Source organism: Ambystoma mexicanum, chromosome 3p (assembly GCF_040938575.1).
Source record: "Ambystoma mexicanum isolate Mex_15411 chromosome 3p, UKY_AmexF1_1, whole genome shotgun sequence".
NCBI lineage: Eukaryota > Metazoa > Chordata > Amphibia > Caudata > Ambystomatidae > Ambystoma > Ambystoma mexicanum.
In genome coordinates this window covers 1239708129-1239852307 of record NC_090925.1, presented here as the reverse complement: position 1 = coordinate 1239852307, position 144179 = coordinate 1239708129, and positions in this window count along the sequence as shown.

The following is a 144179-nucleotide window of genomic DNA, read 5'->3' as shown; positions in this document are numbered from 1 at the left end:
GCATAATGAAATCAATCCTTGCAGTGCTGACTGTGCATAATGGAATCAATCCTTGCAGTGCTGAATGTGCAAAATGAAATCAAGCCTTGCAATTTTAAGTGAGCAGCATCAGTAGAATATGAGACATTACAATGCTAACAGAGTATAGCATCACAATGCTTTGCAGTGCTAACTAGATATAATGGAATCGGCCTTGAAGTGCGAAATGAATATAATCAGGCCTTCCTGTGCTAGCATAAATTATTGTACATCAACAATGCAGCGCTATCTAGACCATAAGCATCCTGGTTGCACTGTATTATACTATGTTGAGTGATCTTAAAACGCAGAGCCTTGTCCGTATAGGGGCAAATTGGTACTCCATACTGGTTGGCAGCAAGACCATGGTCTTTGGGGTGAAAGGGAACATGGTCAAGGAGATCGGAAAAGGGGGAAAGTAGGAAAAGAGTGGGGAGAGAACCAGATAGACAACTCCGAACATGTGGGGAAACGTACAGTTTAGGATATTGATCATTGGAATAAATGTATGGTTTTTAGTGTTTTGACCAGAAGAGAATGTAACCAGAAGAAGGCACTAGAGCTTCCCTTCTTGGGCAGCAGAACATTCATGGACGCAGTTATGAGTGTGGTGATGATATTAATTTAAGTCAAGAGTTCCTGGTAGTTGTGTGGGCTGATAACCAGATAATCCTAATGGAATCCTTCCTATTGTTAGTCAGAGAGGGTTCTGGTAAAGCTAAGCCTGCAGATTGACGTGTAAGAGCCACGAATTGGCTGTGAGCGGAATGAGTGCTGGGGGAAACAAAAGGAGAGTCTGGTAGAGGATCTCCCCCACAGGAGACATACTAGATTGGCCTCGGGTGCAGAAAAGAGAACAAGTGTCACCCTTGTGTTAGTGAGTGGGTAAATAAGCCACTGAAATGCAGTAAGAGAGAATTCAATGAGACATGGGGCCTCATTACACGGATGGGGGTAAGGGTTTACTGGTACCGGTAAGGGTACCAGTGCTGGGAAACCCTTACCGCCTTACTACGAGGTCCCTTTGCGGGTCCCTACCTTAACGGCTGGTTTTACCAGCCGTTAAGGACGGGACCCGCAAAGGGACCTTGGAGGTAATTACGGTACCGCAATTTGCGGTACCATAATTACTGCCTTCCCTATTCCCATTGGGCCCTATGGGGGCAAAAATGGGAATGGGGAAGTACCATGGTGAATGGGGAATTACCGCCCCCACACACCTTGGGATAGGGCGGTAATTCCGCCATTCACCATGGCGGACTCGGTAAAATACCGGCGGCAACCATGGTGCTAATAGCGCCATGCTTACCGCCTTCCATGTAATGAGGCCCATGGTGTTGTAAAATTATGCATGGCAGGCTTACTCAGCCAAAGGAGAAATTCACATCCAGGACAACACTCTAAGAGGGCAACTGTCCATTATAAGGATTGATGCAGAGGTTGTCTGGCACATTATGCACAGGATGTGAGGACTTCCTGCACTGCCGAGGTGTGTAAGGGAACAGGAGAGCAGGAACTCTTCTACTTATTCCCTAGGCACACCAATGATCAGGTTCTTGAGACAGAAAAGTTGGGAGGAACTGCGATCCCTCCTAAATGAGGATGGATTTTGATCTGAGGCTCCTGGCGGAGACGGGGCCTGGGCTAGGATGCCTGGAAGTTCCTGAGGCCTTCTATGAGCATTAGGGGGGATGGCAATGCTGGCGTGGGAGTTTGGATTCCTCTTGGCCAGAGGATGGGTGCCTATGAAAGCTGATATGCAAAGTTCAGCCGCTTCTGACCTTGTCAGTCCGGGCTGCAGTTATCTTGCCCTGTGAATAGAGGACAGGCAGTTAATCCTAACTTTAGAAGGTTTGTACAATGGAACATAAGGGGTAAACAATTAAGAATCTCGTTTTTTAAAATGTATGCCTGCAAGACAGTAGTATGAAAAGTTGGCAAAACAAACATTAGTCTCCTCCTGTGCATAATATAATCATTCTTGCTGTCTCAAGGTGGCATAATGAAACCTGGGATCATGTTCTAACTGTACCTAATGACATCTGGTTGTGTTGTTTTAAACAAGCAAACTGCATTCTGTCAGTGATGTTCAAAGTGGGCATAATGGCGTCTTCTCGTGCTTTGCTAACGTAGAAAGTGCACAATGTTCATAACGTGCAAGCGATGGAGAAATTGATGTGAGCAGCTGGGCATATCATGACAAAACATAGCATGTGGTGTGAGTACCTTGTATATGATGCCAGTTCCTGGGCTATGGTAACAGTGTGAGTGTACATAGGAGTTAAATGACAGTGGGCCTCATTACACGGAAGGCGGTGAGCCATGGCGCTGTTAGCGCCATGGCTCATGCCGGTAAAATACCGGCACCGCCTTGGCGGAAAGGGGATTTACCGCCCCATTCCAAGGTTGGAGGGGCGGTAAATCCCCCTTCCGCCATTGCCCTTCCCCATTCCCATTTCTGCCCCATAGGGCTCTATGGGAATGGGGAAGGCGCTAATTACGGCACCGCAATTTTGCGGTGCCGTAATTAGCTCCGAGGTCCCTTAGCGGGTTGGTTTTTCGGTAATGGTTAACGGTCACCGTTACCATTAATGGTGGCCGTTAACCATTACCGCCTTCCGTGTAATGAGGCCCAGTGTCTGGCTGAGGCATGTGTGCCTTAGGTTTAGATGGCAATACCTGGCTATAATGTGATGAAATTGGCCTTGAATGGCAACATCCACCAATAGTGTAAGTGCATGGACCTTTTGAAGGAAATAGATGGTAACTATATTAAAACCTACGACCGTGCGCATATCTAGTTTGCGATTTTCGTTGGATACAAGAATGACCAGGATTCCCAATGTCGATGGTACCTGTTCGAGCACATGATATCATTTAAATTCAGTAAAGGGTCCTTTGCAAACTACTCACGAGCGTACTTATGAGTCTAACATATCAGAACATTTTGAGTTGCCATTGGGCAAGTTATCCAGTTCTCATCTAGCCATCTGAGGCCCGTTGTATCACCAGCTCTGCATATACACGTTTTGCTGGTATCAGGTAATAAAATTGCAGCTAAAATGTCGCCGGTAAAAAGAATTGCATCAAAAATGCTGTGGTTTGACCCAGTAAAGGTGTGCCCCATTATACCATTTAAGGGGACTCGGGGTTGCAGGGGTGACCCCCGCTCCCCTTAAATGATATAATGGGTCCAAAGTATGCGGGGGTGTGCCCGGATCCTTTAGATGATTGTGGCGGCAAACCCACAGCATTTTTGCTGCAATATTTTGTATTCACAGCCATTTTTGCACAATTTTAAGACATGGAACCGTTTTGCCTTGAGAAAGACCAGGGAAGGGTCGAAACACGTGTCGGCAGATCTGACAACAGAATTTATTAAAACCTTTATGTACAATTTCATTTGTTCATCATTGTTTATATGCATGTTTCACAACATGGTTTAATCTTAGCAGCTATTCAAATTTACCAAGCTAGCAGCGCATCTTTTGCGCGGCCCTACTGTCCCTTTTCTGGTTTCATTATAGTAGGGTGCAGGTACCTACTAGACCCACAAGGCTGCAGCAGCTAGCACCATTATTGATCTTTGTAACCCAAGCGCTCGTATTACCTGGCTTTCCTCCAACGTCCTGTGTGCCTATATTAAAACCTACTCTGCCACATAGTTGCCAGGGAATATTATGGCAATACCTGAAACGCAATGGTGATAGCACCTGGTCATTTGATGCAAAAAGCTGGCAGTTGTGAATACTGCTTGATCAGCCCATATGCCATGCCTATAAATAATCTGAAACGGTTGGCTTTGCCAATGGTTGCTATGGGCGTAATGACACCCAGGCTTTCTAAGGAAAATACAGATAGGTGCTGTATAACTTAAGTGTCTCCTGTTCACACATAGATGTGCCAAGGTGTCAATCACGTTCATTTTCTGATGATGTCTATCTATATATTTAGATTCTGTGTTGTTGTTGTCGTAGGTTGCCGTCGGCACAGTGATGGGTGCCTATTGTGTGTGCCGTGGGGCGCTGTATGGTCCCTGTAGGATTGCAAACTCTTTTGGGGAAAGAAAACATGAGTATTTAATTGTAGGTCTTCCACACACTGAGTCTAGCAAACACGACGAGCAGCGATGCATGTTATATTTGGGTGACTGCATTGAGATGGTTTGCTTTTAGCAGGAACATTGAAGAGAGATGGGTAGACAGCTGCAAGCGTTGTGTTTACATACATCTAAAGGACACGCATGTGCTGTCCTATCCTATATGAGCACCACTGCAGCACCGAATTAACTGTAACTGGTGCAATAATATACAATCAAGGATGCCCTTCTTGCCAGAAATCCATAGAAGAGTCAGTTTGGGAATTGTAGGGTTCACAACACCCATCTTCTTGAAGAATACGTAATCAGTGGAGTCACTCTGGGGGCGGGGGGAGGCTGCCTTAAATGTACACCATGTATCCAGCCCATGTCATCCTTCACTTCTCCAACAAAAAACCAAAAAACATAAATCTGCAGTATGTTGCATTTTCCTAACTTGCACGCAATGACAGTTCCTTCCCCTTCCCCACTGCTATTGGTGTAATGTGCTCAAGACACACCACAATTAAAGAAGACAGCACTCCATGGGAAATGCTTTAATGGAATGCGTCCGCCCTGTATTTGGAGAGCACTGACCTCCTCCTCTATAAGAATATGAAGGAGAGGAGCCCCTCAGGTTGCTTGACAAAGGCCTTCTGAAACCCTGTCTCTACACATCACCCAGAGGCCAAAGTCTTGATGTTCCTACCGGCATCCTACTAGCGACTAACTCTCATTGCAACATGAAGTCCTCGTGGCAGTACCCGACCAATACACTTCCAGACCATGGCAACCATGGCATCGGTTTCTTCAAACCGTGGAGACAGATCAGTGAATCTTGCATGTATGCAGTGAACGGCTTGGAAACCCAGGTTACCTGCCCTCCTTCTCATGCATGCAATGAATCCAAGGTGACCTAAGCTGTGCACATGCTCGGGCAGTAGAGATCAACAATGCCAGCCACCAGTGTGAACAAGCATTCACAGAGCCAATCATTTATAGGCATTCATTAAAGTTATCACCCTAAAAGGGGCTCTGGCCAATCAGGATGCTCAGAAGGCGGCCTGCATTTTTCAGTACAAGTCCGCAATCGGAACCGCCTGAGTACTACCTGGCGAGCTCACCCTTCCCTTCTCCGCTTCCCTCTCTCTTCCCCCTTCCACCCTCAACTCTTACCACCGTTGTAGTTTCCTACGGGAGTGTTAAGAGTGTTACATAAAACGGAAACGTACATTTTCGCTGCTGCGCAGCGCCGTAGTCTCCCAACTCAGTTTTCTTTGTTGATTACACAATGTTCATTGGCTCAGAAAACGAACTTGGAAACTATGACGCTGCGTTGCGTGGCACCGAAAAGTACGTTTCTTTTTTAAGATGAAACACCATTAGCACCCGCCTCGGAAACTACACAGGTGCTAGTTGCCATAATGACGTGGAACCCTGGCCATAGCAGGTTCCTCATCAGTTTGGCCATATCAGTCCTTTTAGATGATGGACTGTTATGATTGTATTAATGGCAGATAGGTGACTACTATTCAATTCTCCTCTCTTGTTTATTAAATAGCAGCAAGAAAGAACTAAAGTTTACAGAAATAAATGCAGCTGTCACGATCCATGGTTCATGCTCCTTCCCTTCTCCTCTGTCCTCCACTCTCCAATCACTCTGCTCTACGAGGGCTTCCTGCAGGCATCTAGTCCTCCACTTTTCTTGCTACTCCGACAAGCATCAAGATAAGTATGGAATCACATTTGTTTTGCTGGTAGATGAGTGATAGCCTGAGGCTCTGCAGGGAAGCATGCAGCATGGGAATGTTTGATGATTAGGGATCCGGAGAGACCCAGGAACCGCGTGCCGTGTGAAAGCGGAACACACTCCGGGCGGGAAACTAAGGGCCGCCCGTCGGTGTAGTCACTGCCACCGCATGTGTGAATTAAGGAGGAGCTTCGTTGTTCCCTTCATTCCCCCTGCATCTCATCCGCCCAACCCCCTTCACACTAATCATGTCAATATTTGCGCCTGAGGCACACGTGCCATATTACTGCACGACCAATGCTGGTTTAGAGGAAAGCGTCAATCATTCGAGCCAATCAGTAATAAAGCTTGAAAAGGGACTGTGAGATGGTCCCCTTTTGGTTTTGGTTGCTCGCTGGTCCTCTTAGTTCCTTGTCTGGTGGTGAGATGTCTGGAAGTAAAGAGAAAAAGTCTGCAAGGCCTCCTCCTTTGCATCTTGAACCTGCACTGGGTTCTGCTGACTTGCGGGACAATATGGCCACTATTTTCAATAATTACATTTCCCAGGCATGTAAACGCACTGTTTGTGCACATTTTGGTTCCGCCACTGTGGACTCTAGGGCTGTCTTGGGCTTGAGTTTGTGAGAATCTGTAGCTGCTGCAGTGAAGTAAGGCCTGGCTGATAACTGATGAGGGAATAGAGAGAGAGGAGCCTCTCTGCCAGGCCTTAGGAGTTTGGGATGGCACCACAGAGAATGGTGTATAGGGTGTGGTTGCCAGCTTGACGGAATGTACCACGTGTTTCCTGCTGCCTGTTTCCAGGCTTTCAAAGTGAAAAGTTTGCCGATTCCCATGTGTTGAGGAAGGAGGATGGCAGAAACCCTGTGTGTATTGGCGCTGGATCCGTGAACGAGAATCAAGTGTGGTTGATTCAATTCAATCAAAAGTCAAGACACTTCAATATATATTCAGTCTTGATTTAATCAGAGACCACATGAGGAAAGCCAACACGTGTTTCGACGGAAGGTCTTTATCAAGGCTGTACAAGTTGGTGGTGATGTGTGAGTGAGTTGTGGTGACATAGTTTCCGTGACATATTGCGACGCAGCATGTTACAAAACATTCAATGAAGTGATTTACCAGGAAATATTCCATGTTTTATTGTGTGAATGGTGGGTGAGTCGTGTAGTGATCTTTCAAGAAGATCACTGTGACCACGCATCTTGTCGCTGCAGCCCTCCAGGCTCCGTAGTTGCCATTCAGCATCCCCAAACCATAACCATTCTGATATGAATGTCATACATCCATATAACAAAAATTGGTGTTAAACATGTCACAACACGGGGGCGCTGTTGCGCACAGAAGAAGATGGCCGCTTCTGTGTGAGCTCCGGAGTGAACCAGGGCCGAGCTCCAAATATATCCGCACAACGGGTCCGGTTACACCCGGGCGACGCACGGAGGGTGCGGTGGTGATTGGGCGACCCGGAGGTGAAATTCTGGGCCGAACGCCTGCTGCTATCCTGACTTATCGCGGCTCTGGAGAGCGCCCGCGCCTGGGGCCTCTACGCGGCCGCCTTGAAGAGGGGAGGAGCCCGGGAGAAAGCGAGCGCAATCCGCGGCCTGCTCGCGGAGGAACCTACATTACTGGCCTCCCCCCACCGCGCTGCTTAACCCGGCTGGATACTGTGGCCCTCCTCTCGGCCCCTCGGCTTCGCCCCACCACCCATCGACTGCTACGGCGGAACACGGGAACTTTGCCTACCTGGCGAGAGCCGACGGCTACACTTCCTAACTGCTAATCGGGCCCCCGACGGCCCTCGCTCCAGAGGCTCGAGGTCTCCTCTGCGGCGCGGTCTCTTGACCCCCCTCCCCTCCTGTGGCTTGACAACGCACGACCTGAACATTGGGGGGCCCAGAGTTGGTCCGCTGGGGGTTGCCGAGGAGGGACGACACTTGATCACGCGAAGACGTGAGCCCGGGGGACGTCGACCCTGCGCACCGGAGGCATCGGGGACGCTTGTCGGCGGGTGTGCTGAGGGTTGTGGTGGCCTGGGGCGATCAGTCCATACAAATAACAGCGGAGAATGCCCAAGAGCCTAGGATCCAAGAAGACCAGGGGGGCCATCGACAAGTACACCACAAATATCCAGAAGGAAACCACCTCGCAGATGGAGCCCCTGGCGCCCACCCCAGATCAACAAACGACACCGCAAGCTCAGATGGACCCCCAAGCGGTGTTCCTCGCTATGCAGCAGGGGTTCGGCGCCCTGAACGACAAACTCGACGGGATCACCGCAAATGTGGCATCCATTAAGGCTAAACTGGATAAAACTACGACGCGCATAGCCGAAGCGGAAACCAGAATATCAGGCGCGGAAGAGGCGCTCGAAAACCTGAAAAGCACGGTGTCCACAATGGCGATTGAACTGGGAACTGTTAAATCTAAATGCGAGGACTTGGAGGCGAGATCAAGACGCAACAACATCCGTATTGTAGGGGTGCCTGAAGATGCGACGAAGGGCTCTATGGAGAAAGGAGTTGAGGCCCTCCTCCGCGACCTGCTGGGCGACCCAGGGTGGTCCCCCATGTTCCTAATAGAGCGTGCACACAGATCTATGGCTCCAAAGCCGAAACCCGGTGCGTACCCGAGACCAATAATCGCACGTGTGCTTAACTACAGGGACAGGGACTTGATATTACGTACGGCAAGAGAGAAGCAGGAGCTGAGATGGAAGGCTAGCGTGATACGGATCTTCCCTGACTTTACACTGGCGGTGCAACAAGAAAGGAAACAATTCACGGGTGTCAAGAAACTGCTAAGGGAACGACAGGTCCAATATGCAATGCTCTACCCGGCGAGACTGAAGATCCTGTACAAGAACAAAGTCCATTTCTTCACCTTCCCTGAGGAGGCCGCCAATTTTGTGGAGACGTACATCCCTACGGACGTGGGGAGCGCCGAGGACGCTAATCAAGAATGACTTCCCCGGGGAGGGCCCGGAGAGGTACGGCAATGCATGCCCGCTCCACTTATTTCAACAGTTCTCCCCGGAGGGGGACATTCATTAGGGTGGGAAATCAGTGTCTACGGTTTGTGCTACGTGGGGACTGTCCTTGCCGCCATTAATATGTGTGAGAGTAATGCCGGATCCGATTAAGTGTTTTTTTTTTTTTTTTTTTTCTAAGTCTGAAAGAGCATTGGCCCTGGGGATCTCTGCAGGCCCCCCAATTGCAGGTGCATATGCTAAAAGTTAGTGGGGGGGAGGGGGTTTCTTTAAGCACAGTAGAAGTTCGGGGTGCTGTGAGGGTGGGGGGAGGTGGGATCGGGACAGAAGTGGGGATGTGTTATTGTTATGGGGAGAAAGTTAAAAGCACGAGGTTACAACATACTTGCACGAATGGGAATTATATGAGACACTCTTCTACAGATTCACAATGCATTCACACTGAACGGGATGGCGGGTATGAGCTCTGAGAATATCAGAATTATGAGTTGGAATGTTCGGGGCCTGGGTTCTAAGGTTAAGAAAAGGAAAATCATGGCCTACATTAACAGACATGCCCCACAAATCCTATTCTTACAGGAGACACACATTGGCCCGCAACACGGGGAACAACTGGCGCCGAAGTGGGGAACCCACCAATACTTCACAACCTACTCGAATAGGGCCAGGGGAGTAGCAATACTGTTACACAGAACCCTCCGATTTACGTGCAAGGAGGTGAGGTGTGATCCGGGGGGCAGGTATGTCTTGGTACATGTCAATTTGCAAGATAGAGAGGTGGTCCTCCTCAATATCTACGGTCCCAACCTGGATGACCCGATGTTTTACACCGAACTTTTCGGGTTGCTGGCCCACTATCCAACTGCCCACCTGATTTGCGGGGGGGACTTCAATACCATTTTGAATGTAGACATGGATCGCACCTCAACACAGGTGAGAACTTTGACTAAGGCCGCCCAAGCGATAATGGCTCATATGGCAGACCTGGGACTAAAAGATGCATGGAGGACATTACACCCATCCGAGAGGGGATACACCTATTACTCCACGGTGCACGACATGCATTCCAGGATAGACATGTGGCTACTGGACAACGTAGTGTTGGCCTGGGTACTCGCAGCACAGATACTGCCCAGGACGTACTCTGACCACTCACCGATAGTGCTGGACCTCCGAATACCGGGCGAAGCAGTGAATAGACCCCCTTGGAGGTTTAAACCTGCAGCGCTGCGTGACCTGGTCTATAGGAACACGCTGGAACAGCACATACAGGAGTATTTTGCATTTAATGATAATTCTGTGTCTCGCCAGGCGACTTTGTGGCAAGCATTCAAGGTGTGTATTAGAGGCGCCTCTATATCGAGTGAGAGTGGTATCCTCAAAGATATAAGGAATAGGATGCAACGCCTTGAAACACAAATAGCTGCTACACAATCACAATATGAGCTTCAACCGACGCCTCAGTTAGCCTTAGACCTAAAAAACGCACTGGACCAATTCAATGAGGCTGCTGATCAAGAGATCCGCTACTTTGACAGACCGGCGGCCGCTCGCCGCTATGGTGAGAGCGAACGACCGGGGAGGTTGTTGGCCAGAGCAGTGAGGGGGGAGAGGGGTCCGACCGACATTCCATGTATAACAACGGCGGAGAGCACGGTTACTACAGATCAGGGCAGTATACGCTCCACGTTTCATAAATTCTACGAGGAGCTATACTCACCCCAGTCAGACGCCACTGAAGGTGAGATCGAGCAGTATCTATCCCGTATCCCGACGACCCTGCTGGCTGCAAACACGAGAGAGGTGTTGGAAAGCCCGATAACTGAGGCGGAGGTGATAAGGGCCATCGAAGATCTCCCGAACGGGAAGGCCCCGGGTACAGATGGCCTAAGCGCAGAATTTTATAAAGCATTTAAGCTCCTTCTGGCACCCAGGTTACTGGCTATGTGGACCGAGGCTCTGGAGGGAGGGGAGCTCCCAGCGTCCACGAGGGAAGCGGTGATAACACTGTTGCTTAAGACTGGTAAACCCCCAGAGGACTGCGGGTCTTATAGACCTCTATCGCTAATCAACACAGATGCCAAATTGTTAGCAAAGATACTGGCCACAAGACTGACACCGTGGATGCCATTCATGGTCCACGAAGATCAGGTCGGATTCATCCCCGGCAGGTCAGCAGCTACTAATATTAGGAGATGCCATGAGGTCCTAACTACGACCCCCCCGGATCAGCAGGCGATAGCAGTGTCGCTGGATATGCGCAAAGCATTCGACACGGTGTCCTGGCCATTCCTGTTCGGGTTATCGCGAAATTACGGATTTGGCCCGAACTTCCTGAGATGGGTAAAGTTACTGTACACGTCCCCACAGGCCAGGATTAGAATTAACGGCACCCTAACAGAGCAGGTTGAGCTCCGGGGGGGCACGAGACAAGGGTGCCCGCTCTCGCCATTGCTGTTTGCCCTGATAATTGAACCATTAGCAGACGAACTGAGGGCTCTTGCCGGCATCTATGGGCTAAAAATAGGGGCAACAATGCACATCATAAACCTGTACGCAGACGACATTCTGCTATATTTGAGAGATCCAGACAGAACACTGGGGAGGGTCCTGGCGGTGGTGGAGAGGTTTGGTGGACTCTCGGGACTCAGACTTAACACTAATAAATCAGAAGTGTTCCCTATCACAGGGGCCATGGAGAAGCCACGGGACCTGCATGGGCTGCAGTGGTGCCCGACGCATGTTCTATATCTGGGAGCATGGATTGCTCGGACTGCTCAGCTATCCCGAGCATTGAACTACAACCTGCTTGTGGACTCGTTGTGCCTGAAACTAAAGCGCTGGGGGGCCCTCCCGGTATCCATGATGGGTAAGATCGCACTGGTGAAAATGATAATCCTTCCTAAGCTATTTTACCTATTTAGCACGGTGCCGGTGTGGCCGGGGCGTGTTTTATTCACTAAAATGGCGGGCGCGTGCTCCTCATTTGTATGGGATGGCCATCCGAGAGTGGGCTGGGGGACACTTACAAACGACTACATGTACGGTGGCTTGATGGCCCCAGACTTTGAACTCTACTACCTGAGCGCGCAGGCACAACATGCGAACCAATGGGCGACGACGTTTATCAACCCAGCGGGCCCAGTACCTAACCAAGTGGAAAAAGAGGCCACACTAGCACTCCACCAAATTACACGGACTGGTGTTAAGCATTATAACTCCATGAGACCTTCTAAAGTGGTGATCACTGCGTGGTCCAGGATTGTTGAAATGTACAATACTGAAAGGATATATCACCCTAGTATGCCGCTCTGGGGTATGCCGCAGACTCCTTTTACGTCAGAGGGAGAGACGGCCCGCCACTGGTCTGCTAAGGGCATAACACAATGGGGGCAGATATTTGTGGACGGGCAGTTCATTCGATGGGAGGATATCAGGGAGGAGGTGGGTAACACACCTACGGCTAGGCGACAATACTCTGGTCTGCGGGCAGCTACACAAAATATATGGCCAACCTTCCCTGATGAACCCCCAGTCAACATGGGACTGGGATACATGTTTATGGGGGGACGCCAAAAAATAACAGCTTCCACACTGTACAAGACCATACTCCACACACGCCCACAAGAGCAGCGTCCGGCAAGGGCAAAATGGGAACAGGACCTTGGAGAAGAGGTGGGGGAAGAGGAGTGGTCTCAATACTGTGCACTCGTGAGACAGATATCCTGCAATTCCAAATACAGGCTAATCCACTATAAAATTCTTCAGAGAACACATTACACCCCAGAGAAACTCAAATGCATATACCCAACCATGACAGGGGAATGCCCGAGATGCCATGCGGACAATGCTGGCATTTATCACATGCTTTGGGGGTGCAGTGCACTGAGGGGATACTGGGAAGCTGTAGATGAGACGAGATGGCAGACCACCCACTAGAGTGGACTCCACGGTTATGCCTGTTGGGGTCAATTGAAAAAATAAGCCCGAGTTGGCGAAAGCTTCTGAATGTAAGTCTGCTCCTCGCCAAAAGGGCGATCCTCCTCAGATGGAAGAGTGCGCACTCCCCTACTAAGGCGGACTGGGAAAGGGACATGGCATGGGCGAACGACATGGAGGAACTGTATATCGATACTGTGCTCCCAGCCTCGCGCCCGAAAAACATTTGGGGCAGGTACAAACAGTATCTCGCCGAGAAAAGCGGACTTGAACAACTTGATGCTGTAATGTGATTCATATTGTAAAATGTAATGTCTACAATTATGATGTCTCTGTAACCAAGTGAAAGTAGTGACCAAGTGTAACAAAAATAAAGGTTTAAAAAAAAAAAAAAACATGTCACAACACATTCACTTTATTTCATTTTTTGCAACATGCTGCGTCGCGATATGTCACAAAAACGAACTATGTCACCACAACTCACTCACACATCACCACCAACTTGTACAGCCTTGATAAAGACCTTCGTTTGAAACACGTGTTGGCTTTCCTCATGTGATCTCTGATTAAATCAAGAGGGAATATATATTGAAGTGTCTTGACTTTTGATTGAATTGAATGGACCACATGTGATTCTCATTCACGGATCCAGCGCCAATACATACAGGGTTTCTGCCATCCTCCTCCTCTTAGAGAATGTACCGAACTCAAACAGTAAGCAAACTGAAGGGGTGGTCTTCACATGAATATTATTACAGCAATCAGAGGTGACTGCTGAAGCCATTCAGGCAGCATTGATAAACGCACCTTTACAGGATACTAGGAGTGCTCTGCAAGTGAGACTGCGAAACAGAGCACAGGTTCTGCCATCAGGTTTTCAAGATAGGTCTCTGACAGCAATGACACCTGAAGTAGACGTGGCAGTGAAAACCACCCTAAATATGCCCCAAAATCCTGCACAAGTTCAACACCCATTAAGTCGCAACTTTTTTCTTAACTTGCAGAATTAAAGGAGGGAGGCCATTTGAGTTTTCAGTTTCAGTCCTCTTCCTTATTTTGTATCATTTTAATTTAACCGTTTATCCTTGTAGAAAAGAATTGGCAAAGACCACCTTGATTAGGCCAATTTCTCACAGTAGTTTGTATTTCAGTCTTTCTGTTGGATGAAGCTGCAAAGGGTCTATGTTAAAATGATTTCCCTCACTGCATTGCTGCATTTACTGGCCTGCTGCCAAGTACCTGACGGCTAAGGAACCAGTACCTGTGGAGACAAAGCATATCCATTGCCTGGCAATGCTGGTGACAGCTGGGCAGCATGATGCTTGATGACGTGCTTGGCTGCTGTGAGCTCAAGTCACTCATTGTGAAGTTGCAGGGGGTTTCAATGAAGCATGTGCTGTGGGCATTGCCATCCCTCCACCCCACCCACTGAGGCAGTTTTCTGAGCAAGCTGCAGGACTTTGGATCTTCTGAATATGCATTTCACTTTCCATCACCTCGACTTGGTATGTCAGACTTCTTGCTGTTCAGGGATCAGAAAATGTAGGTAAGCATGGGTTTGACAAAAACATAACCTTACTGCATGCTGTGACGAATCCCAGGATATCATCACTGCTTCCGTAGGGGGAACCCCTTCCCATCCGGCTAGGGTGGTGAAGCCTCTACCCGATAGTCCCCCTGGGGATGGTAGTCAGCGTGTGGATCTCATGGGAGGGGAAAACCCCTATGGGACCATTGGCAACTACAGTGGGAGAAAGTGGTGTCCGCCTTATAGCCCCACCTCTCATCTACCCCCACTCTCCTCACCCCTACCCTCCTATCTTATCCACTTCTGTAGTATGAATGAAGTAGGAAAGACTGAGATGAGGAAGAATAGGGAAGAAAACAATGAAGATCTGAAGCAAGAAACTGTGATGAGGAAGAGGCGTGGAGCCGCGCGGATCACTCAGAGGAATCTATCTGGACTGTCGAGTTTTCAGTCACAGAGCTTACTGGTTGGGAGCATAAAGACTGGCAACAGACTTACCCAATTTTCAGACACTCCGGATAGGAACTGCGAGAGGGACTGAGGCCCGCAGAGAAGGCTGGCAAAAACAGATCCAAGGCACGTAGATGCCAAAGAGGCGGTCTCCACCAGAGGCTGTTTGTGAGAAGTGGAAGCAGCCCAGCATAACAGGAAGATGCCTTCCGGTGAAGAGGGAGACGCTAGAGTGGGTCTGGAGCCACTGCAGCAATTTGATAGGAATGCCAGAATACCAGCTAAGCAGCAGAGAATGTTGGGAATCCTGTGTCTAACCAGAGGGCTGCAGTCAGGACCCTGGAGGTTACTGGGTGGCTTAGGCCGTGGTTTGGGATCGCCAGAGGGTGAAGGAAACCCTAAAGAGCATAACAAATGAGAAATGGAAGAAAGAGGACAGCGCATACTCATTCTCAAGGGACAGTTTGCCAAGATATGGTAACAAGGGAAACAAGGTCTGGGATCCTTCTGAGAAAAAACATATCACATGATAAGAAGGATAATCTTCTTTATGGTAGTACTTGAAGGGAAGGTGACCAACGACTGTCAGTTAAGAGAAACCACAAAGAGAACTATAAGACCGGTATATCTGAAGACAGTACTTGGCAGGGGAGTAAACCAAGTCTGTGTTTGAAACTAGGAGACCAGAGGAAGGCAGAAACCAGGTCTGGCAATCAGGGTCAGGGACCCACCAGAGCTTGGAGGAGCATGCACCCCAATCTTCTTTGTTGCAGTACCTGCTAGGAGGAAATAAGGTCTGCCAACCTGGGTCAGGGACCCAACACAGCTTGGAGGAGCATCCAAGCCACTCTTCTTCATCACAGCACTTGGTAGGAGGAAACCGAGTCTGCCAACCAGGGTCAGGGACCCAGCTCAGCTTGGAGGAGCCTCCAAGACACTCTTCATCGCAGTACCTGGTAGGAGGAAACCAAGTCTGCCAACCAGGGTCAGGGTCTCATCACAGCTTCGAAGAGCTCCAAGCCACTCTTCTTTGTTGCAGTACTTGGTCTTGAGAATCCAGGGCTTCCAACCAGGGTCTGGTACCCACCACAATTTCAAGACATATCCAGACTCATCTTATTTGTCATAGCGCCTTGTGAGAAAAGAACTAGGTTTGCTAATCCAAGGGTCGGGGACCCCAGAGGCAGAGAATAAGTTGAACTGTGTTGGAAGCCTGTGAAGAACTGCTCGCATCCCTCAATTCCTAATCCCCTGCTGTCCTCATCCTCTTTGATATCTCATCTGCATTTGACATAGTGAACCATTCCATCCTCATTAAAATGCTCTCTGATACACTTATTTTCTCGGAGCGGCCAGTGGACTGGCTTAGCTCATTCCTAACCAACCATTCCTCCAAAAACATTCTGGGTCCTTTCTCCTCCCGTACATCCTCCTACACCTGTGGCATACACCAGGGCTCCATTTTTTCCGTCTGCATCTTTAACATATACATTTCCCTGCTGCCATACTTCATTGCCTCATTCTCCCACAAATGTCAGTGCTATGCTGATGACACACAACTCTTCAGCAAAGTTCCTACTGACACACTTGCACCTTCCTTCATCCCTGACTGCCTCTCCGCCATCCTGGCCTGGTGCACTGCAAATGACCTCAGATTGTACGCCAGCAAAACCGAGAGTCTCCCTATTGGATTCCATGCAGCCTACTTCTTCCCTTCACTCTGGCCTTCCTCCATGGGCTCACCTCTTTCCCCCTCCTCTGAAGCCAGGAATCTTGCAGTCATCTTCAACTCCACCTTTTCCTTCATCCCTCATATTCTGTACATTGTCAAGAAGTCCCACTTTCAGCTCTTCCTTGTCAAAGTAACTGTACCCTTCCACAACTTCCATCAGAGACTTAATGTTACCCGTGCTCTGGTTCTCTCCAGGCAACACTACTGCAACAGCCTCCTCCTTAATCTTCCTTGGATCATCCCTGCGACCCCTCCAGCTTACCCAGAATAGGGCAGTGAGACTTATCCTTGGCTTCAGGCCCAGGGACCGCATCTCTCCTGCCCTACAAAGCCTTCACTGGCTAACAGTTTCAGCACAGATTAAATTGTAATCCCCATGTATCATCCACAGGGTTATCTGGGTCTGTGAACCACTCTATCTTCAATGCTTCCTGATCAAATACTCCCCTTCTAGACTCCTGCGTTCCTCTGGTAACAGCTCCCTGGGTGTGAAGCGGTTTGCTATACAAAGAGCTGGTGGTCGATCAGTTTCCTCTGTGGGCTGCCTTCTGTGTAATAGCATCACTCGCTCTCCCTCTGCATCCTGAGCAGGACCTCCTTAAGTTCCTAATAAGCCTCAAGTGCATTCTCTTCTCCTCTTACTTCTCCCCCTCCCTTCCCTGCTAATCATACAGTAGCCTGACTGATGTGCAGCGCCCTTATGTATCCTCGGGGCACTGACCCCCCCACATCTCTCATCCAAGCCACTATGTGTATATACTGTACTTGCTCACGCTCAGCCTCGCCAAGGGAGGTTGCATTTACGTTTATCTTTTCTTTTCTTAGCCCTTCACCCCAAGAACTTCTCCATGAACACCTGAGTACCTTTTCCCTTACCCCCACCCCTGTACACTTGCACGTTCAGAACACTCACAAGGCATAGTAGGTGTGTCTCCCCTCCCAGTTATTGTCATGATTTGTTTATAATATTGATTCTATTATTTATCTCTATTGTAATTCATTGTCTACCTTAGCCAGTCCCCACCCTGTTGCCCTGTGTGCACTTTGAAGCAGTTTGGGTAATGTATAAGTGCTTAACAAGTATCCAATACATAAGTTTATTGAAATATGTGCTCCCATGACTGTGTTCAGTACACTGTCCCCATACTACGCAGGTGATGGCATGCCTTGTCATATCATTAGTAGTCTTCCAGGGGTGTCCCTGCTTTTTTCAATTATCTGCATATGTGATGTGACTGATGCGTGCATTGTGTATGTGCCATCGTCTAGTGAATGGGGATATGTGACATGCACATTTTCTGCATGTCATTGAGGGGGACAGGCAGTGTGGGGGATGTTGTTGTTTGTCAGTGTGTGTGTTTTGTGTGTTTGATTTGCATGCAGTGTGCAGGTTTTTCTGTATGTGTGCTGGGACACATGTAGATGGTTGTCTTGTGAGTTGTTGTTTGCATGTGTTGTATGTCACTGAGGGGTGCCTGTGGGTCTTGAATTTGTTGGTGCATGGATGTGTTATCTGCACCATGTTTCATTTTGTTCATTGTCTAAAGATCCTCCATCAGGGAATGATGGCTATTTCATGGGATGAAATTTGACTGTCAACTGCATGCCAAGGGAACAGGTAAGATGTTCATTTGTGTTGATCATTATGGAATGGCAACTTTGGTTGCTGCATGTCTGGATGTGGTCATTCCTGTGGGTTGCACTGTTGGTCACAATTGTGTGTGAATAATGTTATCATGGATGGGGTTTATTGTGGTCATGTTGCCATGTTGAGTTACTTGTGGGTCAATACTGCACTGCTTTTCTACACCCCACAATAGGCACATGTTTGTGCGCATCATGCACAATCTAGGACATGTGTGCATATATTTGCAATTTTGCTTGTTGAACTTTGTTTCCATGTAAATTGTTGAGGACATGTATGGCTTGCAGCTCAGACATGATGTTTCAGGATTTATCGATGCTTACATATTTGACCAAATTGTTAGTTACTTAGATCCACCAGAGCAGAAGGGGACCACTGCAGTGGGGATAGTGCACACTATAGATATCCTTTTACATTACATATGGGATGGTTTTGGTGACACAGAGGTGATTAAATGGTTGGCATGGTGGTAGTGGTGTACTCCTTCTTCAATGTGTTTCTTTTGGAAACACAAGATGAAATGTCTTTTAGTTCAAATGGATGCACTTTCTCAGGGTGGTTTTGAGGGCACAGTGGATTGGCCCATTGTCATCATTGAATGGCACCTGGGATTTAGCGGGATTTTGTGCAATTCACAGGGGAGGGATTGCACAAGCTGGGTATGTGCAGCCTCTCCGCATACCCTTTGCCCAGCCATACGCAAGCAGTGGGCCTGTGGGTGTGGATGGGGTTCCACCATCATGTCCACCGGGACACCACGCTGTGTTGCAACATTGTGCGGGACACATGCTGCCACAATGATCCTGTAGACTACTGGTGGTGCATATAGCAACACACCACCATAGTGGTTAAGGGAGCGGAAACGTGACTTGAGCACTCCGAATGTGCGCTCCAATATGGCTCGAGTTGCAATATAGACAGTGTTGTATCTTACCTCGGCAGGTGTGTTGGGGTTGCGTATGGGTGTCATCATCTATGAGCTTAAGCTCTGTCCCCTGTAGAGGTGAGAATGGTTGTCATTGTAATTTGTTGACAGTGTCTATTGGTCTGTGTGCAACATTCATGCATGTGCATGGCCATTCATACTCACCAATGTGGCATGCGCACCCATGCTTTCCAGATTCCAGGGCCCAGGGTAGAGGGGATATTCTGAAGATGTAACTATCATGAATTTTGAAGTTTGAATTTTGAAGCACTTGTAAACGCGCACACAACAAACTAAATCGTGTCCTGGCGCAGATGGAACAAAACAGTGAAAAACAGAGAGCCAAGGGGACCAACTGAATCTATTGAATACAACACAGACTACAAAGTAAGCCAAGATCGTAGATTTATTTAAAAAGATAGGTGCTGCCAGGAGAGTTGGCATACACTTCAGTAATGATGCCCTTGGCATCACACACAACCTGAACATTGATGGAGTGCCAGTGTTTCCGGTTGCGGTAGATGTGCTCTGTTGCTCAAGGTGGAGCAACATGTGTGCAATCAATGGCACCTAGCACTTTTGGGAAGTGTGCCATCCCATAAAAATCCTGGACCACTGCTTGCCTTTCTGTAATGGGCATATAGCTATGCCGGCAGACAGAAGGACGTGCAGTTATTATTGCCAACACCTGGTGTAAGCAGCATGACTGCATGGCCTGGGAGATGCCACTGACTATGGTGGTGGTCCACTGGAATGAGCCAGTGGCCAAAAAATGCAGTACAGTGAGCACCTTTTACAAGGGGCTCAGTGCTTGGGAGCACATGGTGGGTGGTGTGAGGTCATCTTCCCACTCTGTGACCACGTGTAGGATTATATGGGGGGAACCTATACCTGCCATAGACCTGGTCATCAGGCATCCCAAAAAGGCTGGTCCTTGAGTGGAAGATCCGGGGCCTGGCCATCCTCCTGCTCCTGCCGTGTCCCTGGATGACTCCTGCAACAAATGGTGCATTCATCGTGGCTGTATAGGTACGTTTGTTGATCACGCATTCTTTTTATGCATTTGTTTGTGCGCGCATTAACGTTTACATCTGCTATCGCGTGGCGTAGGTGTTTCAGGATTTGTGCTTGGTTTATCGCGTGCCGGCGTTCTCTGTTGAATTCCATGAATACAGTTGTTTTACGCGCGTATGGTCAGTGCGATTGTTTGATAGTGGAATGTCCCTCATAACGCCCACATTGTCACTTGTTCTTCCTCATTCCACGTGTTCCATCCCCTTTTTAAGTCGCTGCGCAAGTCAACCCAGCCGACCCTTCCCTTGGAGTCTCGCACAAGGCGTTTGTCGGCTCGCAGTGACTTGTTGGACCGGTGCGGATTCCTTGCAAGTCTTGGGTAAAGCCTGTGCATTGTGTTCCATGATTCAACGAACAGGGACTTGCATGCAATTTTGCGTGCAAGTCCCATTTTTGCAGTGCAGATTATTCCATGAATTGGGCCCTTAGTATTTACAGCGCATATGTGCAGGAGCACCAAACCGGGCCTCAAATCTGTTTGGGGTGGTAAAACTGCAGTGCTGTACAGGCATGATTGGGCCTTGGCCTTGCCCCTCTCCCTGTCACTCGTAGGCTGGCCCCACCCCAGCCTGTGTTGGGACATGGTGTGTGGACGGGGTGGTAGGCTGGGAAAATAGATTATCTGCTTGGGGTGTGATAGGGTCAGATCACTCTTTCCTGCCCCAATGTGCCCTCCTAAGGCACGCTTAGAAGCTGTGTCACCAGGTTGCAGGTCGAGAACTAAAGAACTTCGTGAACAGGGAAGTTAAAATATCTTTTTTTTAATGAAATGCTTCAGTTTGGAAGAGTGAATGGATAATTGATTTTGATTATTCTTCTGCTGTGAACTAAAGTACTGCTTTTGGGCGCAGTTTTCGTCTAATCACTTGTCCAATTGGTTTACGTACCCAAACATTTGCTGTAATAAAATGATTGTGTTCACTTTAAACAAACAGGAGCGGCGTACCACTACCTTCTCAGTGTTTATTTTAATTGCATTCTCAAATTAAATTGTATATCCTTGGCGGCGAGAATGATAATTTACGGCCACTTCTTAGCCCCCAAATTTACCCCCTGTCTGCTGCGCCTCCCTGCCTGCTGCCCTTCGTATTCTTACAATCAGTAATGATAGATTCCAGGAGACGCTCCATTGGAGGTTAACACCCATTATTTTTCTTGATGGCACCTCTACAATATTCTGCCAGTGATCAGTTGCATTTCGTGTCAGGGGAAAATTCAAGTTGCAAAGCATTTCAATATGGACCCATGATTACCTTTTGTAGTTAAGAGCAATGGCAGAATTTCCCCCTGTACTGACCCTCAGTCAACGATGCTTTTCAAATCAGGGAAAAAAATACCAGGTTGCTTTGTAACCGAGGCAAGCATTCATCCATTCTTATACATTTTGAAATGGCATTATGATTGTCGTGATGCTACCCCTTCTCTACACCTTTCCCAACCTCAACACAGTTTTAACCCAGCTATTAAATGTTGCACTGGTAGTTATTTGCACTGCCCAGACCAGCATGCTGTAACTGGAGGCTCTCCATGTACCCTTATCCTCTGCACAGACCACTAGACTATATGAGTGTGCAATTCTATGAACACAAGAACGTTGCAGCCACCGCTACATCGTGTCCGGGATCCCCCACTCACTGATGACCTCGTCGAACGTGGCCGCAACATGTACAAACGCGGTAGACTTCACTCGATTCACAATGGGGAATCTGGAGTGTTCATCAATAAGCAGTAGTAGGTAGTCTCCTGATTCTAATGGTCCATAAAAGTCTGTCGCTACCCGTTCCCACGGGCGATCTGGGATGGTGGTTACTTTGAGTGGCACCGGGGGCTCTGGTTTCACTGTGCATTGGCAGGCTGTGCAGTTTCTTACCCATCGGTCGACCATATTGTCCATGAAGGGGAACCACACGTGGCATCGTAACTGTCTTTTGGTATTTTTCGCGCCTCTGTGGCCTTCATGAGCAGTTTTGATGACATCTGCTCTTAGTGTATTGGGAATGACTAGTTTGCACCCCCTCAGCAGAATGGAGTTGTCCTGAACTGCTAACTCAGGGTGTACTCTGGCGAGTCTCTCAAGTTCATCTCAACTTGCTCCTGGATGACTTTCGACCGCCCTCTTAAAGTCTTTCTATTTATTGTTTTCCGTCAAACTGATGGCCAAGGCCATTGATGGATCTGCTGCTGAGGCAGCTGCAATGGTTTTGATGGAGATGGCAGGGGGTAGAGTGTTGGCAGTGACGTCACTGATGTATTCAGAGTCTCCAGACCTTGGAGTAGGGACGCCGACGGGGTGCCGCAATAGGTAGTCCGCTGGGTTGTTCTCACCCCCCGGTCTGTGGATGATCTCAAAGTTGTATTCCTGCAAATGGATTCCCCACCGTTCAATTCTAGGGGGCATCTTCGTTTGTGGGTTTCCAAAGAGGGATAAGAGAGCTTGATGATCGGTTATGAGAGTGAATTTCTTCCCAAAGATGAAATGATGAAAGTGTTTGCAAGCCCAGACGACCGCTAGGCTTTCTTTCTCTGCATGAGAGTAAGCAGATTCTGGGGGAGCCAAGTCTCTACTGGCGTAGGCAACTACGTGTCTTGGATGCGTGTCTTGTCCACTGGTTTGGGCGAGGATGGCTCCTAGGCCCACAGGGCTGGCATCGACGACGATTTCAGTGTGCCATTCAGGGTCAAAATATGCAAGTTTCCTGGCTTCCGCGAGGGAGTGTTTGATGTTATCAAAAGCAGCTTGGCACTCGTCAGTCCACTGGAATGGACATCTTTTTGTAGTAGGCGTCTTAAGGGTTCGGTAATGGTTGCAAATTGCAGTATGTATCGGTCTCAGAATCGTGCCATGCCCAGGAACAATCTGATATCTGCCGCTTAACTGGGTTTCTCAAGATGGTTGATGGTGGAGACTTTGTCGGGGTCAGAGGTCATCCCTTCAGCTGAAATAATGTGTCCAAAGAACTTGAGTTTAGCTTTGCTGAACCGACATTTCCCAATGTTGAGGTTTAGTCCAGCCTCTCGTGCCGCAGTGCAGGCGGCTCGAAGGGCGTCATCATGTTCGCAACGGGTCTTCCCAAACACAAGAATGTCATCGATATAGTTTAGCATGCCTTTTATTGGCCGTATAATTTGCCGTATTGTTTTGTGAAATATTTCCGCGGCTGAGGAGATCCCAAAGTTTAGTCTTTTGTAGCGGAACAGCCCTTCATGGGAGGCAAACGTGGTGATTGGGCGGGACTCTGGGTGAAGCACTAGCTGGTGGTAACCTTGATTGAGGTCTAGTTTCAAGAAAAGTATTGCTTTGTTTAGCTGGACAATCATGTCTTCAATTTTTGGAACTGGGTGCCGTACTTGTTGTATGACGGTGTTGGCTACTCTCATGTCTACACACAGTCTGAGACACCCACCTGCCTTCGGGACAATTACGAGTGGCGATACCCATGGTGTTGGGCTGGTGGCTGGTTCAATAATGTCATCACGCAGAAGTTGGTTGAGTTCCTTTGAGACCGCTTCTTGCAAGTGAAACCCGACTCTGCGCGGGTGTTGTGGGACCGGGCGGTCTTCTGGGTCTATGTGTAGCTTGTCCGGTGGGCCTTTCAGTCTTCCCAGGCCGTGACAAATGTCCGGGAACTCTTTCAGTATTTCACCTTTTGTGATGATGGGGGTGTTAGAGGATCTTTGGTCCCTGTAGTATATTTGAGCATGCTTCAGGGTTTGAAGTTCGGCTGAGCTGATGAGGTCCCCGTCTTGCACACATATGTTAATCAGACCTAGGTGTGAAGCCGTTTTGTAGCTCAGTAGGCAGCGCCCTTTCGTGGGGCTTCTGATAACATGAATGATGGTGGTGGTGGTGGCTTTGTCGCCGAATGTGAGACGTCTTTTGAACGATCGTACGCTGCACAGAGGTGTGTCAGCACCCCATTGATATATTGTGGAAGTTGTTGGAGTTAGTGTAGGTTTGCTGTGGAGTAGTTGGAATTCCTTCTCACCCATGATGTTTACTGTTGCTCCAGAGTCAATTAGGAAGCAGAATTGTTGGTTGCAGATGTCTACTTGTATCCTGGGTGCTTCACGCGCCACTTCTTCATCCAAGATGAGATTTACGAATTTGTCTTGAGTGTGTGGGTAATATTTGTCTCCTTCGTAGTCTGGGTAGCCTTGCGATGCTGCTTATGAGACTTGTCTTGGTGGTGGTGGTCCATCGTACTCATCTCGCAGCTGCGCGTTGGGTTCTGAATTCTCGTATTGTTGATAGTCGTCTTCTGGATATACTTCTTCCACCACTCTCACATATCTCTGCAGTCCCTGTTGGTATGGGCGAGTTTGGTATGTCAGATTAGGTGCAGGTCACTAGTATGACCTGTATGATGGAGTTGTGGTCATGCGAGGTGTGCGAAAAGGTCTCCCTTCTCTGCATACAATTTGGAAGTGTCCTTCCTTGCCGCAATTCCGGCACTTTTGAGTGAGGGCAGGACATGAGCCTGCGTGAGGGAATGTCATCCCGCACCTGTAGCATTGTCTGTGCATTCGTGGGGTGGATATGCCGCTCGAGCAACTGGTCCTTTCACCACTCCTGATGTTGCCTGCCTGGACTGCTGCTATGACATCACTTCTGTCTTGCTTGGTGGCCGCAGTGTTAGACATTTGCTGGGTTGCTTGTCAACTCTCTCGAGTATCCGGGCCATCTCACTCACTTCCTCAATGGTGATAGATTCTTGAGTAGCTGTTTTTTCAATGCCGGAGATAGACACATCCTTCAATTACTCTCAAAGGGATGGCTTCGTCTAGTGAAAACACATCAAATTGGCAGTGTGTGCCTTTTATCCGGAGTCTTGTGATGAACTCATCAACTGATTCATCAGTGCGTTGCGTGCACTGATTAAATATGTACCTTTCATAATCCCTGTTGGGAGTGATAACAAGCCGTGTGTTTAAAGCTGTTATTAAACTTGCGAAGTCAGTGAGTTCTGATGGGGGAATGGTTTTGATTAGCGTTTTTATTTCTGTGCCCGCCGTGTTAATGAACATGCTGCGCAGGCGTGGGGATGTTTCTTCACCCACCGCATCTATAAAATTATTAAAATCCTCATGCCATTCCACCCATCTTGCCCCTTTGTCAGCCTGGGGGGTCATGGAGAAAGGGGGGGGCATGCGCCATGCTGTCGCAGTTGACCTCGTGGTTGGTGCAACTGGTGGTGTGCTTTGGCTTGCTTGGTCGGCTGATGTGCTCATGATGAACCTGGGCAGGGGCCTGGCGTACTTGGGCAAAAGTGCTGCTTCCTTGTGTAGGTGGGCTCTGTACAGTCACAAGTCTCTAGGTGATGTTGTATAGAAGGTGTGACCCGCTTGTGGGACTGTAGGACATTGGACGTTGGCTATGGAGCCTTTGATGTGGTGAGCGCCCTGTTGCAGCCGGTGCCTGCCTTGGTTGCTGTTTGGGCAGGTGTGTTCGGTATGGTGGTGATTTTATTTTTACAAGGCCTGGGTTGGGTGCTGCATGGGACCGTGTGTCTCGTGTGTCCTTCTTGCGCACTTTCTGTTTCTTTTTTTTTTTGGCGGCCCCCTGCAGGTGGTGGGGGGCTGTGGCAGGATCACGCGGCAGTCAGCGGGTGGTTGCGGGTAGGCCCGCGAGCTGTTACTGGGAACTGGATGAGGAGGCTGTGGAGGGAGGAGCTCTGGGCAGCGGGATCGCTGCGTTCTGGAATTATTGCGTGGTGGGATCACCGACGTGCAAGGAGGACTGGGACAGTGGGATCACTGTCTCCCTGCAGCGGCCACGTGGTGGGATCACCAACGCGCCGGAAGGAGGGCCGCTGGCTTGGATTGCCCTTGTCGCCAGTTGTTAGCAGCGGATGCTGCCATAAATAACTACGCAGGAGCCAGCAGATTCAAACACGTCTTCTTTATTCAAAACTCCGTTCCAAACTAAACTCCTCCCTTTCCCCTTCAACTCGGAACGTCACTTCTTGTGTGATGTTCCGTCTCCCTGGAAGCTGCCTTAAAGGGGCAGCCTGCAGCAACACCTTCTTTTAATATATGTAGAGAGGTTTGCAGGCAGGGGGAACTGAGGTTCATGGCCACACCACCTGCATACTACACAGCACTGCACAGAACCAACATGCCTGTGCACATTACCTTCACCCACTAACCAAATACAGTGCCCTCCATAATCCTCACACTGATCACGCTGGGAGGATCTCACAAGTGCCATTGGCTCCCTGAGGTTAAGATTATACACACTGTATCAGTCTGATACCTCAGAACCAAGCACTTCTTGTGACGCTGTCACTTGATGGCTTTTAAATTTGGCCTTGGTTCTTCACTGGGGCTTGCCTCTTGTTGCATACTAGTGCATTCGTTTTGTAGATGTTCCTGCCTCTCAGTGCCTCTCACATGGTCTCCCATGTACTCATCCTCCTGCCAGTGTGTCTCTGCTCCCCTGGCCTCACAGCCCAAAAGATTCTACATAAGGGAGTATGATTTATCAGTCTTTTGCGCACCAGCTGCAGAGTTATGCATGTAATCTGCACGTCAGAGGTTACAATGTTAACTGTCAATTAGTGATAGCATTAATATAATATAGTATATAAACATTTTTTTATTTGTTTGATGTGTTACATAGTTATGCAAAATTCACAACTTTCAACACGAAAAGAAACACACATTCCTATAAAAGGAAAACCAGTCTACTTGCTAGTCCCTTAACACCATACTACCGCCAATCTCTATGTGCTCACCGGCCCCCTCGATCTTATATGTTGTACAAAAACAATTTTTTGACACAAAAGAAACAGACAGTCCATAAGAAAATAAGGAAAACAGAGTCCCTACGAGGCCCTCAGCACCTAACATCCGTAAGGCCCCATATGCTCGCTACGCCCCTCAATGCACGCAAAGATAATTCAGGATCAATGTCATATATTTCTCCATATGATCGTGAAGAAGATGATGCAAGAATCCTTATCACTAATCCTAAACAGCGGCCACATCCCCTCATTTAGTGTAACGCTCACCTGATTCCCGTAGAGGCGCCGGTCTTGACTGGGCGTATACTGTATCTTCAAAGGTGATGTGTAACACACGGCTGGCTCTTTGGGCTGGACCTCTGTGCACTGTATGTCTGACTCGAAGGGTAAGATGTCTGCAGATAGAAAATATGGGATTAAGGAACTGGGTTATTGAATGTCTCTCTCTTCTTCCCTTTCTCTTCTCCTGTAGAACCCCAAAGGTTAACGCTCTCACCTTAGGTAAGTGAACGCTGTGCTCTCCATCTGCCTCGGGGCAGGGTGCTGTAACCAGTTTCTTCACTGGATAAGGGGAGCAGGCCTCTTGACTTCAGAGGACTGCTGTCCGTCGTTTACTGCACGAACGGTAAGTTTTGAGTAATTCTAATGTCTTTAAAGTCTTTAGTAATGATGTCTCTTGTTTTGCAGGGTTCCGGCGATGGCGGATGACGGGCTGAAGTGAGTTGAAGATGGAGCCCGTGTGATGAATAGAAGCGCCTGGAAGCACGTAAGTAAGCGCTTGTTGCCTGCTTCACGATGCGCTCTAACTGTCTTTTTATTTTGCAGGTACAAGTTCGGAGCGGCTGCAGGGTGCCGGAATACCCACTGGGTTAGATGTGGAAAGGAGTAATGGCACGTGAGTATTAAAGTTCCCCAATGTCTTTAAACGCACCTTGTTTTGTCTTTCAGATGCGGGATGCAGCGCCGAAGGCCTCCGGAGCGTGCGAAGAGTTGGTAAGCTTTTGCCTTTCAGATGCCGGAATGCAGTGTGAAGACCTCCGGAGCGCACGAAGAGTAGGTAAGCCTTTGTCTTTCAGATGCCGGAATGCAGCGCAAGGCGTTGGTGACAGCCGATGGACCAGGTAAGTGAAGAGCTGTCACTGAAGACCGTAAAGCTAACCTGTTCTTTCTTGTCTTTATAGGTGTTGCTGAAGACTGGATTCAGGATGGTAAGCCTTTTTCCTTAGGCCCAGGATCAGATGCAGAAGACACGATGAGCGTTCTGCTGCAGAGGATGCAGAATAACGCAAAGCAAGATTCATCCATCGGGTGTGGTTTAAATAGCCTCCTGTAGTGCTTAGGTGTCTCCTTCCACAGCCACGCCTAGGTAAGAAAAGAGTTCCTGCTTTCCAGAAGAGTTCCAGTGTTCTGAATCTAGGGAGTGACTCCTGCCCCACCCAACAGGAAAAGTAGTTCCAAACAGAAGAGGATCAGAGGCTCAACTGGCAGGCAAGTAAGCAGCATGGTCTGCTGCATGTAAGTCCACCCAAGCATTATGAGCCCGGCGCTTCCAGCGCTGGGACTGGGCATATTTATGAGCCTGGTGCCACTGGCGCCAGGACTGGGTCCAAAAGGTCCCAATTGGGACTGGTTGGCACTCGGAACCTGGGTTATGGATCTGCTTCCAAGGGAGTTGGGAAAACCCTGACCTTTTGGAAGCAGAGATCATTACAGTAACCCCCTCAAGGCCCCTCCCAAACCGGGCTTCTCCGGGGGTTTTGGCTTGTCAGGAAATGTTCGGTGAAATCTTTTGATTAGGCGAGGAGCGTGGACATATTCAGCAGGTTCCCAGGATCTCTCTTGGGGGCCGTAGCCTTTCCAGTCAATTAGGTAAAATAGTTTAGATTTGGAGATCTTGGAGTCCAGAATGCTTTTGACTTCAAACTCGAGTTCTCCATCAACTAGGATAGGTTTTGGAGATTTAGTTAGTCGGGTTTGAGGTTGCACAGGTTTTAATAGAGAGACGTGGAAGACCGGATGTAGCTTCATGTGCGGGGGCAAGTCCAACTTGACCGCTACTGGGTTTACTATGGTAGTGATGGAATAGGGACCAAGGTATCTTGGGTTGAATGTGCGTGGCCCTTTTAGAGGTAGATATTTGGTGGATAACCAGACTTGATCCCCTACTTGATATTGAGGGGCTTCCTTCCGATGTTGATCTGCTCCTTTCTTGTATTGTTCTTTAGCCTTTTGAAGGTGAGAAACAGCTTCCTTAAAGGCTTGGGTGATTGTAGAATGCAGGTAGTCTACTGCTGGTGTTTCAAGATCTTGGAGGGGATCCAACTCCGAGGTTCGAGGGTGACTGCCGTACAAAAGAAAAAACGGGGTTTTCCCAGTTCCCGAATGGACAGAGTTATTGTAGGCATATTCGGCTATCCAAAGGATGTCTTTCCAAGTTTTTTCAGTTTGTTGCAGCATGGAGCGTAAATACTGTTCCAGAGTTTGATTGGTCCTCTCGGTTTGTCCGTCGGTCTGAGGGTGGTGACTGGTCGATAGTCTCACATCAATTTGAGCCGACCGACAGCAACTTTGCCAAAAATGAGAAATAAATTGACTACCTCGATCCGAAATTAGAACCGAAGGAAAACCGTGCAGTCGGACGATGTTTTCGAGAAATTCTCTGGCCAGAGTTGCTGCTGTTGGCAAGCCTTTGAGCGGAATGAAATGCGCCATCTTGGAGAATAAGTCCACGATTACTAGAATCGTATTGTATCCGGAGCATGGAGGTAGATCGGTGATGAAGTCCATAGAAAGCGTATGCCAAGGGCGAGGTGGGATGTCAATAGGGCGTAAGAGGCCTGCTGGTCTTTCCTTTTGACTCTTGTTTTGGGCGCATACTCCACAGGACATTATAAAGTCTCTGATATCTTTTTTCCAAGACGGCCACCAGAAGTAGCGCTTGATCTTTTCTGAGGTCTTGGCCATACCGGGATGTCCTTCCATTAAAGAATTGTGATAACAAGAGATTACTTTTTTCTGTAAATCTGTGCTGGGTAGGTACAATCGTTCTTGGAAATACAATAAGTTGTCCTTTACTGCAAAGTCCTTTCCCTGCAGATGCCAATTCTGTATGTCTGCTGGAGTTACAAGTTGCCTGGCTTTATCCTTAACTTCCTCTATGGATTCTGTGGCGATTACACCCAGAATTCTTTGTTCGGGAATGATTGGTACAGGTTTAGGGTTGATCAAGTGTTCTTCCACTCCCATCCGAGAAAGGGCATCAGCTTTACCGTTCTTTGTACCAGGTCGATAGGTAATTATGAAGTCAAACTCGGCAAAGAATAATGCCCAACGGAGTTGTCTAGAGGATTGGGCTTTTGCGGTTTTCAAATATTGCAGGTTTCGGTGATCCGTAATCACAGTAACGGTGTGTCGGGCCCCCAGCAGATAATGCCGCCAAGCCTTAAAGGCAGACTTGATAGCCAGAAGTTCCTTGTCAGTAATCGTGTAATTGATTTCAGGAGGCGAGAATTTGCGGGACCAAAATGCCACGGGATGCAACTGATTGGTTACCGGGTCCTTTTGTGATAGAACTGCCCCCATGGCAAGGCTTGAAGCATCAGTTTCCACGATGTAGGGGAGTTCGGGGCGAGGGTGTTTTAAGATTGGTGCAGAGATAAATTTAGTCTTCAAATCCTGGAAAGCTTGTTCCGCCTCGGTAGACCATTCAAAACGTTTGTTTTTCTTTAACAAGGCAGTGATGGGCTGGACTATTCGAGAGAATTCGGGGATAAACCTGCGGTAAAAGTTAGCGAAGCCTAACATGCTTTGCACACCTTTTACGGAGGATGGTGATGGCCATTTGAGAACTGCATCGACCTTCTTTGAATCCATACGCACTCTGCCAGGTGATAATATGAATCCCAAGAATTCAACTTCAGTCACGTTGAAAACACATTTTTCCAACTTAGCGAAAAGTTTGTGTTGATGCAATCTTTCAAGGACCATTTTCACGTGTTTCCGATGTTCAGATTCCGATGAAGAATAAACGAGGATGTCGTCAATGTAAACAACAACACACACATCTATGAGCTCTCTGAGGACATCGTTCATAAAATATTGAAAGGCGGCCGGGGCATTGCAAAGTCCGAAGGGCATGACCTGATATTCAAATAGCCCATACTTGGTGCGGAAGGCCGTCTTCCATTCATCGCCCTCTTTTACTCGTACCAAGTGGTAAGCTCCTCTAAGATCCAGCTTTGTATATATGCATGCTTTTCTGACTTGGTCCAGGAGTTCAGGGATCAAAGGTAAAGGATATCTATTCTTAACGGTGATCTGGTTCAGGGAGCGATAATCTATACAAGTTCTAAGGTCTCCTTCCTTTTTTGGAACGAAGAACAAAGCTGAAGAAGCAGGGGACTTGGAAGGACGAATAAACCCATTTGCCAGGTATTGATCCAGGTATTGTCGAAGGTGAAGGTTCTCAGGCTCGGTGAGGGCATAAATTCTACTACAAGGAGGAGTAGATCCAGGTATCAGGTCTATCTGGCAGTCATAAGACCTATGAGGAGGTAGAGAGTTAGCCTGATCCTTCCGGAAAACATCTTGGTATTCTAGGTATTCGGGAGGTAACTGGGGAGTCTCTGAAGAAATTGCTGCCAGTGCAACACCAGGTGGAGGGTGACAAGTAGAGACACATTCTGGAAACTGGACCGTTCTTGCTCGCCAATCGATCAGAGGATTGTGTTTCTCTAACCAAGGTATTCCTAGAATAATCTGAAACTGAGGGGCCTTGATCACATCGAACACGATCTTCTCATGGTGTCCATCTTGACTTACTAGCGTCACCTCTTGAGTGGTATGCGTTACTGGCCCGGAGGCTATCTCCGTACCATCCACCGTAGTAATGACGTCCTTTACAGCCTTGGGACAAAGAGTTAGATTCATCCTCAAAACCATTTCATGATCCACATAATTGCCGATGGCACCGCTGTCGACGTAAGCTTCAATTGCATGTAATCGATCCGGATTATCAGGGCTAATGAGGACCATAGGTATCACAAAATGCGAGGTCACGGAACTGGTTTTCACGCTCGGCAAGAGGACCTCTATTCTTGTCGGGCAAGGTCGTTTCCCTGCTCAGAGTTTGTAACTTTGGTAACTGCAGCTCCTACTGCCTTCTTGGCAGGTTTCACCGGACAGTCTCGAAGAAAGTGCCCTGAGTTTCCGCAATAGAGGCATAATTGCAACTGTTTTCTCCTTTCCCGCTCCTTTTGTGTTAGAGGACCTTTCAGACCCCCTATTTGCATGGGTTCCCCGGAGTCTACTCCTTTGGAAGGAGTTGGCGGTTTGGAAAATACTCGAGCATCAAACTTGGAACGATCGGCCTTCCTGTTCTGCAGTCTGTGATCTATTTGAACGACTAAGTCTATATAGACCGAACAATCTTGTGGGGGATTCACTACTTGGGCTAACACATCTTTGAGCTCTCCACGTAGACCTCTATAAAACAGCGTAATCCTTTTGTCCTCAGGCCATTGAGTTTCCACTATCAGTCTGTTGAAAGACGCAATATAAGCCAAAAGGTCTTGATTACCTTGTCGCAACGAAAGAAGCTCATTGTCCAAGGCCTGCCCCTGTGAATGTCTTGCGAACAGTTTTTCCATACTGAGCTGAAAAGCTTGAAAATCATGGAGGACCGGATCATCTTGATTTACTAGAGGGATCGACCAGTCTGCCGCATTGCCACTAAGGTACGAAAGCACGAAAGCTACTTTAGCTTGATCAGTTGGAAAGGCTGCTGGCCGGCATAAGAAATGCAACCGGCACTGATTGATAAATACTGCAAACCTCTTTGGGTCACCAGAAAATCGTTCGGGCGGAGCCAGAGGTACATTCCCAGGTAGGTTGATCTGCACTGGATTCATAGAGGATGTAGAAGGAAGATTTCCCCCAGATGCGGGTAACGGGGTCTGTCCGGCTTGTGACTGTAGCAATTGTCTAACGAGATCATCTGTTCGCTCCTTGGAAATAATCAGTTCCCTTCTTAGAGCGTTCGTTTCCTGACGGGCTGCATGCACTTCTGCCCTTAGTTCCCCAAGTAACTGGGCTAGCTGGTCGGTATCCGAGGTTTCCATAGCGCCTGGACGGGAGTTTTGTGGTAGGCTTTGCGTTCTGTAACGCTCACCTGATTCCCGTAGAGGCGCCGGTCTTGACTGGGCGTATACCGTATCTTCAAAGGTGATGTGTAACACACGGCTGGCTCTTTGGGCTGGACCTCTGTGCACTGTATGTCTGACTCGAAGGGTAAGATGTCTGCAGATAGAAAATATGGGATTAAGGAACTGGGTTATTGAATGTCTCTCTCTTCTTCCCTTTCTCTTCTCCTGTAGAACCCCAAAGGTTAATGCTCTCACCTTAGGTAAGTGAACGCTGTGCTCTCCATCTGCCTCGGGGCAGGGTGCTGTAACCAGTTTCTTCACTGGATAAGGGGAGCAGGCCTCTTGACTTCAGAGGACTGCTGTCCATCGTTTACTGCACGAACGGTAAGTTTCGAGTAATTCTAATGTCTTTAAAGTCTTTAGTAATGATGTCTCTTGTTTTGCAGGGTTCTGGCGATGGCGGATGACGGGCTGAAGTGAGTTGAAGATGGAGCCCGTGTGATGAATAGAAGCGCCTGGAAGCATGTAAGTAAGCGCTTGTTGCCTGCTTCACGATGCGCTCTAGCTGTCTTTTTATTTTGCAGGTACAAGTTCGGAGCGGCTGCAGGGTGCCGGAATACCCACTGGGTTAGATGTGGAAAGGAGTAATGGCACGTGAGTATTAAAGTTCCCCAATGTCTTTAAACGCACCTTGTTTTGTCTTTCAGATGCGGGATGCAGCGCCGAAGGCCTCCGGAGCGTGCGAAGAGTTGGTAAGCTTTTGCCTTTCAGATGCCGGAATGCAGTGTGAAGACCTCCGGAGCGCACGAAGAGTAGGTAAGCCTTTGTCTTTCAGATGCCGGAATGCAGCGCGAGGCGTTGGTGACAGCCGATGGACCAGGTAAGTGAAGAGCTGTCACTGAAGACCGTAATGCTAACCTGTTCTTTCTTGTCTTTATAGGTGTTGCTGAAGACTGGATTCAGGATGGTAAGCCTTTTTCCTTAGGCCCAGGATCAGATGCAGAAGACACGATGAGCGTTCTGCTGCAGAGGATGCAGAATAACGCAAAGCAAGATTCATCCATCGGGTGTGGTTTAAATAGCCTCCTGTAGTGCTTAGGTGTCTCCTTCCACAGCCACGCCTAGGTAAGAAAAGAGTTCCTGCTTTCCAGAAGTGTTCCAGTGTTCTGAATCTAGGGAGTGGCTCCTGCCCCACCCAACAGGAAAAGTAGTTCCAAACAGAAGAGGATCAGAGGCTCAACTGGCAGGCAAGTAAGCAGCATGGTCTGCTGCATGTAAGTCCACCCAAGCATTATGAGCCCGGCGCTTCCAGCGCTGGGACTGGGCATATTTATGAGCCTGGTGCCACTGGCGCCAGGACTGGGTCCAAAAGGTCCCAATTGGGACTGGTTGGCACTCGGAACCTGGGTTATGGATCTGCTTCCAAGGGAGTTGGGAAAACCCTGACCTTTTGGAAGCAGAGATCATGACATTTAGAATATCACGGTCATTTCCGGCAGCCTTATTGGTAACCATCCTTAGTGTCACTACTGCTTCACAGCTCACTAACAAATGTTTAGCAGTTTCAAGTTGGAGGTCCCCACACAATCTTCAATAGCGGACGGGCTGTGAGATAATGGACCAAGCTCCAGTAATTTCAAGAGTCTTAACATTCATTTTTAGCCTTAGGTAATCCCAAACCATGGTATTACCTACAAACTGTTGCATATACTCTGGGTAGTGCTCACGTGTCAGGATATATTCATAAAATAGGGCACTGTTACTCTTACCAGTGAGCATCAAAATCTGCTGGTCATGATAGAATTTGAAAATAGTTCTCATGATGGTTTTATGGCGCTGAGATCGAGGGCTCTACGGGCTATCCAGTGCCACAGCATACCATCGATCCGCTGCCAAAATAAAATTGGCCAAGTTGCTATTTTGCATGAAGCATGCCTCAAAGATATGCTGGTTTAGGTTGCCACTAGAGGTGTTGGCCAATTTCCAATAAGTATTGGGGCAAGACAACTGTAATCTTGCCTTGCATGGGCTATGTGTCATGATGCCCGCTCCCGGGGAGCCGGTTCAAGCCCTGCGTCCCCGAAAGCGGACATCCAGTCCCCAAGGAAGGACCCAGCAACCCCATATAGGGGCCCTTTGGACAGTGTCCTGGCGCCTATGGCGCCAGGCTCATAAAAGACATCAGTCCTGGCGCCATAGGCGCCAGGCTCATTATGGAAGTGCTTGGGTGCACTTACCTGATGCAGACCATGCTGCAGGATCCCGGCCTCCTTGAGGCCTGAAAGGAACTACTTTACCTGTGGGACTAATTTACCATCCGGGCGTGGTCGGGGAAGGATACATACCTGATTGGAGGAAGGATACATACCTGGAACTTCTTCCAAGGCTATTTAAACCCCACACGAACAGCCACACGTGCTTCGCGTTGTTCTGCATCTAGCAGCTGGACGCTCACCGTGTCTGCTCCTGCATCCTGACTTCTGCCACGCCTGCCAGCATCCTGGATCACCTGCAAAGGAAGAGAAGAAGAGAACAGAAGAAGGAAAAATCCTTACCTGCTAAATCCGCATCCCGGAGACATCTCGCCGACAATCCTGAAAGGGAAGACTTTTATTTAAAAGCTCATTGCGTCGATCGCTGCAGCGCCGCATTCCACTCACCTTTACAGGGCGCCTCCATGTTCAGCAGCGATCATCCGGATTCGCAGTCACGCCCCAGCGCCTAGGGAGAAAAAGACCAGAACAAAAGGTGAGAGAGAGAAGGGAATAAGGAAAGCTAAATCTCCATGTTAAGACTTACCTGTTGATTCATTCCCTCTTCATTTCGGGTCCGTGCCGCATCCTGGCATTTCCGGACCCCGGCCCCTAAGGGGAAAAAGAGACATCAGCGTTAATGAGCGAATGAAAAGACATTACCAAAAAACACTCATTAAAGACTTACCTGATTTCTACAAGGATTTCACCTCTCATCTCGGGTCGGTGCCTGTTCCCCGGCATTCCGTACCCTGGCCCCTATGGGGAAAAAGACACTAGCATTAGTACATTAATGCATGGACACAAGGGGAACCTCTTATCAAAAAACTTACCTGGAAGCCAAGCAAGTTTGGTTCTCACCAATCCGAAAATCCAGTGAAGTAACTGGATACCAACGCACCCCTGCATCAGAAGCAGGATGGAGAGCTCGTCCTTCCAGACCCTAAGGTGAGACGCTACGAGGAATCATAGAAGGATTTCGAGGAGGGTGAGAGGGGAAAGTGGGAGGCCGATTGCATTACCCCGCAGACAGTTAATCCCCTATTTTTGCCTACAGAAGGATACTTCTGCGAGCCAGACAAGCCAGATTTGGGGGCACGGTCCAGTCCGTCTTCCGAACCCTGCGCATCACCTTAGAAGAGGTCACAGCAGCGTGAACCAGGCCAGCGCCTCCGTGGGAGTCAGGTGAGCGTTACAGAACGCGAAGCCTTCCAAATAAAATTCCCACCAAGGCGCTATGGAAAGTTCTGAGACTGATCAGTTGGCCCAATTACTGGGGAAATTATGGGCCGAAGTACATGCCGCTCATCAAGAGACTAATGCCCTCAGGAGGGAATTAATAATATCAAAGGAAAGAACTGATGACCTGGCCAGACAGCTTTTGCAAGGTCAAGCTGGGCAAACTCCTCTACCCGGTTCCGGAGGGAACCCCGCTCCTGTGGTTTCCAGTAACCCTGTGCAGATTAATCTACCTGGAAACATGCCGCTGGCCCCACCCGAACGCTTTGCTGGGGACCCCAAACGATTTGCCGTATTCATGAATCAGTGTCGTTTGCACTTCCTATGCAGACCTGGGGCCTTCCCTAATGATCAGACCAAGGTAGCCTTTGTATTGTCATATCTCAGCGGCTGCGCTGCCGATTGGTCAGTTCCACTGGTTAATCAAGATGACCCGATTCTCCGTGATTTTCAAAGGTTTCAAGCAAGCATGGAAAGGTTATTTGCTCGACACTCTCAGGGGCAGGCTCTGGATGACGAACTTCTATCCCTGCGACAGGGCAATCAGGACCTCCTATCCTATATTGCAACCTTTAATAGACAAATTGTGGAAACGGGATGGCCAGAGGATAAAAGAGTCACGTTGTTTTATCGAGGCCTACGCGGAGAACTTAAAGATGTCTTGGCCCAAGTTGTAAATCCGCCCCAAGAATGCACAGAGTATATAGACTTAGTGGTCCAATTGGATCACAGACTTCAAAACAGAAAAGCAGATCGGTCCAGGTTTGAGACCCGGGTGTTGGTCAAGACCCATGCTAATCCCAAGGGAGTTGATGTCTCTGAGCCTGTGCAAATTGGAGGGGTTAAAGGACCCTTAACTCAAAAGGAATGTGAAAGGAGGCAGCAGTTAAAATTATGTCTTTATTGTGGGAATTCTGGACACTTTCTACGAGATTGCCCGGCAAAACCGCCCCGAAAGGCGGTAGGAGCCGCTGATAAAAACCATGAAGACTCTGTTTCGGGAAACGACTCCGCCCGACAAGTGTAGGGGTCCGCTTGCCGAGCTTGAAAACTAACTCTCAGACCTCGCATTTCATTGTGCCAATGGTTCTCGTAGATCCAGAACAGCCTAAGCGGTTGTATGCAATAAAGGCATACATCGATAGTGGGGCTATTGGAAACTATGTGGATCGTGAATTGGTCTCTAGGATTAACCTCCCTCTCCGTCCTAAAACCAGCAAAGATGTCATCACCACAGTCGATGGAACTGAAATTGCCTCTGCACCGGTAACACATTCCACTACTGAGGTGACTCTTATTGGTCCCGACAGCCATCGGGAGGGTGTTGTGTTTGATGTAATCAAGGCTCCACAGTTTCAGGTTATTCTTGGAATCCCTTGGTTAGAGACACATAATCCTCGAATTGATTGGCGAGCTAAGAGAATAACCTTCCCGGATTGTACACAAACCTGCTACCCAGAAAACCTGAAGATTAATCTAGCATCTGTAACCTCTGCCTCCATGCAACTACCTCCGGAATACCAAGACTTTCAGGACGTCTTCCAAAAGGAACAGGCCAACACGTTACCTCCTCACAGATCGTACGATTGCCAAATCGATCTGGTGCCCGGTGCACAACCCCCTTGTAGCAGGATTTATGCCCTTACCCAACCTGAGAATCTGCATTTGAGACAATATTTGGATCAATACCTAGCTAATGGTTTTATTCGCCCGTCAAAGTCCCCGGCATCCTCGGCTTTGTTCTTCGTGCCCAAAAAAGAAGGCGACCTTAGAACTTGTATTGATTACCTCGCATTGAACCAGATAACGGTTAAAAACCGTTATCCTCTGCCTCTGATCCCTGAACTCCTTGACCAGGTGAAGGACGCATGCATATACACCAAGTTAGATCTCCGGGGGGCTTATCATCTGGTACGAGTTAAAGAAGGCGACGAATGGAAAACTGCCTTCCGTACTAAATACGGATTATTCGAGTACCAGGTGATGCCTTTCGGATTGTGTAACGCGCCGGCTGCCTTCCAATACTTCATGAATGATGTCCTTAGGGAACTCATCGATGTTTGTGTTGTCGTATATATCGATGACATTCTGGTGTACTCCTCTTCAGAATCTGATCACAGAAAACACGTCAGGGCAGTACTTGAAAAACTGCGCCAACACAAACTATTTGCTAAATTGTAGAAATGTGTTTTCCATACCACAGAAGTCGAGTTTCTAGGTTTCATCCTGACACCCAAAGGAGTCCGAATGGACTCAAGAAAAGTGGATGCCATCCTCAAATGGCCATCACCTAGCTCTGTAAAAGGGGTTCAAAGCATGCTCGGCTTTGCCAATTTCTATTGCAGGTTTATCCCGGAATTTTCACCCGTTGTACAACCCATTACTGCACTCCTGAGGAAAAATAAACGTTTTGAATGGTCTGAAGAAGCCGAGCAGGCCTTTCAGGATTTAAAAGCTAAGTTTACCTCCGCACCTATATTGAAACACCCGCGTCCAGATCTCCCTTATGTCGTCGAGACTGATGCATCCAGCCTAGCCATGGGAGCTGTCCTGTCCCAAAGAGATCCCGAAACCAACCAACTGCATCCCGTAGCATTTTGGTCCAGAAAATTCTCGGCACCCGAGGTTAATTATGCAATCACGGACAAAGAACTGTTAGCCATTAAGTCCGCTTTTAAAGCCTGGCGGCATTATCTGCTTGGCGCTCGACATACCATCACAGTGATCACTGATCACCGGAATTTACAGTATTTGAAAACCGCCAAGGCTCAGTCATCACGGCAGCTCCGATGGGCTTTGTTTTTCGCTGAATTTGATTTCGTGATTACCTATCGACCTGGCTGCAAGAATGGCAAAGCAGACGCCTTATCCCGAATTGGAATGGGAGAATCTGATACAAACTCAGAACCAGTACCGATAATTCCCGAACAGAGGATTCTAGGCATGACTTCGTTACAGACACTTGAAGACATTCAAGCCAGAGTGAAACAACTCCTGGACCCTACAACCTTACAGGATTGGATACAAAAGGGATCAGACTTTACCATAGATAATGGTTTACCTTATTTCCAAGGACGCTTATTCCTGCCACATAAGGAATTACACAAACTAGTTATTTCCGGTTATCATGATACATTAATAGAGGGACACCCCGGTATTGCCAAGACAGAGGAACAGGTGAAACAACAATTTTGGTGGCCCTCTTGGCGAAAAGATGTTAAATCTTTTGTGATGTCCTGTGGTGTTTGCGCCCAAAATAAAAGTCAAAAGAAAAGACCAGCCGGTCTCCTTCAACCTCTAGACATACCGCCAGCACCCTGGCACACCCTATCAATGTATTTTATTACGTACCTGCCTCCTTGTTCGGGGTACAATACTATTCTGGTAATTGTGGATTTGTTTTCCAAAATGGTCTACTTTATTCCTTTGAAAGGTCTACCTTCAGCTTCTGTCCTAGTCAAAGAATTCCTCGAAAATATTGTTCCGCTACATGGATTCCCATCTATACTAATCTCTGACCGGGGAAGCCAATTCATTTCCCACTTCTAGCGCAAATGTTGTCAAATGGCGCAGATCGACGTAAGATTATCGACCAGTCACCACCCTCAGACCGATGGTCAGACCGAGAGGACAAATCAGACCCTTGAGCAGTACTTACGGTGTATGTTACAGCAATCTGAAAGCAACTGGAAAGACATTCTTTGGATAGCCGAATACGCATATAATAATTCGGTACACTCTGGAACTGGCCACAGTCCTTTTTATACTTTGTTTGGGCATCACCCTCGAACCTCAAACCTTGACTCACCTCAGAACCTCGGAATGCCTGCAGTAGAACATCTGCATTCTACAATTACCCAAGCCTTCAATGAGGCAACTACGCATTTACAACAAGCCAAGAGAAAATACAAGGAGAATGCTGATCTACATCGGAGTGAAGCACCTCCGTATCAGATTGGGGATCAAGTGTGGTTAGCTACCAGACATTTACCACTCAAAGGGCCTCGAACTTTTAACCCAAAATATCTGGGACCTTATTCTATTACGGCAATAATTAACCCAGTGGCTGTTAAACTTGATTTACCAGCTAGTATGCAAATTCACCCTGTTTTTCATGTGTCACTTCTGAAACCAGTGGTACCCGGAACCCGACTACTCAAACCTCCAGAACCTATTCTAATAGATGGGGAGCCCGAATTCGAAGTGAAGAACATTTTAGACTCAAAAATGTTTAGGTCAAAACTGTTCTACCTAATTGATTGGAAGGGGTACGGACCTCAGGAGAGGTCGTGGGAACCCAGCGACCATGTGCATGCACCTCGATTAGTCAGGAAATTCCACCGACTCTTCCCAGACAAACCAAAACCCCCGGAGGGAACAACCTTGGGAGGGGCCTTGGGGGGGAGTGCTGTCATGATGCCCGCTCCCGGGGAGCCGGTTCAAGCCCTGCGTCCCCGAAAGCGGACATCCAGTCCCCAAGGAAGGACCCAGCAACCCCATATAGGGGCCCTTTGGACAGTGTCCTGGCGCCTATGGCGCCAGGCTCATAAAAGACATCAGTCCTGGCGCCATAGGCGCCAGGCTCATTATGGAAGTGCTTGGGTGCACTTACCTGATGCAGACCATGCTGCAGGATCCCGGCCTCCTTGAGGCCTGAAAGGAACTACTTTACCTGTGGGACTAATTTACCATCCAGGCGTGGTCGGGGAAGGATACATACATGATTGGAGGAAGGATACATACCTGGAACTTCTTCCAAGGCTATTTAAACCCCACCCGAACAGCCACACGTGCTTCGCGTTGTTCTGCATCCAGCAGCTGGACGCTCAACGTGTCTGCTCCTGCATCCTGACTTCTGCCACGCCTGCCAGCATCCTGGATCACCTGCAAAGGAAGAGAAGAAGAGAACAGAAGAAGGAAAAGTCCTTGCCTGCTAAATCCGCATCCCGGAGAAATCTCGCCGACAATCCTGAAAAGGAAGACTTTTATTTAAAAGCTCATCGCGTCGATCGCTGCAGCGCCGCATTCCACTCACCTTTACATGGCGCCTCCATGTTCAGCAGCGATCATCCGGATTCGCAGTCACGCCCCAACGCCTAGGGAGAAAAAGACCAGAACAAAAGGTGAGAGAGAGAAGGGAATAAGGAAAGCTAAATCTCCATGTTAAGACTTACCTGTTGATTCATTCCCTCTTCATTTCGGGTCCGCGCCGCATCCTGGCATTTCCGGACCCCGGCCCCTAAGGGGGAAAAAGAGACATCAGCGTTAATGAGCGAATGAAAAGACATTACCAAAAAACGCTCATTAAAGACTTACCTGATTTCTACAAGGATTTCACCTCTCATCTCGGGTCGGTGCCTGTTCCCCGGCATTCCGTACCCCGGCCCCTATGGGGAAAAAGACACTAGCATTAGTACATTAATGCATGGACACAAGGGGAACCTCTTATCAAAAAACTTACCTGGAAGCCAAGCAAGTTTGGTTCTCACCAATCCGAAAATCCAGTGAAGTAACTGGATACCAACGTGCCCCTGCATCAGAAGCAGGATGGAGAGCTCGTCCTTCCAGACCCTAAGGTGAGACACTACGAGGAATCATAGAAGGGTTTCGAGGAGGGTGAGAGGGGAAAGTGGGAGGCTGATTGCATTACCCCGCAGACAGTTAATCCCCTATTTTCACCTACAGAAGGATACTTCTGCGAGCCAGACAAGCCAGATTTGGGGGCCCGGTCCAGTCTGTCTTCCGAACCCTGCACATCACCTTAGAAGAGGTCACAGCAGCGCGAACCAGGCCAGCGCCTCCGTGGGAGTCAGGTGAGCGTTACACTATGTCAAATTCAAGGCAAATCCGTTCCACTGGAATACGTACTGGTAATCGAAACAATCTCTTAAGCATTGTAGACTCCAGCTTATTCAGTTCAGTAATATTATTGAACACCCAATTTTCTACACGGTACATAAGCATCGGCAAGACCATGACCTGAGAACATTTCTGCTCACGGCGAGGAAAGGTAAAGACCTTGATCTTAGTCTTATTTATGTTAATAACCAAGGAGTTAGAATCAGAAAATGTCTTGAGCTGGTTTAAGCTTGCCTGAAGTCCAGACGGGGTAAGATCTAACAGGACGATATCATCTGCATACCCCATCCACTCAAGAGGAAGATTTCCCGATTTCGGTGGGATCGATACGGGTTATTCAGAGATGTTCCCATGTCTGCCAAGTACAAGTTGTAAATGGGGGGTGCCAAAATGCACCCCTGTTTAAGTCCCTGGTGAGTGGGAATCCAATCCGATGTCCTGCCTGATTGGTCGAGCCGAATTGTGACTCTAGTCCTGTCATGTAGAACAATGATCATGGTAAGAAGTCCAGTTAGAATATTCCAGTTAGAAAATGTATTTCAAAGCCTGTCCTTGTTAACAGAGTTGAAGGCAGCACTGTAGTCAATCAATGCCCCAAACACTGTCCTCCGACAAACACTCCAGGCCTAATGGATAACCATCAACAAGGTGAGACAGTTAGTACTCATACTCAAGCCCTTCTGGAAGCCTGTTTTATTTAACAGATAAGATTCCAGCTTTCAGCCCAATTCCATAATTTGTTTATAGCAAAAGGGAAAAGATCTTTGAATGGACGTTCAGCATCGCTAACAGGTGATAATAACTAGGGTCAGCATGGCTACCCTTTTTCCAGATGGGCACAATAATACTGTCATGCCACGACGGGGCAACCAACTGGCCTTCTCCAATTCAGCGAAATAGCCAATCAAGGGCAGTAGCCCAATTAATAGGATCTTGTTTAATTAAGGTACTGCAAATACCGTCAGGGACCGGGGCTCTTGATGATTTACTTCTCCCAATCAACTTCAGGATTTCAGTTGGACCCTTAGAGTAAACCCATTTATCGAGGGGAATGTTCAACATAGTTGTAGTTGTATCCTTCTTCCCCAGGTTTTTGGAGATGTATTCGAACCACTCTGATTCTGACACACCAATAACATCACAGGTTGCCGGAGAGTTACCCCCAATGGTTCTCCAGAATTGATGAGCATTATTAGCCAATGCAAAACCCACCGCGGATTGCCAGCAAAGGCACTCAAGCTCATATCTGCGGTGTCTCAGCCATTTGTGGTAATTAACTTTTGCTAAATTAGCCTGTGAGGTGAGTTCAATTGGGTCCAGGGCCATTCGAGATAACTCTCATAGAGTGGAACGAAGTTCCTTCCTTTTCGTAACAGTTAACTCATCAAACAAGTGTTTGTGGGTGCTCTCAGTAGTCAGTCTGGCTTTAGTATTTCTTTTGACAAAGGTCCTGGAAATAATTGCTACGATGAAATCACCATAAACCTTAATGGTATCAGTCGTAAGAAAAGTGGTAGGTTCAAGCGCACTTTCCTCATGCCCCCTAACATAAGAGACCAATGCTACTTGCATACGAAGCGCAATCTCCAACAACCATTGGTCATTGCAAGATTTGAGGTTCAAAGGAGGGCTAACTTTCAACTCCCCGTTAGATTTTAGGGGCAGAAGGGGTGCACAACTATTCATACTCACAAGAAGAGGCAGATGGTCACTCTCGATTCTTTGAACAATACCCAAGTCAGTAACCAACAAACTGGTGTTAGCCACAAAAGCATAGTCCAAAATGCTAGAAGATTTTAGTCCGATACATACATATTGAGGAGGAATGTCAGACGGGAAGGATCCATTAATCATCAAGAATCCAAAGGAATAAAGGGTACTTGCCCACTCAAGGCCCCTCTTACAGGAGCGTGAGAGCAAATCCCTGTCCACTGCAGCAGACAAAGGGACGACCTCCTGGTCCAGGTGAAGCAATTCCCTGGGAATCTTAGAGTTAAAATCTCCACATAAGATAGAGAGGAGGCGTCCAATTTGTTGATCAAGCAATTCCTCCATTTCCATTAGTACCAGACCATGGGGAAGCCTGTAGCGAGGATCGTATACATTCACTATAATAAGTTATTTACTTCCCCCACCAACATAATTAGATGGGAATGTTATTTTACCCACTAATAAGTTAGGATAGTTTGTGGTCAGTTGCACCAGAGATAGGGGTTTTCTAACACCCAGCAACAATCCTCCCTTAGGATGGCCACAGAGGCCCTGGATAGCTAATTTATGGAGAACTTGCCAACCATCTACAATCAGTTCCTGGATAAGCCAGGTCTCCTGTAATGCCACTACAGAGTAGACATCAATTTGTTCCATCAAACCGCCTCCTTCCAGCAGATGATGATCCCACGAGTGCTCTAGCTAATGATTTTGGCACATGGCATCATACTAGGTGCTAAAGACCCGGCCTTCTGTGGTGCGAAACCAGGTTGGCCAACCAACCCAATGGGAATCTTCCACCCGTGTATCATCCCCTGTCCCCGCTCCAAATGGTAAGCTTGGGACAACAGGATGATTACTGACTTCTGGGGAGTTTACATCAGGCATCCCACCCATGATTTTGGGATCGTATCTATTGCCATACTCAATTTTCACCGGATTGCACTCATAGCCCAAATGGCTAAAAGAGCCAACATGTTCCAAAATATAAGTCAAGGTGCTATTTGCAAAGAAAATACTATCGATGTAGGATTATTTACTTGCTCGCAAATATCGACCGTTTTTATATTGCTGTTCTGGATATGTCGCCAATGAATAATACCATGGAACACATCCAATATTTGGACACGATTTAAAACCAATCCACTTTCGCCAAAAAAGAGGCTCTGTTTTTGTAAGGCCTTGGTAATAGCTCCATGGTTAGAATCAGCCACTGACAAACACATTTCTCAGCTCAGGCAAGACCCTCCCCTTAATGTCAGATCTTACAATATTAAAGGGGGTAACAACAGGCTGCAAATTAATAGATGCATTAATGCCAATTCCAAACTCCCAATCAGTCTGGGCAGAAGTGTTGGTGGTAGTCGTAACACAGTCCATTTGGTTATCAAACAAAGATTCCAAGTTGATGTAATTTTCAGGTTCACCCTTATTCTTTCCTAGAGACTGTCTTGATTGGTGGTGGTTTTGGGCAAAGTAAACACCCTTTTTCTTGTTCGAGTTAGGCAGTGCCCTTGTAGGTTTCTTAAGCAAAGCTCTCTTCAGTGCACTGGTGTTCAGACTTCTCAACAATATGGTTGATGGGGAAATAATGGGGGGGCGTCACTATTGGTGCCCAAGGTCGAATTACCAACCGGATCCCCTGAATAGACAGCACAATTGGTAGGCGGAGATAGACCTTGAGTTATATTTTGTGTTGGGTTACTGGTTTGGCAAGGTTGGAAATTAGGGTATTGTGATATTATTGGTTCGCTCGCTCGGGCCCTACCAGCCTCAGGCTCTTTCCTCATTCTTTTCTTTATTGCTGCCACTGGCTCATACATCGGAGTCTGGTTGGTAGTCTTTTGCTGCTGCCTTCACCTGCTAATCGGCAGAGTCTGACCTATGATAGCCTCAATTAAGAACCCCAGTCCATTTTCTGCCAACACCCTAGGTGACGGCGTGGTCGAAGACGGTTCAGTGGAGCAAATAAGCGGTAGAGAAGAAGAGATGAAAGAATGAAGATCTGCCAGAAATCACATCTGTGAGCCAAATAGGGTATGGAGAGAATCCACTGAGGCCATAGTTTTTGTTATGTGATTACACTAAGTTTCAAAACTGCTCCTAATTGCCTCACATTTTACAGTGAGCTCCATTAGCAGTGCCTCAAGGATATTGAACATCACTGCCGAAGACCCGCTTTCGTCAGCCAAATCCAGCTCAGCCGTAGAGTGTAAAAAAGGCGAAGATGATAAGTAATTTGAGTGGAGCCGTGTCACTGGATGTAAATCAGTCAGAGTTGGTGGACTCCTGAGGAGTAATGGTATCTAATTTTCCTTAATGGTTTCCAGTACTTCGAAGCCATGATTTAAATGTATCGACTGTGGTAACGTCTGTGATGTTGGGATTACTGGCGATCCGATTGCAGTAGTCAAACTCCTCTCATTCCATGTGTGGGGACCATTTTCAGCTACTTCCGTTGCTGCGTGCAAGCCAACACAAGACTACAAGAGGTGTAAGGTGGAAATGAGGCAACCTGGGGTGCCGCAACAAGAGCACCTAAAGATGGAAGGGTAATGTTTGTCAGTCCATTTATCACGGTTGCAATAGATTTTGATCCCAGGCAAGCAAGTGATTTTGAAAATTCCTCAGTGAGGTCGTCATGAAGGGAAGTTACAGCTCGTTGAAGGAAACTCCTGTTGTTAGTAGAGGAGAACAAATCAGTCATTTTCGTATTATCCACAGGTCCCTTCAGCATTACAGTTCTCTCGGGACATACGCAGATAGCACGTCTAGTGTTTGTAGCCGGCATGTCCAGTGTTACATCGACCAGCTCTTCCATACATGGAGCCTCAAATACCTTGTTGGAAGAATTAACTTGCGCTGGCAATTGTTATATTATGCCAACTTGTTTCAAAGCAGCACGCTTCACAACGCATGCTTGCTACAAAGGGGCTTCCAGCCCAAAGCTTCAGGGTTTAAAAGGACAGCGACAGCAGTCCACCCTCGTCCTTAAGGTACAATAGGATCAGGGTCACATGCGCTCGCACTTGTGCTTAGGTAGTATAAAGTACATATGGCAAGCCAAGAAGCCAATAAGAAGTTCCTTTGTTTGTTTGTTTCTTTGTATGGCGCACCATACCCAAAGGTAACTGGGCGCAAGCAGTACAAGTAGGCTTTAGGCTTAGGTTACAGAAGGTTACAGTCACAGTATTGCAGGTAGTATTGCGTGTAGAAGCTATATACAATTACAGTATTTACAGTGGGTGAGCAAACGTTAACAGTCACAATATTTGCAGGTACAGTGGTAGGTACAATGTTCATGTATTTTCATTTGTAACATTTACAGTATAAGTAGGTAACAGTTGAAGTAGATGTAGTAAGCAGTAGGATAAGTACATGAAGGTCATCAGTGTAAGTGGGCGTTTAGGATAGAATACTATAGATGTGCTTGGATTAGCACGCTGTTTTAGTATATTTAGTATAGGACTCCTATGGGGAAGCGTCATTAGTTCTAATCCATTTCTGAATGTTGCGCCTGAAACTAGGGTACGTTTGATCAACACGGAGTGCATGGGGGAGTGAGTCCCATGTTTGGGCTGCCATAACTGGGAAGCTTCTACCTCCAGATTTGGATAAGTTGAAACTAAGGCAGTGTGAGTTAGCCGTCCTAGTCGGGCGAATGGCTGTTTTCCTGGCTAAAGTAAAGTACTTACAAACCCGAGTTGAGGAGTTGGAGAGGCATGGAAAAAACAGTCCTAGGATGAGTGATGGCCAACAAATCCAAAAAGGCAGCTACAGCCTGCAAAACGGTCAACAGCCGCACACCGTGTGTGTACCACATTGGGTGCAGATTTTGATAGTGGCCTACCTCCGAACAGTCAACACAGTAGTGAGGCTATACCGAGGACTGCAATGGCTCTACATGCTCTCAGAACTGCAAAAAGGCACACGCGCACCACACGCGTACTGCGCGGGGTGCTCCTTTTGATAGTTAGCCACCCACAGTAGTGCGACTCCAACAAGGACGCCAACAGCTCCACTTGCTCTCAGAACTGCACACAGCCGCACACCGAGTGTATATGAAGTGGCCGTGTATATCTGTGGGAGGTACCCCATGGTTTTAAAAACATTGCATATATTTAAGCAAACAATTGTTCTGCTTGTTTTGGGTATTGCGAGTCGCCGGGATATGATTATCCCGTACCTAGAGACAGAACATAGTTGCACTTATTGTGTCAGTAGACATAGACAATGGCTACTCAAAATATATAATTATGAAAATAAATATAGCTTCTCCGGATATAAATGCACTACGTCTACCCCAGGCATGGCACCTAGTGGAACACCTTTGAACTACTGAGCAATGCTTGTGTGTAAAGATAGAGAGCGACATTGAGGCAGAACTGTGGCAGTGATGGCCAATTTGCGGCACCAGCATCCTGAATTTGACCTAAAGTGACAATGCTAACATATATACTATGGGAAGCTGCACCATGAACGTGAATTACAGGGGCAGTGACACCAATGGAAACCAAGCCCCAGTATAGTGCTTTACAATGGCAAGGATGACATGTAGTGTAAACACCAGTATCATGAAAGTGTTTTACAATAAGAACTATGCTATATATTGACACATGCATCATGATTATTTGCTATACCGTGATAGTGCTGGCATACATTGTGAGTAATGAATATGTCCTGTAAAATACTCCTGTGTTCTGTTGGTCACTTGGCATCTATTGAACATGTTTCATGTGTTACCCTATAAGACTAGTTATATGTTGTATGTTGTTTCACCTTATTTGTTTTGCAAGTAAAAAGTCCTATGAAGTTGCACCATTCCAAACCCACATTTTTGTAACTCTTGTCGCAAGGGGATAAAGCCACCACAATCTCTATATATGTTTTTTTCAAGCTCCCTTGCTACACTTGGTCACACCCACAAATTAGTGGGAAATAGTTACGCCCCTCCAGTGAAAATGTTCAGAAGCCGCCACTGCATCAAAGCTTGCGCCATGTCATGAAGGGCATTTCACAAATTGGGAATGGGCACAGAATGTAAAAAATGTACATGCAGAAACACGTATGAAAACCAAATGCGCATGTATATACCCATATACATTAATCAGCCTTACAAAACGAAAGACACATAATTTGACTATGTACACTGAATGCGGAAAACCCTACGCAGGAACATGTTTGTTACTGCAAACCAAAAATAACTGGGCTTGGGGAAGTGAGCAAGAAAAATATTAAATTAGTTGAAAAAATAGACAGGAAGTTAAGGTAATTACTTATAAAATTAAAATCCACAAAGGTTGGACATGGCAACGCTAGCATTACTACAAATGGTAAGTTGTGATTTGTATTTAGATGGACCTTGTTAAGATGCAAGAAATAGTTTGTACTGTTAACCCTTGTTAATTTGCATATTCAAGTAAGTTTGGGTCTCACCCTAAGTTACTAGGGGAATCCAGACGTGGACCCCTTGCTCACTATTCTTAGAGAGGCACAGCTCCTCCCGACTGATGAGGTCAAACCAGACCGAAACAGGTGTCTGGGGATGCTGTTGGTACTCTTGTTCAGAGGAGAATTGCCTAGCATTTCGGTGCTGGACTGCCCCAGGGCAGGACAAAGACTGATATGTTTGGGATATTTCTTCTCTGTGAAAGATAGTGAGCTAAAGACTCTGGGTAAGTCTCTCGTAACCAGGACTAATGGCTTGTTAATTTGGTCCACTGCCAAAGGCAAGAAGGTTGAGGAAGAGGTGGTCTCCTGCAGACATCTTAATGGAGGAGCTGGTTGTGATCCACGAAGAGGCGTGGGAATGTGTTTGGGTGTTTCGTTCCATTGGCTTGAGTTGTGTCCTTCTAGTTTACTCTGGGTTGCCTTCTACAGGATTTGAGTCTCGAGTCAGATAATCAGAAGTGTGGATCAGACAATCTCTCCTGACCGTGTCCTAGGTTGTTAATGTTCTATGATCATATCATTAAAGAACATTAGACATTCTAATTCCTTCTGTTTTATCAAAATAATGGGAAGGTGGTTAGGGTGGGTATGCTTGGATAAGCACAATAATGTGTTTATATATGAATGAATGTTATTGGGCTAGTACAACAGCGAACACATGTGAATAGTCCCATTTGATATTCATGCTTGACCACCACGTGCAATTTATTTTCAAAACATGAAGGCTAAGATTAGACAATAATCTCTGTTACCACAAAACACAGCAGCAATGATCAAACAATAAGAAAGATTAGATGAGTTGAGCACCTCCTATTGTTCATTTGATGTATGTTTTAGATCTATAAGCAGGGCCTATTGATTGACAAAGCTGCAATACTCATGCCAGTCATGGGTCGCAGCACTTTCAATATCATGATTCAGGTTTAACATGTGGTCTTTTCCTTATTTTTCCAATTGTTAGTACTTTTTTGATTTCCCTTATATTCAGTTTATAGAAGACAAGCCAACGAGGTGGTGCCACTGCACCATGTTGATTGATGCACTCACCAGAATATTACTTTAAATAACAAGATATTAGCTCTGTGTGACATTTGCCCCAAAAAAGTGCATGTCTTGTTTTTTAATCTTCTTAAAACCATTGAAAAACAAAATAAGGGGATTTGAAGACACTGAAGTATTGGTTATTTTGACGAGGAGAACAACACAGGGACATTTCATGTATTTAATAAGTAATTTTGAAAAGTGTGGTGTTCGACCTCACCTTTCATTCAGTTTGCTTAGAGCACCAAACGGTACTTGCATGTAAAGGAATATCTGATAAGTTCTAAAATTCACACAACTCTCATGAGGTTTTCGAAACTTTCCATTTCACATGCTAATAAAGCATGAAAAGAAAATACGTCATGGACAAACACCAAACAGGCACAGGGCATTATTCTGGAGGATACTTTTATTTGTATAAAAATGTGAAAGGTATACGTTACTAGCAGGGGAGGGCATTGGGGGCAGCCTCCTAGCCCTGAAGACTCTATTGACAAACCCTCAGTGCAGCCTAGTTTCCTGTGTCTGTGCGCTTCACCACCCTCAGGTTCTTATGCGGTATGTGCCTCTCAGGCTCATGCTGGGATTGAGGCCACATTCTACCAGTTTCCATAGCAACCAGAGCAGTGAATAATTCATGTGAATAATCGGCAGCTGTGGATGAAAGGGCCGCCCGGGAGCTAAACCTTCATGCCTGCTTGTGAAATATTTGCAGAGAGAATTGCCCATCATTCTCCCAGGCAGGTGTTACCTCCTCCTGTGAAGCCTTTACCAGAGTTATTGCCCTGTTTATTCACTTTTTCGATATAAAAAAAAGTGAAAATAGGCATATGAGACAGCGCAGGCTACCATGGAGATAAACGGAGCATTTATATAGAGATGCTAAAATGCAACCAGTGATTAAACAAACAAGGTCAATCACAAATGTATAGATATTATAGCCTGTAACTGGTGATTAGTACTCACTGAAGAATAGAGCATGGACAGGATGCATAGACACTACGCAACTGAAAAGTGCTACGTGTAATCTGAAGAAGTAAATATAGGGTTTTCAAAACCATTGGTACAAACACAATTCAGAAATTGCAACAGTTACATGGCTGTGCAATTATAAGCATAAGAGAGAGAACTGCCAAGGTCAAATGATGGAACATTAAAGATCTATAAAAAACAAAATATCAATAGACCCCCGATACAACACTTTTTATATAACAACCGGGGACATGACAATTTACCAAATGTAGAGAGAAACAGAATTGCCGAAACTATAACACACATGCCAACTTCAGTGAAATGTAATGAATGTTTTGTCATTGAACAGAAAGATATTTAAAAGTTAGTTCATGCACCTTTTCCCTATACCTAAAGATAACGCTTCAAGATGAATTTTTCACAATGTTCTACTTCAATTTTCAAATTTCTAGATTATCTGCATGGGTGTCACATTTCGGGGAACTAGTGTACACAGCATATTGCATAATAGTCTGCATGATTGTCACATTGCGGGGAACTGGTGCACGCAAAATATTTCATAATAGTATCAGCGAATTTTGAGTCATTCCTTTTCCAAAAATGTCAATATGTAGCTATATTTTGGTATTTTGCTGATCAGAAACATACACAACCACATATGGAAACAGAGGGACATACAAAACACAGAAAATGCACAGGAACCACAGGCACCCACCATGCCATTATGAAAATAGCATGTTTAATCTCTTCTGAACTCCCTAGGGGCGTCTAGCCAGGGGCTCCCAGTTAAGGGCAGAACAGTGAAGGGTGAAGACCAGCATCTTTGTCTCTTAACCTATGAGTCTTTGCTTTTTCCTTCCTCCCTGTCGTGCCTGTGAGTACCCCAAGTGTCCTAATTATTGTACTGCATCTCCACACTGTGCTACTCACCTATAATACATTCGCTCCTGCTCCTCCTGCTGCTCCTCCTCCTACTCACCTGTCCCTTTCTCCAATCTCCTTTCCTATCTCTATTATAAAACTCACAACTCGAACTCCCACTTCTCATCTCTCTTCCAATTTCTTCCAACAACAAAGCCGACAAGCTAACCATACCTCCTCTAAGACTTAGCCACCTTGCGTCTTTTCCTCTGAGATTAAACTTGTCTACTCTTCCTTACCTCACCAACTGAACATTGAACTCTGGAATGCAGAGCGAGCAACACAACTTCCTTTATCACTTATTACTTTCACTCCAAGTCTCCTCCCCGAGAGCTTTGTGCTATCACTAAAACCGGGATTTCTACATCTGACATTGCCACTCTGGCGGCCCTACAGGATTCCAACTATGCTTTGTTCACTCTCCTCGACTGACTGCAGAGGTGGAGACATCAAACACCTATTCTCTTCCCGCCTCATTGCCTCATAAATCTCCAATGCCACGTCCTCTCCTATCTCTTTTGAATTCACCATCTCTACTATTGTTCTGTGATACTTGGTTCTCATCATCTCCATCTATCTCCCTTCCTGATCCCACTGGACCATTCTTTGATGATCTTGGGTTACTCCTTGATTCTCATTCCAATAAACACCACCTCATTCTCTTAAGTGACTTTAACCTTCCCTCTCCAGCCACTTCTCGGAAATCTGAATTTTAGTATTTTCTTAATGACCATGCTCTCTACTCTATCCATAACCTACCTACCGCACAGGGGGTAACTCTTTGGACCTCTTATTGATCTCTACCTCTCTCTTATCCACTAATACTACTTTCTCACCATCCGTAACAGATCACTCAATTGTTTCCACCAACATCTCATTTCCACCCTCTGACCTTTCCTCACCACTTGCTTCACCTATTACTAAAAGGAAATATAAACCATCTGCCATGCCCTCTTCTTTCTGACATACAGTTCTCACTCTCCTCTTTCACATCTGATGCCTCTTCCACCAACACTGCCTTCTCCAGCTTCCAATCTTTACTATATGGCTCATTCTCCTCTCACTTCCCACTAATTACTTTCACCCCTAAGTCTCAGCATCCTCAACCATGAGTCACCCCATTCATACAGTCTCTCTGCACAGACATGCGTCGGCTGCTGTGGAGACACACCCACTCGCTAGAGGTCCTGCAACTCTACCTCTCTGCACTGAACTCTCTCAAGTCCACTCTTGATAGAGCAAAAAGGGAATTCTACCTAACCCTCATTGACTCTTACTCCAACCATCCTCGCTCTCACAGCTAATGACCTAGCTGAATATTTCACTGCAAACATTTCCAAAATTAGAGACTCTCTCCTGGCCTTCCTCAAATTCCCTCCTCCTACATCGTACACTCCACCTACTGTACCATCACCCTCTATCTCCCACTCTAGTCACACTAATTCTGACAAAATCCTTTCTCTACTGATAAAGACTAACCCCTTTTGTGCCCCATCAGACCCTCTTCTTTCTCAGCTAGTCAAACCTATTACCCCTTTAGCAGCCTCTCGCCTTGCTGAACTCTTGAACCTGCTCTCCAACTCTGCTTGCTCTCCCTCCGTTTTCAAAACGGCCACAGTCATTCCTCTTCTAAAAAAGCAAGGTGCTGACCCGGACCTACGGCTAAAAAACAGACAATAGGGGTACCCCTGAGGCTAATGTGAATATGGGGGTAGAAAATGCTAATTAACATACAAAGAGAAAATCCATATTTAAAACAATATTCATTTCATTGTTAATTCTTTACAAAAAATTATGTACTTAAGGAAAAAGGCTTGGACTAGTACTTGAAAAGTCACTGAAGGAACAACAAAGTGAGAGTACACTCTAGTAGAGTTGAAATGTAATATTAATACACTTGAATTAAGAAGAAAGAAAACTAAAAACAACCAAAATCATATAACATAGTTCTAAATCATACAACATGGTTTGTTGAAGGTATATATAAACAGAAGATACATATTTAGACAACTGAATTCATAAGACTAACAAATCACATGTGAAAGAAAACAACAGTTGAGTTGAAGTAATCATAGCAATTGTCTAGCAAAGTTAACTGATTTTCAAAAAGTCGAACAATTCCTGCTGTAAAAACAAAGAGTCAGGGTATTGTTTCGTATTAATCCTAATAGGATGTAGTCATTTATTCTAGACTGTAGACCTGTTCGATATTTGAACAAGTCTCCTAATTTGTCAACTACCAACGACTGAAGATTTTGAATCTTTTTTGGAAAGTAGCCAGTGCTGATGTAGAGAGTACTGTGAAGACGTAGTCCAATGTTGGACTGTTAAGCACTGAAAAACACGTTTTGGCTATGCCACTGGTTGATGGCATCTATGTACAGCCTTCCTCAGGGCGAAAAGAGCTTCTATCTCTGTTAGAGAGGGAGGCAGAAAGAAGATACATGTATGTATCAATTTTGTGAAGAGGAGACCGACACTTTATTGTTAAAAACCCTAAATTAAGTTGAATGCTAGAGTTTCAAAACTCAGAAGAAGGTCCACAAAATACTTACCCTGTTGATTAGGCAGGGATAAGTAGGGCATGTGACTTCTTGCGCGTATGTGCAGAGTCGCATGTGGTACTTGGACCTGGGGCCGACCCCAGTGTCCACCTCTGTGTTCTGAGAAAAACAGGCAGCTGGAGTGGAATAGATTGGAGATGAACAGTATAGGTGTTAACACACCACTTACCTGGGGTGGGGGGGCGCGCCTGCCGGTTCCGGCGCGCCCCGTCCTGGTGTCTTTATCCCCGATTTAGGTTGGGGGGACCACGGCCTTTCGCGGCACTCGCCGCTTCCGGGTTGCCTGTGTGCGTGGGCTCGCGCATGCGCAGGGGGCCATGTTTCGCCCTCCGCGCATGCGCCGTCCACAGAGCGCTTGGGAAGCCGCAAGCTTGCTTCCCAAGCCTGGCTTTGGGCGCAGCAGCACCCGGGGACAGCACAGCTTGCGTTCCAAGCCTCCCGGGTGCTGCCTGCCCTATTCAAAGGGCCTGTTTTTTTAAACACACTGCGTCTCAACGCGGTTTGGATTCTGATCGCGTCCTCGTCCGTGTAGCTCCCTGAGCTGCACCTTGTCTGCTTCAGCCTATTTCCTTGCCCCTTCTTCTGGTCTCTCTTGCTGGTTCCTGTGGGGTTGTTTCCTGCTCCCTTCCTTTCCTTTTGGTTCCCTCTGGGGTTCTCCCCTCCTGAGTCAAGTCTCCCCTTTTAGGCTGACCTTGGGTTCCTGACCCTGCCCAGTCCTTTTCAGCCTACTGCTTCTGGCTCTGCTCCTGCCTCCTCTGTGGGGGGTTCCTGCCTCTTGTCAGCCTACTGCTTCTGGAACTGCTTCTGCCAACTCCAGTTTCCGCATTCTGCCTGCTGCCACCTCCTGGAGTCTTCGCTGTGGTATTCTGCTGTGGACAATCATCGTTGTGTCAAAACCCGCCTTCCCTGTTAGTGCTTGCACTGTCCCAACGTCACGAAAATCAGGGAAGTGCGCATTCGTGGCGTTGGGAGCCGGTTCACCTCTGACCCTGTTGATTCCAGGGTGTGGGTTGTGCCGGTTTCTCACGTTACACTTTCTGCAATCATCCGTCGGACAGCCTGGCGACTTCACCACGACCGGCAACCGGAAGTTCAGGTACTCAGCGCCCACGAGACGCTTTCCTTAACAATAAGTGGTACTGTTGGTGATGTGTACAACCGTACATAAACTGAGGTGGCCAGATAAGGGGGTGTTGATAACAGATTGATGTCTGGTCTCGGGGTACATTGGTCAGACCCACAACGAAAACCCAATACGCTAACTTTCACCCTGTGCCTCTCCTTCCGCACTACCCTAAAGTGATTGAAAGGTTTGTGTTCAACCATCTTACACATTTCTTATACATCCACAACCTTCAAGACCTCCAACAAGCAGGTTTCCGCTCCTGTCACTGCACGGAAACTGCTCTCATGAATGTGTCCAGCTTCATTGCTCCTGCTAAGCACTCCAACCTATTCTCTATCCTAATTCTCCTTGACCTGTCTGCTGCCATTGACATTGTTGATCATTTTGATCTCTTTAATACTTTCTTTCTTCTTGGGATTCATGATTGAGCCGTTGCCTGGATTGAATCCTACCTCACACCTCCTGGAGCAACAATATCTCTGAACTCACTCCTCTGTTGGTGTTCCACAAGGCTGTGTCTTGGATCAGCTCCTCTTTACACACTACTCCTCTGCTTGTGGGCACTACTCTCCTACTATGGGTTATCATACCAACTCTTCGCAGACAGCCCCCAAATCTTAGGTTATATGTGATCTTATCGCAAACAATTACAGAGTGGTAAATTTCATCGCAGAAAAACCACAGAAATGTGTTGTTTTTTAATTAGGGGGTGCGCCCCAAACCCCTGTTTTGTTAACCTTTTAACGCAACCCCAACTCCATCCCGACCCCTTTTAACCCCTTACCCCACTACCCATTATTTATTTAATTAATGTTTGCACTGTTTTTCAGTGCTTTTGTCTGCTCTGAAATTTACCACTCTGTTTTGTTTGCAATAAAATGACTGGATACCAAAACGTATTCTCTTTTCCTGAACTCTCCTCTGATATCTCTATCAAAATGTGCAAATGTCTCTCTGCCATTAAATATTGGATGGCTTTGCACTCTGATGTTAAACTCTACCAAAACAGAGGTGCTCCTCTTCCCTGCCAAAAGCTCTCTCCCATCTTTTCCTCTGCCTATCCAGTTCACGCCTAACACTCTCCCCTACACTTCTTCAGCTAGAAATCTTGGCGTCATCTATTATACTTCTCATACGTTCTCTACTTTCATCTGCAAAACTGGAAAAGCAACAAGCCTCAACTTCCTAAGGAAAATCAGGTACCTTCTTCATTTCAATACTGCCAAGCCTCTCTTAGCCACTCTGGTCTTCTCAAACTATCCACGGTAAGGTACCACTGTATCTATCCTCCTCTATTGAACTCTACAAAACTTGTCTTAATCTCCGCTCTGTCTCCTCGACTACCCTTGTGGCTCCTTGTCCCCCTTGTGCTTCCTCTCTCTTCAATTTTTCTCTCTTCTTGCTCCACTTGCATGGAATTTCCCTGGACAACCGAGAAACAGTCTAGATGGAGTTGTTTAAAACCAAACAAAAAACCTACTTCTCGCCTCTGAGTTACCATCTTAAACTACTTCTCATCTGCCTGCAACCTAACATTTTTATACATCTTACAATTCGGATATGTGATCTACAAGGGGAATACATACACATATGCGTGGAAGAAGAAGCAGAAAATAGGAAATGGAACAGAAATAAAAAAAAACACAGTTCATGCCATCATGCCCAGCTCACGAATCAGGCATGCAGATAACATTGGGAAAGCACACACACCACGTAATTACAGACTGCTCACTAATCGGGCATGTTTCACGACAGATGGTTGAAACACGCACGTGAGGAAATAAGAGACAATAAAAAAACGAACTGGAAAACTTGACGCCATGTCATGACAGATATTTCCCAAATTTGGAATGCCACCAATTGCTTAGGGGGAGACATACTAAACCGCCCACTGAAGTTGACACGTTATGGACCCTATCGATTCATCAGAAGGAGCTGCATTCTGCAATGTAAATTGGTGCTGTAGGTACTTTCCTCTAAGGAGTACGTTGTGTGGGGGCAGAGTGGAATGGTGTGGATTGCAGAGCTTGTCTGTCCTGTATTGGGGTTGACAGTGAGAGATAGAGAACTGAGCTGGGGTACAGTCTGAGCTGAGTCGGCTGCTGCCTTGGAGCACAGAGGAGACCTTTTCAAGGCAGTAAGCTGTGCTCTGTGTTGGCACTGGAGCCACAGTCCTGATGACACTCCCATTTTTACAATTTTAACCCTGCACTGTGTCATAGCTGTGCTGCAATTGGTACCCTCGGGAGGTGGTTCAGCAGGTCCTCAGCAGGTGCCGGTGGGGTGAGATTCTCTTCCCACTATCAGTCACCTTGTGCTGTGATGGTTTGGGGCTGCATTGGGGGTCATTAGAACCGTTTTGGAGTTATCGGCCCGACCATAACCAAAAGACTCAAATGAAGGCATGAGGCACAGGGGCATAGGGGTCCAGAGCGCCTCTTAGCATAAGCCTAAGGCCGTTACACCTGCATGGTAGATAAGAATTACAGACTCGGCACTCTCAGTACCATAGACTGTGAGCATCCGTGCACCATAGAGGTACTGCACCCCATGGCGCTCACTGGTAGATGGATGGTGGGGGCTGAGTGTAAGTTTCTTCTGGTGAGCACAATTCCACAGTCTCTTACTTATTTACTCTACACTCTGGCTGGAGTTGTGAGTGGCCAGTTCAACAAATATGCTCCTACAGAGTGTTATATTGAGTTCTGTGATGGTCCGGCGGTTTGGAGATGCTGGCACTGGTCGTACCTCCACTGAATACTGGTTGGCATGTGAGAAAGGAAGTGTGCAGTCCTGCAGCAGGATTCATTTTGTGCTTTGTACTTTGAGCAGGGAAACCGTGTGAGCTGAGCAGACCCTAACAGCGCTCTTCTGTTTTCCCTTGGAGTGCTATGTGACTTGGAGTTCCTTTCAGCTCACTGCCGGCTTGCTTCTAAAACCAGGTTGCAGCGCAGCAGCGCACGTGCCGGAAAGTGAGGCTGGAAGTGTGCAGTTGTGCAGTTGGTGATTTGGAGGCTAGTCAGCTTGGCACCTTTTGAAAATAAGGTACATCGTATTCAGACTTAGACCTGGTTTCTTTCTTCTTGATCCATGGAAATTCATTTTCTAAGTGTCATTAGGCATTTATGTGTTGTTGCAGCACAAATGATGAAAAGCAGAAAGAAAGAAAAAAAAACATTTTGCATTTAATCTGTGTCTGAAATCTAACTGGTTGCATACCTTTTTGTGCCATCTTGGTCATTTTCATTTAATTTGCAGACAATCTGCCTAGCTGGGCCCTGATGCATTTGGCCTCCTCAGGGCTTTCATGAAATGGCTGCCGCCTTTCACTGCATTATCCAGGCACCAGAAGGTTCACAGTCACCTGCCTTCTGCTGCCCGATTGGCTGCGGAAGCATTCTTGTGGCCAAACAGGAAGCCGGCAGGTGGTAGCCGGCCCCCCGTCCCCAAGGCCCTCTACTTGGTCCTGGCGACTACCCTGTCTGGCCCTGTCCCGGCATGTGTGGCATGTGTGGAACCCCTCCAACAATGCTAGATTCTGCCATTGCATCTTTCTCTCATATATTACTGGTAAGCCCCTTATTCCTTCGCCAAGCTCACTGCTCATGCACGTTTAGGAAGGAAGGAGAGGCTTCCCTACTCCTAAACTCAACTAAACATCATTACAACAAGTAAAAACCGTATCATATACTTGGTCACACTACAATGAGTGTTCCTGATGTCCTTTATTATCACTTGATGAAGGTTTGTCCACCCCTTTCTGTGATATAAACTGACACCGCTCAGGTGTAGGAACCTCAAATTGAAGGGAGGACAATATAACAATCATTGACCTGTTGTATTTTAGAATTCTCCAGCTGTGCATCCAGCTTTATATACTGCTTTGTAGTGCTTCTGGCAAAAATCGAATTTAGGTGTTCCTCCGACTGCATCCACCTCTTTGTACTGCTTGGTAATGCTTCTGGCAAAAACGAATTTAGGTGTGCCTCCGACTGTGCATCCACCCCTTTGTACTGCTTGGTAGTGCTTCTGGCAAAAACCGAATTTAGGTGTGCCTCCGACTGCATCCACCTCTTTGTACTGCTTGGTAATGCTTCTGGCAAAAACGAATTTAGGTGTGCCTCCGACTGTGCATCCACCCCTTTGTAGTGCTTTATAGTGCTTCTGGCAAAAATCGAATTTAGGTGTGCTTCCAACTGTGCATATCCATTGATTTTGTCTGCTTGGCGCCTGGTGAGATTCTATTGTTGCATAGCCCTCTGACCAACTGCCATACTATACCTCTGCCACCCCTTTTTTTCTCGGCCCCCATGCTGCTTACTGTGCCTCCTATCTATTCTTATTGCTTCTCCATCACCATTCCTCCCTCATGAAGTCTGGAAGGAAGAAACTCAAAAAGGCACTTGAGCTCCAAGCCTGGTTTGCCCATCGCAGACAACTACATCAATGCTTCTTCCAGACAGACTTTCACTGACATTCTCGTTGCTGTTCCCTCTTCTGACTTATGGTCTCCCCACATGTTTTCTTTCCTCTCCTCTTTCTCCTCCTCACCCATTACTGGTGACACCAGATGGGAAGTGCTCTGGGCTCACTTTGCATCATCCAAATGCACCATTAATGTCTATCACAATGCCACTGTCATGGCCCAGGGCTCTCAGGCCTTGTGGTGGAGTGGCTCTGGTCTTCCCTGTGTGTGTTCCTGCCAGCATCATCCCCACTCAAACCTACTCATCCTTTGAAAGCCTAGACTTCAGGCTATCTGTCACTCCTACCTTCTCTCTTACTCTCGCTACCATCTACAGGCCCCTAGACCAACCTCCCTTTTCCTCTCCGAATAGGCTGCCCTGTCCTCTTCTTTTCTTGTCTCCTACCCCAAATGTATCCTCCTTGGGGACTTTAACATCCTTCTTGACTCTCCAGATGTGGCTACTGTTCTCTTTCACGACCTCTGCGACTCTCTTTCCCTCATTATATTGCCCTACCCACTCTGCCGGACACACCGTGGGTGCTCTCATCTCAACAGACATCCCTCTCTCCAAACCTTTTGCTAGCCCTATCTCCTGGTCTGCCCACTCTCTCCCCTTTTCCCACATTGGCCATTCCCTGTCCCCAGATGATGCCTTACTTCCAGTCTCCTTCTCCGTCATTCAATTGATGAGGAGTGTGTCAGTCGCTGAGTTTTTGCCTCTTCCTTCATCCCTCCTCCGCCCCCTTTGATGACTCTCCTACTGGCTCTTTTCTAGCTAAACTCCACCTCTCTATCTTTAACACCTTGGACATCCTTGCCCCGACACAAGGATCCGCATGAAGCCTGCCTCCAAATGCAACTCTTGGTATGACTCAGTCTTGGCAGCTTTGAAACGCAAGTGCAAAGCTGCAGAGTGGAAGTGGCAGGCATCTAGCTCATCCTCTGACAAACTTGCCTGCCTACTACCCCAAAGGCAATATTGTCTCGCCATTTGCTCCAAGAAGAGTTTTCACGTTCAAGCCTGCATCTCTGGAGCCACCAATAACGCAGCTGAACTCTTTTAAATCTGCAAAGAACTTGCCAATCCTACTGCAGTCTCCTCGTCTCCGCCTCCCCCCCAGGCCCACTGCTCTGGCCGCCCACTTCTCCAAAACTCTAGACATCCTGTCCTGTCTGTCTTTTGCTTCCCCCTCCATCACACCCATTCTGGTGCCTCTCTTGTCCCCACGGCCCCCATACTCTCCTCCTACTCTCCCATTGCACCAGATGGGTTCTCTAGAGTTATCCGCTCTATAAAAGCCTCCTCTAAACAGGTGCTCCCCTGCTCCTCCAGAACCATCAAGGACAACATCGCCTCTCTCACCCCAGCCTTGGCTGACCTCTGCAACCACTCTTTTGCCACAGGCTCCTTCCCACAACCCCTTAAGTACTCTCTTGTACAACCTCTCCTAAAAAGCCACTTGCTGACCCTTCTTGCCTGGCTAATCGCCCTATCTCTATCCCCCAACTGACCCTGCACACTGAAGTGGCTGGCTTCCTACATAACCACCAGCACAGTTTCAGGGCATCCAGAGGCATGGAAACTGCTCTCCCGAACACCTGTGAAGACCTGCTCTCTAATCTGGACTCAAACACTCCATCTGTTCTGATCCTCCTCGATCTTTCCTCTGCCTTTAAGACAGTTAACCACTCCATCTTCATAAACCGTCTCCATGATACCCTAGGCAGCACGGACAGGGCACTGGCGTGGCTTACCTCCTTCCTTTCTAACAGACCATCCCAAGTGAAAGTGGGACCTTTTCTCTCCTCCGCCTGTGGTATCCCTCAGGGCACTATCCTATTGCCATGGCTCTTCAACATCTACCTGGCCCCTTTGGCCCACCCACTCCACCTTCTCCCCTCATTTCCAGTGTTATGCAGATGACACACAGCTCTCTTTCAAGCTGCCATCCTCTACTTCCTCTGCCTCCTCCCTCATTTCTGACTGCTTGACTGCTATTCAGGCATGGTGCTCTGCCAATGATCTCTGCCTTAATGCCAGTAATACGGAGAGCCTTCTCATTGGGATGCCTGCTCTTTGTTTCCCACCCACTCTCCTTGGGGCCCCTCCCGTCACCCCCCTGTGAGACAAAAAAGTGGGATCATTTATTTATTTATTTATTCACATTTCTAAAGCGCGCAGCAACCCTAGGGCATAGTGGCGCTGTTACAAGACAACAAGCTTAGTTACATATTACTATCTTCCGGATCACATAGTACAATCTTCCGGATGGACAGGAAGTACTTTCACAGTTATAGCATACAATGTAGTGGAAGACATGCTGTGTGGGAGAGGATGGAGGGGGATAGTTGAACAGGGTAGTTTTTAGGGCTTTCCTGAATGCTGAGAGGGAGGGCTCTGCTCTGAGTGAACTGGGTAGTGCGTTCCAAAGTTTTGGTGCTAAGTGGGGGAAGCCAATACCCCCGCTTTGGCCCTTTTGATGGAGGGGTTGCGTAGTTTGTTGGCATGGCACATTCTTTCTGGGCTTGTGGAGGTGTCTTTGACAATGGTCTCTGATAGGTATGGTGGAACGTCGAGTGTAAGACACTTATGTGTAAGTGTGAGGGTCTTAAATGTGATCCGCTCCTGCACAGGGAGCCAGTTTGCATCTCGCCTAGCTTGAGTGATGTGGTCCCTTTTTGGTATATCAAGGGCTTCTCTGAGGGCATTATTCTGAATGAACTAAAGTTTGTTTAGATTTTTTGCCGAGGTCCATACTAGAAGGATGTTGCAATAGTCTAATTTGGCTCCAATTGTGGCTCTAGCTACGGAGAGGCGGTTTTGCTTAGAGAGCAAGGGTTTTACTTCGTTGATGAGTTTAGTAGTGTGGGCAGAGGCAGAGGCAATAGCGCTGACCTGTCGCGTCATGGATAGAGTGGAGTCTAAGTAAACACCCAGGGCCGGATTCTCATCTTGGCGCAGTGAGCGTGCTAAATAGCACAACTCACTGCGCCATTTCTTGACGCCCAGGCACCACTGCCATTCTCATGTGGGCTTGGGCGTCTACGCAAAGCACGACAGTGCGTTCGCTGTAATCCGCCTGTTTCTAATGGAAACAGGCGGATTGCAGAATCTCGGCAGCATTTCCGTTAAATAACGAGGGAATCATTATTTAACGAAAATGCCGCCGATACACCAAAGTGAGCAGCTTCAACATTGCAGGATGTTGAAGCGGATTACTTTGGTGTATAGGAAAGTGTTCATATACACCCATGTGGTGTATATGAACACTTTCATTTAAAGCGAGCAGCTTCAACGTTGCATTTTGCAACGTTGAAGCTGCTGGCTTTGGTGTAAATGAAAGTGTTCATATACACCCATGCGGTGTACATGAACACTTTCATTTACACCAAAGCCAGCAGCTTCAACGTTGCAGAATGTAACGTTAAAGCTGCTTGCATTGGTTTAAATAAAAGTGTTCCTATACACCGTGCGGTGTATATGAACACTTTCATGTACACCAAAGCAAGCAGCTTCAACGTTGCTACAATGTTGAAGCTGTTCGCTTTGGTGTACATAAAAGTGTTCATATACACCTCTGCGGTGCATATGAACACTTTCATTTACACCAAAGTGAGCAGCTTCAATGTTGCAAGATGCAACTTTGAAGCTGCTTGGTTTGGTGTAAATTAAAGTGTTCCTATACACCGTGTGTTGTATATGAACACTTTCATGTACACCAAAGCAAGCAGCTTCAACGTTGCAGCAACGTTGAAGCTGCTTGCTTTGGTGTACATGAAAGTGTCCATATACAACGTGGATGTATATGGACACTTCCATTTACACCAAACAAGGCTTCTTGTGGCACTCCTCCAGTTTAACGGCACCGAAAGCGTATTGTATATGTGCACTAATTTAGCGCACATATTAAACTGGAGGAGTGCCACAAGAATTGGCTTCCAAAAAGCCAGTTTACAAATGTGGTGGTTGCTAGGTTGGTTTCCAACCCATCCTAGCAACCGCCACGTGAATTCTGAAAGTGGCGCATTCCTTCCGACGTCGGAAGAATGCGCCAACTTCAGAATAGGTCTTAAGTACCGAAAAGGTTGTTAACCCTTTTAACGTCCTTTTCGATACTTAACACCTTGATGAGAATCAGGGCCCCAGTGTCTTAACTGATGACAAGACCGGGATGAGCGAGTTATCTATGGTGAAACTGCAATATTTTTGATCCAGTTTGGCTAGTGTATCTTTGGGACCAAAAATGATGATCTCGGTTTTGTCTCCATTTAATCATAGACCATTGGTCGCCATCCTGGCTTGTATGGTGCTATAGATCAGATGGAGGGCGTCTTGATCATAGGAACCTGAGAGAGGCAGGAGTACCTGAGTATCATCAGCATAGTTTGTATATGCTATGTCGAGGGAGTCCAGTTTATCAAAAAGGGGTTTGGTAAATAAGTTCTAAAGGGTGGGGGCTGTGCAGGATCCCTGCCGGACTCCACACTGTATAGTGGTGGGAGCTGCATTCGCCTGGCTGGAGAACACTTTCATGGCTCTTCCATTTAGGAAAGAAGTGTTCCAGTAGGAGGCCTCGTAGAAGAATTGTGCTGCTTGGATGAGATGTGATGTGAGGATCTTATGGTCCACGAGATCAAAGGCAGCGGAGAGGTCGACAATTAGGAGAAGGGCAGGCTTACCTTTGTCCATGATTGTGGTTATTTGGTTTTTGAGATCAAGGAGGGCGGTTTTGGTGCCATGACCTTTGCGGAATCCTGATTGTCAAGAAATAGTAGAATTTGGTTGTGGGCTGCCTTGTGCAGAATATTTAGGAGGAACGGGACTGTGGTGATGGGTCGATAGTTATTAGGCAATGACGAGTCTCGAGATGTTTTTTCAGTAACGGGCGTACCCATGCTTCTTTAAGGCTGGCGGGGACAGTCATGGAAGTAAACGAAGCATTGATGAATTCCGTGAGGAGAGGAGTGAGAGAGTCGGCGCATTCTTTTACGATATTGGGTGGGCAGATGTCTCCTTTGCACATGGAAGGCTTAAGAAGTTTAAGAAGGTCAATGACATCTTGTTCTGTGACATCATGGAAGGATACGAGCTGGCTGGTGGAGTCGTGCGGTATGTGGTGAGGCTGGAGGGCCTGGGCATGTGTAGGCAGGTCTTTAGATTGTGCTTTAATTTTGTTTTGAAGCAATTCTATTTAATTGAGCAAGGCAGCTTGTATACTGGAACACCAAGGTTCGTCTTTAACAATCTCATCAAGGCTGGTAGAGGGAGTGATGAGTTCTCTAAAGATGGAGAACAATTCCTTCGGTTGGGAGTCAGCCTTAGAGACGCATCATTTGAAGGAGAGGGACTTAGCGAGAGTAACTGCTTTTTGTATTGTGTCGATATCCGTTTGAAGCAATCTTTAGTAGAGTCACTCGGGTTGGTTTGCCAGGTAGTCAGAGCATTACGCTTGGTGGTTCGTAGGGCAGATGCTTCATCCGTGAACCAGGCGTTAACGTGTAAAGATTTTTCTCCTTCATCGTTGACTCCTCTCTCTCTTTCTCTCCACGTATCATGGAGAGAAAGAGAAACTCCTCAAGACTTTACTTTTCTAAATGTCCTACCCTCTCCCCTTCCCTTGCTAGCTCTCCTTCTGCCACTGCGACTGAGGCCTGGTCCCTTCAGATTCATACTGGGGCCAGACCACCCTCTACCAGCATCCCTTGCCAGCACTTGCCCTCAGGCTCCCTTACCCAGACCAGCCCAACCTGGTCCTCCCTGTCCATCGCACCCATCCTCTCTTCCCCCCTCATCCCCTGGCACTTGGCACATTTGCCTGCCCAGCACTTGTCCACCCCCTCCCTTGGGGCACCCCAAACCTGCACTTCTCCCTCTTCTCCCTCCAACCCTCCCTTGCACTTAGATTTTTGTCATGCACTTGCATGGTAGGATTGTCACAAGACCAATGTAACCTTTTTTGTTGTTCTTCCTTTATGATTCCCATGTCCCCACACCCCAGCTTGTCTTGTGGTGCCTGGAAACACTTGTGTATAGGTGCCCTACAAATGTCCAATAAATAAATAAAATAAATAATTAAGTACTGGGATACTGTAAATAACCTCATAAATAATGTCCCTTAAAGTGAAAACTAAGTCCAACTCTTATAATTTACATAGGAAAAAGGCTTCAACCAGAGTTGCTAACCCCAGCAATAATATGACGGATAACACGCAATTGGGGTTGGATGAGCAATATAAGACCTCTTCCGTTGACAAGGAGAGAAACAATCCCACGGTAAAGATTACAGCCTTTTTCAGGCTGAGCCAGTGGCACTGCATGCGGATATCGGTCCTGAGGGTATTCAGGAGAAAGACTATCCGGGCCCGGTTACCCTTATCTAACTTTACCGACATAGATAATACCTCCTTTTTGGATATGTGTTATTCACTCCAACAGAGCATTTTGTCGTAGTGGATGTTCCTCCATTGCTGAGTGGGTCCAATCAGAATGTAATTGAGAAACAAATTGTTGTGGAATCCGCAAGACAAATGAACTAAATTGTAAATTGTCTGCTTCACCTAACTTGTATGTGTCAACTAATAGGATTGATGGAGCAAGTACCACACGTGAAGAGAAAGAAGCCTATGCAGAGATACACTCCTTCAACACTACAATTTGCCTTGAAAATGTTGTTAAAGCTTTGTGGCAATATCCACCTAATGGGTCAAAGAGATTGGTGCCTCTGCTCAGCCTTCGGCCCGTGGTGCAGCGGTGGCTGGCTTCAGTAGGATAGGCTTTTGTGATTAGAGATATTAGCTCACCAGCATCCAGGGAAGTCATTTAGCCAGAAGTCACAACTGCGACCTCTGAGGTCTCCCTTGCGACCTCTGTGGTCTCCCTTGCGACCTCTAAAAAAAGAAAATATATATATATATTTTTTTTTGTAATGCAAGCTCCTGGGCTGTGGCCAGCACCATGTTGTGCTTTACTTCTGGAGTGGCTGGCTTTCTTGTTCAGGCCCCTTAAAAAAAAAAAGAAAAATAAGAACAGGAGTGCCACAAGTCAGCACTGGCCCTAAATAAGAAAGAGTAGGAATACCAAATAATGTGTCTTTCTGCAATTCTATTCAATAATTGCTAGACTCATTAAAGGTTTATTTCAGGCACACTTCAGGGGGTGACTCACTGATTTAGTCTGTTCTTAAACACCTCAACTCAGCCTTTCATCCTTCTGAGGTAAAAAAATGAGTACCAACACAGGTTGGATGATATTGGATGTATATTTTTTTCTATATAAAGCGCTTAAGCGTAAGCGCTATATAATAACACATCATTAGCATTTGGTCATGGACGTCTGCTTGCATTCACAGTAATTTGGTAATATGGGCCTATACACAGTGATCTTAATGATACATATGGCGATCCATTCTTGTATGAAATGTACATCACATTATAGTGATATCGTAACCATATTTTCATAGTGTACACTTCCTGTTTTGTCAACTGGTGAAAGGTCATGTTCCATCGCTTCCCACGATATCATTTCGGGGTGGGGTCAAATGACATCACTTCAAGTGATGTCATCAGGGGTCAAAGGTCGTGTGATGTACTTCTGCTACCCCTGGCATTTTGGTGAAATGATGTCCCTGGCAGCACCCTCTGATAAAACTGCTACTACGGCGGAGCTGGTACCTGCAAACTCGAGTGCAGCTGTGTGCAATCTGGCTCAACCAGCTGATAATGATTCAGTGGAGTCAGACTCTTCTACCATTCACTTAACGCATAAGCAGAGGAGGCTAATGAAACGAAAAAACCTCAAGCAATAAGTGGCGCTAACTCATCGAGTGAAATGATGCTCCCTAATAATGAGAAAGTATATCCATGGGCAAGGAAAAAGGTAAGTCGAAGGGAAAAAAGATTGTCCATAAAAGCTGGTACTTTGACTAGCTGGTTGATTAATGGAAATGTGCCGGAAACTAGCTCAGTGCAAGATGAAGTGGACTTTGAAGACTGTAGTGTTAAATGTGACAACCTTTTTTCTACTCTCGATTGTCCAAAGAGAGAAAGGCTTTTGACTGCAAGTGTTATGGTAATGATGTGATAGGTTATTTATAATGCGCTTAATACTCAGAGGTTTCTAAGCACGGACCCAGGGATCGAGCCTGTGGTGCTCCGTGTCATCTTGCTTCACAGGCGAGCATGTTGCCCCTGAGCTATCCTCCCAAGACCATACGGCAAATGTAGATAAAGTGAATCGCAATGTTGTTTCCCCAAAAGAAGATAGTAAAAATGTTATAATGAAGTTGCTTCGCCAAAAATATAGAAATAAGAGAGTCAACCGTTCATATTTATTGTATTTACTTAAACAAATTCTGCCTTTGCCATTTTTAGAATCGGATTATTTTGACTTGTTGAGCCAATGGAGTGTCTTAATCCTATTGTATCTCGCATACACTGTAACAACTTTGAAACAGCAAGCATGATAAGTGCTCATTTAGAAAAGTACTTAGACTCTGACCCTACGCCTCTGTGCTTGATTTTACGCTGAATGGGCCGGCGCTGCTTGCTGGAGATCGCCTCTGCATGGGAAGCCATGGGTTGACTATCTGGAGCTCGGGACCATGGTGACTTGGTGGTCAGCATCGCCAGATGTCGGTGCCGGAGCACGGGCATATTCACGTGTGGCCCACTGCTGTGTTTTCCCTGCTGGAGCTGTTGTGGTGTTCCGAGATTGGTGCGCTGAGTACCCGGTACATTGCTAGCGCAGGATAACGAGCCCGGCCCGCCCTGTTCTCGCAGTGACACCGCTGGGGGGTGGTGAACATTAATACTTGCACCCAGCGCGGCTGTGAGGTCGGGCCGAAGGTAAGTGAAGCCCGCTGTGCACACATGTCCCTCGGCCTGCTTGTGAGCGGGGAGGGCCCGCTGGGGACAACTGCTGTGCCTGGAGTGAAGGGGGGGTAGCAATATCATGTGCCACATTACCGTAGACGGTGGGTGCCCCGTGTTGCCCCATAACCACGAGTGGCATACCCTGTCAGTGGATGGACTTTGAAGGTAGCTGTAACAGACTGGATTCTGGGAGTGGCTTACTCTGACAATACCCATAAGTAGCTATTTTGAATTATACCCAGCATACGAGTGGTGCCACAGAGATAACGTAGCGCTGAATCCTGACTAACACCTTCAGCCTCATACTCTACATCCCCTAGAGGAACAGAATGGAGCCCTCACTGGTCCATGCCGGGAAAACGCTACACAACTCTCTGTGGTGACAACTGATCTTCATTTTGCACATAGGAGTGGTGCGACCGATCATCTCCACCAGCAGGCAGAACCATTTAGTGGGAAACATTGATCAGAGTGAGATTGGGTGCTGGGTCCTAAGACTGCTTAGATCACAATATTACAAGAGGTGCCAGGGCTAAGAAAGGTGGTGGCATGGAATGCTTCACGACCCCTGCGCCTAAAACCTCTGAGGTGACACCCTAGACAACAGCCACTGAAAGCCCTACGACACCCAAGCCATTAACTATGCAGCAAATACTCAATACCATGACCAAAGGGTTCAACGCAGTGAACAGCAAACTGGATGACATCACCACAATGGTCACTTCCATAAGGAACCAACTGGAGAAGGAAACTCAGAGAATCACAGAAACTGAGTGCAGGATTAGCGCAGCCGAGGACGACATTGCATCCCTGCAATCCACAGTGGCGACTCTTTCCAAGGATATGAGATCAGTGAAGGCCAAATGTGATGACCTGGAATCAAGATCGCACAGGAATAACCTATGCATTGTAGGGACCGTCTGAGGAGGCGCTGCATGGCAACATGGAGATCGTGGTAGAGGAACTACTATGAAAATTGCTGGGCGAATCTGGGTTCTCCTCTCACTTTACCATCGAGCGTGCCCATCGAGCTCTCGCCGTCAAACCCAAACCGGGCGATTATCCTCGACCAATTATTGTCTGCGTCATGATCTACAAAGACAGAGATCAGATTCACTGGCAGGCCAGAGAAATTGGTGACCTTCGCTATGAGTCCAAGAGCATACACATTTATCCGGATTTCACGATGGCCGTTAAACAGGAGTGCTGCACGCTCATGGGGGTGAAGAAACTCCTGCGTGAAAGAAAGTTCTCCTATGCAATGCTGTTCCCGGCCCGCCTAAAATTCCAGCATAATAATAAGACTTTTTTTTCACTGTTCTGGCTGTCTCTCCTACGAACATAGTTTGCTCACTAAACAAGTGCTTTATGTTCTCCATAACAAAGAACCATGTCTGCCTACCGTAAATTGCAACTGTAGCTAAACCAAGTAATATAGATTAAGAAAGAAACATGTCATAATGTGTCATATTTGTCATAATTGTCAATTACCGAACCCTAGCTCAAGATGATACATTATGGGCGGTTTTGATGTGTCACAAACAGATTGTACGATTGTCCTTTTGTATATATGATACTGTTGTAGAATGCTCACTCTCTTGCGTCTCACGCGGTCTGGGTGACACACGTTACGAGACGTGAGATCCAGTCAGCCGACTGAGAATATTTGCTTTGCAATAAACCCTAGATTTTGGGAATTGAACCTCGTGTCTGTCGTATCAGTTCATGTATGGTGATTGTGCCTTGTTTCCATGCGCGAGGGTCTTCAGGGCCTAGCAAAGATATATTTTTTATTGAAACACGTACCCTTACCCGACACACGATCTGTGGGTTCATCTTGTACATGATGACATAGGCTCTCACTTGTATACATGGCTTACTGTATCACAAGCTCACAGGAATGCACGGCATCCACCTATGTTCTGCATTTTAGGTATTGTGAAATGAGTATCCCTCCCACTCCGTGTGGCTACAGCACTCCCCTAGGAAGTGCTATGTGTTGTTTTGGGTTGTTTATGTTGGGGAAGGAATATAACACTGCCACAGTCCGGGGCGCAGTGAGGGTGGCGGGGTGCTGGAGGGGGGCAGAGTTATGGAGTCTGCTTAAAACACACTTGGTGAATGTGGGGAAATATATGGGAAGTTCAGGGTCAGGCGTCCACACCGGGCAGACTTGGCATCATACTTAAAGCATTGGGGATGACTCCGAAAATCACGGTTCTTAGCTGAAACATTAGGGGTTTGGGGATCCCGATCAAAGCGTGGAAAATGGTCGTATATGCCAATCAGACAGGAGCAAAGATCCTTTTTCTCCAGGAGACACACGCACTTGAGAGGCAGGCTCTCAGCATGGCACCGAGTTGGGACACGCAGTGATACTACACCACCTACTCCACTAACGCTAGGGGCGCACTCATTTTGATACACTGCTCGTTGCGCTGGGTGCTGCTAGATGCCAAGATAGACCCTGAAGGCAGATATGTACTGGTTCACAGTATCCTACACAAGAAAGAAATCCTTTTATTGAATGTGTATGGCTCCAACATCGATCACCCCCTTTTATGACAACCTGTTTGATCTGTGCTCCCAATATCCCTTGGCAGAGGTAGTGTTAGGTGGGGATTTTGACACCATATTGGATAACACTCTAGACTGCTCCGGCACAGCCAAGCCCACATTATCCAGGGCAGCGCAAGCGATATGTAGAGGCATGCAGACAAGGGCATTGCTGGACACTTGGAGAACACTGCAGGGCGCTAATAGAGAGTACTCCTTCTACTCCTCTGTTCACAATATGTACTCAGGAATAGACAGGTGGTTGGTTTCGGCCCCATTACTCAATATGGTCACACAATGTGAAATCCTGCCCCGTACCCTCTCCGACCATTCCCCGATATTACTGTCATTGGAAATCCTGCTGACAGAGACATCCCGCCCACCATGGAGATTTAAAGCAGCAGCGCTCACTGACACAGCATTCTCCCTACAACTGCATGAACAAATAGCACTCTACTTTGAAACAAATGTGGGTTCATTCTCAACAGTAGCAACTGTATGGCAGGCCTTTAAGGTGTTTGTACATGGTATAGCCATGTCGGCAGAATTTGGTGTCCTGAAAGAATTGGGAGAGAGCTGGCTAAGAAAGAAGCTATACTGGGTGCCCTGCATCGGCAGGGTGGTCCTCCCGGGTTGGCCCTCCCCTGGTAGGACCCTCACCTCAAGACACAACTGGCCCTAGAGGAATACATAGACCTGGCACAGAGAGAGTTGCGATTTATGGGCAGACCGCAGATGGCTAGGCGATATGGGGAGGCCGATAGACTGGGAGGGACTCTGGCCCATCTGGTTAAATCCGAATTTGGGAATGCACACATACCATATATCCACTGCCCGATGGTTCAATAGCCCATAATAATACGGACATTAATAGGGTTTTCTTTGACTTCTACCAGGCTCCATACCAACCCAAAGGGAGGGCCTCGGAGTAAGAGACAGAAAGCTACTTAAAGAAAAAATACCCACCACCCTACTCTCCAGGGTGACGTGTGATGCACTAGAGGCACCACTAACGGTGGAAGAAATACAGGCAGCTATTGAAGAACTCCCCCAAAGCAAGGACCCTGGTTCTGATGGGCTGGGCGCTGAGATTTATAAAGAATTCGCTGGGATTCTCTCCCCGTACCTCTTACAGCTGTGGGAAGAGGGACTGGTGCTAGGGGTGCTACCTGAGTTGGTACGGGAGGCAACCATTATACTGCTGCTCAAACCTGATATGGCACCAGAAGAATGTGGGTCCTATAGACCCCTATTCCTCATTAATACAGATGCTAAAATATTTGCCAAGATACTGGTAATGTGTGTACACCCCCTGTTGTCCCATAGGGTTCATCCTGTTCAGGCGGGATTCATACCAGGCCAATCAACGGCACTATACCTTAGACGACTGTACAACATACTGACCCTGATTCCTTCCGAAGCTCAAGCAGTGGCGTTATCGTTGGATATGCAAAAAGCATTCGATTCAGTGTCCTGGCCATTCCTTTTTCAGGCAATGTCTAATTATGGGTTTGGACCCAGTTTTATATCCTGGGTGAAACTACATTACACATCCCCACAGGCCCACATATGAACAAATGGTTGTGACTCCCCCTTAATGCAACTGGGGGGGGACTAGGTAGGGGAGCCCTCTATCCCTGCTGTTATCTGCACTGATAATCGAACTATTAGCAGATAAGATTCGGACCGAACATAGCCGGGCCGGCATAAAGATAGGGGGTAAACCTGAAATCATCTCAATGTATGCGGATGACATACTGCTATATATGAGACCCAGAGGTTAAATTGAAAAGATATTAGAAACTGTGGTGGGGTTTGGCGCACACTCTGGTCTGCATTTAAATAGCAGCAAATCTGAGATTTTCCCCCTGTCATCTGGTGACAGAGCCATGCAACAAAATGGGATTATCGTGGGCTCCTCTTTCGATCCGTTACTTGGGGATAAAGGTGTCCCGTAATCATGGCCTTACCCATGAACTAAACTACGGGTCATATATGGAGGGTCTAAGTGCCAAGCAGGGAAGATGGGTGAGGATCCCAATGTCAACGGCCATGATGCTTTCCCCAATTAAAATGGTGGTGCTCCCCAAATAACTCTACATGTTTCATAACATCCCTCTGTGGTCAGGCCGTTTGCTGTTCCAGGACCTGACAGCCTCATGCTCCTCCTTCGTGTGGGCGGGTGGGGCAGTTCGCCTGAAATGGGCGCACATGACCAGACCATATGAGGAGGGGGTATTAAACGTGCCTGATTTTAAACTGTATTATGTGGCGGCGCAGGTACACTATGCTACCCATTCGGCCACTACTGAGCCGCCCTGCCTAACGCACGTCTGGAGAGGGTGAGTGCTAATCCCGTATCCTTACCGTCCTTACTGTTAGGCTGCGCATACCGGGTGAAACACCAATAGGACCCTGCTGGTGCCACATGTGATGCATGGAGGAGGCTGTCGGCTAGGGGAACTCAGACACCACTTTATGATAGGATGTTGCCCTTGTGGGGGATCCCGTTGCTCCCCCCGACTGTGGACAGTGGCATGGCTAGAACCTGGGGCACTGCAGGCATACTCATGACTGCTGTGGAGGGCCGCTTTGTAGAATGGGAATCATTTAGGACAGCAGCTGGTGGTTGCCCCTTCCAGGTGCTATATTATTTGTGGATGCGCGCAGCGGTCCAGGCACTATGGCCCACATTTCCAGATGAGCCACCAATACACCCATGATTATCTTACATACTGCAAAAGTCTAATGCTAAAAAGAGCATCTCTGTTCTATATAGACTCGCACAATCAATCACTACCAGTGTCGCACAGAACATAAGGGTGAGATGGGGTAAAGATCTCCAGGTTGAATTCACAGATTCCCATTGGAAGGCGCATTGCCTATTATCAAAGGGGATATCGCTAAACTCGAAGTATAGACTTATAAACTTTAAGATCTTGAATAGACTATACCACTCCCTGATGAGGCTAAACAAGTTCCGTGCGGATGAGACAAGAGTATGCCCCAGGTGTGGGGATGAGGAAGCCCACCTGCAGCGTATGCTCTGGTCTTGCCCCAAATTAAGCGGTTACTGGAACGCTGTTAAGTTCACTTTGGCTGAGATATTGGGGGAGTGTTTGGAACTGTCTATCTGCAATTGCATAATAGGCTATGTTGGCTGGATGGGGGTAACCCAGCGAAGGTTCTAGAATTTGGGATTACTGCTGGTTAAGAGAGCTTTCCTTAGGAAATGGACACATAAACAACCCCCCACGAAAGAAACTTGGATGCAAGATATGTTCTGGGCCAATGATACCGAAGAACTTTGGTTCCAGGCGCCAGCAAGCCTAAGAACATCTGGGTCAAGTTTCGGGCATACTTAACCAAGGTAGATCCGCCCCCACTGGACCGATCATTTGAAACCCCTGATGCTGCTGATATTTGTTTGTAAATGAGTATCAACCATGGCTGTACTATTGTTCTGAACATATCTTTTTGCTTAACGTATGGTAATAATGTTGTTATATACCAAGTGAAACAAATAAACAGTAAAAAAAAACAGATTGGGCTACGAACCTGATGTTGATGAGTGCTTATTTGACACAGCTACTGGTGATGATGGTTGTACTCTATGGCGAGGTCAGAAAATAGCTATGAATATTCATGGTAAAATGGTAATCCGAGGGGTTTCATGGGGTGATGCACAATCTGTGCTCAACTGGCTTCTAGATTCTCTGCCAGCTAAATCGTCCTTATGTCCATGAAGTCTTTCTGTTTTAACTCGGAACACCCAGAGCTTTAGATATCTACTGAGTTGCTCTAGTTCATTAGATATTCTGGTGCACAGCCAAATATTTCTTTTTTGTTAGCAAGGACACGATCCCTCGCGTAGAAGGGTTGTTTGTTTGCAGTAACGGCTGTAGTGATCATGTAACATTATCGTGCATCTTTTTACTAGCCTACATGAACAACCCTATGAGAAGATAGGTGACGTGGATGTAAAGCACGCTGGTAGCCACATAAGCTGGACATGTAAGAATGTTCCGAAAGCAACTAAGCTCTCTAGAGAATTTGCAGAAGACATGTTTGAGCAACTGAAAAAACTTAGCATTGATGAGATTGAAAGTTGGGATGCTACAATTTCAGATGATTTGGCCCTGTAGAAAGGTAGCTATATAGTTTATAATTTAAGAAAAACATTGTTTTTGACTGGGAAGTCAAGGATGCTAAGAGATGCCTGCATAAGGATATTCGCCCCGCTATGACCTGTAACAATGATCTTATGTTACGATTGAATATTATAAAAAAGATCAAAAATAAAAATCGTAACTGGATCAATTGGTGGCTTATATCCAGTAGAAATGCACAATGGCAGAGGATGGCAGTAGCATTGAATGGACGAACATTAAGGGAATTGGGCAACTACTAGGAACAGCTAAAGGGAATAAAATTGAAATGGCGACCAGCCCTATAAATGAAGATCAGTGGAGGAAATACATTGAGAATAATATTCGGTATTCTTATATCCCAGGTAAAATAGGGTGATGCCTGAGTAGAACAATTTTGACTTCTTGATGTGCAGATACGATATACTGGATATATTGAAATCCTCTAAGGCGCCTGGACCAAATGGCCTCACAAATATTGTATTCAAAAGTGATCCTGGGATTCCAAGATGGCCGCTGACGTGTGAGGACATGCTATCCTTCACTCCTCGCAGAGGCCGACAAGGCAGGCCCTCAGGCTGTCAGAAAGCAGTAATATACCCTGGTGCTAACTCTGGCAATAGCAGAGAAACCTCAAGAAGAGAAGACCGAAGCATTGGGCAGAATCTGAGACGGAGCAAGAGGAGCTTGCCAACCCTTCTATGGCAAATCCCCAGCCGGTCGGAGCCTCAGCATTCCCCCCGGCCCCGGAACATAGAACGGCACCGGTACGCGCCCCTCATCCCCAGGAGAGCGGGCAGTGCCCTGGGCAAGGAGGGTGCAGAGCAGTGGAGCAACCATGGGAGAGGAGAAGAGCCTCCCCGTGCAAAGGAGGTAATGCATCCCGGTGGCGACACCTGACATCAGCGGCGCCGACAAGGACAACAAACAGTGGAGGGAAGATCAGCGCGGCCTGATAGAAACCGTGAGTCTGTAGACATTGCTCAGAGTAGCAATTCAGTCACCTCGCTGTGCATTAGGAAATGAAACGGGCCGTGCATGGCGGGATTCCTTCCTGGCCATTGACCGCTGACAAAGAACCTGGCCCCATGTAAAAAGGCCGAAACTCAGGAAGAACAACCCACAGGGAGGGGTGGACGAGGAAGAAGGGACCCCAACAACACGAAAAAGCAGGAAAGGGGCCCAAGGACGGTTCCGGAAGCACCTCAAGACCTTCCTCTTTGCTTCTGCTTTCGCCCCCCCCTATCCCCTGATAATCTGTTCTCTCTTGGCACTGTGCACCTGGCCACCCTCTGTCCTCCGGGCCCAGGTTCCTGCTCACCCTGCCACCCTCCTCCACTGCCTCCAGCCCACCCCATGCACTGGGGTCTGTTTCTATACCCATACAGCCCCCCTTTTTATTCTTCCAGCACTTATCTGACCTACCCTGTCTGCTGCCTTAAACTCAGCACTTGCCACTTGCTGGCTGCACTTTTGTTGCTTCTATTATTTATTTATTTATTTATTATTATTTAGTCTGTTCTCCTTTGCTCCGCACTTTCCACTTCTCTCCCTTCCTTGCACTTTTACCCTCCCCCTCGGCCATGCACTTGTGCATTTTCAATGTCACTGGGCCTAGTAAGATTGTTGTTTTGTTCTCCCCTGTTCCCCTCCCTTGCCTTGTCGCGCTCTGAAACACTTGTGTATGAGCGCGATAGAAATTCAATATCAATATCAAAAGGAAAGAGGAAAACACTTAGAGAGATACAGAGGGGCCGGACTCAGAAAAGAAGGCCCCCATCTGTAGTACTCCTCCCTTATCAAGCAATAGGAAGCAGGAACCCACAGGGCTTTCCAGAGGAAGACACAGAATATTGGGTGGCTGAGGTGAAGTAACTCAATGGGCCACAATACCCGAAGGGTCAGGGGAGACTGGAGGATATGCACCCGCACAACATGACAAAGGGCTGACACAGCAACCTCACCAATTCAAGTGTGACGTCCGGGGGACTGGTTTGGGGACACCCCCTCGCTCAGCAGATTAACCAGAAGCAAGAAACAAGGGAGAAGAAAGACAATCATCCAAACCTTACATCAGTTGGTGAATTACCACAAAGTTGATGAACGCGGTAGCCCAAACGAACAACAAAAGAAGGTGGCAGTCCTCCAAATATCACGGGCGAAGGGGAAGATCCCCCCACCTAAAAACAAATTGCTGGCGGCAACATCAGGAACCACCCCACACGGCGGACGGTGAAGAACACCTGCAGACCTCGAGTAAAGCAATGGCCATGAATAAAGAGGACCTCCTGGAATGTCTCATGGGAATGGAGAATAGGATGACAAATGGCTTGAAATATGAACTCATAAAAATGAAAGACAATATACGGAGTTCCCTGAAAGAAGTGAGAGAAGAGATTAACGGCATAGGGGCTAGAGTGGACACGACAGAGCTGGGACTGTCTGAGGTGTCCCAAGATGTTAGACAGAATGACAAACTACTTGAGCAAATAGCCAGAGATACGCACAACTTAGAACTACAGGTAGAGGACCTGGAGAACCACTCTCGCAGGATGAATATCCATGTGAAGGGGCTAGGCGAGGCCATCATGGACACAGAATTAAGAAATATAATGCAACAATGCTTCGGGGACCTGATGCAGGATGTGCAACCGGAGGATGTAAACATCTACCACATGCACAAGGTGGGACACAGGAGAGAGGGCCCTGTGGCCGCCCACCAGATGTTCTGGCGGCATTGTCTTCCTACGCTAAAAGAGGGCAACGGCTCAAATATCTATAGCTATAAATGGGGCCCCAATCCAACTATACCAAGACCTGGTGCTGTCCATGCTACAGAAATGGAGGGCAATGATGCCTGCGACAAAGGAACTGATAGCTAAACACATCTTCTATAAATGGACTTTCCCATTCGGGATACTCTTCACATGGGAAGGAAAACAGCGGAGAGCGGAGACCTGCAAAGAGTCCTTAGCGATTATGAACTTGGAGGAGAGTGACACCCAGTCTACACCACAGTCCTCAGGCCCTCCCCTCACAAGGATTTCAAAACCATGGGAATGGTCAAGAAGTGGGAGACGGAGGGGAGCCAGAGAACAGAGAATATGAGGCCCCCCCAGGTAGAGGTAAGGAAGTGGTGGCACCACGAGTAGAGAAAGAGTGAGTAACAACCTACCCTAGCGGTAGGCAAGGCCTGCCCTGCAGACCCGACACCCAGGATGGAAGTCCAGCGGCAAAATGTAATGTGACTCTATACAATTTGGGAAAGGGGTAAAAAGCATTGGAGGAGAGGAGGGAGGAAAAACAGGACATGGAATCCATAAGGGGGAGTAGTGTATCCCCAATAGGGAGAAACCCAGGGTTATACCAGGGCACAGACCCTAGGCTAGAATCTGGGGGAGCTCCTAGGAGCAGCAGCCATGACTGGGGTGTGGGGGAGTTGGGGGAAAGGGGGTGGGGGCTTACACCAAGAGGAGGTTTTTGATAACAGTTTAGAATTTGAGGTTTGTAAGAGTTTGAGGGGAAGGGGAAAGGGGAGAGATTCTCAGAGCCACATCAGAGGAGATGAAACCCATCATAAAGGTCTGCATGAAAAGGTCCAACTCGTTAGAAAATATCAACAGAGATCCTATGGCATTGGGAGAACTGTCACATAATGTGAGGGGACTAAAAACTCCCACCAAATGTAAAAAAATGGTGGGACAAATAGGCTTCTTCTCAACAGACATAATAATGTTTCAGGATACACACATAAAGAATTGTGACAGACACAAATTCCTGCTTCGCCATTTCTCGCAAATATACCAGTCCAATGCGCTGGGGAGGACAGGAGTTAAGATAGCGCTTAAGGACTCACTGCAAGCTCAGGTAATACACACACTAGCAGACCGCCAAGTGCGGTACCTTTATGGCCTAATACAGATGCGAGGGAGGAAAATGACCCTGGACACGGTTTACGAGCCGAACACGGGACAGGACACCTTTCTACGTGAAGCAATATGGAAGCTTGAGAAATTCGCAGAGGGACAAATAATTCTTTCAGGGGATTTCAATTTGGCATGGGACCCAACAACAGATAGGAGCAAGGCAAACTAAAATAGGGGGACCCCCCAACCAACGTTCTGAAGGAATATATAGACAACCTGACTCTATCAGACATCTGGAATACTGTGAAAGGTGGGGAAGCAGGATACACCTGCTTCTCTTATGTATATCAGACCCATTCGAGAATAGACTTTGGGCCTCATTACACGGATGGCGGTAAGGGTTTACCGGTACCGGTATTTTACCGGTACTGGTAAATCCTTACCGACTTACTACGAGGTCCCTTTGCGGGTTGGGGAATTTAACGCCTGCTTTTTGCAGGCGTTAAAAACCAACCCAAAAAGGGACCCAGGGAGCTAATTACGGTACCGCAATTTGCGGTACCGTAATTAGCGCCTTCCCCATTCCCATTATGCCCTACGGGGCAAAAATGGGGAATGGGGAAGGGCAATGGTGGAAGGGGGAATTACTGCCCCGCCAACCTTGGAATGGGGCGGTAATTCCCCTTTCTGCCAAGGCGGTGCCGGTATTTTACCGGCATGAACCATGGCGCTAATAGCGCCATGGTTCTCCGCCATCCATGTAATGAGGCCCTATATATGGGTGTCAGCGACACTTCTCGGAGAAATAGAGGACATACATCTAGGGGCAATAACACTCTCAGACCATGCCCCTCTAGTGATGATACTAAAGAGGTGGGGCCCACGCAGAAGGCTATGAAGCTGGTCATTTCCCTTGGAAATAGTAGCAGAGACAACACAAATGGAACAACTGAGAGACAAAATAGAGGACTACTTCTCACACAACAACAACCCAAACAATACACAAGAAGGAATCTGGGAAGAATTCAAAGCAGTGATAATGGAGGAGATTATTGCCATGCAAGCTCAGAATAGAAAGCAGAGAATGATGGTGGAGCTCGACCTTGAAACCCAAATAAGGGAAATCATGTGAGAACTGGCAAAGAAAAAAAACGAGGGCCCTATATAAAATATTGAAAGACCTACTGCGCACATGGAAAGCCGAAATGGCCCTCCTACATATCAGGCAAAAATACTATTGTATTGTATCATATTGTTTATTTATATAGGCCCTATACACAAGAAAGTGTTTCAAAGTGCTCAATGAGGGTGGGAGCATGGGGGAAAAAACAAACAGTTGCTCAGAGCCCTTGAAATTCTGAGACAATAATAGTCTGCACAGGCAGAGTACGTGCGTAAAAAGTACTTTTAACAGTGTGGAGGACAGCAAAAAGGCCTGATGGCGTTTTTTGCAGTTTTAGACAGTGCAATTAAGGGGTGGCGACAAGGGGAACAGACAACGATCTTCGGCGTGGTGCGTAAGGATTGAGCAAGTGCAAGGAGAGTTAGAGGGAGGGGGAGGATCAAGTGCATCCGGTCGGTTGAGACTGGGGTAAGTGCAGAGAGAGCCACTCTCTTTGGTTAATATCTCAAGTGCTTTCAGTGGGGTAGGTTGTAGGGCCCTGAGGCAAGTGCGAGGGAGGACTGGCGAGGGTACCGAGGACCAGTAAGACTATGAGGTACACACAGCAGCCAGTCAGCATGCTGTACGGAGGAGGAGGGAGAGAGGGAAAAAAAGCTGACAACTAAGTCTTGAGGGTTTTCCGGAATTTAAGGAGATGTGGCTCAAGACGAAGGGTGGCAGGGAGGCTATTCCAGAGGGAGGCACCTGCTGAGGATAAGGATCTCACTCCAAATCTCTGCTTGGAGAACCAGCTCACTTGCAGAAGGTTGGAGGTAGATGATTGGAGGACTCTTGAGGACAGTATTTAGGTAGTGTCATGACCTCTAGCAATGCACAAGCACCTAATATAGTTAGGGCCTGGACTATAAGTGTTGCTGGCTGGCGCAGACTACAGTTTGCTGATAACTGCAGCCAAGTAACATCATTAGCACCAACCAAAATGGCCCCCAGAGCAGGATGCCTTGCAGGAACCAAGATGGCCCCAGGTGGATGCGGGTGCAGGGCCAATGGAGGCTAGCCAGAGCGTAAGTGGGAAAGTGGGAGCAGGTGTCTCAATGCGAATGATCTCAGTCTTAGTGGCATTGAGGCAGAGGTCATTTTCAGCACACCAATAGTGAATAGCGGACAGACATTCAGATATGAATGAGGAGGAGGAGGCGGCTGAGGGTAGCGCGAAGGATAGTTGAGTGTCATCCGAATAGCACTGTAAGTTAGAGGTGAAAGTCGTGATTAGACGTGCCAGGGCAGCCATATAGAAGTTGAAGAAGCAGGGGGATAGGTTAGATCCCTGGGGTATGCCACAGGTTGAGAGAGTAATAGTCGAGTGAAAGGCTCCGAGTTCCACCTAGAATGGCCAGTCGGACAGGAAGGAGATTAACCATGCCAGAGCCTGACCTGTGATTTGAAGGCAGAGGAGAGGAGTAGGAGAATGAGGATGGAGGGGGTGTTAGTGTCAAGATTTGAGAGCAGGTCTTCACCTGTGTTCAGAAGAGCAGTTTCCGTGCCTCTGGATGCTCTAAAGCCAAATTGATGGTCATAGTAGGAACCAATAGATTGAGTGTGGAGGGTTGGTGGAGAGATAGCCAGTTTCTCCAGGGGTTTGCCCAGGAAAGGAGTGATTGAGATAGGAAGGTAGTTTGCCGGAATGGAGGGGTCGGCAGAGGTTTTTTTGAGAAGAGGGTAGTTGGAAAGCTCCAGAGGAAAAAGAGAGATTGCAGAGATCAGCCTAGGCTGGAGCGAGGGAGTCAATATTGTCTTCAATGGTTTTGGGGTGGCAGGGTCCTACCTGTTTGGATGAAGCCTTCATAGATCGGTACTGCCTGGTGGCCTCATCCGGAGTGATGGGTGAAAGAGAATAGAGGGTTAGAGGAGGGGGGGGGCAAGGGAGGCTCCGGAGTTGGTGTATGCTGTGGTGTGGAAGAGAGGGTGAAAAGGGAACCTTGCCGGTGTGAGAACCTTTCACAACTTGCAGACGATCGTATCTACCAAGCCAAAGCCGAACGTGCCGTTGTGTACATCCATAGAGCTTGCCAACCTGCACCGAACTTGTAGCGTGTGACTAAACCTTTGTTGAAATAGTATATCTTTTATACGGCCCGCCATTACCACATGGTGCATATCTCGGCCCTCTCTCACCATATGATGTACTCTATCTCTTAGGGTGCCAAACTCTTGTTACGTATGCACATGTAAACAAGCTCCTTGAAGCTATACTAATGGCCCTCGACACTCACTAAATTGTCCACACTACAACCAGGATGTAAACTCTGTTATTGTACATTTGGCAGCCTTATGTCTAGTTCAGAGCCCAGGTTTAAAGAGGCTGTAATGCTTTTCTTTGCACTTAATCTGCCTCCGACTGCTATGCTCGCTTAATTGCTGCAATATACCTCTAGCTTGTACTTTAGCTAAGTAGAAGCATCATTTTAGTGTAACTCCTATTGTATTGCATCTAAATATTGCAACAAAGCCTAGTCGTCATAAGCGCTGAACTGCATACTGCCCATTTGAGTGACTATTCATTTCCAAAGTTACGAACATCTTTCAGTTCATAGAGTTGTCTTTGTTCAAATGCACACAGTGAGCTGTTTTTGTCATAACTCTGCTTAGCCATTGTGCTGTCAGCCATTGAGCTGTCTTTGTCATAACTCTGCTTAGCCATTGTGCTGTCAGCCATTGAGCTGTCTTTGTCATAACTCTGCTTAGCCATTGTTGATCCTGCTACCAATTTACCTAACTCATACCGAGCCTTACACTGCAGCAGTGACCACTAGCATGTTCCATGCCTTACACACTGCTCTGTTCTAGAAGCTGATTAGACACCTAGGGCCTCATTACGAGGCAGGTGGCAAGGGATTACCGGCACCGGTCAGGGCACCGGTGCCGGTAATCCCTTACCGCCCTACTACGAGATCCCTTTGTGGGTCCTCCCTTAACACCTGGTTTTTCCAGGCGTTAAGGACGGGACCCGCAAAGGGACTCTGGAGCTTATAACGGTACTGCAATTTGCGGTACCGTTATTAGCACCTTCCCCATTCCCATTGAGCCCTATGGGGGCTCAAATGGGAATGGGGAAGGGCCCTGGTGAATGGGGAATTACCGGTCCCGCCAACCTTGGAATGGACCGGTAATTGCTCCATTCACCAGGGCGGAGTCGGTAGGGTTTTGGAGGCAGCCATGGAGCTAACAGCTCCATGGCTACCTCCAACCTCGTAATAAGGCCCTTAGTCTACTATGTACTAACTGACCAAACATAACATGTATGCCTATTCACTACTATTCTTATTTCTGGGAGGGTTTATCCTGGCCTTCCAGGACTATTCACTGCCAACAACTGTATACTTCCCTTACCTAATAATGAACATATCTAAACACCCACCTCTTATGATTAGGGCCACCCCTTTCCTACCATTGCTTGAACTTAACTACTTGGATGCTTCAATAAGACCCACCAAATTCCTACCCAAGTTAGGGCTATCTACCAAGACACCAAACAGAGTCTCATTGACTGACATTAACGTCCTGGCACCACTACCTACCTGCGGTTCCAAGGGTCAATGCAACCATTCTACATCCAGTAGTCTACCCTCCCCTACTAAAGCTAGAAACAAAAGACTCTGCTTAGATTTGCAACTAACGACAAACTTGCTCCTAATAGCCCCCACAAAATATCTTTACCAACCACTGCCAAAAACCTCTCAGCCTCCAGCAAAAAAAAGACTAGAACTATGAACAATCACAATAAGAAAATAAAACAGGTTAAATTGAGTGCCACCTCTACTGACGTTACTACCCTAACTATTAAGGGTGCCTTAATAAATGCCAGATCCTTGGTAGCTCATGCGACAGACACTTCTGAAAACCTTGATTTCCTGGCCATAACTGAATCATGGCTGCATGCGACAGCTGGCCCTTCACTCTTGCTCGCCGTACCAGATAATTACTCTATCATAAGAGTGGACAGGTCAGAATCTAGAGGAGGGGCATTACCATCATATCTAAGACCAACCTAGACATAAGACTAGCTACTACGCCAACGTTCTCCTCTGTGAAGTACTTACTGCCAAACTACCAGTTTCAAACACATGCACCCTAACAATCCACCTAATCTATAGACCTCCAGGGCCTATTGGCTCTTTTGAGGAAGACATGACGATACTACTTTCGGATAATACCAAAACATCCTCCCAACTACTAATATTAGGAGACTTTCACCTAGGTTTTAATGACCCCAACGATCACCAAGCATCCATAATTGCCAATACCCTTACAGAACATGGCCTTAACCAAAAAGTCACACAGCCTACCCATGGCAAAGGAGGACCCTAGACTGGGTAGCTGACTTAAATTGCGATACTGTAATTATCGCTATCGAACCACAACCATGGACAGATCATTTCCCCCTCTTTTATGCTCACAGCTAATATGCCTAAAAGCAAACCTAACCCTATAGCGCTACCTTGTGCTACAAGGAATAAACGTAACATTACTGCGGATACCATCATGCCACATGTGACTCCCATCTTAAATGCTGTAGAGAACTCCACAGGCCCAAGCCTACTAGTGGATGTCTATAATGAGACAATGACAAAAGCCTTGGACATCATCGCCCCTCTTAAAATGCATAAAGGTAAGCCAAGAGCTTACCTAAGCCCGTGGTTCACCCCTGAGCTAAAAACCCTTTGTACCGAAAAAAGAAAATTGGAAACCCTATGGAAGCAGGCCCCATCCATTGAGAACAAAACTAACCTTGTCCACCTACCTGCCACCTACAAAGAAGAAATACTATGAACCAAAGGCGAGATGTATAATAACAGAATCAATCAAGCCAGCTCTAGTACTAAAGAGCTCTTCATCATCCTTAAAGAGATGGAAACTCCCAATCCTCCTACAGACCTATGCCTAAAAGACAAACTCTGGTGTACGGACATTCAGAATGCCCTTACTAATAAAATATCCACATTACAAACTAAAATTGCTGACAAATGACAAAATCTACCAAATTCAGACACGGCACACCAGTTCCAAAAGACTTTTCTGAAACACTCCCAAGGCTTCACTTTTTCCAAAGACTTTGTCCCAGAGGTACAAAAAATGATTGCCTCTCTCAAGCCATCGAGGTGCCAGGGTGATAGTTGCCCGGCATAAATTATTAAAGATGATGCCAGGGACCTGGCACCTTTCATAACAAAACAAATAAATGCCTCATTCACATCAGTATTTTACCTACTAATCTGATGGAGTTATGGGTTCTACCCCTCCTTAAAAAACAATAATTGGACCCTACTATCCCTACAAATTACCGTCCAATTACTATAGTCACTTCTCTCTTAAAGATCTTGGACAGGTGAGGGCGTGGCCTGGAGCACCAACGATGTGGTCGCTCCTCTAAGAGCCTCTGTGGAGAGCCTGCTACGTCGCTAACCCTGGCGGGTTCCGTTGGTCCAGATCCAAATCGGCTTACTGCTAAGCATGTATCAGTCTCGGGAGCAGCTGCCGATATGACAATGAAGAGCCAAGTCCCCCGGGAAGCCTGAAAATTAGCGTATTGTTCTTTCTCAAGATGGCGAGCGGAACAATTGGAGCCGGCAATGACGTCGGTAGAGGTGCTACAGACAGTGATCCCCGGCCCTGAAGAGCCGTGCAGCGGGATCCCATCTTCCTCTCCCCCCCTCGGGGAGCTGCAATCCCCTGCGGCCGCCGACATCCACACTCTGTCCCTGGTGTGCCCGCGGCGTCAGCCCAACCCACCCCTCCTTGCGGCCAGGCTGAGGACATGGCGAAAGCGGAGCTGTGTGCTCCGGTGATCCCCCTCGTCCAGCAGCTTCGAAGGAGGATCCGGAATCAGCTGTGAGGCAGTGGAGCGGCATCATAGGAGGAAACAAGAGGCTCCAGCAGCTCCACAGTGCTGTGGCAGCTCTATCATGGTCCTGGAGGCCCTGCTGGCCCTAAAAGGAGTGGAACACCAGCCTGGTCCTGCCTCTTCTGATATACCCCAGCATACCTACCACCAGTCCCCCACCTGGGAAATGGGAGACCAGCTTGATGTCGGCATAGCCCAGATCTGACGGTCTACAATAACGAGGTGAGGAGGACCACCTGAGAAGGGGGAGAACAGATTAATAAATAGCCATATTACCACCAGACAATCTCACAATAGGAGGCACTTTAAGACTTTGAATTGAGTAAGAACTCACCTCAAGTGGAATCACTAAGAGACTCCCCACCCCAGGCTCCTCTGGCTGCTCAACTCCCCCCCTCCTCTTACCTTTGTCCTGGGGCGCCCCGGCCCACACAACAGCCCTCCCAACCCCCGACTATGGGGGTATAATAATCCTGCTCACAGCTTCTGATTCAAGAATAGAGGCCCCCCCTCTTTATCACCCCTCCAGGAGAACATAAATTCTGCACTTCCCTACGCTTGCAGATAGCAGGGAGGGGGACCTCCGATTCTCCACACAGGGAACCTTCCAAATTAAAACCAGGACAATAATCTCACGTTGCTGTCTCACCCCCGAAGCCACCAAACTTGCCTTCCACTATATTGAAGACATCATGGCTAAGCAATCAAAAGCAAGCAAAAACCCGGACATTGCTACATTGTTACTCTCAGCGGAGAGAGGAAGGAAACAGGACACCCCCCAAACTTACTCCACAAAAATCCCCAGAGGACAGGGGATCCCTGGCCACCAAGGATGATATCCAAGCATTCATGGCTGATATCAAGGCGGAATTTAGGTCATGCATGACTGAGCTCACCAAAAAGCTAGAGCATACGACCAAAGGGTAACTGAGGCAGAACAACGGCATGGGGAGGTTGAAGATCAGGCTCAAGACCATGCAGCCACACTTGGGGAAATTCAACGCTCGATCAGGACCCTGCAAGACAAATGTGAAATACTCAAATTTAAACAGGAGGACCTTGAAAACAGGACCCGGCGCAACAACCTCCAGTTTCGGGGAATCCCCACTTCGATCGCAGATAAAGACCTGGCGGAATATGTGGTTGACTTCTTCCAATCTTTTCTCTCCCACCTTGATAAACCTCAGCTTCTTCTGGACCGCACCCATAGATTGCGCCCGCGCTCGGGAGTGGAATCAGACTCCCCCCTGACGTAATAACTAGGGTGCATTTCTTTACTCCAAAGGAGGCCATCTCAGCAATAGGCCGCTCCTGAGTCGAACTATCCTTCCAGGGCTCCCCCTTCAGATTTATCAGGACCTCTCCCTCCTTACTCTACAGAGAAAAAGATGCCTTCGACCTCTAACTCTCTTCCTCCAAAACCATCAGATCCGATATAGATGGCTATTCCCGACAGCACTGAAATTTTCTTATAAAGGCACTCTCCGGAAAATCTGTCATCTTGAAGATGTCGAAAAGATCATGCACCCTGACTCGCCTGGCGGGGCACCACTATCTACCTCAGAAGAGGCAAAGGGCAAAGACCCTACCCCCTGACAGAGACCTAGGTGGAATTCCTGGTCGAAGATATTGAGGGGTGGTAAGAAAAGATGTGCAGCAACAGAGATAAGGCACCAAGGAAATGCCAGTCCCCTGACACTATAGACCTGGTTGCATGGGCTTGTGACTGCTATTTGGTGACAACTCTAGATGGCGAGACTCGGACCTCTCTTTGCCTAGGAGAACATGCCCCTTCATCGGAATGCTGCCGACTCTGGAAAAATGACATGAAGATCTCAATCTCGCAGTGGGCCCCCTCACGGCCTATGCCCATTTCCAAGGTACAGTCCACCTATGAGTCCTTGGAATAAAACACTGTTCCTGTTTTTTGCCCCAGGCATGTTGGCTGAGGAACTCCACTTGGCCTGGTTGGCCCGGGATGGGGTTGAACCCCAAGTTGCGGCCCACCCCATTCAGTTAAAGTTCTGACCTCCCGTTGCAGGCCCGGGTTAAAACCTCAAAGACAGGGTGTCATAGACCTACTGCTACTGCGATAGGATGGCTGACTTGCGCTCATTTCAACCCCCCAACTCAGACTGCATGGAGGTCATAAACTACGCCCAAAACCATCGGACCTTAAGATTTATTTCCCTCAACGTCAGAGGTTGAACGCTCCCGCTAAGCACAAATCCATATTACAGAAACTCCAGGATGAGGACGCTGCAGTGGCTCTATTAAAAGAAACACATCTGCTCCCAGCGGACTTTGGGCGTTTATGCACTAGACCTTTCCCTCTTCAATTTTTTGCTTCGAGCGGATCCAAGAAAGGGAGTACAGCAGTCCTCTTTGGAAAGGAGCTAAATCCTCAGATTTTGGATACAAAACTGTGCCCGAGGGCCGATATGTGGCAGTCAAATGCCTGCTACTGGGTCATCTATATACATTCATATCAGTGTACGCCTCCAACTCTGGTCAAACAGCCTTCTACGACTCACTGGGCGAAGCCCTCTTCCCCTTCTCTGAAGGCCAGACTGTAATTGGAGGGGACTTCAACAGGGTTCCAGACCACACAAAGGACAGATCACACCCTCCCCACCCTGGGGATTTCACCCTCGCACTCGGCCTCCTATGCTTATTCAGGACCTTAGAGGTGGTAGACTCATAGCGGTGCTGCACCCCTCGGAGAAGGACTTTTCCTTTTACTCATATGTTCATAGGACCTTTTCAAGGATTGACCTCCTCCTAACTTCCCCCAGAAACTAGCATAAGTCAGTAATGTGGCCATAGGGTCGAGGATTCTATCCGATCATGCCCCGGTGACACTGGAGATTCGAGCATGGGAGACAACTTCTACCTCTCGACATAGATGGACCCTATGTGATCCAATGCTCAGTGAGATGCCATTGGGAGACTCCATTGCAAAGACAATTAAGAACTTCTTCAGGGAAAACCTAAATGAAGACACCTCCCCAGCAAACACCTGGGAAGCTATGAAGGCGGTGGTTCGGGGAGAATGGATTGCACAGGGAGCAGCATTTCACAAGAATAGATGACAAGCACGCCAGATCCTTGAAGAGGATCTCCAGAAAGCTGAGAAAACCCACAAGAAAAAAGGTTGGACCCCAAAAACGCAACGAGCCATCCGCATTGCACGAATAAAAACTGGAAGCCCACTATGCCGAACACACGGCGCAACTACTGACTAAAATCAAACAATTCTATTACGCGAAGAACAATAAAGAAAATAAGCTTCTGGTGGCCAAACTGGCAAAAACAAGGCAGAGGAACACCATCGTGGGCCTGCGTGATCAACAGGGTACAATACATTACGCTGAACAGGAAAAGCAAAAGCTGGCGGCGAATCACTTAACACAGCTAATGACCGCGCCGCCACGAGACCCAAAGGAGCAGAGAGACTATCTCCAGGAAGCGGCACTCCCCCAGTTGAAGGACTAGAGCTGGGACAGCCTGGATGCCTCGATCACAGATGAGGAGGTTGAAGAGGCCATAAAATCTCTTAAATCCCAAGCTCCTGGCCCCGATGGATACTCTTCCAGGTTTTACAAGCTCTTTAGGCCCCAACTGATTGACCCTCTGGTTACGCTCTTCAACTCTTTTAGAGAAATCGGCAGTGTAACCCCATCTATGCAGGAATCAATAACTGTCCTTTTACCTAAACCAGGGAGGGACCCAAGAGACCCCGCTTCCTACAGACCGAAAGCCCTACTAAACATAGATGCCAACATTTACTCTAAAATTCTCGCTAACCGCCTGTCACAGATCCTGCCAGATATTATCCACGCCGATCAGACAGGCTTTATTAAACATAGATCTGTGGGGGACAACATCCGAAGAGCTCTTGACCTGGTGGACCTAGCCTCCCGGGACTCCCGGAAATTGGTACTGATGGCCCTCACCGCCACCAAAGTGTTCAACAGAGTTGATTGGGCCTTCATGTGCCACACCCTGGAGGCCTTCGGGTTTGGCCCGGCGTTTCAGGCCAGGGTGTTAGCTAATTATAAATCCCTGAAAACCCTTGTTAGAATTAATGTTTCCCTCTCTGATCCAATTCCCCTGACCTGTGGGACCAGGCAGGGATGCCCACTGTCCCGCTTCTATTTGCACTGATCATGGAACCTTTTGCCCTGAAAATCAGATTGAATAATAGTATTAAGGGCATCCAGGTTGGTCCCTCCCAACATAGAATCACCCTATATGCAGACGATGTCCTGCTGACCATCTCAGAACCCCGTTGCTCATTAGTGCATGCTCTCTCCAAAATAAATACGGGATGGTCACAGGCTTCTCCATCAACTTTGACAAATTTGTAGCTCTAAGGATTGGATTATCCCCAGATGAGCCAGACTCCCTAGGCCCGATGTGCCCCATTCAATGGAAAGTTAAGGCTATCCCCTATCTGGGGGTACAGGTTCCTGCAAACCCGAAGGAAACATACCGTGCAAACTTCCCCACCCTCCTCAAAGAGCTGGAGGACGACCTGAAGCGATGGGCGTCTCAGGAAATCTCACTAATGGGACATATTACTGCCTGTAAAATGAACCTCCTTCCCAGATTTCTATATGCCTGCTCATCCCTACCGGTTGCAATCCCAGTGCCTGCCCTCCGCGGACTCCAGAGGAAGATGCTCCAGTTTATCTGGAGGGGAAAAGGGCTAGAATTCCCCTAAAGACAATGCTGGGCAACCCAAGGTTGGGTGGATATGGAGTCCCGGACTTGCAGAGCTATCAGGTGGCAGTACAGCTAGCACACACCCAAGCGTGGCATATGACTACTAATCACCCTAGATGGGTGGAGCTATCAGCTACCAAACACACTGTAGACATATGGGACTGGGCCCTGAGGCATAAGGGGATCCCGAGAGGTCTGAGCCCCTCCTCCCGGGTGTTTCAAAACCCTGTGTTCTCACCCGGGTTAAATCGCCAGAATTTTAAAAACTGGATTGCAGGGGGCCTGGAAACATTAGGGCAGCTTTTCGATGGAGGCCTACTCCGCACGTTCGAACAAAGTAAGGAGACCTTCCAGCTTCAGGAAAGGGACAGAATTTCCTACATTAAACTTTGCCACTGGTGCTCTCATCCCCAAACTCTTCAGGCGGCGACACGCACACTAACCTCCCTCGAATTGGCCCTCAAAGAACTCCAGACCCGGGGAAAGATCTCCACCCTATACAAACGCTTTCTGGGAGATTTTCTTGCTACAAAGGCTCGATGCATGGCACAATGGAAGGCAGATCTGGGGCACCCCCTAGAGGACCAATCTTGGGTGGACATTTGGACTTGAATGCATTCATCGTCCTCCTGCATCACCAACAGGGAATGTGCTTACAAAATCCTGTTGCGCTGGTACTACCCCCCCCCGTTAACCCTCAAGCTTCATCATTTGAATCGGGCGCTTGACCCTGCTTGCTGGAGACTCTGTGGCCAACCAGGCTCCTTCTTCCACATGTGGTGGGCATGCCCAAAGGCACAACAGTACTGGAAACAATGCCTAGCCACCATCGAAGAGATCACCCGGGTGGCTCTCCTGCTGGAACCTGAGCCCATCCTGTTGGGGACCCCGGTCCCGGGGATCTATGCGAGATCAGGGAGAAGAGCCAAACTGCTGACCCAGTGCCTCCTGGCAGGGAAAGTAGTAATTGCCGCTCCTGGAAGTCCACAGAAGGCCCCCGTATGCCCCTCTGGTGGGGGAAGGTATGGGACATACTGATCGCAGAGCAAATAACAGCAGTCAGAGTGGGGCGCCTGCAACACTTTCAGAACATATGGGACCCAATATTAGACTATGACCAGAGGTTCCCAGCCTTGACCTACAAGCCTCAGGGGGTCAGGAAAGCCCTGGGAGACGGGACGACCCCCCGGTACGAAAAAAGAGTAAATGGGGCAGAGGCCACAACCGACTGAAAAGCGCTTGCCCAGTCAGTCAAGGGCGAGAGGGCGAGAGGGCGGGAGTGGAATGAGGGGGGTTATATTATGTCAGACAGTGTAGTGAGATGTAAGTGGTACTGTAACCACCCTGGTTTGATTTAAAATAAACATATGTTAAAAAAAATGATCTTGGACAGCTTTGCGTACGTGCAAATCCAGGACTATTTAGAGGCTAACCAGCTCTTGGGGACTAAGCAGTCTGGCTTCAGACCTCAGCATGGCACCGAAACGGCTCTAATTGACTTAAAAAACCAGATTGACGAACTCAAAGATAAGGGGGAAATTGCATTACTACTACTGCTGGACCTATCAGCCGCGTTTGACCTGGTTGACCACAAAGTACTCTGTAATCACCTCGCCACAGCAGCCTATTTCTCACAAAAAGCAATCACATGGGTCGAATCCTTCCTAAACAACAGGACCATGAGAGTTTTATCTCCGTCAGCAGCAGCCGACCCAATCCCCATCTCTTGTGGAGTACCTCAAGGCTCTTGTGTGTCTCCCACTATGTACAATATTTTCACAAAGCCTCTATTTGACAAGATGGATCATCTGTGTATCACCTACACCAATTATGTGGATGACAATCAGATCCTCCTACCCTTAACGGGCAACTACGATAGTGTATGAGGCTTGTGAATAAAATGCATCTAATCATTCAGGCATCGACGGCCACCCACGGCCTCTGCCTGAATGATGATAAAACTGAACTGCTGCTCCTAGGCTCCCCAACTAACCTGTACAAACTCAACACCAACTATACCTCATTCAATATAGACGGGAACAATATTTCTGTGGCAAAAGAGGTAAAAACATTAGGTTTCTACCTAGACTCTACTTTAAATCTACACAAACAAGTCAACGCCACAGCCTCAGCTACAGCCTATATGGGTAAACTGATAAGTCCCTGCAAACCACTGCTCTCCACGGAAAGCTGTTTTACACTAGCTAGAGCCCTTATTTTGTCCGATTTTGACTATTGTAATGGTCTATACTTAGGCGCAACTAACTTTGTTCTCAATAAACTTCAAATCATGCAAAATAATGCACTTAGGATTGCTTTGAGTATCCCTAGGAGGGAACACATTTCTGAAATCAGAAGACAACAGTAATGGCTGACAATCAAGGAGAAGATCCATTTGAAAACTATGTCCCTTACATTCAAATCTCTGAATCATGCCGCCCACCCTACTTAACTGAGAAATTTACCATCAGATCCTCTACTCGGGTCACCAGATCTGCCAATTCTTCTAGCCTGTTAGTCCCAAGGTATAAACTAAAAAAGTCAGCGGGGAGTAGTTTCCTAGTTATGGCTGCTAAGTTTTGGAACACCCTCCCACCACACCTCAAAACGACCCAGTCCTTCACCAACTTTAAGAAGAAAGCTATCACCTGGCTAACACTGAAGGACTAACTAAGACTACAAGAATTCTTCACCACCTAAGCCTAACACTTTATGATCGCCTGTATTATTATCAGTCTGCCTAATAATAAGTTTTTAACGTGTGCCACTTTTACTTATCTGTAAATATTGCCAGGTCTCCTATGCACTTCCTTTACAGACTGCAGTGTGTGATCTGCTGACTTGTATTACTGCATCAGATATGCCTTAATTGTATAATTGTACTACTGTATTACTGTAACTTACTTTAATGCGCCCAGATACCTCAGGGTTCGGTGCGCTATAGAAATAAACACCAAAAAAAACAAACGGCTATTATGCAATCAGGCGGACGACTAGCTACGGACACAGAGACGATAGCACAGTCATTTAAGAGCTTCTATGCGGACCGATATACTTTGGACTCACCTGACTATACCGCAGTCAAGAGCTACTTTAGGGACATAACAATGAGAAGACCTATGCCCTCCGACAGCACAAAGTTAGATAAAGATATTATCGGGGAAGAAGAATTTGCCACATAACAATGGCATAATAATGGGTTCCCCGCAAGCTTTTATCAAACATATAACAAACAACTGAGCCCCAGACTGGCGCGTCTCTTCAGCGCAATAGGGTGAAGTGGAAATATGACAGCTTCTATGGCAGAGGCAAAAGTGGTGATATTTGGAAAACCAACCAAGGACGAAAGCAATGCGGCTCCTACTGCCCCATCGCACTACTAATTCTTGTTGCCAAGATATACACAGGGGTACTAGCAGCAAGGTTGACGCCCCTCTTGCTGAATCTGATAGGTATGGACCAAGCAGGATTTATAAGGGGAAGGAAGACTTGTAATAATACGAGCATATGGGGATAGGCACAGAGTTCTTGCGCAAAGCAAAGGCTAATTACATAAACCCATTGATGCGCCTCTCAATAAATGGCCAATTATCAGAGAAAGTGCTAATCGCAAGGGGGGCGAGGCAGGGCTGACCCCTATCCCCATTCCTGCATGCAATATACCTAGAACCCCTGTTAGAATCCATCCAAAACCACCCGGCTATAAAGGGCTATACATCTTGCGAGGAAGAACATAAAACAGCGGCCTTCACTGATGACATGTTGATGATGCTGGCAGAGCCTGAATCCTCTATCCCTGCTCTAATAAAAGAACTAGACAGCATGCAGCAAGTGGCGGGCCTGAAGGTTAATAAGACTAAATCAGAACTGCTAAATCTAGGTCTTTGCAAAAATACAGAGGGCAGAATAATCCAAGATCTCACAATTTAAAGTAGCACCGGGCTCCATCACATATCTGGGTGTAAAATTAACATCTTCAATCTCGGGCACATACGGGGCAAACTACCCAACTCTACTAATCAAAGTGAAGCCAGACTTGACCCAATGGACGCTCCTATGCATGTCATGGCTGGGCAGGATTGCCACAATAGAAATGACCATAATGCCCAAACTATTATACCATTTCCAAACACTCCCCATTAGAATCCTGCAATCATTCTTCAGAACAGCCAATAAACTGATAATGCAGTTCATCTGGCAGAACAAATGACTGAGGGTAGCTCTGGAACCCTGATGGCCCCATGACAGCAAGGGGGTTGGGACTACCGGACTTAACCAAATACTACGAAGCAGCCCCGCTATAAGTACTCCGGGGATGGCTGCCTACACCCTGGGCCAGAATGGATCGGGCAGGGGCAGGAACCCAGTTGAGAGGTCTCCTGTGGCTAGAAAAATGGGATTGGCCCCGTTACATCTCCCTTAGTCAAGTTATGTCTCTCAAATGGGAAATATGGGACTGCCAAATCTCCCAAGGGTATCTCACCACACACCCGACATCCTTTACTCTGCTATTAGAAAATCCGTAATTCTCCCCAGGAACGATACAGGGCTCTTTCCTATGCTGGTAAGAAGCCAGATGTTAAAAGGTTGGAGGTATGATGAGAGCAGGGGAGGTTAAGACCTTTGAAGAATGCATGAAGCAGATTGGTCCCATGAAGAAAAAGACAGATTAGGCTATTATCAATTGAGACACTGGCTTAAGCAACCTATGATGAAGCAGGCGTCCTCTAGGGAACTTACCCCCTTTGAGAAATTCATTACCACACACACAGGAGATAAACAATTAGTCTAGAAATTGTACACAATCTTGATGGGGGAGACCAAGAAACGCATATGGATCTAAATGCACAGGTGGGAGAAGATACTAGGCAAGGAAATCACGCTCTCACAATGGGAAACTCTCTAGAGGAACATACCGAAACTCACAAGATCAATCCAAGTAAGAGAAGCCTGGCAAAAAATGATGGTCCGATGGCACTACACCCCGGAAAGATTACACAAAATGTACCCGGGAGTGGCACAGGAATGCTGGAGAGGGTGCACAGGGAGAGGGGACTGGTGGAACATTTGGTGGGTCCTGTCCAGCCTTGGATCCATTCTGGGGGGAGGTCACAGGTCAAATACAGAAGATGGTGGGTGTCCCCCCTTCATACTCCCCTAGGGAGTGGATGTGTAGTTTTTTTGACGCAGAATTCCAACTACCTCTGAAGTCCCAGCAGAAAGCATTTATGATTCTTGTAATAGCTCCATGGTTGGTTCTAGCAAAAACTGGAAGCATAAAACACCACCTTCAAACATAAAATGACTTTACAAAGTATGGAGCATGGTAGAAATGGAGTGGGTGACTTATGGGATACAAGGAGAAAAGTACAGATTCCATTGAGACTCGGATATGTTACTGGACTACCTGTGGAGTGACTATATGCTGCAATGGTGCCCTCAGAATGTGAAGATACTAGATATATTGTAGAGGGTAGGGCGTACCTTGTAGAACAGACTAAAGACCTCACAATCATAATAGACCTCAAAGGGGGTGAAGGGAATTGGGAGGGGGGAGAAGCGGTGGGGGTGAGCTACAATTGTGTTGTTATATTGTGTTCACCAGAAACGCCAATAAAAACACGTTTGAAAAAAAAGTGATCCTGAGGCTTGGTCAAGATACTAGAAATCTTTTTTAAGAAAGTAGTTGCCACCTGGAATGTACCTAAGAAATGAAGGAGATCCATTCTAGTACACATATTTAAAAAGGGATTGCAGTGTGAAGCGCCTAATTGTAGACTTCTATCAATGCTAGACAGTCCGTCCAACTGTTTGCTTCCTTTATACCGGACTAACTAACTAAATGGTCTGAATCAGCACTTATCTTGAATAAGTTTCAAACTGATTTTAGAGCTGGCTCAACAACTAGTCATAACCTAAGACTCGTAGATTTGTTGATGGTTAGGGCTATTCAGAAGGACTCGCCTGTCAGTTAGTTAGTTAGTTTCTTTATTTGTACCACGCACTGAACCCTCGGGTAACTGGGCGCTTAAAGCTTATACATGGATTACAGATTTCACAAGACAAGAAGAAGTACAGTTACAGTGATAAGTGCAGGTCGACCAAGGTTATGGGGTGGTCGTAAAGGGTACACATTGCAATAGGTAGATACAGCGTTGGGAGTAAGGAATTACAGTGTTAGGTGTAAGGATTTACCTCTGGAATGGGAGGTTGTGCGATCCAGAGGCTGAAGCTTCTTAGAACTTCCTGAAGAGCCATCTCTTTACTTTCGCTCTGAAGGTCCAGAATGAAGGTTCAGTCCTGATGCTGAGGGGAAGGGCATTCCACTGTTTGGCCGCTAGTACTGGGAAGCACACTCCACCTCCTTTTTTTAGAAGGAATCTTGGAACAGCTAGGCAGTACGAGTAGATGGTTCTGGTGGGTCTTGTGTTTTGGCTTATGTTGACTTTATCGGTTAGGTGTTTGGGGGGCGGTGTTAGAAAGACACTTGTGGGTAATGACAAGAGGGCAGAGGGTAATCCTGTCACATACCGGGAGCCAGTGTGTGTCATATCTGAAGCCCGAGATGTGTGCAGATCTCGGTATGCTTATCATATATGATTTGCATTCAACTCTGTCCACAGAGAAAAACTATGGCAAAAGTTGGCACAATATGGATGTCCAAGACAAAATACCTCTTGAACCTGTTCCACAATGAAACGACTATCGAGATAAGACTCACGAGCAGGGGGGCTATTTCCGCCCCTATAAAGAGCGGTCAAGAATTGAAGCAGGACTGTGTTTTGGCACTCCTGCTGTTTAATTGATATATCGCAGATGTAAATGTCTGTCGTGGGCAAGTCTTGAAGTGCCCCACGGAAGTTGGCTAGTCGCAGGTGGTCTGTCTTTTATATGCGGACGACCTTGTATTATTTGACCACACTTATTCTGGACTAGGGAGAACTACCAGTGAATTATGGCGTTATTCTCGGGCAAGACGGTTAAAAGTTTAAAGCTCATATACCCCCAAGGGACTATAGAGTATATGGATAGCTACATATGTCTATTGATGCCAGACATCATTATGCTGATTGTATTGCCTATAAATAAAGGAAGGATGGGGACGTGGCTAGGTGCACCACCTTGCCAGATGGCTTCCTAAGTGCCTCTGATGGTGTGAGGGACTAAATACTTGGTGGCTGACCACCTAGCTGGCCACGGATGGCATTGTTGGATGGCTGGGGGTACTGTGGCTTACCTGGCTGTTTTTCGGAAGTCCTGTGCCCCTAGGAAGGGATAGATCCACTCTGGGAGAGCTTCTGCAAGTGGGGTGGAAAGATTGCAGCCACCAGTATAGCCTGCGTGACCTGAAGCATCCTGGAGCTTGACAAAAGGCTTACCAGCAGCTGGTGTGCCTGGATGGTGCCCTGCTCGGGCTTGGACCCTGGAGGCCATTCTGGTGAGCTCCTACACTTTCTGACCTCCGGGGGTCGGGCTCTGAGATGCTCAGGAGCGCATGCTGGATCCTGGGTTTCTGGCATGCAGCAGCATCATGGGAAGTCCTTGTGTGCGGCGCCCACTGTAGATCCAACCTGAGAACACACACCCCTTTGCAGCAGAATTGGCCAGGTGGCGGCTCGGCGGGAGGCTCCACGGCAGTCTGTGAGAGGGTTGAGGCGGGTTGCTCTGCCCCGCTCTGCATCTGGTAACTGCAGCTGGGGGAGTTGACATTGTTTAGAGCCCCACTGATGGTGAGCCTTGGAAGCAGTTTGGGGGCTTATACACAGTCATCTCGGTTCGCCCATTGGGTGAATCACTGGCCATGAGTGTGTCGCTGCTGGATGACAGAGGAGGAGGCCTGGTAATTACTCCTTACACCTCATCTGTATGTGAAGGTCGGGAGTGTGGGCAAGCATATGGAGGCCTTCATCTTGGTGCAGGCGGGACCCTGCAGGCTGCAGCCTGAATCGCTATGTGCTGGGTAATGCCATTTCTCACAGTCCTGAGCGCATCAGCCTCGGGAGGTGTAAGTTCCTGGCAAAGTGGTGTAACTATCAAAAACGGCCGAGGAAGGGACATCTCATCTGAGCTGCACGTAGGGGATAAAGCCTGGTGACTGAGGTGAACGTCAACCGCTTTGCAGACAGTTGACTTAGGTGGTGTGACTGTTGTTGTTCAAATAGTGCTCGGGCTGTGAGGGTTGTCCACTGCAGGAATTAGCTGTGCTGTTAGCGGTGAAAGGTGGCGATGGCTAAGCCCGTCAAGTCAGTGAAAGAGGGGGACATCTCTACAATGCTCCATAATAGATCTAATAACTAACAAAATAGTGGCACTGGACAAAAGGGTGGCTGAAACGGAAACGAGAATCTCTGAGGTTGACAATATGGTTTGTTAGCAGGCCTAAGTCGTCGAAGAATGATCCAGCAAGATTGAGCCTCTGGAGGCTCGATGTGAGATTTTGAAGGATAAGCAGGAGGGCACGGAGAACCGCTCCCGGAGGAAGAACATCTGAATTCATTGAATACCGCTGTCTCTATGAGATGGGGAGCTCCCTTCCTTCTTGGAATCTCTTTTTAGGTCCAACCTGGACCTCCCAGCTGCAGATGCTCTAGAACTAGTTCAAACACATTGCACAAGTTCTCGACTCCCAGCATCTCAGGGGAAGCACCCTGATGTTCTGCCGAGGTGCAATTCTCCAATGTGAAAGAGCGAATAATGAATGTGGTGAGGGCATCCCTGTCAATCTCATTTAGGAATATGTTGCTCACCCTGTGTCAGGATTTAGTGTAATCTACCCTGGCAAAGAAGAGGGTTCTCAGGCCACTAACTGAATGGTTGAGGGACAAGGAAGTGGCTTACAGATGGGGGTACCTGATGGTGCTGCATTTCTCGTACCAAGGGAAGTCCTGGGGGGTCAACAGCCTGAATAAGGTGAAGAGTTGGATCCTGGTAGAGGAAGGAGAGGGGACGAAAAGGGGAAGAGTGAGGGAACCCGGGGTCCTACTGGGGGTCAGCCAGGGTCTCAGACGTGGATGAAAGCCAGCAAAGGGTGAAAGATTAAAACTTGAGAGTTTATGGGGATGTTAACTTGTTCCCAATCTGGCCAGTAAGCTTACAGATAGACAATTTCTTGGCCCATCTGCCAATGGTGGCAATCTTGTTGAAGATGGGTGGGCACAGTGTGATGCTGCTGTGGGTGGGTGGGAGGATGGAAGTCTTGAAAGACGACTGTGGCAGTCCCTCCAAGTCAGAAGGCCCTAAGATTGAGGGTTGTTGGACTTATAGGAGCTGAATGGTGTGGGTTGTTGTTATTTATGCTGGAGGATGGGTGGGCGGGGTGAGGTAAAAGTAGAACATTGTTACGGTGAGCTGAGCAATGCAATAATTGATGAGGCAGGATGGGGCGATGGGTGGTCGTTACCATAAATGTGGAGATATGCTGATCTGGTGCCATGGACTTGAATTGTCCCACCCCCAGGGGGGAGGAGTGGATATGAATGGTGACCTGGAATGTGCAAGAGCTTAATTTTCCAGTAATAAGGAAGTAATCCCTAGGAGAATTATAGAGTTGGCACTCTCCATTGTATTTCTGTAGGAAACTCACCTACTTCAGAGCGATGAACACAGATTGAGACATAGGGCCTTTCCGAAGCAGTTATTTGCCTCTGGTGGGGAAAAGAAGTGAAGTGTGGGCATTCTATTGGGAAAGGATGTCCTTATCTGCAAGGTTAAAATTCTATGGGATCCTATGGGGAGATATGTTTGCATTGAAAGTTGGCTATGGGATCGTTTGTTCACCCTGATCTCTCTATATGCTCCAAGCCCGGTTTCTGGAGGGGATGGTGTCTCAGGTGCTGCCCTTTGCTGAGGGGGACATACCTGTGGGGGACGACTTTAATTTGGTGCCCAACCCAGCAGTGGATAAGTCATTGCCTGCGAGTTGACTACAGGCATTCCCAATCATTTACTTAGTTCATTCGAGAGCTGGGGTTTGTGGATGCTTGGCGGGTTTCCAATGGGAATTACCAAGATTTCCCACGTGCATGGGGTGGGGCTCTCCAGACTTGACCTGGTACTGATTCCCAGTGACCTCGTCCCATGTGTGCGGGAGGTTGAGATTGGACAATGTACGTTATCAGGCCATGCACCCGTAAGGCTTTTGTTTGGCGATCCTGGATATGCCTATGCTGCCTAGAAGTCCATCGAAATTGTATGATACCGCTCTAGTGGATCAGGCGCTTTGTAGAGAGGTGGGGAGGCCATTACAAATCACTTTTGGGAAATTGGGAATGCAGGCCTTTCTCAGGCAACTGATTGGGATGCCATGAAGGTCGACATTCAAGGCAAGCTGATTAGTCGCCCAGCAGCATACATTAGGGAACGTCGGCTGGTCTGTTTGGAACTGGAGAGGGGAGTGTCCGCAGCAGAAAAGTAACATAAGTCCTCTGGTTCACGTGCCTCCCTATGGGTGCAGAGGGTGGTGCGGAAGAAGCTAGGGGGACATCTGGCTCATAGGTCTGTGCAGGCCATGCTAAAATCTAGGCAATTCTACTATGTGAACAGCAATAAAGCTAACCGCCTTCTGGTTTATAAATTGAAGAAGCTAAAAACACGGAATAACATAGCAGCCTTGTATAATGATCAAGAGCCTGACAAAATGGAGATCCTTCAGAATCAATTTTCATCAGTATTGACAGGGCACTCTCTATCAGAAGAGGCACAGGTTCATTATTTATGCGAAGCAGCAATATCGTGCCTGACTAGCATGCAAAGGGAGTCTTTAGATGTGGAATGGATGATCCAATCTTTGAAAAACAAGGTCCCGGATCCGGACGGGTTCACACACACTTTTTAACAGAAATTCCAACCTCTTCTCGTCCCACACCTGACGTCCTTGTTTAATTCATTCATGGAATCGGGTGGGATTACCTTGTGTAGGGGAACTTCTATAACGCTCCTGATTCCTAAACCAAGGACGGATTGGGCCCGATGCAATTCGTATCGTCCAATTACATTGACAAATAATTCATAATGACAAATCACATGGGTTGGCCGTCTAGGTTCACGCGGAGAATCGGGCCAACTTGGAGGCACTCTCTCCAATAAAGTGTAGTCAGGATATTATTCCTTACCCAGGGGTTCAGATACCAAACAGGACATCGAGGGTGCACCAAGCTCATTTTCTCTCCCTCTTTCCCAGACTATATTTCTGCCTGGCTGGTTAGCATTCCTAATTCTGATCTCCGCAACCTGCAGAACAAGGTTTGCCAATTTATCTGGGGTAACAGGAGAGTAAGGATTGCTAGAAAAGTGCTAACAAATCCTCTAATTGGACGGAGGCCTGGGGGTCCCAGATATTTTTAGTTATAACATGACTGTTCAGATGTCCCATGCAATGGCCTGGTCAGTGAACGATCCTGCACCGAAGTGGAGGGCTACAGAGGAGAACCTTTTCTAGGATTGAAGTGGCGAGGCTCCTGTGCATTGCGTCAGGGATGCTTCAGGGGACACGGGGGGAGGGGGGGTTTCCTGATGACTTCCACTAAACGCATGTTTTACTACTTGAAGCATGCGCTACATAGGTTGAGCATTCGGTGGGGCCAGGCCCGCTTGCTCCTGTCTGGAATAATCCAGATTTTCAGCCAGGATGGCGAGATTTAATGATGGTTTACGGGGGGTGGGGGAACATATAGCAATTGCATAAGGATGGGGGCCCATTATTCTTTACTGACTGTAAGCAGTCTTTCTCTTTGACTGAACTGGAGCGGTTCCGCTATGCACAGCTGCGCCACTGGGCATCACAACCATTGATCAGAAGAGGGGGACTTCACTCTTCAGGCTGGTGCCAGCAAGGCCACAGTCTTGAAGCTGCTGGACTTGAAAGAGGGAGTGTCATTCCATGTAATAATGTCCCCGCAAAAATGTCCTCTGACAAAAAAGTCACCATATTTTGCAGAGACATTATTACATTGCACATGCGGTGAACACCCCCACAACCTCTGTTTTTTTTGTTTTTAAATGTGAGCAGGGGTCTTCCCCGCAACCCGTCCCCATACATAATGTCACCATTATGGGGATATTATTACCTGATGCCTGGAGTGTCCCATGGGAGTGTCCCATCTGCTATATATGAATGCATGGGAGGAGGACTTGGGATATCAATTGAAGATGAAGCATGGTTACGCATTTGGGCTCAGATGCATACGTCTTCTCGCTGTGCCACTGGCAGAGAAAGTGCTTATACGGTTTGCCATAGATGGTATCTCACCCCGCAAAGGCTCCAGCGCATGAATGCTGCCTACTCACCCAATTGTTGGCAGGGGTGCAATGTCAAAGGATTTCTCATCCATATGTTGTGGGAATGTGGGAAAACTGCTTATTTTTGGAAGGAAGTTTTGGGAACGATTAAAGAGAATACAGGAGTACAACTGCAGATGGAACTGCTGGTGGTGTTGTTGGGGTACACGGGGATGGAGTTCTTCCAATGTCGGGATATATAGCGTCTATCATAGGGCATTTACTACTGGCACCTAGGCTAACTATTGCCCGGAATTGGAGGAGCCTGGAGGGCACTGATACTACATATGTGGTGGGGGAAGTGTTGGGACATCCTGATAACAGAGAAGATTACGGCCTTATGTGAAGGTAGATATGTAAAATATGTAGTGACAGGAAAGCCGCTTCTTAGACATTTCTCGTCATTGTAAACGTTTGAGGGGACTATCACATGAAAAGAGAGAGTACGGTTGGTGGGGAAGTGCTGTAAGGGAATCCAGAGTTGGGGTGCCGACTTATACTTTTGCAGAAGTCACAGGGAAGGTGACCCCTGTGTTCTGTGCCTCGGATATAATGATGTATGCTGCCTGTGCTTGTGTCCTGGCTCACAGTTGTTTAAATATTAAATAAAAATTGTTTGAAAAAAAGAAAAGGAAGGCTGCCCACCTTACTATGTTAATGAAACAATTCTCTAAACAAACTGCTGGTTTCGGCTTGGACAGCATCTTCCGCCTTTATAAACAGTGTGTTGCAATCAGCTCTAGCTTAGATGCTTTGGGCCTCATTACGAGGTAGGAGGTAGCCATGGTGCTATTAGCACCATGGCTACCCCCTTACCGCATTCCGGGTCCGGGTTCTCAAAAGAGGGACTTACCGGGTCATTCCAACCTTGGAGGACCCGGTAAATCCCCATTCCGGGAACCATACCCCATTCCCATTCGAGGCCCCATAGGGCTCAATAGGAATGGGGATGGAGCTAAGAACGGTACCTCAATTTGCGGTACCATTATTAGCTCTGAAGTCCCTTAACGGGTCCTGTCCTTAACACCTGGTAAAACCAGGCGTTAAGGAAGGGACCCGCTAAGGAACCTCGGAATAGGGTGGTAAGGGATTACTGGCACCAGTGTCCTTACCGGTACCAGTAATCCCTTACCACCTACCTCGTAATGAGGCCCTTTGACTGTGAATGACTTAGCAAGGCTTCACGTACTGGAGGGGAAGTATTGGAAAAAAATGTTAGATCTATCAACTGTTGTACCAATGGTAATTCTGAGATTATAATTGGGCTTAATTTCATTAGAGACCAGTGCTTTGATTAAACTGGGGGTATTCATTATAAAAGCTATGACGAAACCTAGTGGCCTCCTGTTATGCTTACTTGGAGATGTTATGCGGTCTAACACATGTGAAGAATCTGTATCATCAATTACCAGGTTTTTTAACAGGAGAGAATGGCAACCCAATTGGCCGGAAGGTTTGCAGGTGCTGATAAAGTCATTTGTAAAGAAGGCTGAGAGATGGGATAGGCTGTGTAATTTCATTCATTTGGTAACACTTAAAGGAATGGTGCGCTCAGAAATATTATTGGCCAAAAAGATGGCCTATAATGAAAAAAATATGTAAAGTATTGAGCAAATGAAGCTCAAACTTTAAAATGGGAAGCACTAGGAGGCATCCATTTTGTGAAATGGATGCCGCCTGTGCTTGCCTTTGCGGCACTAATGAAGCAAAAGCCAGCCAGCTGTAGTAAACAAAAGCTACCACTGGGTGGCTTTTGCTTCATTGGTGCCGGAGGACAGAGACAAGAGACTGCAGGCAGGAAAGCTGCAGCTGCATCTCGGTAAGTGCTCATTTCATTTTTTTAAATAAGCACTAGCTGCGTTTTTTTTCCTAAGTTTTCCGGGCTGGAGGAGCCCAGAAAACTTAGAAATAAAACGGCAGCATTTAAAACGTATTTATGTTTGCGGTAGCTTCAGCTTGGTTCCTGCTGCCGCCATCCGTGTAATGAGGCCCTATGTCTTAATGGTTAAACATCTTGCTTAAGCACTACGTTGCATATCTGTGCAGGTATTCTTTGTTCTTGTTTTATAGTGTCAGTTGCTTGAGTTTTCCATTCACCAACCTCTAAATACTATTGGCTCAATGTATGAAGTGTATTAAGATCAGCCTGTTGTTGGTTTCTAACAACACTTTACTGCACCAATGCTGAAAGTAAGTGCTAAAAAATACAAAGTGAATTATATCACAGACATTGTTGATGAACATTTCTGAACAAAATCCCTAATCAAAGCGAAAACTTGGGAGAACAGCTTGAGACATAAAAAACATTTTAGACGGACTCCTGGACCTGAACATTGCCGTCTGGACACCCCTCCCCAGAGCCTGGAGGGGGCTGATAGGACGGGAGATGCTGCTCCTACACGTTGGACCTTACGTATTGAGCGCCCATTTTTGGGACTACCTTACGCTCGCAATGTGTTTTAAAATAATGTGTTGGACCCTGCTGTTATTATCACCCAATGAACCATGGTGTGGGAGAGGGAGGGGCGATGGGGAGGGTACGGGTGGAGGGGGAAAGGTTGTGATTATATTTCCATTTATCTTATTGGTTGTATTATTGCTTCATTTATGTCATAACCATAAAACATTAATAAAAACGGAATTTTCAAAACAAAAAAAAAGCAAAAACCTCAGATTCAACCATTCGTTAATGATAACATCAAAGTTATTGATCATGTCTGGACATAGACAGCATGCATGAAAATATTTCAAGATGCAATAAAGGGAAAACAAACAATGTTTCAAGAGGTTTATTGCAAATGCATGTTTATAAGAAACTATGTGGATTGCATTCTTCATTCAAACCATTTGATATCACAGCGTTTAAACCACAAAGTTAGAAATCTTCACGTTGTTGTTAACGTCTCTTAGTGTTGCCTCCTCTGGCAGTGGTTTAATGATTATAATGTCTAAAATTGCATCTAAATGATTTGCTTCTGATGTGCTTCAAAGGCTCTAAGTAATTATTGATGTTGCATCATTCTTTTGTGGTGTTATAAGATCTTTCCTCAGCTTTACAATGTGTTTCTTCTATTTCCTTCATTCTTCTTAATTTTCTGTTGCATAAAAGCAAATTGTTGTTTGCAGTCAAACCCATTATCCTTTTAACAACAATTTATTTGGAAAGGTTTCTAATGTACAGGTACAAATAGGATCGAAAATGAGATAGTGTGTAGAAATATTTGTGTTTTTGCATTTAAATTACAGGCTCACATTAGGATGAAAAGACTGATCTAATGTCCCCTATATACAGTCCCACCCCAAAATTCTGGGAAATAAACAGACAGTGATTTCTCAAAACTGGAAATGTATTTTTAGTCTCAACCCAAATAAAGTTGGTCCCCAGCTGTAAACCAAGGAAATCACTATAATTTGTCAGCCACACAAAATGTTCCCTGCCTACATGAATCTTACTAATTTGCATACAATCACTCATTACCATAGTCATTACTGGGTATATATTATTGTCCCGACTAGGATGTTCTAGCCCTCCTTCCTCCCCACTCTCCTCACCTGAAAAAATGATTTCCAAGTCTTCTGGGTTGAAGTTCCTTCAAGTGAGCTAATCCTTCTCCTTCTTATGTGGAGGGAGCCTGCCGCGAGAGGAAGCCACAGTGACCGCTAGATATAACAGCAGTCCTATGGCCTCGTTCCCGCGGGCAGACAGGAAAAAGGGAAAAAGCCAGAAGGCAGAAAAAAAGCTTTTTTGGCCGTAATGATGTTCCGCTCGGAGGAGATAATGTGGTTCAGCAATGGAATGAGATCCGGAGATGGCGGTAATAACCGCTAGGCGGGATAAGGCTCGAAGCAAGGGGGACTTCAAAGGCAGAAGCAGGACTCAGAAAGAGGAGGCGTAGCAAAGGTAAGAACGACCGGTGGAAGCGCCGGCAGAGCGAGAGTGAAGCCAATCAGAAAGCAGCAAAGCAAAGAGGGAAAGGTGCTGGAATTACGCCAGCAGAGCGTATTCGAGGAAAGTAGCAGGCGGCTGTGAGACAGCCGAAGGAGGAAAACAACGTCTTACCCAAAGGAGAGCGAAAGGCTAATCTAAGGGGGTTGCAATGCAACGGTCTCCGGAAGTAAACAGAATATATACTTCCGGGCGGCCGCCCAGAGTGCAACAACTAGACCTGCAGAGTGAGTGAGGACAGAACGCATTGAAACTAGCAACGCACTCTCCCGTGACGAAGTCGCCAATGCAGAAGTAACCCCCATCCGGCACAGCGGATGACAATTATGCTCTAAAAGATACTCGCCATTCTAAATGAACGATATCTATGATTGCTTCTATCAAAGCAACACTGTATTCTTTAATGATAGCATTGCTGCTTATCTGCCTGTGTGCTCACATATTTATATAGAACCATTTCAAAATTCTTCAAAAACACGTATTTTCTCCAGTATCAAAACAAGTTTAGTAGCAGGGAAAAATTAAAAAGGACATTTATAAGAGCATATTAATTCTACTTGGATACCCTGTATGAGCGTGTGGTTGCGAATGTATAGGCTATGTGCATTTAATTTAAATGAAGGCAAGAACAAATTGCATCTGACTCCTACACTTTTGCATTAGGAAAGTAATGCTCTCAGGGATTGTGCATTCTTCTCTGATGTGTGTGCAGTCTTTTCAGAATATGTATGTGCAGCTTTCAATGAGCATCTGTGGACAGCTTTCCATTTCTTTCTATTCATTTGTCTTCAGATCTGCAGGTTTTGGGCTGGAGATGTAATCTTCTCCAATAAAAGGAATACTTTTGAAGCACCCTTGCCCTGTCACGTTACAGATAGGTCTACCAGTTCATTTTCAGGATAAGGTATAGCATGTTACTTTACACTTTGCACAATTATCTCTGAATAGACTAAATTCTCTGTGCTAATTTCTGTTGTGCAAGCATCTAATGTATGACTAGGCTCCCATCAGCCACAGATTTGCATGATACCTCGTCAGGCAATAGTACTTCATAATGATATTATGGTCTGCATGAGTCTATGTGGCAAGATAAACAGATTGGGCCTCATTCCGACCTTGGCGCAAAGGGATACCGGGCACCGGTAAGGACACCGCCACCGGTAATCCCTTTGCGCCCTATTCCGAGTTCCCCCAGCGGGACCCTTAAGGCACGTTTGGTCAGACCAAACGTACCTTAAGGTTCCCGTTAGGGGACCAGGGCGCAAATAACGGCCTTGGCATGCGCCAGGCCGTTATTTGCGGTCTCCCCATTCCCATTGAGCCCTATGACTGCCTCCAATCTGGGAATGAGGCCCATTATCTTTCAAAAGGTGCTTAATTTTACAAAAACACTCTGCATTCAAGTTACAGAAAATGCTGTCAGTTTTAAACTGCGCCTCTCAATATAAAAATGCATTGGACTTTTGGAACCGAAATCACTTCTGCATTCAGTATCAATAGAAGACACAGCATTTATTTTAATATTGCACCTGTGTCCCTGTCAGATTAGCATTCGCCTTGGCTCACAGCCCTCTATTTGCAGGATTTACCCTGGACAGTAGTATGGGCGATTTGGAGTTATATTAGGGTCTCTGTACTTATATTTTAAATGTGGCTTCCTATTTTGGGTGAATCAGCATGGACCCTCAATCTGGAGTTCCTGCACCAGCTAGGTCCTTCTCAGCTGCTTGTCTGAAAATCAGTCTCCATCTGGCCTGCTCATCTCTCTGAAAATGGCTCCTTCCCCCAGCCAGTCCGCCAGTCATCCAGATGGTCCCAGCTCCCTAGCCATCTCCTTCCAGTTATATTTTAATATAAATATATATTAGTTTGGTAGAGCTTAAAGATGCGTTATCTGACAGGGATAGGGGTGCTGTTTCCAGTCCTTGGGGAAGCCAAGTAGAAACAAATACTGAATCTTCTCATTTTCGTTTTGTCCAACAGTATGTTCTTGCAGCCTCGGGTGCACATGACACCAGTTATTTAAAGCTGTTTTCTTATAAACGTGGGACCTTTTCATAGATGACTCTGAGATCAATATTGCAGTATTGAGGACTGGCGGGGCATCAATGGAGTGCTGATGTTTGTAAATCACCATTTGGGACTAACAAATGTTGAGACAATTCTTGGGATTATGCTGTCAAGACTTTGTGGAGAAAGCAAGCTTACTTTTGTGAACTTCTGTCAGAAAAACAGTACCTAATATATATATTTACATTGTGGTTGCAGTAATGATAACGTAGCTAAGGGTATGTGGCACGGTTACATAGAAAAATGTGGAAACATTTCCCGCTCTAACTTTGTAAGTCAACCATGAAAGTTGAAACGGGTTTGGCCACAGCTGAACACACATGCAAAGCTTAGGGAAAGGTAATGAATGTTTTCAAGTTGAGAAAGATACTTAAAAGATATGTTATTAACTTTTTTGCATGGACCTAAAAAAACACGCTTCTGGGACAAATATTTTTGAATTTTCGACTTCACTTTTCTAGATTGTTTACATGCCCCCAAGACATTTTGGGGAACTGGTGCACACACGTGAGATTGAAAATCACATCAGGGAATTTTAATTTATCCACTTTTCAAAATGTTAAAATGTGGCTATATGTTGGGCATTTGCAGAAAATACACAATCGCACATGAAAAGATGTGCATGGACAGAACACATTGCCACAACACACAGAAAACACACAGAAGTATATGAAAACAGGCGCCATGCCATTATGTACATCTCACAATTCGGACATACGGAAAAAAAAGGGGGAAGCACACACATATGTCTGGAAATAGAAGCAGCCAATACAAAAAATAATCAGAAGGATAAATGGAAAATACACTCTATGCCATAATGGACATCTCATCATTCGGGCAGTCACAGAACAAGCAGCGCAAACACACACAAACATGCAAACAGATTCAGAAATGACAGAAATTAAACTGAAATGGGGAAAAAACATGCTATTTCAACATGCCCTGCTCACAATTCATGCAAACAGCTAACCCTGGGAAAGCACACATATCATGCCATTGCAAGCCTCTCACTATTTGGGCATGTGAACAACACATGGAAGACACGCACGCACGTGTGGAAATAAAAGAAGAAAATGCAAAAACTCAATGGGCAATTTTCATGCGATGCCAAACGTTTTACATTAGTAATGCTTGCTAGATGCAAAATCAGCACACGGGGAAACGCATATGAAAACGTATGATAACCTAATACACATGAATATCTATACACTAACCAGCCACACCAATCAAAAGAAACACAATTTGATCATGTGCACCACACGCAAAATCCTACCCGGAAACGTGTACAAATATGACAAGAAAACATCTGGACTTGTGGAAACAAGCATCGACATTACACTAACAAAGAAATAGTAAATGACAAAATAGAAAGTTAAGGTAATGTCGTATAAAATGTAAAGGGGGTCATTACGACCCTGGCGCTAAGGGATTACCGGTACCGGTAAGGGTACCGGTACCGGTAATCCCTTAGCGCCCAATTCCCATAACGGCGGCTGGAACCAGCCGTTATTGCAGGGACCCGCAAAGGGACCCTGGCGATAATTACGGTACCGCAATTTGCGGTACCGTAATTACTGCCTCTCCCCATTCCCATTATGCCCTATGGGGCAAAAATGGGAATGGGGAAGGGCCATGGTGAAATGGGGAAGTACCGCCCCGCCAACCTTGGAATGGGGTGGTATTTCCCCATTTCACCATGGCGGACTCGTTACAATACCGGCAGCAACCATGGTGCTAATAGCGCCATGGTTTAGCGCCGAAAGTCTACAAATGTTGGATGCTAAGATTACTACAAACAGCGGGCGTGATTTGTATTCAGATGGAAGGAGAAAATAGTTTGCACTGTTTGTAGTAGCCTGGATGTTGCCATTCCATTGTAAACTTTAATTTTGTGTATGTAAGAAAGTTAACTCCCTATTATAAAGAATCCAACATATTTATGAAAAGAATATAACTAAACTCTACCACAACTTAAATGAACCTAAAGAACCATGTCTTTCATACATGGATCTTCTATAGCGGCTCTGCATAGAGACCAACCGCAGTAAAAAGCAGACAGGTTTTAGGTGCATTCAACATGAATATGCATAGGAAGAAATTGCACATATTGGGGGTCATTCCGAGTTTGGAGGTAGCCATGGTGCTATTAGCGCCGTGGCTGCCTCCAAACCCGGGCCCGGGTCCGGTCTCACTGAATGGGGACTTACTGAGTCCTTGGAGGACCCGGTAAATCCCCATTCAGTAAACCATTCCCCATTCCCATTTGAGCCCCTATAGGGTTCAATGGGAATGGGGAAGATGCTAATTAAGGGCCCACAAATAGCGGGCCCATAATTAGCGTCCTGGTCCCTTAGAGGGACCCGCTAAGGGCGTCTGGTCTGACCAGACGTCCTTTGCGGGTCCCGCTAAGGGACCTCTGAATAGGGCGGTAAGAGTTTACAGGCACCGGCATCCTTAGCGGTGCCCGTAAACCCTTACCGCCCAACTCGGAATGACCCCCATTGAATTTCAATAAAGAAGATTTGCATGTGTGTTAGTCATCCTGATTGTGCTATTGGAGGCGCAATGAGATCAACAAGTATGTGGCATATTGCTATTCATATAACAAAAGCATAAGACCAATCATATGTTGTAATAGTTTTAATTACTTTTGATGTTTCATGGATTGTTTGTTTGTCCAGTACATAGACAGATTGGGCCTGATTTACAAAGCGTTATTCAAGGGAATCTTCCACTGAAAAACGTTTTGTAAATCAGGCCCATTGATTTATTAACATTGGGCCTCATCACAGGGAAGGCGGTAAACCATGGTGGTAATAGCACCATGGTTGGCGCCGGTACCATACCGGTACCACCATGGAGAAAAGGGGAATTAACACCCCATTCCAAGGTTGGCGGGGCGGTAATTCCCCCTTTCTCCATGGCCCTTCCCAATTCCCATTTTTGCCCCATAGGGCATAATGGGAATGGGAAAGGAGCTAATTACGGTACCACAAATTGCGGTACCGTAGTTAGCACCAAGGTCCCGTTGCGGGTCCCAACTTTAACGGCTGGTCTACACCAGTCATTAAGGTCGGGTCCCGCAAAGGGACCTCGTAGTAAGGCGGTAAGGGTTAACGGTCACCGGTACCCTTACCGGTGACCGTTAACCCTTACCGCCTTCCGTGTAATGAGGCCCATAGAGTTGTATTTTGAACATATTCCTAATTCACAAATGTTTTAATTACAGATGTTATTCTTGTGCAATCAAGCATGCAAGCACTTACGGTGGACATCCTAGCCAATCGGGCTGCTTAGAATGCTGGCATTCTTAGTTTATATACTGGTTATGTTTTAAGCTGATACCGAAGCCAGAGCACTGCCCTGACATCCTGCTATTCCTTTTACCACTCCACAGTTCAATCCCCAGGATTGTCCTGTGCTGCAACCCCCCTTACATGTTCTTCATGCACTAGGCAGTCTACTTCGAGCCAGAATGCCTGCCATGGAAAGAGAAAATGGACTGTGTTACAAGTGTTTCTTTTCTTTTTTCTGTGGTGACCATATCTGTTTGGGTTATCTTAAATATCTAGATTGCTGCCTGCATGCGTCTTTTCATGACAATTACTTTTTAATAAATAGAAAAGATCAGCACTCACTTTTTTTAACTTAAAGTTGCTAATGACGATATGAATCTAGGGGTATGCAGACTCTGTTGGTAACGACAACGCCAGGCCCACATTAAGCACCCTTATTTTGCTCTGGGACCTGAGTTGGACTGCAGGTACAGTCGATTCTTATTGCCTAGTTATAAATAAAGTGTTTTTGAAGTTGTCAGTATTAACAGTGATTTGTATTCATTCATTTGTTTTGGGGCCATTACAAGGATGCAGAGAAAAACACTTTGGAGCGAGCTAGGGAGTGCTGGGAAGAGGAACAGATTGTATTTCACTTTGATATTTTGTCCAGCTACAGACTGAAAACTTCACTTATCATCTATCATGGAAAACGGTCAGCAAAGTTAAACGTTGCTCAGTTCTCTAATAGTACATGTTAGTCATTAATGTTTTTTCTGCCAAAACATACATTTATAGTATACACAAGAACTCTCCAAGATCACATGTGCTACAGGTAAAATCCTTTCATAGTCATTCTGTGCAGGTACTGGTCGGCAACATTATTTTCCTTCTTTAAATGCTGACAGTCTAAAATAACTTGCTGCATTTTCATTCATTTGGTCAAGACAGCCTAGTTTCCAAGGGAAAGTGCATGCTGAAAAGAGACTCGACAGGCTCGAGCAAAGTGGTGGGAGTTCAGCTTACAGGCTGGGAGGAAGACTGGAGGGTGTGGAAGAATGTGGCAGCACTGACTGTAAAGGCCTTAACTCACTGTGCTTTTTTACTGTGGTTTGACCAACAGATGACATACAATTTCTGTCGCAGACAGATGAACATCACAAGCTTTTTACATTGGTTGTAGTTGGTAGGTTAGGCATTGGCCCTCATTACGATACTGGCGCTAAACCATGGCGCTATTAGCACCATGGTTGGTGCCGGTATCGTAACGAGTCCGCCAATGTTCAATGGGGAATTAGCACCCCATTCCAAGGTTGGCGCGGCAGTAATTCCGCATTGAACATTGGCCCTTCCCCATTCTAATTTTTGCCCCATAGGGCTCAATAGGACTGGGTCTAGACTGGGTCTAGACCAGCCGTTCAGGTCGGGTCCCGCAAAGGGACCTCGTAGTAAGGCGCTAAGTGTTTAATGGCGCCGCAGCCTTTTACGGCGCCGTTAAACACTTAGCGCCAGGGTCCTAATGAGGGCCATTGACCTCTATGGCTGCCATTCCGCATTCATTGAGAGATTGTAATATGTGTCCCCGGGTAGCATTTTCACATCTCACCTGAGTGGCCTGGTTGTATCCGAGATGAAAACTGTTGACACAATGCACTGTACTCTAGGATGTATGGACACTGTCCATTCTGTGATTTACAGGACAGCAATGCGGTTTATCACATACAGGAAACAAGGAAACAAGGATATTTTCAAATCAGGAAAGGATTATTTTCAGACCATTTTAAATATTTTATTTTTGCAGTACCAAACCGTCTGTGTGGTTGGAATTCTGTTGCTTGGCGAATAGACGGGTACATTGATCGCAGTGCCTCAGGACGATTAGACAGAAGCTCGCGGGATAGGTGCCTCGACTGGCATTACCACCCTGGGTTATAATATGTTTACAGATTTTTTTAAAGACACAAATTCTGCAATTCTTTTGTCAACTCAAATTCCGGATATTTTTCAGTTGCCTACATTTGTGTGTAACTAAATGTGAAACAAGGGTGTACCGGCTTAAAAATCGCCTCTAAGAGGGAATGACCACAAACCAGTCTTTGGGCCTCATTACGACCCTGGAGGTAACCATGGCGCTATTAGCGCCATGGTTTCCTCCAAAACCTCACCAATTCTGCCATGGTGAATGGAGCAATTACTGCCCCATTCCAAGGTTGGCGGGGGCGGTAATTCCCCATTCACCATGGCCCTTCCCCATTCCCATTTTAGCCCCCATAGGGCTCAATGGGAATGGGGAAGGCGGTAATAACGGTACCGCAAATTGCGGTACCATTATTACCTCTAAAGTCCCTTTGCGGGTCCCATCCTTAACGGCTGGTTTTACCAGCCATTAAGGGAGGACCCGCAAAGGGACCTCGGAATAGGGCAGTAAGGGATTACCGGCACCGGTGCCCTTACCGGTACCGGTAATTCCTTACCGCCTGGGTCGTAATGAGGCCCTTTGTATTTCCGCTGAGAAGTCATGATGTGTCTAGTGCTTTATGTACAGTGTGCAACAGCCTGCAACTTTGCAGTTTCTTATCAGTCAATTATCAGTTTGGCGAGGCACCCCGTTTGGTGCCTTTCACAAGCATAACACGAGTTAGCAGGTATTTCAACCACGTATTCAATTTTTTTACCCAATAGCAATGCAGGCTACCAGTGCAGAAATGAAGTTTACAGCCTTCCAGATTGAGCACAAACATGCCATTGCTGCTTCAAATCATGCGTGAAAACTGTTTTGATCTATGTTCCCAAAGAGCAAGCTAGCAAAATGCTATGGAAGTGCTGCAACCAAGGCAACTTGCTTGGTGAAGTCTGCACTGGCACCTGATTTCACATCACAGGTTTTGGACTTTGCAAGTAATCATTTCTTTTTTGCTGGCTGTTGACGACAGCACTGGTCAGTGGGAAGAGAAATTGTATCCACTCACTGTCAGCCAATATAGTGCAAGGAGAGATCTGATGAAGACTGGTTTCCTCCAGATGTGCAAAACCCCTGTTGGTACTGCTAAGGCAGTTATTAAGGGCCTGCTTGCTGCATTTGTATCATTAGCAATTCCATGGCAAAACTTTGTTGGTTTGTCAGTAGAGAATACATTGGTTCATATCGGCGGCATAATTCCACAATGTTATGATTTATGGATAAGGACTGTAAGGGAGGAAGGGTAATTTTGCCCCCCGTACATTCGGCACAAAAGAAACCTAATGCTCATGCAATAGTGGAGAGACGTCCTCCATTGCCCTTCCCTGACAACAGCGGAAGAGGGGCTATTGCAAGACACATTAGGACTCCATTTTGTGCACCTCCAGGCTCCATTTTTGGACTAGGCTGCATCCTGCTAACTAAAAAGCCTTCTCTCCCCTTTGCAGCGCCACGCACAGCGAACACTGACAGCTCCCACCTCCTCCTCCCGTGACTGTGCCGCCCAAGCTCTTTTCTCACGGATGCTCTGGCGCGAATTGTTACAAGTAAAAGGTGTATTCTTTTCCTTCCTCTGAGATCACTGCCCTGCGTGTGACTCAGGCGGATCTTGACTTGTGGCCCATCCGTCTCCACATACCTGCTCCTCTCACCCCACCTTCAAAAGTTATTGCTTGCACAACCTTTTGCCCCTCCATTCGTACTTTGATGTAGCAGAAGTGTGACCCTTCCCCACTGACCACCTTAGAGTGCCCCCAATATAACTGGTTTCATGTCATCATATATTCCAACCAAAACCAACACCTATCAATCATTCCCTCAAGCTCTGGGGCGCCATGACAAATGGTCTCATTCCCTATTGGGGTGTGTCTTTTATTATGAGTTTATGATTGTCTTGTTGGGGAATGACCAGCTTCACTTGGTGACCCCGGCTACGTGATTGCGGGTGCTCCGAGAAAGACCCCGTGCTGTGCGGCGAGATCCGGGGCGCACCCCTCAAGACCACTGCCATCTACGGCTGACCAGTAGTTGAGAGCGTACGCCCCAGAGAGGTACCAAGGGTCCCAGCTTTGCAAATACCTCACTGCTCGCCGGAGCCGGGCACGGCTTGATTGGGGGGGTGACACCCTGATTGTGGATAGACCGTGAACAGAGCCTCTCGGATCACCTCGGACACGTGAGTATTGGTTGCGAGAAAATTAAAGGAAGGGAAATTAAAAGGAGTAAAAAAGAAAAAGTGTAACGGTCAGGGAACGGCTTGGGAGTCAGGTTTACTGTGCACAGGATTGTATGAGTGTTGACTAGTGCGCCTTTCTTCTTCTTTTCTTCATATGGCCATTAGGTTTTTTATAGAGCTAACGGACTAAGGGGAGAATACAGGAACCTAGCTCCAAAAGGGGGTGGAAGGCGGCACTGCATACTACTATCTCGACCAGTGCAGGGATATGAGTGGAAATAAAAAAGGAAATAAGTAGGAGTCTTGCATATTGAGTAGACTCGGGAGATATTAGCAAACTATTTTTCTTGTGTGAGTAACTTTCTTAGAGGTAGGCCCAGAAGGGGCCGAGGAAGAGGTGAATGTGAAGAGCGAATGTGGTGGATGAATCCAACAGTCTCATAAAGGGGAAGGTATAAACCCAAAGTGCTACAGATATATGTTTTATGTTCAGTGTTGTTAGTGGAGTACGTCAGTTCGTTCAGGTGTATCCGGTCCATTAAATGGTTTTATGTTTCATTTATTTTGGTTATGCTCATGACATGTTCATGATATGACAAGGTGTAAGTGAAATGTTTTAAACTGTAATGTTACAAGTTCTATGCTATGCAACCTAAGGTTAACTGATGTACTTCTGGTGTTATTACTGCACACACGCACACAAGCAAGTAACAAAGTAGAATAATGGGAGCAGATACACTTTTGATGCATATTTGTCAACACCTCCCTCTGTACAGTGAAAACATAAAAAAGTATCATGACCAATGGTTCACTGAGATTGAGATTAAGGGGGGTGGGGGGGCATCCCAGTTATGGCTGGAATGGGGATCATTTGATAAAAGAGTATTAGATCTTGTGACAACATATTTACTGGCCAAATACAGGGGGAAACAACTCCAAAATAGACAAGAGGTCCTGGATCTCTGGAGGATGTTCAAAGAAACGCCTCCTGCCAATAGCACGGAAAAGGAAGCACCACCTGAGGCAGTACCTGCAAAGGCAGTAGGGGGGGAGAGAATATGAGGGAGGGGAACCCACCCAAAAAACTGTACCCACTACTAACCAGACCTGCCGAGGGGTATAGCGACCCGTCGTATTTGCCCCAGCCCAGCTTGCCTTCCACACCCACGGCAGTAACCCCGCCCCCTTACGGTCCCAGAGGATTGTATGGTCCCACAAGTGCGCCACCAGTAAACATTGCACTTCTAACTAGGGATTTAGAAGCACATCTGACCACCACACAAACAGAATTAACACAGCTGAGAACACTGTGTGATTGGAGCCAAATGTTGCCAGGGGGCGGGCAGACACCATCGCTGTCTCCATCAAAGAACCCCTCCAGTTCAACAGAGGATGAGTGGAAATCCAGAGAGTTTTTCTTCCATCTTAACAACACCCCAATAAAAGTACTACGAGTAGAGCAAGGGAGCGACCAAGCAAGTGATGAACAAAGCAGTGTAGCATCTGACAGGGAAATAGAACAATGTTGGAGTGATTTGGATGAATATGAGGAAGGGGCAGCCACAGCAGGCCCACTGCTGCCGCTGCGAACACAGCCGGAAGAAGGGGAGCAGCTGAGGGAAAGATGGCAGGGAAGGCTCAAGAGCAGGGTAGGGAATATGGTACTGACAAAAAAGGAAAGGAGTAAAGGTAAGTAAGACAAGGGGGAAAACAAAGTTACAGATGCCCCTTATTCACAAAGGAGCAGCAAGACCTCACTATGTACCTTGGGCGCTGATGGACAAAACTAATTTGTTAAAAGCATTGCCTCTGCTTTTGGGAGGGGCGGGGAAGTGGATATATGCCTTTGAGAAAAATATTGCAGGGGTCCCACTGGCTATGGGGGATGTTAAAAGCTTGCTAGTGACTGCCGTGGGTGACCAAGCAGACGGGGTGTGGGTGAAGGCAGGGTTTCCAGGAGTAACGATTGATTGCGACCGCCATGACGGGTCATCCTTTAATACTGTGAGGGCCCAGGTATGGGATGCACTTCAGAGAACTTTCCCTGACACCCCTGATTTACACTCTGTAATGCAATGCACAATGGGGGACGAGTAAGACGCTGCGCAGTACATTCTTCGGGTGCAGGACTTGTGGAGGGCGGAGACGGGCACCGCTTGGGACCAATCAACCTCCCTTTTTTACTTCATTATCAAACGAGGCCTCCCGAAGGAGGTACAGAAGGCCCTAGATAAAATTGCCGGGATAGATGCAGAGGGCTGGCCTGAAATGCAGAGTATCATAGTACACCATTGTAGGAGGATCAGAGAAAGGGAAAAAGAAATTGCACAGAGAAGGTTGGCGGATGAAGCAAAGCTTGTGCAGAATAAGCTGGTGAAGATCGCAGCCGTAACAGCCACCATACCCTCTGAGAGGGAGGGGGCGGAGAGGAGGGGTCAGTAGCATTACAGGCAAGGATGGCAGCAACATGGGCAGCAAACGGGCCGGAGAAATGGGCTGGTGAGGAACAGTACGAGGAAGATGTGGTACAGGGGACAGAGAGGGGGATATGGAGGGCAAGGGCATCGAGGAGGGGGACAAGGCACATGTTGGACCTGTGGGAGGTGGGGCCATTTTTCAAGGGAATGTCACACTCGACCTACGGCATACTATCAGAATGTACAACGATTTGGCAACAAACAGAAGTTCGGTCACCCCCACCCAGACAGCCCGTATGGATTACCCATGGGAGGGTACGGACCGCGAGAGCAATGTGACAATAACTACCAACAAGGGCCGCAAATGTCACAGCAAGGACCCCAAGCACCACAACCAGGGATGCAACAGCGATTAACACGCCAAAATATAATGGGGAACAAACACACAAATCCTTTCGCCACTACGCCGTTTCGGAACAGCCATGGTCGGGGAAAGTGTTTTCTCCTTTCCCTGTACAAATACCCATCCAGATTAGAACAGACCACAGAGAGCACTTGCGTGTCTAGTCCTATCAACTACCCTATGTCCAGACGAGGAACCACTGGTGGGGGAGGAGATAGGAAAAAAGCAGTTCCTCTTTATGGTGGACTCAGGGGCTGAAAAATCGTGCCTCATGGAAGGACGGTTTCCGCTGTCGGGCAAGAATTTGGAAATGCAGGGATTCTCTGGGTCAATTTTAAAGGTTCCCTAAACTAAAGATTTGTATGTAACAATAGGGGGAAAACAGTGCAAGCACCCTACTATATCACGAAGACTCGCTGATAAATCTGCTTGCGAGGGACCTCCTTAGTAAGCTCAATATGACCATCTCTTTTACAGAAGGGGGCCTGGTATGCTCAACTCCGGGGGTATTCCCACTCAGGGCAATGCTAATGATTAACACCATAACCAACAAAGTAGCGGTGAGGGGGTAAGGGGGTGCCCACGAATGCAGACATGTTTGTGTATGGCATACAGGTCCTGGTGAGAGTGGTGCCAGAAATAACACGGAAAGAATGGAGAGTACCCTCTGATTTTGTTTTCTGCCCTGTTGCGGCCCCAGAGATTGTACCATGTACCGTCCTCTCTTTAGACCTACAAGGAGTGCAAGTATCAGCTAAACGTATTCTGGCAATAGGACTGGACACGCGAGGATGTGAATGGAGGACAGTGTTATGGATAGATCCAACCGTAGCACTGTGCGATTTAACGAATGAGGAGCTGTTCACTGACGATGTCAATAACGGGGAGATAATAATGGAAATTTGCATGCCATGTGACATAATGGCCCTCATTACGACCCAGGCGGTAAGTGAAAAACGATGCCGGTAAATGATTACCGGCATCGTTTTCCGCTAGGTCCGATCATGACCCGTGACCGTTAACTACGATGCCATTAGCGGCATCGTAGTTAACGCTGCCGCTAACTGCACCAAGGTCGCGCGCACGCGACCTGCCACACCGTAAATACCGGCATGGCGCAAAGCTATGCGAATGACGACCCAAGCGGACATGCACCTAACGCCATCACCCAGCCCGTTAAGTACCTTACCGCCATGGTGCTAATTACGCCATCGCGAACCAACCGTAAAGGGCTTTGTGCAATGAATCCAGCTGCCACAGGTGCACAGAATCAGCACAGGTGGAGGCAATACAGACTCAGGAAGTACAAAAAGAGCACACCCCACCCCTTCCCACACCCAGTCACACTCCACAATGATTCCAATAGGACTAGCAATGTTGGGGCTGGAGGACCTGATAGCAATGCAAGTGCTACAACTTCAACTACAACAACAACAACAACAACAGGCTGCACAGAGGAGACGCAGGAGGAGAAGGAGGGCAAGGCAGGGCCAGCAAGCCCCACCAGCACAGCCAGTGGCACCAGACAGGCAGCCCACAATCCCACGCATCAGAGTCAGTCCATTCAACCTCACTGCTGAGCAGATCCACACCCTGTACCGTTTGGACCGGGACACCATCACCGCCATCGTAGACATGACACACAACGACATCGTCAGCATGATAGAAACACCAACCGCCATCCATCCCCTACTGAAGGTAGTGTCTGTACTCCACTTCCTGGCCACAGGCACCTACCAGCACACAGTGGGACACTTGCATGGCATTTCACAACCATTATTCTCACGTACACTGATCCAAGTGCTTGATGCCCTCCTCAAGCACACAGACGACTACATCTCATTACCACGGTCTGCCCGGGAGATTGCAAACACCAAGGTGGGTTTCCATGCACTAGCCGGCATACCTGGTTGCATTGGTGCCATCGACTGCACCCATGTGGAATTGGTGGTGCCACATGCCATGGAGGTACCGTACCGCAACCGTAAACTATTTCACTCAATCAACATGCAAATGGTCTGTGACTCCAACAGGATCATCACACATAGCTGTGCCCGATTCCCCGGAGCAACCCATGATTCAATGGTCCTTCGGAACTCCACAATACCACGCTACATGGAGCGACATGCAGGGCTAAGATCCTGGCTACTCGGGGAGTCACATGTCATGACCATGGAAATGTGAAGTGGGTAGGTGAACGACGTACCAATGCATACTCCACCTGGCTGAAAGGGGGGGAATGATGTATACTCCACCTGGCTGAAAGGGGGGGGAAATGATGCATACTCCACCTGGCTGAAAGGGGGGGGGGGTGATGCATACTCCACCTGGCTGAAAGGGGGGGGGTAATGATGCATACTCCACCTGGCTGAAAGGGGGGGAATGATGCATACTCCACCTGGCTGAAAGGGGGGGGAATGATGCATACTCCACCTGGCTGAAAGCGGGGGGGTAATGATGCATACTCCACCTGGCTGAAAGGGGGGGGATGATGCATACTCCACCTGGCTGAAAGGGGGGGGAATGATGCATACTCCACCTGGCTGTGAGTAGCAGAGACAACAGAGCCAGATCATACCCTAAAGCAGCACAAACTTCAGCTGACACCACTAAACCTAATGCCCGATGTATGCAGCCCCACCACGTGAATGAAGGTGTGCCCCAACCATGACACAACCATCTGCAAGTGCATTGTACCAATTCACACCACGACTTCAACAAAATGCACCTACATGCACGTCACCAAACACCATCAACTGAAAGGCCTGTCCCCCATAACTGCGCACGAAGGAGGCACATGACGGACAGAAACATCAACACACCATCACACAGACAGCAAGGCCCACAAAATGTCCCTATCAGCATCAGTATTGCTCACTGGGGTCATGATGAGGATGACAGCAATGTTGCAATGATGTGAGCGTTGACATCACAGGACACGTGCCAGGCCACCAAAACAAACGGCATGAACGAACACAGTGGATGGGCACTCACAAGGCACTTGACCCCCCTGCATTCATTGGTTGATGGCATGCACAACAGTCCATAAGAGCCATGAGCATATACTGGTTGCATAGTGTGAATCAATTAGTGCATTTAAAAGAGGTCCGAAGTAACAGTTGGATGCAAGCCATGGTGGCACGTCATGTTTTGAAATAGACGTCATGACTGACACATAGATTCCCGCCCACATACAGGTGATGCAGGCTATCCCCTGAAGAGGTGGCTCCTTACACCAGTCCGGAACCCACAGAACCAGCACGAGGAGGACTTCAACCGTGCACATACACGTACCCGTGTGGTGATTCAGCAGGCATTTGGCCTATTGAAGCCACGGTTTCGCTGCCTCAGCAGGTCTGGTGGGGCACTCCTGTACCGCCATTAGAAGGTGGCAAAGATCGTCATGGCATGTGTCATGCTACACAATATGTGCGTCAGACAAAACGTGCCCCTGCCCCCTGATGCAGAACTGCAACCACCTGACAATGAGAATGATGAGGGTGGGGATGGGGCAGCACCTCATGGAGGCGGCGATGCACAGGAGGGGCGTGAAATGCGTAGTACTCTGATCAACCAATTATTCTAGCACACGCGGATGGGGGGTGTCACCTGGAGATGACGATTGTGGCACTGTGTGCGTCTGTTATATGGACACTGGGGACTGTTTACCAATAAATCACACATACGCAATGAGCAATGTCCACACATGTGATTTGTGCAAATAGGAAAAGTGTATTGTAAAAGTGATTTTGTTGAACACACACACTCCCCCCTCCCCCCTGAACTCCCCAACACACCCACTCCCCCTTCCCCCCTCCCCCCTGAACTCCCCAACACACCCACTCCTCCCTCCCACCTCCCCCCTGAACTCCCCAACACACCCACTCCCCCCTCCACCCTCCCCCCTTAACTCCCCAACACACCCACTCCCCCCTCCACCCTCCCCCCTGGAATCCCTACAAAGGTGTGAGTAAGTCTGTGAAGCAGTGTCTGATGTAGGATTTCTCCACTGTGCGGCCACTATCGGCAGCCCCCTCCCCTGGCCGCCGGGGCACCCCTGCCTGTGCTACGCAGGTTCCTCCCCGATCGGCGGATGGGGCTGCTTGGTGTCGAACTGGCACCCGAGGAGGTTCCTGCCTGCTCATTTGGACGCATGTCCCGAATTGTCTGCACTAGTTCAGAGATGACGTGCCGCACAGCGGCGATTTCTGCGCAGATGTCCTTTGTGGAGGACTCTATAGCAGCCTTCACTGTCTCCGCGCATTTCTCCATTGCTGCCCTTGCCCCCCCACATTCTGCAACATGCTCAAGAAGGAGCGAGGATAGTTGCTGCTGCCGGGTGACGATCTCCTCCAGCGTTTGTCGGTTTCTCTGGCCCATGGATAATGGCAGTGGTATTCCCATTGGGCTGCTCACCTCCTGCACCGAGGATGGAGAGCCTGGCCAATCCTCATCCTCTAACTGCCACTGTGTGGCATCCGCATGCGGGCTGCTTTGGGACAGGTAGGGGGAATGAGGGTGGGCAGTGGGGCTTCCGACATCAATCTCCTCAATAATCCCTGCTTCGCTATCGGAGGAGGCTGCAATGGCAGCAGTTTCCCCAATAGTGCTGCTTGCAGCAGAGCCTGTCCCTTCTATGGGCACGATTTGGGTAATGTCTGCTGCTGCTGCTGCTTCTGTGCTGCTTGCTGGGGTGGCTGTCAGTGCCCGGTCCTGTTTTCTTGGCACAGATTTTGGCTGCTGTGGGGTTTTCCTCGGTACGGCAGAGGTGGAGGGTTGTGGTGTTGGCACAGTTGTCCTGGCCCTCTTGGTAGGTGTGGAGGCACTGGTGTCCTCATCCTCAAGGTCGGGATTTGAGCCTGTGGTGGAGCAAAGGAGGGAAAGTGTTATGGATGAGTCTGCGGACATTGGGCGGGCATTGTGACGACTGACATCTTATCAGTTAGTACATGCGGCACATTTGAGGCAGGGGCATACAGGTTGTCTCCCTTTTGTGTGGAAGTAGCAGGAGGTATGTGGGTGCCTGCAGTTAGGGTGTGCATACTGCATGTGTACAGGGTGGAGATCGGATGTGTGTGTGGGCAGTCTCCTGCTGATGTGTTGCATTTACACTATGGGGCAACATTGTACTTCACATGAATGGACTTTGGTGACTTTTGCATGGCTTGATTTGAGCCACCTACCTGCATCGCCTGATGTCGGGGCTCCTCTCTCCATTCCTCCTACTCCTTCTATGCTCTCCATTGTAATTGTGGAGGCACAGATTTCCTCCCATGGCTGCAATTTACTAGGGGACTCCGATCCTCCCCCGGTTGCCGTGCCCAGGTTCCTGTTTGCCGATAGGATGCTCCTGACTCTGAGCCGGAGATCGTCCCACCGCTTGCGACACTGTCTCACATTGCGGGGTACTGTTCCCACGGCACTAACCCGCTGAGCTACCAGGGCCCATATGGCCTTCTTCTTGGCTATGGCCGGTCTGGTCATTTGGTTTGAGAATACCACTGCGGCGTTCTCCTGGAGGGTCTCCGCAAGCATGGTAAGCTCCTCTCTGGTGAAACGGTCTTGCCGCTGGCGGTCACAGGCTTTTTTAACAATTTTAGGCATTTTCTTGCAGGAAGAAGTTTGCTGATGGTATTTGCCGGGTCTCAAGCTCGGATGTCCAGTGGTTGCGGAGGATGCCAATGGATTGTGTTTTTAAAGATGGCCGCCGTGCTCTTTCCCGTTCCGCCTCAATGACGCTACTTCCGGTTCTGCTTATTTACGGTCACCGCTAATTGCGGTGACCGCTAACTACGGTCACCGCTATGAACGGTGGTCGGGGTGGCGGTAGTGCACCTTGCGCGGCATACGATGCAGGTAGGTGCCGTTTTGGGGGCATTAACGCCATGGCGCAGTTTATATTACCGGCATGGCGTAATGCTCGTGCACGATGGGTCGTACTGTCCCGCTGTATACTTACCGTCTGGGGCGTAATGGGGCGTAATGAGGGCCAATGATTCAAAACAGACTGGTGACTAACCCCCTTATGGCCATTGTCAGTGCACCGCCATCAATTTTTTATGAAGATATGCAACAGGTACCCAAAGGCTTGTGGACCACATGCCCCCACGATGTAGGGCTCCTGCAGGAGGTAACACCAGTAAAGATAAAACTCAAGCCAGGTACAATACCCCAGTCCAGGGAAGCTGAGGAAGAAACTAAAGAAACCATACATGAACTACTACAGCAAGGTATCTTCGTACCATCAAATTCACCTTGTAATACAGAAATGTATCCGATTAAAAAAGTGAGGGACGGGGCTTGGAGGATGATACATGACTTGCGCCCATTTAATGACATCATACAGAAGGAGTTCCCCCTTGTCCTAAACCCTGCATCCATCTTGTGTAGTATTCCATACACAGCCATATGCTTCACAGTAGTGGACTTGAAAAATGCTTTTTTCTCAGTACCACTTGATTCCAGTTCCCAATATCTGACAGTATTTACCCTGGAGGGGAAGAGATACGAGCATTGCAGATTGCCCCAGGGATATTGTGAAAGCCCAACCATTTTCAACAGGATTTTCCATGAAGATTTGGCAACATTGACGTCAAAAGCACAATGGGGGTCATTACGACCCTGGCGCTAAGGGGTTAATGGCACCGTAAAAGGCTGCGGTGCCGTTAACCCCTTAGCACCTAATTACGAGGTCCCTTTGCGGGACCCGACCTGAACGGCTGGTCTGGACCAGCCGTTAAAGTAGGGACCCGCAAAGGGACCTTCGAGGTAATTACGGTACCGCATTTTGCTGTACCGTAATTACCACCTTCCCCAGTCCCATTGAGCCCTATGGGGCAAAAATGGGAATGGAGAAGGGCCAATGTTCAATGGGGAATTTCCACCCCGCCAACCTTGGAATGGGGTAGTAATTCCCCATTGAACATTGGCGGACTCGTTACAACACCGGCAGCAACCATGGTGCTAATAGCGCCATGGGTTACCGCCAGTGTTGTAGTGTGGGCCAATAAGTCAATGGCCCTCATTACGACCCAGGCGGTAAGTTACCGCCTGGGCCGTGACTTTACCACCATGGCGTAAACTACGTTTACGCCATGGTGGTTGGCGGACTTACAAGCAGGTGTTAAGTCCGCCATGGCGCTAAGGGACGTCGTACTCAGGCGGTAAGGGTCGGCGCTGTTTACGGCGCCGTAAACCCCTTACCGCCTGAGTTGTAATGAGGGCCAATATGTAGACGACCTTCTGATTTGCAGTGAAAGCGAAGAACAGTGTAGAGCAGACTCCATAACATTGTTGAACTTAATGGCACAAAAGGGATACAAGGTGGACAAAGGGAAGTTGCAGTACTTCCTAGCAGAAGTACTGTATCTGGGGCAGTTAATATCCAAAGATTGCAAACAAATAATTCCAGACAGAGCAGCAGCAATATGTGCAACAACAATGCTCAAAACAGTAAAGGCTATGCAGAAATTACTTGGCATATGTAATTATTGCCGAGCATGCATACTCGATTATGCAGCCTACACACGCCCTCTACTTCAGGCACTCAAGGAGGCACAAAGGGAGAGCACAGCAATAGCATTGACACCAGAGATGATCACAGCATTTAACACAATAAAAGACGTTATTGCTACAGTACCCGTTCTGGTGACCCCAGATTATGAGCAAGAGTTTTACCTATTTTCACACTGCAATGGCACACTCATGGCAGTGGTAATAACACAGAAAACATCATTAGGCCACTAGCCATTGGCCTATTATAGCGGCACTCTCGACTCTGTGATGCAAGGACATTTTAGGTGTGAACAGGCTCTCGCAGCAGCCTCTTTTGCGATTGAAATAAGTGCCCCCATAGTGATGGGGTGCTCAGTGACACTATTTGTTGAACACTCTTTGTTTGCTATACTAGAGCAATCGAAATCCACACTCACCACACAGTGGGCTCCAGCATATGAAATAATAATTTCAAGCCCAAGCATACACGTAGTGCGTTGTAAAACTGTAAACCCATCCACCTTTATCACACAGCCATGCACAGTGGAAGACATGCAGGAACATGACTGTGCCACCTATGAGGGGGTGGTTGACGAAATTCCCAAAGCAAGTAAAAACACTCTGGGAGAAGGTGAAGTGTACTTTGTGGGTGGGTCAGCGTCCATTGACCCAGAAACAGGTGAGAAGCATGTTGTTGCACCAGTAGTGAGATTGGAGGGTGAAGAGTATGAGATCATAGTGCAAAAACGACTGCCCTCACACTATTCAGCACAAGCAGCAGAATTGATAGCGCTAATTGAGGTATTACACACAGCCAAAGGATGTGCGGTAACAATCTACTCAGACTCGGTGTACGTGATGACCACAGTACACGCCGGGCTATCACAATGGCGGTGGAGAGGTTTCAGGAGGGCAGATGGATCCCCAGTACAACACGCTCAGTTATTAATTGACCTGATATAAGCATTAGCTGAGCCCTCAGTGACTCAGTGATTGCTTTTTTTTTTTTTTTTTAATTTCAAATTTGTTTATTTGTTCAGTGATTGCTTTGGTAAATTGCCAGGTCCACACCAATAACAATGACGTCAACTCATTAGGAAATGCGGCAGCAGATGCTGCAGCAAAGCTGGCGGCATACTTTTACAAACCCCAAGCAGCAGAATGTATACTTAAAAATAACATGCAGGAAGACAAGGAAGAGGGATATAACTTAGTGCCCATTTCACAGATAATTGAGCTACAAAATCGTGCACCAAATGAAGAGCAAGAAATTTGGGTAAGAAGGGGTTATAAACAATCACCAACTGATCTCCTCTGGTGTCAGGAAATAACAGGAAAAGTAGTAATGCCTGCAGAATTATTACACATAGCATTCCAACAGCTCCATTTCCCGGTGCACACCTCAAAACAACACACAGCCGCAGATATTTAAGATGAATGTTTCGTCCCAAACGTCCAGGAACACCTGACAAAAATGACAATAGAGTGTATCACTTGTCAAACGTACAACTCTGGGATGACACTTAGAACTCTACGGGGAACACTACCTCGCCCCAGTGGACCTTTCCGGGAGCTACACATAGATTACGCAGACATGGGAGAGAGATGTAATGGGTCAAGGTACCTCATAGTAGTAGTTTGTCCATTTTCTCGCTGGGTGGAGGCAGGTCCTTGTGCACATCCAGATGCAAAATGTGCTGCAAAGCTTTTGGTGAGAGAGGTGTTCCCGCGATGGGGCATTTGTGATATCATATGGTCGGATAATGGGACCCATTTTGTAAACGACCTTTTCAAAGAAGTAACATCCCTGCTAGGAGTAAAACACAAATTATGTTCGATTTACCACCTGCAAGCGTACGGAATGGTCGAGAAAATAAATGGCCTCCTCAAAAGCAGACTGTCCAAACTGTGTCACACCCTCAAAAAGAATTGGGTGTATTCCCTGCCCCTAGCTCTGTTTCAACTGAGAACTCAGCCAAGCAAGGACCATCATTTGTCCCCGCATGAAATCATAACAGGGAGATGTATACAAACACCACTGTCCCCAATAAAAAGGGCATTGGATGCTCACAGAGCTGCCACAGTGCTGGGGGATGAGTTTAAGGAATATTTGACACAATTCACAAGAGCAGTGAGAAGTATAGCTAAACAGATAGCACCACCATTCACAAGGGAATGGGAAACAGACATCAACACACCAGCAACAGACAGTCCCACTTCTCAGTTAATGCCTGGGGAATTTAAATATGTGCACAGCTTTGTGCGGAGATGGAACTCTCCAAGATTTCATGGTCCTTATGAAGTCATATACTGCACACCTTCTGCAGTAAAAGTTAAGGGCCTGAAATATTGGATACACCTCTCTGATGTCAGGAAAGCACATGGCAGCATGATGCCCAAAAGTGAACAGCCACAAGAATAAGAACAGGCTGTACCATGATGAAAAAATTTTCACAGAATAGGTCTAAATGTAAATACCAGCAATGGAAGAGAAATGTAAATACAATTGCAATGTACAGCTTCTTAAGTACATAAAGTGGAACTGTGATTAAATAAATCTCTCTCTCTCTCTTCTCCGCTCCCAACTGCTCTCAACTAAGGGCCTCATCACGAGTTGGGTGGTAACGCCGGCGCTAATGGCCCTACCGCCAAACCCCCCGGTGCTGTTAGTGCCGGATCACGGGTTTGGAAGAAGGGTTATTGCCCATTCCCCATTGGGCCCATTCGGGAATTCCTCTTTCCCCATTGGGCCCAATGGGGAAAATTCACACTATTACCACCGGCGGATTTCCTGCCGGCGGTAATCGTGCCGAAAATCGGCAATTTTGACGCGGATTTCCCCCCAGCTCAGAGCTGGGGAGAAATCCGCCAAAGCCATGATCTGGCAGACCCTTAAATGCGGCGGTAATAGCGCTACCGCTGCATTTAAGGGTTACCACCAGACTCATGATGAGGCCCTAAGTTGCTTAAAAAACAAAAGTATAAAGTTTTTTTTATGGGTGTATGTGTACTTATCCCATTGTATTGCCCTCTTCAGGTTCAAATATGGCAGAAACAAAGGCCCTCAATGACAACGCCACAGATGGAGATAGCAATAGTGGAAATGTTAGCACTACTAGAGCGTATTATTACAAGTGCTGGCTTTATTTTGTTGCGATAGTGTTTTCTATAATGTTATTTTCTTTAGGTTTCTACTGGAGCTTGTCTTTTATTTTGGAAGGTATAAAATAAGGAGGGGGCGGGATAAAATTGGTACAGGAGGGAACACGCATCATCTGGAATGGGTTTAAAGTGCTCTGGGCCCATAATGCCTCCACAAATCTTAATCTCACCTCTCTATACAAAAATAGTACAGTCAAAGCCCCACTATTTTCACATTCTGCAATGGATTACGATGGCAACGTCACGAATGATTACAATGTTGACAATTCCATTTTTGGATGTATTTGTACCGCCACATGTAAACATGCAAACAACTGACAAACCTACCTCAAATGGCGAGTACATGCACTTTATGTCTCAAGCCCCAACCCCTCAAATGTATTCTATCCCACAGCCTTGGCAGAGCACTATTGAACATAATGATGAAACATGGTCAGGCATTTTTCCCATACGGTATCAAAGGCTAATGGAGTTAAACAATGATCTAGGGGGGAATAGAAGGCAGAAAAAGGGGGCGGAACGTAAAAGATACGATGCATATCATGGCCTGGGATTAGGTGAAGTAGAAGACCCCCGCCACCCTGATCAGTCTAATAAATGGTACTTGTCAGGAAACTGATTCGGCCCCGGCCCGACACTTGGGGAAAACCAGAACTCGTATACGGGCCAGGTTTCCACTCCCTAGTTTCCCCTCTCGTTCGCACTCTCAGATAACTGTGCCACGTAATTCTACATCCATGAACATCCGCCGTGTAGCAGTTAGACGGTGTTGGAAGTTACCATGGAAACGAGGTCCTTCCGCGTTCATTAATTCACGTGTCTTTTCACGTTAAGCCTTATTTCACCCTGTCACATGATCTATGGTTCCTACCTATACCCCGCCCATCCTTGAATCACTGCTTCTGAATTCGTTTTCTACGGCCATTGAAACTTTGTTTGGAACTGCTTTCTTGGTTATCTACCCGGCTACGTCCTACGGAAATTCCTTGTCTTGCTCCCTGTCTGTCTGTTCACGAAAACCACTTTACAACACTTGGAACGCTTTTTGACCTGCTACGTCTGCTGATTCTGTACTTCATTCTGACTGCATGGATACTGACCCGGAACCCTCAATCATTCTTCCTGTTCGCTCAACTTTGTGCTCATTCACTCATTCGATCACTGCCTCCGCACTACCTTACCTTGAGACTCTCTCCATCGCGTGTACCTGGACTGCTTTCAGGAATACATTAGGCGTCCTCGTGCCGGTGGGTGTTAGGAGGGGCATTTCTTCGCTTCACTGGAACTTGGACTCTTTCCTGAGAACTCTGCTAGGTGTCCTCGTGCCAGCGGGTGTTAGGAGGATTTTCTTCACTTCAATCGACCTGGGACTGCCTTCTGGGAACTTGCTAGGCGTCCTCGTGTCGGTGGGTGTTAGGAGGAGCATTTCTTCACTCCATTGGTGCAAGGACTGTGTAACAGCGAGTAGGTCTTCCCATCTTCCATTCCTCTCAAAACCTTCTTCGATCTGCAGAACCCCACTCTTGGATATATGGTAAGAGGTGTTTGTCTTGTTTATTCATATTGTTTGTGATACTGCTACTCTTCTTGGTTAACTAAATCCACTCATTATACTGTTATCCACTTAATAGGATACGCCTGTTAACTTATCATCAGGAACACTGATCTAGTACTGGAACATTATCTGCTGGTCCAAAGGTACTATTTCCTTGATCTTGCCTTGTCATTTTTTCACATGCATTCATTGGTATTAACCTTTACCTTGCTTTGCAGGTCAGAGTTATCCTGTGGCGTCCATCCATCTTTGGGTCAATTAACTCCTCAGGCGATTGTTTTTACATCCCTGAGAGGTACATTGGCAGAAAGAACTTGTCGACTACATGACGGGTTCAACTGCCGGAGCAGGACTCCAACCAGGAATACTTCAGAGTACTGACAGTATTCTATTATGAGTGCAATGGCTAAGCAGGCAACAAACGAAAGTTGCTATGTCTGCTCTTTAATACCCCACGCATCTGGAACACCCAAGGTCCTCATACCCCAGGAAACGCTTTTGGCGGATGCCCAGTGTCTCGTTCATCTGGCACTTTTTAGAGTTCGGAGCATCTTCCCAGCACACACAGTAACTGTACAGCTGCTGCAGAATGAGAAAGCCTGTCACAGCAAGCCTCAAGGAGTATTCTGCATGAAGGAGATGTTTTTTTTGTTATAAAAGGGACAATGTTTGCAGAGAATAGGTTGCAAGAAGAAACAATAATGTCAAAGCAGAAGCACTGCGAAGACTGTCAGATGAAACATTTCAATGGGTCAAAAAACATGCACTCCAACCTGGTCCCAGCATAATGCCAAACTAACATGGGTAACATCTCTTGAAAAACCCATCAAGATCCAACGGGAAGTACAATATGAACTTTGCTTTCACAGTGAAGGAAAAGTGCCCATGGTATCAAACAAACACTGCAATAAAACACGTACCCTCCCCGACATGAAGAAAGGCACAGCAGCCCTGATGGACACTTACTGGGTATGCGGCAAACAAGCTTACCTACAGCTCCCACCGTCATGGAGAGGTACCTGTGCCCTGCCCACACTGCATTCGGTCCTGATAGTGATTCCAGAGAGCCATGTCCAGGGCGAGAGTGTGCCAGTCAGAACATCTCCTGCACCCCAGTCAACAATGTAAGAACCCCCCACATATGACATCCTGTCAGAAGATGAGCTACATGACAGGGTGTCTCTCAAAAGAAGAGCATCAAACTACATTTCCAGAGAGTCCTCAGAACATTTGGCACAGATACCGGACCAGTACAAGCTCTTCAATACCGCAGAGAAATGTTTTGCCTCACTCGTACCAAGCATCCAGGCACGAGCCAATGCCAAATGGCTCCAAATAGCACGGTGGGAGCTAATATAGTTGGCAAACAAAACTGAAGAGGGGTTCAACATCATCAAAGTGGAACCTAGAGCCCTGCGGTGGATGACCATGCAAAACCGCTACATCCTAGACCTCCTTACAGCAAAGAATTGCAGTGTTTGCCAAAAAATCTGGAGTGCATGTTGCACATTCATGCCTTCTGCTGATGCCAACAATGGGACTCTATCACATGTGATAATTGCAGTACACAACCTCGGAGAAAGAATGAAGAAAGAAGGTGGGGTACAACCAAGCAACTGGTTTGACACGATTTTTAACTGGATCCCTTCCTGGTTCAGAACCACTATGAAAAATACTCGTCCCTACTATAGTATTTTTGCTGTAGATTTTTTGTGTGTGCCAGGTAGTCATTCGATGTTGTGCAAAATCCATGCCTTTTAGTGCAATGATGATGGTGACAATGGGCAGTCCGGTAAAGGTACAAACAATGAAAGATGCACAAATACAGTCAGGAGATAACCCAGAACCCAAATTCCACATTACAGCAGTAGATCGAAATAAAGGGGAGAGGGTGGGCAACTTGTACCCCACAACCATCTAGAAACCCAAGGAACTACAATGGTATAGGGAGGTGTGTGTGGCCCTGGATGGGGATGGGGGTATATATATTATGTGTACTCCTGATGAGTATGCCAGACGTGGTCAGAGTTTAAGAGGTGTATGCAGAGCTTGGATGCCCATAAAAAGGAACCCTGCCTGGGGCAAGGCGGTAAAAGAGGCTGAGTACCGCAGGAGTGGTAATAATAATAAAAGTAATTTGTTACTTTAGATGTAACAAAAGGGGGGAATGTAAGGGAAGAAGGGTCGTTTTGCCTCGGCCATACATTCGGCACAAAAGAAACCTAATGCTTGTGCAATAGTGGAGAGACGTCCTCCATTGCCCTTCCCTGACAACCGCGGAAGAGGGGCTATTGCAAGACACATTAGGTCTCCATTTTGTGCACCTCCAGGCTCCATTTTTGGACTAGGTCGCATTCTGCTAACTATAAAGCCTTCTCTCCCCTTTGCACACAGCGAACACTGACAGCCCCCACCTCCTCCTCCCGTGCCTGTGCTGCCCAAGCTCTTTTCTCACTGATGCTCTGGTGCGAATTGTTACAAGTAAAAATTGTATTATTTTCCTTCCTCCGAGATAACTGCCCTGCGTGTGGCCGGGGCGAATCTCGACTCGTGGCCCATCCGTCTCCACAAACCTGCACCTGCTCCTATCACCTCCACCTTTGGAAGTTACTGCTTTCACAACCTTTTGCCCCTCCATTCGTCCTTTGAGGTAGCAGAAGTGTGACCCTTCCCCGCTGACCACCTTAGAGTGCCCCCAATATAACTGGTTTAATGTCATCATATACTCGGACCAAAATCAACATCTGTTAGGTTATGTTATAGTATTATAAATAATAAATCATCAGCGCCCATCAGCACCTGCTACCCAAGGGCTGATGGGCGCAAACTAACAAACAAAAAACATAAAAATAGGACACAACCCAGAGTGTTGATAGGCATAGGCAGAAGTGTCTACAGGCAGTTCTCTAGGCGAAGAGCAAGGACTTCAGCTGCTTCTTAAAGAGTTCTGTTGAGGCCAACCTTCTTAGTGTAGGTGACAAGGCATTCCAGGTGGTTGGAGCTGCTACTTCGAATTACCCCTATCTTGTCAGGTATCAGGTAGGATGGCATTTGACCCATGATGCATTTATGGGTAATAACAAGAAGCCTAAACCGGATTCTTGCCCCAATCGGAAGCCAATGGAGGCTCCTTCTGGCTTCGGAAACGTGATCTCTTTTACTTAGGCCCTTCACTACTCTCACTGCCCCATTCTGAATCACCTGAAGGTGTTGGATCTCTGATTGAGAGATGCCCACCAATAGGCTGGACCATAATCCAATTTGGAACCATTGATGGCTCTTGCCAGAGTTTCTGAGTTTTTTTCAGAAATGAGCGGTCGTAGATGGCGGAAGAGTTTAAGGAAGTACGTGGCTGAGGAAATAAGACTATTTACCTGTGCCTTCATATTCATGTGTTTATCCAGGTACCCACCCAGAGTATTAACCTTATTCAGATTCTCAATGACACAATTATCCAGATTGAAATTCTTATAGTCAGCCCCCAGTTTGTACAATTTACTGGGAGAGCCGAAGAAAAGAAACTCAGTTTTGGAACTGTTCAGGGGCAGGTCATTAGAGACCATCCAATTTTGGATTGTATAGTACATTTTATTGATGAATACTTCATCTTTTTGATGTATTCCTGAGAGGGGTAGAATGCATTGCGCGTCATCTGCATAATTTGCTAACAAGATCCCCTCCTCTTCCAACATCTGGAAGAAGGGGAACAAAAAGATGTTATAGAAACATGGTGACATGCAAGCTCCCTGTGGAACCCCATACAATAGCAGCATGGGGTCGGCTTCTGCCAACTCACTGGCCACTCTAATTTGCCTATCCGTCAAGAAAGATGATATCCATTGAATTGCCTCTTCAGAGAAGCGTGCATTCTCTCTTAACCTGGTGGACAAGATGGAGTGGTCCACCAGGCCAAAAGCCGCTGAAAGATCCAAAATCATCAGAAGAGCAATCTGGCCCTTATCCATGCCTTGGATGAGATGAGACTTAAGGGCAAGAAGAGCTGTCTCCGTACCATGATTGGTACGAAAGCCCAATTGGTAGTTATGCAAGATTTGATTTTGTTCCAGAAATACAGATATCTGATTGTACGCAACTCGATCTAAAATTTTTAAAAGAAAGGCTGTTTTAGTAATAGGTCTGTAATTGGAAGGTGTTAACGGGCACATGTTTGGTTTTTTCAAAAGAGGTCTGATCCATGCATTTTTCAGGTTATCCGGCACTAAATTAAGCTTAAATGAGGCGTTAACAAATTTTGTGAGTGCTGGTATTGAGCTGGATAAACATTCTTTGATTATGTTGGTGGAACATGGATCTCTTTTACAACTTGTGCTTTTAAGTTGGCTAATGATTTTGGCTAGCTCATCTTCAGAGATGGGCATGAATCTAAATATAGGTTGGTATTTGTCCTTATCTAGAGGGCAAAAAGCCTTATCTTGCTGATTCGATATGTTCAGGGAAAGTTTTTTTGTCTCTATTGTTTCTTTAATTTTATCTAGTTTGTTGGACATGGCTAGTTGGATTTCTCTGCAAAATGCTTTATTTTTGATGATTGGAACTGGTGTGGGTCCTGGGGTGTGTGTTTGTTCTTTTAGAATTTTAAACAGCTCCTTACAATCTGATTTGGCATTGATGATTCTATCATTCAAAACCTCCTTTTTTGCTATTAAGACCTCTTTTTTGAAGTCTGCTGCAATGATTTTGTAATCTTCTATATTGCTAGGGGATTTGTCATTTCACCTTGCATGAAAAAGTTTATTTTTCTTGGCTTTGTGTTCTAACAACTCCTTATAAAACCAATTATTATTATATTCAGTTCTTTTCATTTTATTTTTAATGGGAGCAAACTTAGGACCCTGGCGCTAAGGGGTTTGCGCCAGCGTTAGCTGCGCCGACCCCTTACCGCCAACTACGAGTTCCCATAGCGCCATGGTCATTTTTCCGCCCGCTTTTTGCGGGCGTAAAAATCCATGGCGCTATGGGACCTCGGTGTTAATTACGCCACCGTAGTGTACGGTGGCGTAATTAACACCTTCCCCACTCCCATTGAGCCCTATGGGGCCGAAATGGGAATGGGGAAGGGTAAATGGGTCAATGGGGACTTACCGCCCCGCCGACCTCGGAATGGGGCGGTAAGTCCGCCATCCGCCATGGCGTAAAGGGACTTTGCGCCATGGCGGAAAAGTCCGCCGATGGCGGAAAAAATCCGCCAGGGTCGTAATGAGGGCCACTGTCTTTAATGAATGTATCAGTAGAGCCGACATGACTTCCGGATCAGTTACATTTCCTATATCCGAGTTCAAAGATTCTGCCCAAGGACCTAAGGCCTTTTTGTTCAAGTTTTTACGACTTCTGCTGGTTATAAATGATTTAGGATGAGGGGATTTCCCATAAAAAATCCCATTTGAGATTGAAAACATATGCTGAAATGGTCTGACCATGGACAGGGTTGCACATCTACATTATTCAACGTTACATTAAGGGTAGAAACCCAATCCAAGTTATGACTCTTAATGTGATAAGGCACCTGGAGGGCAAGACCCTTGTACCCTTTACGTCTACAAAGGTCTGAGGCAGTAATGTGTAAATAAGTGTCTACAATTTATAGGTATCTCCATGTCCTAGTATATGGCTTATGTTTTGCATTATGTATTGCATGTCAGGAGATATTGGGCCTAATTGCGACCCTGGCGCTAATGGGTTAACGGTGCCGTAAAAGGCTGCGGCGCAGTTAACCCATTAGCGCCTTACTACGAGGTCCCTTTGCGGGACCCGACCTGAACGGCTGGTCTAGGCCAGCCGTTAAAGTAGGGACCCGCAAAGGGACTCTCGAGGTAAGTACGGTACCGCAATTTGTGGTACCGTACTTAGCACCTTCCCCAGTCCCATTGAGCCCTATGGGGCAAAAATGGGAATGGGGAAGGGCCAATGTTCAATGGGGAATTACCGCCCCGCCAACCTTGGAATGGGGTGGTGATTCCCCATTGAACATTGGCGGACTCATTACGGTACCGGCACCAACCATGGTGCTAATAGCGCCATGGATTACCGCCAGTATCGTAATGAGGGCCATTGTGTAGCTTAGTTTAGACAGAACATTCTCCTCTTGCGGACCCGCCCTGACCTTCACCTCGCAAGGATGAGCCCATCTGGCCCACGTGATGCCTAGCGGACCTCCAAGCTGCCAGCCAATCCTGGGTCCATTCACTACTATAAATTATCCATGTCTCTCAACATTCCCAATGTAACTGGATGTACCTATAGAGAAACGTCACTAGTGACGTTTCTAAAGCTTATAATGTACTGTTTTTGTATTGTGTGGCAGAGCGCTCTCGAGACAGCAGAGTCCTCTGCATGCACGACGTTGGTGTCTAGTCAAATGGTCGACAGACAAATGGTCGACACAATTTGGTCGACAGGACAAATGATCAAATTTTTTTTTTAGTTGTATATATTTTTTTAAGTTTTCGTTTAGGGAAAAAAGGGGTTTTTAGCAAAAAAAAAGGGGGTGGGGGGACCCCCCCAAAAAAAAAAATGTGAAAAAACAAAAAAAAAAAAATTGGATCATTTGACCTGTCGACCTTTTGGTATCGACCATTTGTCCTGTCGACCATTTAGATTCGACCAGTTGACCTACAACCCACTACGTTCTATAAATCTTTGTTTTACTCACAACCTTTCTCATGGTCTCATTCCCTACTGGGGTGTGTCCTTTAATTATGAGTTTGTGATTGTCTTATTGAGGAATAACCACCTTCAGTACCCATGATTCTATGTGTTATGGTGCATGGGTCACATTTGTGATCATGGAGCTTTGACAGCAGGAAAGAAATTTGCAAATACAACCGGGCTTGGTGTAGAAGATTTTTCAGTAGTTGTCTTTTATTTATTTGACCACAGCAAAAAACAGAAATATAATCTTAAAGAATTCTAAACATTTTGTAACAAGGCGTACAAGAACAATAAAAAAAAAATGATCTACCCGATGGTAAGTTTGGACAATGTTGCAAATTTCCTATTTCAAATGTATCCAGGGTTCACATCTTTCTTTCTGGCACAGGATCCCAAGCATGATGCTTGGCACTCCAGACTAGTGGAACATTTCAAAAATCCAATGTCTAAGGTTTAACTCTTTTTTCCAATCTCTTTTGCCCATGTTTAATTCCTTCAATCTGGTGCTGCAACAGGAACATATATGCATTGATGTGTTGGACAGAAATATGGAACGTTTTATGCAAAAATTGCTGAGGAAGTTCATAAAAGCAAGCTCTGTTTCTGGTGATGTTAACATCCTAAATGTAAATATTACTTCAAACATAAACCAATTGCATAACAACAAAGTAATAATTGGCTTTGCTAACCAGCAGCTGCAACATGCTATAGTGGATGTGGCCAGCTCACGTGCAATTGAGGAATTCGTAGTGGTGTGCAACTCTTTTTTATCAGAACATGCCTTGTATGGAATGATCCTGTTTTGAAACATTCATCATGTGTCCATTTGACCAGCATGAACATGCCATATTTGATTCTGTGAGATATTTTCTGGACGGCTGTAGTCCCGCCCTCTGCTGCTGCAGATGATAAGAATAAAACTTTGATGAGTGGATTCAGCCAGTATTGAAAGTATTGATTTAGAACCACTACCTCCTCATACGTTCTGGCTTGAACTGTCCAAAATAAAAGGTTTTAATGGTTCTCTGAGATTTCCATTGTTATAACACATGTCTATGTTGTTGTTATTCTTGTGAACAGTCATGCAAATGAAGACAGGGTGCTATTGCAATACTGCAAAGTTAACACCATTCTTAGGGCCAATCTCAATGTGCGAACCACACTTGCCAGCATTCTTGTGTGAACAGTCAACTCTTTAAATGGCGCATCTAACCATTCATATTTTTGGTTTAGAACTGTTGCCAACAGGCTAAAATGAAAGTAACCTGGCAGTGCAATGCAGTGCACACTTCCAAAGAATGGTATAAACAAGATGAAGTGAAGTAACCAACAGTCTTATACAATTATTTGGTACATCAAAGCGTACTGTGCTTGTCATTCTTGGATTCAGTGTAGAGGGTGAGTGAAATAGATGTCAGATTTCTGGACATGCTTCTGACATTGTTTGGGGAGGCTCCATTTTGTGCCCGTTTATGGTTGTAGTGTTCAGCTGTGCAAAGTAACCAAATATGCACATTCTTTGAAAGGGGCTGTAAGGGGGAAGTTAACGCACAAGTGATCCTCGATCCCACCATGAAAGGTTGGCATCTATGCACATATGAGGTGTATAAGCAAATCCCATTGACTCACAAAGCTGTGATATTTATGCAGGTCATTAGTCGCTCTCAATATTATGGATTCTGCCACCTTTTCCATGTGATCTTTATCCTGTCTTTCACATCTTTTGATTTCACTTATATTCAGTAGTCAAGGCCTGATGAAAGATGGGGTGGTGCCTCTGCCCCACGTTCAATGATCCACTTCCAGCATATTGCATTAGGTAACACAACCATTAGTTGCCCACACCTTTTACCAAAAAAAGGTGTATTTTGTATTTTTAAAATTCATTAAAACATTAAAAAAAGAAGAAAAAAAAGGGGATTTGAAGGCATTACAGACTTGGGTGTTTTCACAAGTTAAACTCCACACTAATATTTAATTTATTTAATAAGGAATTTCGAAAAGCGTGGTGTGAGACCTCACTTTTGCTTAGGTGTGCTTAGATCGCCGAACCTCAATTGAACTTAAAGGGATATCTGCTTAGTTCTAAAATTAACAAAACTTTCATCAGGTTTTACAAACATTTAATTTCTCCATGCTAAAAAACATTGGAAAAAAATATGTCCTGGACCAGCACTTGAAAGGCACCAAGCTGCATTTTGGAGGATACGTATATTTGAATAAAAATGTGAAGTCTTTCTTTTGCACTGATATCTGTGAAGACCGTTACTAGCAGGAGAGGGCATTGGGGGCAGCCTCCTAGCCCTGAAGACTCTATTGACAAACCCTCAGTGCAGCCTAGTTTCCTGTGTCTGTGCGCTTCACCACCCTCAGGTTCTTATGCGGTATGTGCCTCTCAGGCTCATGCTGGGATTGAGGCCACATTCTACCAGTTTCCATAGCAACCAGAGCAGTGAATAATTCATGTGAATAATCGGCAGCTGTGGATGAAAGGGCCGCCCGGGAGCTAAACCTTCATGCCTGCTTGTGAAAGGTTTGCAGAGAGATTTACCCAGCATTCTCCCAGCCAGGTGTTACTCCTCATGAGCAGCAATTTCCAGAGTAATTCCCCTATTCACTTTTTCCGAGATAAAAAAAGCAAAAATAGCTATATGGGACAGCACAGTCTATCATGGAGAAAAACGGCACCCAGTGACATATATTGTGAAACCAATGATTATGTACAGGCCGGATCAGTGATATTGCATACCATTAATTATCTTCAAATAGTGATCAGTGCACACAGGCTTAGTAATATTTAGGGATTACAGTCCATAATTAGTGATCACCACAAAAAGTCTTATAATATAGCCTTATAAACAGAGGGAGGGGTTGTTACTGTGGGATAATGGCCTGCCACCAAGTTCTGGCCTGAAGCAGTGCGGAGGGCCATACAGTGGGGAAGGGTCATTATCCCAAGGCCATCTTATTCACTTTTGGGGGCTGGGGCTTGGACACCTTTGGGGGCCCCCTCCTCCGAGCAAATGAAATGAAGGGATCGAGAATATCAGATTGAGCCCCCTCGTCGCAATCACAACCCATAGCTTGATATGCTGCCTCGCAGCGATCAAAATAAGCATGGGCGCTCCCTTTCAGTCTCCTTACCCTCGTCAGTCTTCGCTGTAATCAGAATAATAAACAAGAAGCATTTCAAGGGCAATATTAGCAGTCCACGACGAGTACTTGTGTTCTAACATAGGTACAGGACACTTTTTATCAATAGAAACCAGAAGGAAGGCATATGAGCTGTATTATAAATGCAGGACACTGATCGTATGAAAAAGGTGCACATAACCCAGATAGAGGACACGAGATTAGTTGCATCACAGAGTGCAAAAGTACTTAAGCATGGATACAGGAGAGCGATTGGAAGCAACCTACACATACCATAGCATGGTATCCAGTTAATATGTCGAAAATAAAATTTCGAATGACACAAATGTCGAAAAAGAAATATCCCCCCAAAAATTCAAATGTATTCTTTTTTTTATTTACATGCTTTTTTTTTGGTTTCGCGAGAAAAAAAAGGGTTTAGAAAAAAACGAGGGGTTTTGGGGGGGAACCCCCGCATTTCAAACAAAAAATAACAAAAAAAAGACATTCGACATTTTTTTTTCAGTATAATTTTTTTTACATTTTTGCATTCGAAATAATGAAATTCGAATTATTTAATTATAAACCCCATAGCATAGATAGTGGATGAAGATTAGAAGCTACTTGGAAGAAGTCCATATCCAGACAGACATTGTAAGAAGGGCATGGTTTTTAGGTGATGTTCCTATCAGAGAGCAAAGAAACAAGTAGCTGTTGTGTGCAATATATATTATAGGTAAAGCAGTACCATAGCCAGTGAAACCCTGTGTGAGGCTTTGGTGAAGATCATACCTGAGAATGAAATCACTCTGAAGGGCCTACAATTTAGGAACAGGCAATTTTGACAGGTTAGGCAATACGAATGTAAATGAAATGCCCAGGATCACACCTTGGTTAAGAGCTGAAGTTGGTATTCACACCCATTCTGCAATTTCTTCACTGTACCCCTTTCTTTTCCAGTTCCCGTAAACTAAAATAATCAAATTGTATAGAAATGACTTGGAAAGTACATACATCTCATACATTACCATTTTGAAAAAGAAACATTACAAGCATATTATACAAAATGGGAATGATTCCGGCTTCATGTTCTCCACCATCAAAGGAAGTATACAAGTACAAGCATTTTATTTTGTGTGATCTTAAAAGATTTTATCTGAGTTTCTCTTTTGTATTTTAAAGCTTTAAACATGCCCAAGCACAGTAGATTAATGATGTTTAGAAGAACATTTGAATTCTACAAAGAAGCAAACTCTTTTTGTGTCACATAAGGAGACCATAAAACGTGTTTGCCAGAGGACTTTGATATCTGGACCACTCTCTTCTGTCAAGAACTCCTGCCACTCAAATGGCCTACATAAAAAGAAAGATCAGGCAATGGGATAAACAATGCCAATCCGCAAGTGAGAGGGCACCCCTTTCCACAGAAGGCAGCATAGTACTGTCAGTGATATAAGATGATTTGTCCAGGATCACTGTATCATCTGCTGACAAAGCCAGGATACAAGCATGAATGCTTTGGTTCTACAGTCTTAAATTTTGAAACCTAATCACCCCTGTCCAGACTAACACTTTCTGCTCATCTTTGGGGGTGGCTGCCTAGGTTTTACAATTCCACAGTTGAAAGAACTGATTTCTAGACCTTCACCATACTGATGTTATGTTATTTTCTATAGCAATCTCAATCCGGTGAAGGTAAAATGGTGATAATTGCACCTAGTGTGCTACAAATTTTATTTTATTTTATATTATTTATTTATTTATTCTTTTTTATAGTTCAAAATGAACTTACAGCAAATATATTCACATAACATAAACATAACATAAACAACAACA